This window comes from Coloeus monedula, assembly GCF_965178545.1.
Source record: "Coloeus monedula genome assembly, chromosome: 2".
NCBI lineage: Eukaryota > Metazoa > Chordata > Aves > Passeriformes > Corvidae > Coloeus > Coloeus monedula.
The window spans coordinates 72,255,160-72,399,338 of record NC_138782.1 but is presented as its reverse complement, the minus strand read 5'-3'; positions in this window follow the sequence as shown (position 1 = coordinate 72,399,338).

Sequence of the window (144,179 nt, the reverse complement as noted above, 5' to 3'; positions counted from 1 at the left end):
CAAGCGTTGGTCCCAGATAATGTGATGTTGCTTTTGAATTTTAAAGATGCAGGAATGGAATTTTAAAGATGCAGATCTTCCTGCTTCCTGCTTTCAGTAGCCATCTTTTCTGAGTGAAAATCCTCTCTTACTGTACTACAGAAAGTAACCTCTCAAGCTTTGGAAATTTTGGTGCATCATGTCACGCTGAAAAATCCATGAAAACAACACACATTTTTCTAAACCAGGCACTGCCAAAGATATTTTCCTTCATGGTTCCAAAAATGAAGCTTTCAAGTGTAACTGAGAATTCTCCCCCTTTTCCCTAGATTTATGGATGCAGGATTTCACTTGCAACAACAGCTCATCTTCTGCATGGGAGCTTCCGTCACGTTTTCACTCTGTGCCAATCCATCCCTGTGGAGTGAGTTTATAGCAACCAACAATAAATGGAGAGGATTGAAACAGATGCAAATAAAAGGCTGGTGAGCATTTTTAGCTCAAAACAATGAACTGTGATCACCTGTTTTCTAAGCAAGCTGAATGGCAGATCTTGTACTTCTTCTTGATCATCACTAATAAAATGTTATTAAAATGTTTTGATTGCCAGAATTAAATACCTGGCCCCAAATAATGCTGGGGGCTTTTTGCTGTTCCTTATGAGTTACTTTGTATGCTAATTTTCTCAAGAACAATCAGTGTGTCAGACATTTTAGAACTGATAATACATTTTATAGTTTAAATGTGCACAGATATATTTAATATATCTGATATAGTGATGTTGTCCATATGTGATGCATTATATATAATGCATATATTAAAGGGTCTTTAATAGTCTCACATTATATTTCCATTGTGTAGGATGATGTATTATTTATTCGCACACTGATTTCCACGTACATGTGTGCAGCAGCAAATTTGCATATGTCGTCTGTCTGATATAGTAACAAGCACACACAAACACATGCTTTGAGTACAAACAGAGAGATATTAAACATTTTCTAATATTCTCTTAGCAACAGCATTTTGTTATTGATCACATCACAAATGTGAAACACTTATTCAGCATAAAATGTCTGTGCTTTCTGCAATGGCTGCCATCTTTTTTTTTTTTCTTCTTTCTTCAAATCCTCTGACCTCCCTTGGGAAGGCTTTTATGCACGTTCAGTATGCTCACACAACTATTTCTACCAGCACCGTTACCATAGAAACCAAGTGATTTCTTTTTTTTCCCAACCTCCTTCCTGTCAGAATTTGGACCTAGTGCCAGACCTTTCCACTGTTAGGAATAATATTTTTTCAATATTTGGACAGCTCTTTTAAAGAAAAAAATCTGTTTATATTTTCAAGATGTGGTATTTTGTTTCAGGATACAAATTTTCAGGTACTAACATCAGCCAATTTGTTCACATACTTCAAAGAGCTAAACAGCTCTTTCTTTTGCAACATTTAGACCATGTCCTTTTGTAAGGAAGATGCCAGATTTGCTTATTAATTGTAGACTTCAACCCAGAATGTGAATGGATTTATGTAATAGATCAGTGAACGTGTCTCACGTTTTCATTTTTTTTAGAGCTCATTTTAAGCACATTTCTTTAGTATGCACACAAACAGCTTCCTAACCACAAAGAGAGACGTAATTAATTACGATATAATTTGCAAGTTATTGATTGGCATAATTTGCAGTCCTTGCATTAGCAGCTTCCTCATATAAATTTTTAAGTATTTTAATTCTCTGACTACATAACATATTGTTTATTTAATGAATCTATGCTTAGTTAGATACACAATGTTATATATTTATTTTATAACTGTTCTATTTGGGCTGAATACCTTATTTCAGTTAACATGATGTTGAAAACATAGCTTTGCACTGAATCAACTGACATATTTTAAGTGTAATTTGACTTAAAACACATGTGCACATTAGGTTATATCTACAATTTAACACAGATATATACATATGATAATTTTTAGTTTATATAAAATATTGTACTGAAAAGCAGAATCACAATCACACATTTTCCTGTCTGATTTCAACATCACCTTATCTTTTGGACGCAAATATCATGTTACACCAGCAAAATGCAGGAGAAGGAAAAGCTAAGATGATTTGAGGGTGCATTTCTCTCTTGTCATCAGGCAAGCGCTGGACTTCCAGACCCTGGTCCAAAGCAACCGAATCACCTGTAACAAAATTGTCACGTGCAAGGCCACCAGAGTGGTCTCTGGTTGTCTCATTCCCTTTAATACCTCTTTGGCATCAGAGGTAATTAGAATCGTGTAAACATGAAAAATAAATTGTAAGCATGTTCCAAGTGCATTTATCCTTCAGTGACAGAAGAGGGAGCAGTTCTTCCTTCGCACTGTCAGAGATCCACTTGGCACCCATCCCCCCTGCCCATGCCCCTCTTGCCAAATGCAAACCTGCTTGATCATAATCCAGATACGGCTGGGTTTTGCTGTGGGGGCAAGCGCCAAGACATTTTGGGGTCGAGGGTGGAGGGGGGACAGACCACCCACTTAGTCTCTGGAGGAACAAAGCTGAAATTCTTTCTGGGTTGCCACTTTCCCTAAGGATATAGTTAGATATCAGGATCTTTTGTGTCTTACTTTATATTTTTATTTGTAACGATGCTTTTTTTCCCTACTTCTTCTTTTTTTTTTTTTTTTTTTTTTTTTTTTAACTCACCTCATCATGCTACAGAGAAGCCATGGTGGTGTGTAGTCAACTGGAGTGAATGTGTGCATTCTCCAGGTCTTGTTTTTGTGAGACTTTGTCCTGCTGTTGTTCCCACTCTGAGCTGAGCAGAAACCACGCATGTCTGAATAACGGGGCCCTTTCTGCCTGTTGTAATCCCGAATTGTTACAGTCTAGGGGCCAGCCATGCTGTCACCGTCACAAATTGATTTAACCATCAATTGCAGTGGTCATTAAAGCTGCTAGAAGTCCCAGCCAAGCTGATGAATTGCAGCTGAATGTGAAATGAGCCTCCAAGCCCGTTTCCCACCATCTCATATCAAAGCCTATTGTGTCCCTCCAAAGTAAAGGGTCGGAGGTTCAGCCTGGAGTTCAACAATGGGCTCAGTCAGAAGATAGAGCCCCCTTCGCCCTGGTATTCCCAATTACAGTTTTCTTTCCATACCTTATTGTGTAGTATTTGCATCCAACTAATACGTGGAATTATTGACATACCCCAGTGTCAATGGAGCTTTTGAAAGGTTTATCCCCCAAATATATGGAATCCCAAGCATCTGGTGGCTCCCCAGTAATGACAATGAAACGATTCCCTGGTTTTCTTCCTCTGGCACTGTAGTCGACTGATCTGAGCTGAAAGGCTATCTTTACTCAGCAGAGATTAGCTGCTTCCAGGCCTCACACAACAAAAAAACCCCTGGGTCTGCTTCTGGAAGTCCCTTTCCTTCAGATGTATTGTTCCCTGGACCCGTCTTGTTACTCATTTTTATGTGGAACTTAGATCTGCTAGTCTTTTGCTTGGTGGCTGTAAGAAACAGGGGAAAAAAAAAAAAAAGAATAATGAAAATATCTAATGTACACATCTTTTCTTTTTTCTCCTTTTTCTCTTTTCTTTTTTCTCTTTTCTTTTCTTTTCTTTTCTTTTCTTTTCTTTTCTTTTCTTTTCTTTTCTTTTCTTTTCTTTTCTTTTCTTTTCTTTTCTTTTCTTTTCTTTTCTTTTCTTTTCTTTTTTCTTTTTTTTCTTTTCTTTTCTTTTTTCTTTTTTTTTTATTCCTCTGCTGTGTCTTGCATTTTTGGTTTGTTATTGAGCCACACACAGTAGGCACTACTAGGTGAAATCATATCTGATCCGTTTGGGGAGATGGTGTTTGCATGCTGGGCAGACAAAAGCTGGTTTTGCCTGGAGCCTCTGTTCTGTCAAAGGGTGCTTTCTCTGTGGGCAAGGGACTCCGTGGCACAGGAGACAAGAGGAGTGTGAAAAGAGATGCCGTGGCTGTGCTTGTGAACGTGCAAAGTCCAGGAGGGCTCCTGACATGCGCACAGACAGGAAAAAGATGTGGGAGGGAAGGGGGAAGATTCAGTAAGGAGGTCACAGGTCCAGACTACTCCAATGTATTAATAATGAGTCAGTAGACAGTTCTAGGCCTGTATTTCCCTAGGCTGTATTCATCATAGACTGGATGTCTCCACTAAATCTATGTGGAGATGCTGTTAGCAGAGAGCTAACCCACTGCTGGCCTGTGTTCCTCAGTGGCTCCCAGGGAGATCATCAGATGCCCCCAGTCTTGAGCTCTTTGCTGTCCAAAGACAGAATGGACCAATGGATAAGTAAAAACATACACTTTTGATTTAATAGATCCTTTAATTCTGATTGTGTCACAGAAGAGCAGCACTTTTGTGGAACTCTGGGATCTTTCTTACCTCTGGACTTTTCCACTCCATGTAGCAGTAAACTTTCCTTAATGGAAAGTAATATCATGGGTGATTTAATTTTTTTTCACATTACGTGTTCCAAGTGAAGCATCTGAAAAGTCCATCAGTGTATATTAGCACCAGGTTGTCTCCACAGAAAGCTGGACTGAATGATTAAGAGATTAAAAACCACAGTGATATTCTGTTTGTCCAATTAATGGCCCCAGGTAGTAATTTTATGTCTCCATGAGACATGAATCTGAGAATCTGTGATTTAAAAAAAAATATTACCACTCTCCACTGCGACACTTAAGAATTTTCACCTTTTTTTTTTCTTTAAAAACCAGAAAACCAGCCCCAAATAGACAATAACATGGCAATAGGAGTTTCCTCTGAACTGGAGACATCCAGGTTCAAAATCTCTCAATTTTCTTCACAGCACAGACAAGTATGCTACCCATTTGATAATGTGAAACTATTCAATAGTAATTTCTAGTTTTTTTCTCTCAATTTCTTTCCTGAGTAAGTAGTTATTCATTGGGCCAGAGGCACAAACTTGAGACTCTCACAAACTTGCCTTCTGCTCTAATTCCTAAGCAAGAAAGCAAGGCACTATTTTGGCCAAATAAGTAAAGAGGTAGTCTCAGCCTGCCTGTGCAGCCTGAGTGCCAATATTCAGAGAGAGGATGACAGAAAGTGAAAAGTGCATCTGACGTTTCGTAGTCATGCTGTTCTCTATGCATATGGAAAGTGTTGAAATGCTGCAATGTGAAGCCTAAATAATAAATGGAACAGAATACAGATTACTGTCCAAACTTCAGTAACATCAAAAGGTGCAAGTGAAACAGCTCACAAGTACAGATATTTATTTACTTTTGAGACAAATTTGTACTCTGAGACCTTCCTTGCTTCTCTGCTTAGCTATTGCAAATATCGTTCTGATTTCCACTAAGTAGTAATCAGTGATATTGGAGCTCTGCTCACACAACATTCTCAGTTTATAAAAGCCCGGAAATGGGATGGCCAGGGTTCACATAAACAACCATAGCCCATTATCATTGTCCAGTTCCAAGGGAGCAAGGCTGCACTGAGATGAAACTATAACAGGAAAAAAGTTCCCTTCAGCTCAACTGTCAAAATTACCTCTGTGTGAACTCCTGCACAAATCATAACTGAGAACAACACAAATTCTCAAGACTCAGACCAGCTTGCTTTCTCAGGACCTGAAAGGCTGTCTGCTGCATGATTACCTGAGGGATCCTGGCCCTGTACCATTTATAGTAGTTCTTGGAAAAGGGGTTGTTTCCTTGTGAGCTGTGGAGACAGTGGAGATCTTCCACTCTGGTGAAGAATAAAGATGTTTATATTACAAACTTGCCTTCCACTGAAAAAATCAACCTTGTCCTAGCAAAATTTATATTAATAAATACATACCTCTAGATTTTGGTAACATTGGATTCACTGATAGATGAAGGTAGCTTTGTCCTACAGGACTGGGTCCTCCAAGTCCACTAAGAACAAAGATTTTTTTGCAAAATTCATCTACTGCAGGAAAGAGACTTAGCTGGGCACAGAAAGCATTTTCTTTCTAAGAGCATTGGACTGGAAGAAATTATTTTTCTTACAGGTTAATGTCCTAGGGCCTCTAAGCCACCCCCTCATAGCATCAACCTGCTTTCTCACGATGCCTGTGATGGGTACTATGATGCGTACATCAGGAGCCAGAATGAGTGTAGGCAGCCACCTATGCACACCCTACTTGTCCATCTAATATCAACAGCAGTCTTACGTTCACGTGGTGGCAGCCCTCACTCACCTGAGCTGTCCTGTCTGCTGGCTAGTAACTTTCACACCACTTCAAGAGCCCTGCAGACTTCTCCCCTTCTCCACCACCTGTGTGATGGAGTTAAAATGGGCACAAACTGAAGTGCTGGACATTCTGTCTGAAGATGAGGAATGGCTTTTTCACTGTAAAAGTGACAGAGCACTGGCACAGGTTGACCAGAGAAGTGATGGAGTCTCCATCCTTAGAGATATTCAAAAGCTAACTGTACGTAGTCCTGGGAAATCATCTCTGGGTGGCCCTGCTTGAGCATGGGGGCTTGGACCAGATGACCTCCACAGGTTCCTTCTCTGGAGACTGTTCTGTGATTTCGTAAAAGTTTCAAAAGTTATTAGCAGGATAGACTGATAGGCAGACACACAATTCTTCTCAACAACTCCATGACTTGTTTTTGTATGGCAAGCGGGGTGAAAATTTAGAAGTCTTTTGCAGAAGAGTTGTCAGGATGCAAAAGGTAGTTTCATAAATACTGAAATGTAGAGATATTGATATTATTTTTGCAAGGAAAGGTATTTTCAGTAGTGGTTTTTTTTAGCTGTATGACACTGAAAATAAGCTAATTTTTCCTCAAGGTGGACAATTACTCTGTAAGTGCAACTGAAATTAATGCCCACATACATTATTAACTCAATATGATTAATTTATTAACTTTTGTAGTAAACCTTTTCGGAACTATATTCACTGTACACTCTAGAGTTCATGGTTAATTGTACAAAGTAATATACTTGTCATTTGTGTTTTTGTGATCAACAAATCTAAATAAGAGATTAATAACAGCAACAATGCCACATTAATGAACAGGCATTTTATATAGAAATCTATTTTACATACGCAGTGTTGAGAGAATAAAGACTTTTATGTCACTTTACAGAAATTTTATTTTTCATTATTTCAGACTTAGAGCATTGAAAAGAAAAAGCACTGTAAAGATATCCTTGAGCTGGCTGCATCTGGAATGTCAAAAGAAATCTAGATCCCTAATATATTCTTTAATTTTAAGATGGTAAAATAAGAACTGAAAGCCTTTGACATTAACTCTAGGTGAAACCAATCATTGAAGTATTCACTAAGTATGGAATAAGTGGCAATTGCAATGGCAGATTTTCCCTGTCTTCTGTGCCTTTCTGAGCATGACAATCATTTGGTGATACCTGAAACATTTACAAGAAAATTTCTGGATTTTTTGCTTTCATCTGATCCTGAGATCAGCTCAGTTGGTCAGACCATGGTGCTAATAACACCAAGGTCATGGGTTGCTCCATGTATGGGCCATTCGCTTAAGAGTTGGACTAAATGATCCTTGTTGTGTCCCTTCAAACTCAGAATATTCTGTGATTTTGTGTATTGTTAGGTTTTCTCCTGAAACTTGGAGACAGTTCATTAACTTTCAACACCTACTTACAATGAAAACGTGACAAGGGGTGTTGCAAAGCTATTGCAGAAAATGTTTGCGCTTCACAAAACCACGGGCTTTGGTTTGGTTGCTTACCTAGAACATGGATGTTCTCTGTGAATTCCCTGAACCTAACTGATCTGCAGGACTTTGTTGGATGTGTCTAAACAAGCCACTAAAACCCTTTTTGTTCTCTTACTTGTTAAGTGTTTGTGGCTGTAGAAGTGCCTAACATCTCTGATAAACAGAAGATGAACCCGAGCCAGCCTGGTTCAGTGCCCTGTGCTTCTCTAAGATCCTGCAATATGCACATCCTTATCATCCTGTCCAGGAGGCAAAGATCCCTGCCAACTTTGACAAAATATAAGCAACATATGTGGCTCTAGTTTATGAGCCTGGGCTAATGCATCACTTTTAGATGTGAAGCCACCACTATGTTTCAGTGTCTATCTTTTTTGATTATATTTGTCTATGATTCCTTTTTTCATATAGTTCTGCTATGGCAAAGCTGTTTGGTAACATATTTTTATGTGCAACACTGGGACTTATGTGTTTTTAATTTCTTTTTTTTTCCCCCCGCTATTTGTAGCTGTACAAGCAGAGTAAGAATTACTTCCCTCAGAAGAGGAAATTATTATTTCAGTTTGGAATCCAGGAATAATTGAAACAAAGTTGTCAAACCACTGTAAGCAGCACATAAATAAAAGTCAAGGTTGGTATAGCTGTGGCTGTCCACTTGCTATTAAGAAAAAGGCATATTTCTAGGGGCGATGCAGGAGGACCTGAAAAGCTCTGCTGCTTATGTACATGCTCAAGGTAAAAGACTTAATAAGTTTGGGTTGTTTCCCAATAGAGATTGCAAAAGGCATTCATGATTGAATTCATGAAAGGAAAAAATACACTTATTCCTGTTATTTCCTTTCAAAATATCCAAATGATTCGTTGCTCTTTCAATCGTTCTTTCAGGATTTCTTTTCTAGGTACACAGTCAAATTCAGCATCCTGCTTTCTTTGAGGTGAATTCCCAAAGGAAGAGTGAAGGACACTTCCCAGGCCACCACAACACAGAGGGCTGGCACTCAATCCTAATACCAAACATGTACTCAGAGACATGCTTTGATTTCCATTTCTGCTGTGTTTCATGTGATTCCCAGGTAGCCATGGAGAGGTTTTTCCAAACTTATGGTCTCGTTATGGGTGCAAGCCAAAGTGTACAAAAGGCTGTACAGACACTCCCACTGATATTCATGGTCCTGTTCCATCTGCTGCACCTGAGGAGCCATCCGTGCTCACCACTTCTGCATTTCCAGGAAATGATGAAGTAATTTACCATTTATATTAAAATTCATCAAATGTAAGGGAAATAATGTATCTAGGTTGCCAAAAATATATTATGCAGTTGGCTGTAAAAGTAGGTGGCAGGCACAGCGAATGGGATTACTGTATTCCAGTTTTGCTGTGGTGCCATTTCCCCCTGCCTCTTCAAGGAAAGTAGCATTAAGCTTTAATAAAATGATATGATCTGTAATTAAAATATCAGACCCAATTGGCTCCTGAATATATTACTTGCCCAGGGATAGGTTCAGTGATGTGGTGACTGACATCATTCTGCATTTTGAATGTAGAAGGATTATTTTCTACTTCAGAAGCCTGATTTTCAATAAGACTTCAACTCCTAAGTCACTTGGATATTTCTGAAAAAGTCATACCCCCTCTTTCTTTTGGAAAGGAAAACACTGTTTTGTAAGAATACAGCTGATTAAAAGGCATGGCAATGGAAACAAATAAATACAACTTAATACAGATTTAGACTAAATAGAAGTGTTGGGATTGAGTTTCTCTCTGGAAGAAAACCCTGCTGGCATCAGTCAGCTTAGAGCAGGAGTGAATCTATCCCTCAGTTTCTGGTTAACTTACAAAAGCAGGAGAGACTTGTGGAAACACACAAGGGAAACTCTCATAAAGGCCATTGTAGACTACTAATGAGATAAATGTCCCTGATGTCTCCTGATAGCCCATTGGAGAAAATAAAATTTCTCCAGAGGGTGATTCAGAGTGAGTGTAGTAGAATCTGGTGCTTTCTCTGGAGAATCCTCTTTCTTCCCAGGGACTGTAGGAATTACTCCACTAGCCCCAAAGTTGCTTTTGGAAATGCCCGCTAAAAACCACAGGCAAGGAACTGATAGAAAATCAATCAAAGCCAACAGTTTCAAACATTAGCTCTGAAGGGAAATCAAACCACGGCACACTTTGCTGAGCCATGGTGCCACACCCAAGGCAGGCTCAGAGGGTAGGCAGAGCTCTATCTCCTCCTTAGCTGGTCTCGCTCAGAGAGTAGACATTTTCCTTGTGGAAATCCCAGTGTTTTCCACTTGCTAAATCTCCAGTTAAAATTTCCAAAATAGCAGACTCCCTGCTGTAGCTAATTCTTACAGTTTCCAGGCTTGTAGCAGTGAAGCTGGGCAGTCTCTAGTCCCACAGTGGCTGCTACTCTCACTTCTCCATAACTATCTCCACTTCTGACAAGCTGTTGCCTCCCTTTGAGCATCTGCTCTGCGTTTGTCTGCTCAGAAGGTTCTTCTGTATTATTTTGGTCTTAGTAGCAATTGGCCCCTTGGTGAAATGACTAGCATAAATTACATAATCAGGGTTTCCTGGAAATTTGCAGGACTCCATGGTTGATCCCCTTCCATCTGTTTTCCAGAGTTCTACCAGGCTTAGAAAACAAGTAATGAGAATATAACAGTGTGGTAACTACCACCAAGGGCCCCTTGTGTCTTCTGCTCCATCTTAGCAAGAGGTTAAATTATGCAATACTTTGCTGTATTTTTCCATTTTACTCTATGACATCAGTATTCTTGCCATCATAAAAACAAATCAAAACCAAGTTTTTCTCTCTTCTCATTAAGACATGCACTACATATTTAAGATTGCTTCTTGAGAAAATTTTATGGACAAATATTACAGAACATAGAGCAGATGTTTACGATCTCTAATTCCAAGGAAGTTCCAACCTGGAAACTTAATTGAGGCACATTTACACTGGTTTCAGGGGAGCTTTGCCCAGATGAGTGTTGCCAGTTCCAATCCATATTTGTTTCTGAACTCTTTAACATTTACATTAAGTACAGATGGACTCAAACAGAATCCAAATCTAAATTAAATCAAAGTTTCGATTACCTGTCTGCAAGTGCTCAAGCTTTTCTTGCATCTAAAAAGTAATAGTAGATGATGAGGTGAATGTGTTTCAGAAATGCTCAGAGCTGTCTGCAGTTTTACTAGATGTTTCAGGGGCTCATTGCTTTTTGTAAGGGTGACATTCCTATAATCCCTCTTGCCTAAATGGGGGTACACAGTAAAAGTTTCTCTCTTTGTTGCCCAGAAAGAGAAACCTAAACCCAGAAATTCCTACATTCTGTTTATACATATGGTCACTAGAGGAGAAGAAGAACAGCCTGTTTCAGACACACTCAGAATTAAAATACTTCTCTGACAAATCTTGTTTGTTAAGGGGCAGATGGTTACAGTACAAAAGGATGTGGCTTAGATTTTCCTTACCAATATAAGCATTTTTCCATTTACATGTAAAAGCTTTATAGGTTCTTGCCTGCTTGAAAATATAACAGCACATTTATCTAACAGAAAGGAGGGGTTTTTTTGTACAAACTGTACTGTGGAATGATCTTGGCATCAAATGACATTAGAGACTGAAACGAGACATAAATAACGAAAACAGAAGCAACAGTTTGTTTTCCTTTTCCAGAAACCCTCCACTGGCAGCTCCAAATCAGAGCTTTAAAAAGAGTCTTATGTAAAAGTAATAACAAGGTCAAGATTTTGATTTCTGTAATTTGATCCATTTTACAGAATTATTTTCTTTTTCCTCATTAGAATGTAAGTATTACTCCTGGAGATTTGTTTACACAAGCCTATTTTAGAATGTATTTTACAACTAGTGGTGTCAAATCTGTTCTCTGTTGGTGGGAGTTACAGAAGACTATGATCTATGGATAGTTAATTCCATTTTTTCAACTGGTTCGGTAGGAATGTGACACTCATGAGTGGCCTTCCTCCAACCGCACAGGCATCTGTAGATGTCTTTAAAAGCAGTGAACAATGCATCAGTGCTGGAATAAGATGGCAGAAAACCCATGGATGGATACAGCTTACAGAGTGCAGTTAATCATATAGATGAAGAAACCTCCATAGCTTCCACTGCTTTTACTATATGCTCTACTTTTGCTAAGCAGGTTACACTAGTGCTCTGAAATTCAATTTCTGTTGATAAGTTCCCAAAATGCCCATGCTAAATCCAGTACGTCTCTTAAAATTTTTTTTCTGGGGAATATGTTATTGGCATGAGAAGAGCCATGCCAGGTCACAGCTGAAGTTCATCAAGCTCATTACCCTGTGTTAACAGTTGTCAATTAATTACTTAGGGAGCAAATGTAAAAAATGAGGAACTCATAAGCCAAATAAGCTGTTGCTCCTGGAAGCAGACTACAAAGGGAATGATGGTGAGGGAAGAGAGTTATCACCCTTTAATTCAGGAGAGAATTCCTTAGGGAGGTTTCGGGAATAATGAAAGAGAGAGTAAGAGATGAAGGGAGCCCCTAACCCTGCATAGCTGTGACACCTATAATTTCCTGCAATGTCCCAACCTCAGCTGACACCCTTCATGAAACAGAACTCCTCAAGCTTTCCATCCATCTCAGTCTTTCTTTACTTTCTGAAGCTTCCCATCTCCAAAACTCATGCTGTTTCTCCCATTCCTTACTTCTTCCTTCACCAATGTATCTTTGATCACTCTGATGTCATCACAAAATTCAGCTTTTTGCCCCAGGGATGCAGATAAGTAAGTTTGTTTGCTTGTTTTCTTTTTTTGTTTTCTTTTTTCCCCCTGGCCTTCAGGACAAGAAAATATAATGCATATGCCATTGGTAAAATATGAGCTGATTTTGAGAACGAGGATGTTTGCAGCAAACCTTCCTCTGATTACCTTTCCCTCCTAATGTTTTTTCAGTGGAAACTCAGGTGCTTAAAATGGAACAGGCTGGAAGGTGAAGAAAGGGGAATAGAAGTTGCCTTTTCCAATCAAACTTCTGCTGTAATTTCCATTCATTTTCTGAGCAAAAAGCTGAGATCATGACACAGGATAGTATTTTCCAGCTATGATTTGGCTTGTTTACATCAGCTGAAGTAGGATTTCAAACCATTTCACATCAGTGTAGTAGAGAAGATTTCTTTCCTTCCTTCTAGAATGAACAGTAAAATCTAGGAGAATTTCTGGAATAATAATGGGTAAGAAGTGACTGAGGCCTAAAACTGTAATTTTACTGATTTAATAGTAAAAAAAAATGATTTGATGCAATTTCATAAACTTGATGATATACTAAATGACAGAAGATGACAAAGATGTTCCATATCCTAGCAATAAAAACTTGAGAGACTTTTTTTCAACCTGCATTTCATCTCATAGACCTGATTTTGAAGGAGATGCTGAGTACCGCTGATTCCAATGGCAATGGCTATTTCACTTTGTTGGATTGAAGCCTGAACTGGTAAACTCTTCAGGGAAAAGTGATGATTTTATGTCCCAAAATCACAGAATTGGTGGTGGTGGAAAGGACCATCTGATTCAACCTGCCTCCTCACGCAAGGATGCCTAGCGACAGCAAGGACCATATTCAGATGTCATTTTAAGATCTTCAGCCATGTAGACTGCACCACCTCTTAAGACAAGCTACGCCAGAGGTCAGTCATCCTCACAGTAAAAAAGTTCTTTCTGACATTCAGAGTAAACCTCCTGTGTTTCAGTTTGTGCCCAGTGCCTCTGGTCCTATCACTGGGCACTCTGAAAAGAGCCTGTCTCGGTGCTCTGTGCACCATCTTTTCAGGTATTTACACACATTATATGATCCCTCCTGAGACTTCTCCAGGATGAACAGTCCTTCTCTCTTACCCTTTCCTTATAGGAGAAATACTTCAGTCCCTTCATTATCTTAGGGGTCTTTTGTTAAGGATTCTCTCTGGTGCACACTGAGGAGCTCAGAGCTGAACCCAGCACCCCAGGTGTGGCCTCTCCAGTACTTACGAGAGGGAAAGGATCACCTCTCTCATTCTGCTGGTAGAATTTTGCCTGATGCAGCCCAGGATACCATCCTTGTGGCCTTCTTTGGCCACAAGGTTTGTGGCTTATCTTTGGTGTTCACCAGGACATCCAGATCCTTTTCTGCAGAAAATTGGGTGGTCCCTAGAATACACTGGTGCATGGGGTATCTCCTTTCCAGGTTCAGGACTTTTCAGTTCTCCATGTTGAAATTCAAGAAATTCCTGTCAGACCACTTTCGTAGCCTGTTGGAGTCTGGATAGCAGCATCCCTCTAGTGTTGGCCACTCCTTCCAGTTGTGTATCATCAGCAAACTCCATAGTCCAGATCCAGTCCATGTTAATGAAAATGTTTAACAGGACTGGACTGAATATTGGCCCTTGGGTACACTGCTTGTTGCCAGCCTCCTTCTAGGCTTTGTGCTGCTTGTCATCACACCGTGTCCAGGACATGTAAGAAATAACCACAGTGAAAAGCAACTCTTCCCATGGTGGTTTGTACAATAACTAGGTTGTAGGCACCAGAGCAGAACTGGAGAAGCCCAAGGACATCCTCTTCATTTGAATGTAAGTATTTGCAAAGCCTCAAACTTCTGTTGGTCTGCAACACAGGTCATTCATGTTTTGGTGTTTTCTTTGTACATCTTAAATCTGTTCAACTGGAAACTGTATTTTAAGCTATGTGTTGGATAAACAGTCTATTTGGAGAACTCTGACAGATGATTCATTCCTTGAAAGACTAACACTAACTTTGTTGAGAAATATGAGGGGAATCAGGACCATGACAGAAAAGAAAATGTCTAAATTTTATTAAAATATTATGAACACGTAAATTATCAATAATCATAGAGCTTTCTCTATACAGGAAAGAGTTAAGATATATCATAGGTACAATTGTAAGCCATACACTTCCTACATCTAGTAAAATGTGATTTTTTTTTTATGGAGTAAATTAAGTGACACCTCTTGTGTGCTTGATTTTTGTCTTAATGAAAAGTGTAAAATGCAATAGCTAACAGAGGCATCTTTGCCTTTCCTTTTTGGATGTGCTGATCTCTCTTCCAGTTGCTAATGTTTGCAAATTATTTTACATGAATAATTGCTTGTGCTATTTCTATCCATTTTAGAATCAAAGAATCATGCAATCATAGAATAGGCTGAGTTGGAAGGGACCCATCTGAGTTGGACCCATTGAGTGCAACTCCGGGCCCTGAACAGTACCACCCCAAGACTCACTGTGTGTGCCTGAGGACATTGTCCAAATGCTTCTTAAACTCTGCCACACTTGGTGACCACATCCCTGGGGAGCCTGTTCCAGTGCTCAGCCACCCTCTGGGTGAGGAACCTTCTCCTAATGTCCAACCTAAACCTCCCCTGACACAACTTAAGGCCATTCTCTTGGGTCCTGTCACTGGTCACCACAGAGAGGAGATCAGTGCCTGCCCCTCCTCTTCCCCTCATGAGGAAGTCATACACTGCATTGAGGTCTCCCCTCAGTTCCCTCCAGGCTGAACAGACCAAGTGACCTCAGACACTCCTCATATGGCTTCCCCTCAAGACCCTTCACCATCCTCGTGGCCCTCCTTTGGATGCTCTTCAATAGCTTAATGTCTTTTTTTATTGTAGTTCCCAAAACTGCACACAAGACTCAAGATGGATTTAATTTAACTTAGACAAAAGGCTTCTGAGGTTATGGGGGGTTTCTCAGTGGATTGATCAAATGATCCCCCGAGCTGACTTTCCTCATGCTAAAAATCAAGCTGGATCTTGTTTTTTTAAAATAATTATTCGGTTGGTTGATTCTAATTTCTTAGATCAAGGTTATATTATTTTAAATTCTTCAGAACAACAGAATCGTTGTACAAATAGGACCTGAAGTTGTTATTAATCCCAGGCACATAACCCGAACATGTGCATGAATAAGTCAGTAGCTGCATGCTTGTGCACACAAACTCTCTCATTCTCCCTTTCTTTTTAGGATTCATTCTCTTCTACTCAATCGGTTTATGTTGTTTCAATATTTTAGTTGATTGCTATAGAAAAGGCTGTAAATATACACAATGGGCTTGCCAGGTACAAGAAATACATGCATGCTTATTTTCTAAGGCGGTGTTTTCTATAAAGTCTCAGTAGCCAAATTACACAAGCCAACAACACAAATGCAAAGTGATGTGCTTTTTGCTGCTGTCTTTTTGAGGAAAATGGGGATCTTATTTATTTATTTATTTCTCTATTTATTAATACAGTATCTGCAAAGCACCTGCAATGGCAGCCTTCTCGGCAGCCTGACTGGCACCCTGGTTTCTATGGCAACTGCAAAAAAGGGAACTTAGTGAAATGAAAGCGGTGAATGCCTCAGCTTTACTGGTAGCAGGGGAAAAAAAAGGAGGCCTCATTTACATTCTGGTGCATAAATCAGCTAAGTGATGTTTCCTGAATAATTTCTGGTGGCTTGAAACTGCACATTCATGGGGAGTTTATATTTTTTTATTACAGAAAAACTGAAATTCCCCACAGCAGTTTATCAGTAAGAATTTGAGGTGGTGGGGAAAACACAGATGAACAACTGGAATATTGAGCTAATTGTTCTGTCTGCTCTAAAAATAATAAAATGGATTATTAAATTATAATTACTAAAACGAGGGAGTTGGTTGGAAAGTTTTCTTCATCTGTGACACAAATATGTTGTGTTGAGGAAATATCTGCTATGCTAAGTGACCCATTCCTAAACAAACATCTTAAGAAAAGGAAGAAATCTAAATGCAAACAAAGCTCCTCTTAGTGTCTTAGACAATTTCTTGAACAATAATACATTTCAAGGGGATGTGCATATTCTCTGATTGTAAGACTTCTGCCCCTTGGTTTATCGCTTCCCTCCATACAAACAGGGCCTTAGTCCTGAGGCTTTGAAGCGTATTCGCACTTACGAGAGTGAAAGCTAATAAACATAGACTTCAAAGTTCCTTACAAATAATAAAAAAAGTATTTTTATATAGAATTAATGAATGCCTTTGTTCCTAAAATGTTTTAAAGGAGAATTATCTTATTTTCAGAGCGGTATCTTAATTTTATAATTAATCTACCAATTTGTGAAAAATCACCTTAAAAATAAAAATTATCTAATATCCTCAAAACACCTTCCTGAATTTAATTTTAGACTGTCTGTTAAGCATATGCCCAAACCCAGTCAGAAGGCCAGAAGTGTTTACTAGTCCACTATTGCTACCCTTCCAGGATGAGGCTTTGGTCTGGCAGTGTGAATCCAGGATTCTTGCAGAGTTTGGAAGAACCAGGCACAGATGAAGCTCAGGGTACAACAGCCCAAATGGCTCCTCAGCTATTCCCAAGCTGAAGGTGGCTGCTCTGAGCCTGCCAGGCTGTGGGCAGGAAAGCGAACAAGTTCATGTGGGCTGCAAAATTCAGCGTCTTATCTCTCCTTTGACCCAAGAGTATGCCTTGCAATAGAAGTGACCTCCTTAGGAGCTCCTTTGCCAAGACTTTTTCAGCAAAAGATATTAAATTCTGATTTTTCTTGTATGTGTTCAGCTCATCAAGACCAATTCCACTGATTCCCCTGGAAAACATGCCAAGATCTTATAGCTTTAATGTTAAGCAAGATGATTTCATCTGAATTTTGTTTGACATTTGATACTTTTATTTAAAGCCAGTTTACTGGAATCATGAGATCCCATGAAAATGTCTGTTTTAAATTTTTTTTAAAGAAACTTAAATATTTTGGTTTGAAAACATGAAACCTAAAGACCTTGAAAACATGAGGTAAATAACCAGAAGAAAAGAATTAGAATAAATGCATCTTGTCTTTGAAGATAAAAGCACGAGTGTTTTTGAAAGCATTGTGAGTCCATTTTATCACGCATGGCTGCAGAGGATTATCTTATCAAGGAAGAGCTACCAGACTGTTTGGGGATTTTTGAGAGAGTTTATAATTTTGTTTTTCTGTGTGAATGCATGTAAAATATAAAAATACACAGGACATGCTTGATTGCATCACTGTTGTACAGTAATATGAACCCTGTTGATTTATTGCAAGGATACCTTTCATTTTGGGTACATAAACGCCCTGATAGATATCAGCAAAGAGCAGATGGCTTCACAAAAGACGTTGAAAGCTGCCTCCCTCCTGCCAGAAGCTTTTCACACTCTCACTTTGTCTGGCTTCAGTGGGATTCCTCAGCGGGAGAGAGCTCTCTCTGTGCCTATCCTGCTGCTGGTGGAAGTGGACTCACATAACCATTTCTGCAGTGATTAGTGCATTTGCTAGATTCCAGTGGCTACAGCCCTTTAGGAAGACCACCTCCTGGCGTGCACCTCTGGAAGGATACATATTCAGAGACTTAGAGCTGGATGGGTAGCTAGACTAGATGTTGGCAGTGCATAAGCTCTAGGGGATGGCTCTCAGGACATAGCTGGAGCTCAGTAACTCCAGTGGGGCAGCCTCGAGCCATTGACATGGCACTAGTGCAAGGGCAGAATGGTCACACAGAAGAGGCTGCAAGTTTTTTGGTGTGACCGCTGGTGTGAGTGGATTTTCAGCAGGTTAATCCACGTCCAGCCTGAATCCAGTCTGGTCCTGTCCACACCAAATGAACTGTGGCAGATGGCAGATATCTCACAATGCCTCTTCCAGTCAGAGGATCTTTCTGGGTTATGACACTAAGCAGACAGACACTGGAGTCTAGAAAATATAAGCGTGCAAAAAAATCCAAAGCCTGGAGGACTTTTTGGTCATAGTCACTGTGTGATGAAGCAAGCTGCCAAACCAGCCTTGGCCTCATTAATTAGGTTGTTTTGGGGACAACAAAATAATCTTTCCTGCCTGCTTGTGTTGCAAATGTGGATTTTTCAAAGGTTTTTCATTTTTATGTTGCAATGCTCCAAATATTAACAGGCATAATACCACCATTATTTTTCATGGTTAAGATAGCTTCTACTAAATTTTGCAACTGCAGAACTTTGATTTTAGTGCAGAAGCACTACAGATCAACTGTCCTATTTGACAAATAACTGCAATGATATTCAAGCAGTTCATTATTTGCCCAGCTCTTCTACTGCTACAACAATAAGAAAACAGTATAATACAAGTGCTGATGGACAAATTGGATGAATTTATTTTTCTGGAGAAAGAAGAATATTTTTTTGTAAGATATAACTAGCAGAAGGAACTCACTACTTTATTTCTTGAACATTGTAAAAGATATCTGCCTACTTCTGCCTCCTGTATTTTGTGGAAAAAATTTAAGTGATAGGATTTACCTGCTTGGTATTTTTTTCCTTATTTTTTCTAGTGTCACACTGGGAACTAGTTCTGCTAGAACTGCTAACATATCAAATCCCTGAATAGCTTCAAACAGCTACAGATTATGGTCTAAAAAGGAAGAAATGAAGTCCCCTTTTTTTCCCCTTGAAACAGGAAGAATTTTTCCTAAGACTGTGGGAGTCTGGAAGTATCAAGAGACCAGGGAATCCTTCATATTTTTTTAAATGAACACGAACATATAATGATACTGTGATCATCAGTGTGTTACATGATGAGCCTTCCCAATAAAGGCAGCCATAGGCACTCTGTTTAAATAGCCCTACAAAATGTGTTTGCTTCCTTCTTCCAAGTGGGATAGACAAACCTTTGTTTCTAAACTGGAGGTCCCAGACAATAAAGTCCCAACACTCCTTTAATAACTTTCAGATTTCTTTAATTTTGTCTTTTCTTGGAGAAAACAGAGGCAGTCTATGGTGCTGGGACAACCTGAATTTTCAAAATGGGAAGAGTGAAAGCCGTGCCAATGCAACATAAAACGCATTTATCTGCTGAGACTGGATGGGTGATGTGATATGCACAAACACACTGTGCCATGGAAAGCTGTTTCACATGACCAGCCTTGCTTTTGAGTGATGTGGCTCTGACAAACTGCAATCTCATCATGTTCACCTGGTGTGAGTCATTCCCTCTTTCTTTTTTTATGTTATTTACTACCCTGTTATAAGCTACAGAATCTCCCTCTCTCCCTGGATACTCAAATTCATCATCATGCACTGAATTCCCTCTGTGTTTTTGTTCACCAAATATCAGTGCATTGTGCTGACTTCCTCATATTTCCCCAGTATCTTATTTTAAACATTCTGCTGGTACTGTCTCAATATTCAGGTTACACCATTTGCTATCCTCTTTGTCTCAGCCCCCAAGGAAGGTGATTCTTCCCCCCATCAGTGAGGGGTAAGAGAGAATCATTGTTTGTTTCTATTCTTTGGAGTGTATTTCACAAGGGATATTCTGTGACAGATTGATTTTGCCTCAGATCACAGTTCAGGCTCTGGAAAAACCTTTTGATGAAAAGGTGGGCTTTGACAGGTTACTATATGAACTGTAGGTACCAGTCTCACATCTGTGTTTCAAATTTTACAACTCAGTGAATTAATGGGCAAAATAACAGAGCCTTGCAACTCTGCTAACAGATGTACAGGAAGCTATTCAGAAATGGGTGCCCTCAAAAAAATTAAACAGTTTTTTTTCACACCTGGTTGATAAGTATGTTGGTGTCATGTCCTTCCCTGAATTTTATGCAGTGTTGTGGAACAACAGTTTAGTTTAAATAAATGGTTCCTTTGGGGCAAGAAGAGGGAAGGGAAAATACTTAAATTTTTTTACACTCAAGGTAATGTATGATTTACATTATCTGGTTATCTTATTGCAACTGCTGACAACTTCCACTTGAGAAAGAAGGATTAATTTGTGGAAGCTGTAGTTGAAGGTAAAAAAGCTGGCATAGTCTTGATTATAAGCAGGGTTGTTTGTATGCCATATTTAAAATACATAGCCTCTTCTGCCATTGGGTCCATGGCCCTGTACCTCCTGCCCCTTAATGCTGAAAGAAATGTCTTATTTTTTTAACTCTGCCAAAAATAGTGGTCAATTTTTGTTCTTGGTGTATAATTTCCATGACTTCATCATCCTTATTCAAGAGCCAAACTGATTCCTTTTGTAGTTTCTTTGATAAATCATGTATGTGTTTTTTGTGCTCTTAAATGGCAAATAGATAACAAACTTGATAGGTCTCATATAGATATGCATTGGAAACCTGGAGCTGAAATTTCTCTGTCTGACCCACTGTCCACATAACATGTTGCCCTTCAGCTTGTCAACAATATTAAAAAAAAATCTTGGCATTAGTCATGAACCCTCTATGTCATTAACACTTAGACAACTGACTAGTCAAAGAAAACAAACTAGCAGGAGGCATCAGAATAAATCAATGCCTTTGTTTCTTCTACTCAATTACCCTTATTGCAAATGAAAGACCAGTTCAGCTTCAAACAAGACTGTACATTTTTTTTGAACAAAACTTGCTCTCCAGAACAGGAGCAAATGTACTTATTTTCTAAGACAACAAACTAGATTTGGTCTCATTTGCAATTACACATAAGCCTTTGAATATGAGGCAGCTTTTGGCTGTCTTCTGGGTCACATGGCATGAGGCACCTCAGTTTCCACATGAAAGGCTCCACCCTCATTGCTCAGTCCCAGCAGACTCTGCCCAGCAGGCAGAGGCTAAAGATGATGATTTCATCAATGGAGCTGCTTCACTGCTTTGCAGCTGGCAGAAAATGGGGAGCTCCTTTCTCTCTGCCTCACTTTTCCTTTGTAAGCAAGTGGTAACACACACATCATTCCTGGAAAGGCTATTTGTTTGAAGCCTGTGGTGCTTATCTTGCCCCTTCTCCTCCTAAGAGAGATGAGAGCCTCCTAGAACGCAAGTTGCCTTCTGCCATCTACATTTTCAGCTGATTTCTCTCTCCCATCAAGAATCAAATTTTAAAAAGCCTGTGAAGCATTCCAATGGATTGCTGAGTTGTTGGACTGCATGTGTCCTATATTTCTTTCCCAAGCTTTTAGTAGAACTGGGAGCACCACCTTGCAATCTTATGACTTTAATGTTTGTTACTCAGTAGCTGTACACAATAAGAAAAAAACCCATCAGCTTTGCATGACCTTATTTTATCTTTCTAACACAATACAGCACTGTCAATAGCTGAGCACATCAGATCTAGTGGATTTTCAGCTCCTTCCTCCTGTTTCTACTGCATGACTGGTCTGATAATAAGCAAAGCAGGTAGCTGCCTAGGGCACCAAGCTGAAGGGAATGAGATTGCTGCTCTTGCCCTCAAGCTTGTGCTGCCAGTTGCAGATATCTGGAAACTCTCAGTTTGCTGTGGGTGCTGCCTTTCAAGGAGCGTGTGGTGGATCCTGCACCAGTGACAGCAGAATCAGTGAGCTTTGATTCTTGCTCTGGCCCCCATAGCATGCACTGCCCAGAACTGAAGTTTATTTTTACTCACAGTACTCTGACATCTCTGCTGTCTTCCCTGACAAAAAGCAATAGCAGTACAGTATCCTGGGACTGCATTCAAACTTCCCTGTATTATGTTAAGTAGGTCAGCATTTTGATTATTTTGAAGGTTCTGTTTTTCATTTGTTTATTCACAATATTTAATTATCCCCAAAACAGTGTAGAAAGATCCCTGTAGCAAAGGCCACAGCGTTTCTTGCAAATAAAGAAACTTGAGCTAGAAGCTTAGTTTGAAAAACTTCTGTTTGAATGGTTGTGATTTTGACAATATTACAAAACTTGACAATATTACAAGTGATAGGCTACTTCTGATTCTGACATATATATTACTGCAGGGGTTTTATATAAACATACATACGTACATACATGCCTGGATGCATACATATATATACACACACGGTTAACCAGGATGGCTAATGGAGAGGCAGAATGCTTTTCACAAGCAACTTTAAGTGTGGTAATATGATTCTTGAGGAATAAAACCATTACAGGTTCTCACAAAACTGCAATCAGAGTGGAACAAAATGCCAGAGATTCCCCACTTCCCTTTATGCTGGTATTTGTAATGTGAGATTACCATGGTCAGGATCAGTTGTTAGTATCCTAAACTGGCAAGACTGTACAATGAAGGTGGGGAGCTGAGAAAATACAATCTTTTGAAGTGTCATTAGAACTACTTTTTCTACAGTGTTTAGTGTCTGGATCAGAGCATTTCCACCCAAACTTTGGGTTGTGTATGGCAGTGTGGGACTTTTTTCCCCCTGGCTTGGGCTCTGCTATAAAAACAGTTAAATCTCAGTGTAAAGTTAATTTAAAAAATCCAATCTCCTCCATTCTTTTATGAGAAAAATCAAATAAAATAACGTATCTCTAGTCATACTTCTGGTGAAATTCCAGTATAATGAGTTCTGCTGGTGGTGAGCTACATTTAATTTCAGTTTTGTGGGCACAGTTACTTGTTAGTTGCTCTGTTAAACCACTGGAAACCAAAAGTGTGTGTTCAAATACTTTCAGTACCAGATTAGACTTTTATATCCTGTTTTCCACAGGAGGTGACAGAAGAATTTAAAAACAAATGCATTCAGGTGAGTTGCTAATGAGCTTCTAAAACACCTCTGATTTTTTTTGTTTCTATTTTTTTTTTTAAGGGCTTTGTATGTTTACCAGCCACTTAGTTATACCCCATCCTGATACTGCATTAGGCTGCAAGCATCTGCAGGGGTTGTGTGATTACTGGAAATGCACTAAGCACAGTTAACCAGAGAAACAATTTGGCCATTCATTTAATGGCAGATCTGACAGGAAATTTTAATGACGGTTGTGGGTGCAATGTGACAATCGTGGCACAGCCTCTACAAGAAGAATTGTGAGCTGTTTTGGATGCACAACCTCTCTTCTGGAATAAACAAAGACTCTGTGTAACAGTGATAGGGCATCTTCCCTGCAATTCCATCTCGGACCTGTTGCTAAAGACCACTAAAACAGTGAGAAATGCCACAGACCATTGTATCAGAAAAGGACAGGAGGCATTGCTACATTCACTCCTAACTTTTATCTGTTTCATCAACCCAGTTGACAAAGGAATCTTAAAGGTTGTATCACAGGTTTTTAAAACTGAGCGTTGCATGTATTTTTAAAAGGATAGCTATATACAGCTTAGGAAAAATAAATTATTCTTCTTCCTTGAGATATGTATTTTCATCAGTATTGGACTAGGCTTATTGAATTTTTATTGAGTTTTTTCTGAGACAGATGTAAGAAATATTTTTCTACCTTAGAGCTGGCAAGGTAACTTGGGCTACAGATGTCCCTCATTTCGAATGGTATTTTCTACTGTGCAGACCTGCAGTTGCCCATCACATGAACTATTCTTATTTCAGAATTCTTGCTGCGGTGTCTTTTACTTAATATTAAATCATATTTGAACTTCTTAGTACTGGAGGAAAATATTGACTGATAGCAGTACACAGACTCATAAACAAGTCTTTTAAAGCTACTGCACTAGGAAGACATTTCCTTATCAATTCAGAGTAACTGGATACAGTCTTTAAAAAAATGCAAACTCTCCAGTGCAGCATAAGGCAAGCCTCTCAAAATGTGTTACGAAAAGGTCCTTTGAAAACATCATCTCTCTAACCATTTAAAATATGCGAGCAATGGAATTCCCCGGCTTCACTGCCAGCTCTCAAGTTTTAAGCAATGAAGACGGGTGGGGAAAATATTTTGCTAATAACAGTGTTTCCATTGAAATTGCTATCAACAGTATCAGCGCAGTGCCAAGAACTTGAAGTGCAACCTTCCCCCATGGCTGCCCGCATGCAGCAAGAATGCATCCTTCTCCCCACGACTGTCCAGATGCTCATTACAGCACGATGATCTCTCCACAAGTGTCCATTGTACCGTAATGAGCACCACAACTCTCCCGCAGAGGAAATGCATCAGATAAGGGTGTGGGAGGACTGTGAGCAGCACTGTAACCGTGACTGTTTGTAATGCAGGTGCTGGGAATGATACGGAATCTGCTCTGCAGCACGAAGGGGCAGCTGTGTAACAGTGGTTATGCCATGCACTCTGCAAGCCTTCCAAGACATTAGTCTGGTTTTATAACATTTTTTAAACACCCATATGGAATCATTTCTCTGTGGGGTTTTTCTGCTTGGTTCAGAAATAGGGAGCTAGGACAAAACCTGGAATATATAGTGTAAATATCAAATTTTGACCTGAAGTGAATTTACATTTATTGCAGATGAAGAGGAGTTTGGTTAACAAGACGAATATTGTTTCCAGTATAAAACAGAGTCATCTTGTCTACTGGATCTTCTGATCTGTAAGTTAGCCAGTCAAAGCACACTTTTTTAATGAAGCCATTTTTAGAGACCAGAAGTGATGGTCTGTTACCATCTAAAAATGCAACAGTTTCCATAATTTAAATGCCAGCTGGACCTTTCTCAAGCAATCCCAAAACTAGTGTAGCTCAAATATATTTTCTGCATCATCGTGTAGGCTTTTCTAAAGTGACCTACCTACTCTCTGTGCAAGTGCTTCATCTGCATTGTCCTTGCAGATGACAAAGGAAGAACTTTACCAACATTTTTACTAGTATTTTTGAAATAGGAATATCTGAGAACTTCTTTGTAGGTGTGTAGGTATGGAGGGTGGCTTGCACATCCACAGGTGGCTCCTTCTGATACATATTGGCCACATTCACATTACCCTTCTGGAGGGCCAGGACCCATAGGGAGGCCATTAGTTTTTAATAATTGAATGTTTTTCTTTTTCATTCAAAGTATTCAAAGCAAGAAAACATGTTGCAATCCACCAAAGTAGAGCGGGTTTGTTTCAGCAAATGTTTCTCATGTTCTGAGGTACCCAGTATGATCACAAGTCAGGTTGTTGGAGGGACAAGTCTCTCTAGGAAACTGTTTGGGGCTTTCATGGATTGCTGGTCTCTAATTGAGACGCTCCCTCCCCATAATGTCTGCCCAGAGTAGTTCCTATTAGCTGAGGCCAGTCTCTCTCTCAGAGGCAAGAGCTGAGTAACATCACAATGTGGCTACCCTGGTTTTGGCTGGGGTGCAGTTAATTTTCTTCACAGTGGCAAAGTGTTTGGGGCTGTGTTTTGGATCTGTGCTGATAATATAGAGATACTTCTGTTATTACTGAGCAGGACTTGCACAGAGTCAAGGTATTTCCTGCTTTTCATGCTGCCACATTTGTGAGGAGGCTGGGGATGCACAGGAGGCTGGGAGGTGACACAGGTGGGACAGGTGACCCCAGCTGACTAAAGGGATATTCTAGACCATACGACATCATGTTCAGTATATTAATTGGGGGGAATTAGAAGAAAAGGGGGGACATTTGGAGTGATGGCATTGGTTTTTCCAAGCAGCAGTTATGGGTGATGGGGTCCTGCTCTTCTGGAGATGGCTGAACACCTGCCTGCCCATGGGAAGCAGTTAATCTGTTCCTTATTTTATTTTGTTTGTGTGCACAGATTTTGCTTTCCCTGTTAAACTGCCTTTACCTCAACCCATGACTTTTCTGGCTTTTACCTGTCTGATTCTCTCCCTGAGCCTGCTGGTGGCAGAATGAGAGAGTGGCTGTGTGGGGTTGGCTGCTGCCTGGCATGAAATCACAACAGTGCCCAAATGAGATCTAGAAGCTCTATAGTGTAAGTAGCCAGAAAAACAGAAAAATGAGACAAACTGGAGGCCCGTGGTGAGCTAGGCCAACTGATTTGCTTTACTTGGACTGTGGAATCTTTCCGTTTCAATGGAAAGGAGGCCTGGATGAGTGCCTGTATAAGCCAAAGTTGTGCAGAAACGGGTATCCAAATTCAATCTTGCCATATTTGTGGTAGTTCAGAATAGCAATTAGTAGGCGTGGCTTCTTTCAACCAAGTCTGTGATATGTCCTTCAAAAAAGATGAATTGTGCTCCAAAAAAGGATTGTCAGGAGTCCACAGATCTCCCTAATCCTCATCAGCCAAAAGACAGATGCAAAAGATGTTTTAGTGAACCAGTGATCGCCACTGCTGCTAACCTGGTCCTTACTGCTCACGTACAGAGGTGTACAGCTACGACAGCGCTTTACCTTCTGAAGGTCTCCTCTCCTGTTGAGCAGTAATTGTTGTTTGATTGGTGTATTGATCGGAGGCCTGTTACTTGGTGGCCCATCATATACTTATCTGCCAATGTTATGTACACAGAGGGTGATTTGGCTGGTCATCCAGTAATCAATAGCTGGATAATGCAGTAGCTGATCTTTTTTAAGCACACAGTGTTGAATGGAGTTGAGCTAATAAACCTCACAACTCCAGTCAGTTTTCCAAGTTACTAATCTATAGTAAAAATACCACACAGCAGAAATCAAACAGCATGAAATAGGATGTCCCAGTGTATTGAATAATTTCTCTGTACAGCATCAATGACATTTAGAATAATGAAAGGATTTGTGTGAGTGTGGCAAAAAGAAATATTTTTATGCTCCTTGGGCCTGCACGCATCAAGTTTGACAGTCTGTTTATATCCCTTCCTGCACTCTATTGATTTCCTAAAGAAATAGCAACCTGTGAAGTATTGACAATGGACAAATCAGCAAAAACTCTTATATGAGTATTCTATTCAAAGATACTTAAACTAAATCCAAATTGGTTTTATTCATCAGCACTTTTGTGCTCATTTCTTCTACTAAAGATTTAAGCTACTTTATTGGCAACACCTGTGAAGAGCAGATTTCAAGAATTCATTGAAGCCAGGTGTCAAATTGTCCATTTACTACCATGTTGTAAATCAACAATCAAGATGCTATGGTGATTACTTAAGAAAGCCTGGGACATACAGGGTAGCTGGTTTTCTGGGTGGATGAGAAGGCTGGAGGATGTTGTGAGGACCAGAATATGTCACATTAAGTAGAACTATGCCTATAAAGTTCTTTCCATGGTGCTATGGCTGATCTATGGGAACCCTGACTCTCTGCTAAATGCCCACCAAGCATCTGGGCTGGGAGTTAGGTGAGAAGGGCTTTAGTATTTGTTTGATGACTATCCTGCACTGTGGCATTGTGTGAGTCACTCTACCTTTCTTTTTGATGTGATATTTATTGTTTTATGCCATATGATCTTTGCAGCAAAGACCTTGTCTTGGATTCAGAAAAGGACTAGGATACCTGAAACACCATATCCCAGAGAAGAAACTCTGACAGCAAGCAGCCTGTGCTGGAGGAAACCCAGGGTCTGTCTCAGAAACAGAGAGTCTCTGATGGTACTGCTGTGCTCCTGCTCTGCTCTAAGAGCCCATACACGTTGAATTATTTCTTCTGCATTAGCCCAGGAGCAGACACAGTCCTTGCTGGATCAGGTTCTGTGAGGTTCTTGTTACAGGTTTGCGTGCAGCCCAGGTCAAGGAGATCCCCGTCTCAGCAGAAGCCTTGTGGGAAAATGGGAACACAGACATCAAGGAACAGTAGGGTTTTTTTCTGGTTCCTTGAGGGGTTTAGCAGGAGCTAAGTGCCTGACAGATGCAGACTCTGGGACATTTTTAGTCAAGCAGGATGCAAAGACAATTTGGATCACGAGGCAAGATGTCTAATGACTGCAAAACCCTCTAAGGAAAGAAGAGGAAGAATATTTTTGAATGGGGAACTTTTATTTGGATCTAGGTTTTCCACCTGGGGGCCTTACTTTCAATTCTCCTTAGGTACCTTTTAGATTAACTGTTTTTCTTAACTCAAGATTAATTTAAATTCTCCCTTGTCTTTTATTTTAGTTCTATGTTCTATTTTTGGTTTAAAGACACTGATTCATAGCTATAACAAAATCTTATGTGCTACAGTTCTCCTGCAGTGATTTAAAAACCAGTATGTTATGTCAGTAAAAGCAAGTGGTAGCTGCTGACCTAGTTGTAAGAACCAACTAAACAATCTAACAGCAAATATTTAATTTCTCTTTTTTTTTTTAGACTTTTGAGCTTTCAGAATAAATATGTCATGGAATTGAGAAGCTTGGAAATGGACTCCTTGCCATAAGACTAAGAAAGCTTGATGAGCCTCCCATAGCTCTCTGTTAGGATACACAATGTTAGGAGAAGCCATGGTTGAGATCCCTCCAGAGAGCTGTAATGGAGTTACTGTTTTGAAAGTCCTGGACTTAGCAGTTGATAGATTGAGATCACTGTTAGGTCTGAATTTCAGCTTTTTCAGTTAACCTAAGCAAGCATGCTGGTTTTGTCTGTGATTTCTTTTTAAATTTCAGGCAGAAAATTTGGGAAATTCATGTGGTTTTCCATTTTTGAATCGCTGTAAAATCACCTACAGAGACTTTTTGCCCACATTCAGCAGCAGAGGCTATCTCCTATTGTGATTTTCCTGCAAAAGCTGTCCCTTGTGCAGAAATCAATTTAAATATCTGACTTGATGGGAGTAGAAATGAAGTTGCCAAAGTAATTTATGCTGGAGAAAAGGAGAAGAAAGTGGAATTATGACAGAGGATGTAGATAGAAAGAAGAAATGAATAGATCTGCGAATGTGTGTAATTTTTTTTACTTGGCTCTGCCTTCAATTGCTTGTGACATCAGCACAGAGAATTGGATCTGAGGTTCCTTCGGGCAAAGCTGGTTCACCTGGCATGCTTGTCATCATCAAGATTAGTCTCTCCAAATAAAAGAGAAAAGGTGCTGTACTTGCTTCCATGTGTCGAGCACACCTCTGGAAAGCTCCGAATTTCAGGCTCCATAGAAAGCCGAGCACGTTGTTGTTGAGTGGAAATGGGGGTGCTGGGAGAGCCTGCCCTGCACTGTGCCCATACACACTACCCTCTGGTAGAGCCCATACACACTACCCTCTGGTACCCTCCCGCTGCCTCCAAGGCAGTGCTGCAGCTGTGCATCCCTGAGTGCTGCAGGAACAGTGGGGATTTGCCCCATTTCATTGGGCTGACAGCTGAGAGCTGCCTAGAACAATCAGGATGAATCTCTTACTCAGATATGATACATGTGAATCTGCATTGATTTGTCTGATAGACTTTAATAGATTGCTCATCCCTTCATGTAAAAAAAAAAGTATAGGCAAGATTTTCTTTATTTTCTTTCTATATATCTCTGAATTCTCCACTACTCATATTTCCTTTTATGACTGTCTTGGCATAATTACTTTTTAAAATGTTTTCTATTTTACTGAACAATAAATAAATTTGTTTTCTAAAGAATTCCCTGTGCTGCACCTACTCTATCACACCCCAAATGCCAGCTTTTGTCAGAAAACTCTCCTTTCCTTTTTTAGTATTATCTGCAATACTAAAACTATTGTATTACATACAGAAAACTGAAAGAAAGCAAAATCAATACAAGGGGGAAAAGGTAATCTTAGACAAACAAAATCTCATTTGATGAAATTACTTGCACTGATCAGGAAGAATGAAGCTTCGTTAGGATAGGAAAATATATCCAGGCTCATATTTCCCCTTCTGTTCTTACCTTCACTGTCTTTGTGCTTCCTTTTGCGGTTGCCTCTCCATGCGGAGCGCTTTGATTTGTATCAGATATCTTGCACAGGGCTCTTGCCTTTCCTCTTTGTGACCCCTTGATGTGCATTTCTGCTGTGAGATCTGGAAGGAACCAGCCCAAATCAGCAGTGCCTACTGACTTCCTGAAGTCGCTGCATGTGAAGAGTGGTTTTAATAAGATGTTTGGTTGAAGAAAGATATTGTTCCTGCTTGCTGGAAAAGATGTCTGGTGAGACTCCATCTTGAGTGTCTCCATACACATTTGATAGGAATGCACAAATCCAATATTATGCCCATCATGTCTCCTGAATTAGTTGTTACCTCCTGGGGCAGAGCAGACTTTTAAGTCCCTGTCTCCACTCAGCTTCTTTCTCCCCATCTCAGGGCTGACTCCTGACATCAGCTGAAACCTCCCAGCTTTCACAAGCCCAGCTCCTGAATGTGTTTTTTCTGAATGTGCATAGAGTAGAATCATAGAATACCCTGAGCTGGAAGGGACTTGAAGGAGGATCATGGAGTCCAACTCCTGGCTCTGCACAGGACATGCATAAAACTGGGGGAGGAGAGGCTGCCTCTTACACTGCACTTGAACAAAATAGTGGCCTGCTGGCACAAAAGAACTACAGTTTGACATTGCTGCAAAGGAAAGAGGCTTCCAACCTGAAAATCTAATTTTTAATTGTTATGCTAACATCAAGAAATTTATATTAATAATTGTACTGATCTGAGTTCATGATTTGAAATTCTGCATTTTTCAGTGCCCAAACATTTTCATGTCTGTATGAAGGATTTTAACATTTGTTTTGCATGGATAATTCCCACAGCAGCTGGAGCATGGATTTCTGTTGGGGTCTCCCCCCCTGCTATGGAGCCCTGGGAGATGGGCCCTGGGGGGGAGACACGGGGTCTCCCTGCTCCTGGTCAGCCTCATTCCCCATTCGTTGGTTTGTGTTCCCTGGTGTGGCCGAGGACCCTTGGGTCCCGTGACTGCGGAGTTCCTGAGCACTGCCCCGGCCATGCGGCTGGAGAAATAAACATCTCTGAAACATCTGCCACGAATCTGTCCATATATACTTCCTTTCCACGGGACTCCTGGTTTGATATATGCTTGTTACAGTAATCCCCGCTGTAACAGATTTCCACCTTGTAGCCATGATTCACAGTAGAGAAAAAACCTACAAGGCACAGAACAATACAGTAATTAACTGGATGCTCCCCAGGGGCTGTCATATCATTATGCTGTCATAGCATGTGTCTGTGTGGAAATTAATTTCCTGCCAAGCATCAAACACTATTTACTCTATCAAGTAATTTACACAGCCTTTTTACACCTGCATATAGACCAAATTTTAGTTACTCTTTTCTTCAGCAGTTGGTCCTATCAAAATACATCTTTTGCTAGAAGAACCTGGTGGTAAATCATATCTAACTAGCTTGCCTTACACTCGAGAAGTGACAACTTTTCAGTTGTCCTTTTAAAGTGTTAAGAAAATAATAAATATATTTGCATTACCAAAACATATTAATGAATTAAAGTACTGATACAAACATCAGTCACCCATATTGATGAATGAAAACTTTGAAGAATATTTCTTGAAGGAAAGGAACTGGACTGTATGTCTGCCAATGCTCATTAATGACAATGACCAAGCAAAGCATCTGCTTCACTTTATATCATCTTCATAAAGAAAAGTGAAAAGTATCAACACAGAAACACTAACAAACCAGAATTTTGTGTGGCCCAGTTACCTAATTTGCACTTTTATCTGAAGATAACTCTGAAAATGTTCTCTGGTAGGTAAGATGGGTATATCTACTGCTACTTCTATTAAGCCTCAACAAAGAGGTCATGCTCTGCTTCTTTCATCTGCCTTGAGTCTCTATCCCCTCACTTTTTACATAATTTTCAAGCCAGAGGCTCAGACTAGCTGATATGGCTTATCTACAATTCTTTTTCCTATTTTAGTATCTTGGAAAAAGCAGTTCAGTTCAATCAAGAGATCTCTTTTAATTGTGTTTTCCACAATGAATTAAATTTGCTTCTTCAAGGTCTTTATCACATATCAAGAGGTTTTTGGAATTAACTACCACCCTGTCCTCCCCATCCCCTTCCCATATACTGTGTTTTAAAGCTGGTGGCCATACCATGGTGAAGCCTAAGTGTTTGTGAGAGCGTTTTGGTTAGCTTATCTGCTCTCAGTTCTTGATGCAGTATCTGCATTGATGGCACTGAAGACATTTGGTTTCCTGTACTAATTTAGCTCTCTGTTAGAAACATCAGATCCAGAACTTAACTATGATGGATGCAGGCCACAATTCTCCTTTGAAAACTTTGTTCCAGCTGAATCCATAACTAAAGTTTGGATAAAAATGAGTATTAAGTTATGAACCAACCTGATCTCTTAGGGTAAGAAAAGGATGGTGAATTTACCTTAGTGTTTCCTACAAAATTAAACTGTTTTTATGGGTTATTTCATCTCAGTACAGATTTCATGTCTTGTAGATACAAGACCTTGTAGATACAGATGTTGAAATGCTGTCCATCTGAGAAATTTCTAAAAACATTTTGCATGTAAGGGGATAGTGAAACTCTCACTATTCATGTGGTCAGCCTGTGCACTTGTGCCTTTACAAACAATACTGTTCAGAGTCTGAGTATCTGAGAAGCAGGCTATTAGCATACCATGAACATACTGCTTTAAAAAAAAATTTCAAATAATAAAAGAAAACTACCTAGAAATGTAAAATGTATTTCTCCTCCTCTGGCCACCTTCTTCTCCTTGGGAAAACATCAAAGAAGTTGAAAATATTGCTTTTCAACCTGTATGGCCATGAGGCTTTTTCTGTGTTGCTCAAAACTAATAATAATAATTAGAATCACACAGTTCCCTCAAACTAAAAAAAGAATGATCCTCTTCTTTCATGCATAGAATCCTTTTAATTTCTGCTGGTATGTGATTTAGACAGTACTTGTATAAAATTGTTGATGAGATTCATAGGAAAGCAGGGAAAGCAAGAAAATAATTTTTTTTTCATTTCAATTGAACTGAGGGCTGAGGCATGAATATTTTTCCTCTGATGTACATGTATGACTTAGCATATGTTTCCAGCCTTGCAGCATCATTCTTTCTTTCACAGAAATCAATAGGGAGTCCTCTATACTGTTGGGATTGAGCTGCCAAGCGGTGAAGAGCTGTGTCTAAAGACAGAGGAAGGGTTGAGCAGAAGACTTGTGGAGCTCATTGCCTAAAGGACACTGCAAGTGCTGAAGTGGACTGTGGGTGACTAGTGAGCTCAAGAAAGAGAAATCTATTTAGTCAGGTAGCTGTGAAGTAGACTTAAAGATTCTGGTTTTAGACAGGCATTTGCAATACAGAAGAAGGCTTGGGTTGAACAGAACATTTCTGTTCTCCCAGGGCATTCATGTCCTTCAGTTGTTATCAGTTGCTGAAGAGATTGATAGAAAAAAGGGAGTTTACCTGGGTTTACCATGGTACCACCCCTGTATCTTTTTTTGTTTTCTTTGAGAATCACCTTTGGAATCAGGGTCATTAAAAATGCTTGAATTACATTTATAACCTCCTGTCTGGAGCTGTGATGATTTCTCTCTAGCTGCAGCTCAGGGACTTGAGCTTAAAGTGTCTTACTCTTTCTAGGGCAGGTTCCCTGTAACCAGAGCACATTACATTATTAATGCAAAACTTAAGCATGTGTTTAAGTGCTTCTGTGGGTGGTGGCAAGAGCAGCCAGCAATTTACACACATAATGACCAAGTCTTTAACAGTGGTCAGTCAGGGCTTCCTTCTACAATCCATGGAAAAAAAAATCAGAGCAGAAAACAAATATCTCGTACTTCAAAGGCTGCTAGTTATTGCTGTGAACTTAAAAGCTGAAGTTCTCAGGAGATAGAAACCTCCTTACTGGGAATTTTTAGATATGGACCACACTGAAACTGTTGGTCAGCTCACAGCCTCAGGCCTGGGTATACTGTGTAAGACTTCTCTTTCCCATCTGTCTCTTCTGTCTAAGGGGCTGAACTTTCTATATCTGCCATAATATTTGCTATAATTTACAATTACTTCTCTTATCCCCCAACTTATGTAGAAATCATTGAAATTCTAGAGGATTTTTTAATGCATGCACTTGAACATTAATGGAAAATGTAGTAAAGCAGAAATAAGGGGATGTATGTACTGAATTCTTATTCATCTTTATCCCATCAAAGTTTATCTGGATTTCCACAAATGCAATTGAAAATTCATGGAGCTTAAGGGCAGAATTGATGCAAGAACTTTCAGCCAAGTTTTCAAAACCATCTGCCCTCCCTTCCTTCCCTTCCTCCCTCCCTTCCTTCCCTTCCTCCCTCCCTTCCTTCCCTTCCTCCCTCCCTCCCTCCCTCCCTCCCTTCCTCCCTCCCTTCCTTCCTTCCTTCCTTCCTTCCTTCCTTCCTTCCTTCCTTCCTTCCTTCCTTCCTTCCTTCCTTCCTTCCTTCCTTCCTTCCTTCCTTCCTTCCTTCCTTCCTTCCTTCCTTCCTTCCTTCCTTCCTTCCTTCCTTCCTTCCTTCCTTCCTTCCTTCCTTCCTTCCTTCCTTCCTTCCTTCCTTCCTTCCTTCCTTCCTTCCTTCCTTCCTTCCTTCCTTCCTTCCTTCCTTCCTTCCTTCCTTCCTTCCTTCCTTCCTTCCTTCCTTCCTTCCTTCCTTCCTCCCTCCCTCCCTCCCTCCCTCCCTCCCTCCCTCCCTTCCTTCCTTCCTCCCTCCCTCCCTTCCTTCCTCCCTTCCTTCCTCCCTCCCTCCCTCCCTTCCTCCCTCCCTCCCTCCCTCCCTTCCCCCCTTCCCCCCTTCCTTCCCAATAAAAATGGAAAGAATGGCCAGCAGTAAATTTGAGTCATCTTTGCACTGATCTTTTCTCAATGTCTTTTTTATCTGTTTCCTCACTAGCAAATTTCAATGGTTTTCAGTTTAAAATATCTAAATATGTTTACGGTCTAGGGCACTATGTGGTGTAAGACATCTAAGCCTCATTAAGGAGCTGGTGGAGGTCTAAAGCATCTAGAGCCATTTGAGATCTGGGATGTCCCACCTGGCTTCTAAATGCTACTTCTAAATGTCACCCATAAGTCCTGCTTTATAAGATCTAACACTATGCAATCATTGCGGGTAACCCTAGGTGTTTCAAAAGTAAACTCTGATATCTAGGTAGCAGACAACTGCATTGTCAATGTCTATACTTTGGCAGCTGAATCTGGAGCTGGATCTGACCCTCGGAATTCCTTGTCTCCAGGTACCTCAGCGCTGTCATACTTGGGGATGTGGCAGCAGGAGGGACATATGCCAGAGGATTTCCGGAGTACACCCAGTCATTGGCTTTGGCAGGCCAAGCCTGATGCCTCTCTTGTGCCTCCTTCAAATCTAAAGCAGTGTAGGAAATACATGCATGGCAAAATGTGAGCTTTCCAAAATAATTAAATAGTTTGAAAACAGAGATTAACTGTGTAAATAAAGACAGCACTGTTGAAAGGAAAAGACAAACACTGTGACCCACATTAGCTGCAAAATTGAAGCCAGTCAGGCTGACAACAGTGGTTTAAAAAGAAAATAATACTCTTCATTTACACAGAAGACAAAACATCTTCATTATCTCAATAACTTTTCTCTAAAAATATTTAAAGGGAATAGAGTCACACCTAGTAAGAAACAGTTCATAATCACAGCGAATCACTGATGGCTGCTGTTTGATGCTCTTTTCCCAAGTGCTGTACAAAGTAGCCGTGCAGACTACAGCTAATTATCTATGTCAGTGTTTTTCTGTTCTAATAGAAGGCTTGAAGGCTTGAAGCATCACTGCACGTGGGTGATAGTTAAAACAACAAACCACCCTCAGAACCAATTTACAGTAGAATGGCATTTCTGCACTGAAATTGTAAACAAGATGCCCAGCAAATTAGCAGCTTCCATCTTCAGTCTCTGCAACTGAACTACAGCTGGAAAGGATGAGCTGCTGAAAAAGCAGGATTAGGGGGATGGGGTAAATAGTTGTCACTCACTTGTTAAGAAAAACAAGTGAAGCACAAACTGAGCAGCACAGGAAATTGCTGCATATGCTTCAGAAAAGCTCAAAGGTCTGACTTTCTAGGGGAATGCCTGCCTGGAGGCTACCTCACTCCTAACTGCTGTTTACTTTGGCACAGCATCTCCTGCCTCCACCCTGGTGATGACTCAGTGAATAACATGGGAATTGCTGCATTTTAGGATAGCTCCAAACTATTGCTAGTGAAAGATGCTGAATTCCTCACAGAGTGAAGTGGCAGATGAGGAGGTCTTCAGCTTCTCCTTACAACCCTCAAGAAAAAGAACATCTAGAGATTTTAATTTCTATCCTCTTCTAGCTCATCAAGAACCCTGTATTCCCTCTGTGGTTGTCCAGCTGCATTTGGTTCTAGTTTTACTGCTCTGCTTGTTAAAGCTGGGGATCCTCCTCTGAGGAAGAAAACAGGTATCAAGTGCTGTTTCATACCGACTCACCTCCTTTGATAGTCACTGGAGGTCAGTTCAAAGCTGTTTGAGATGCATATCCTGAAGTCCATCTTGCACACAAAGAGGGTGTGGGTCTCTGATGAATCGTGTGCTATCTTTGCAAGCCCCAAATGGATGTTTTGGATACCCTGTGGTGCCTCAGAAGTCCCCACCTGCAAATGTGTGCACATCTGAGACCTGAGATGTTTATTTAACCCTGGCTCTTTAGTTTCATTTCCTCCAGGGACACTGTGGCCAAAATTCCAGCTGGAATTTGAAAAGTGAACTGAAAAAAAGTATGTTTAGTGCAAGTTTGTAAAACTGCCAACTTAGCATTTTGATAAATCACTCAGTAATACATGGCTAAAGAACCAGTGAAAATACTTTAAATACTGATTTTACTCATAGCAAACACATAGTTATGTTTGCAGCCATTCTTGGATCCTGGACTGAAATGCTCTGTAGGTGGATGACCCAGCTGTAGACTGCATTTTCTGAGCTCCCCAAAACATCTTTGTGTCAACACCATCCATGGGCTCTGATGCAGCTGGGATGGATGGAGATCTCTTTCAGCCACAGCGCTAACCTCATGTGTGTGGGAAACCACTCTTCCAGCTGTTATGGACTAAAGCATATCTGTCTTGGCTGTAGCGGAATGACACAGCCGGCATGACAGTGAAACAGTTAATATCACAGTAGCAACTTCTTTGCCACTCTAACCTGCACATGTGATCACCTCCCCATCTTCTAGGGGCTCTCCTCATGAATGACAGTAGCTGCTGCATAGCTGATTCAAATCTCTCAGAATCCCATTATCTGCAGTCTCATTGTAACTGCAGAAGTTATTTCCAATAAAGTAATTCTTTTATTAACGAAGTCTAGTGTTACTGCGCTATAAAATTTGAGCATATACCTCTATGTCTCATTCACTGCAATAGCAGTCATCATCTTTAAAAATTACACAGAAGAATGTGAGTTTCAATTATAAGACATCTCAGTTAAAATAGAACATGTAGCTAAATCCAGCTAGTTCAGGGATAGGAAATAGTGTGATTAGAAGGAGAAAAGGGTGTTCTTTGCTATGGTTTTTTTTCTTTGCCATTTAAATTGCACTCCAGATAGCATCTCAAGCAATATGAAGACAACCTTTGTCACTTCTCTTTTAGTCTTACAATCACCATTGTGGGTACTCAACCCTTGCACATGACATGGTCTAATGCAGTACAAAGCCAGTTTTATTCCTTGTTTTTGCTGTGTTCCTCTAGACAATATAAGAAAAAACCAGAGGCAAATCATGTGAAGTCAATCAAAATGCTTGTGTAAATGTATTAGTCTTCACTGTTTCTACTGACTTTAAGAAATCACTTGCATTTTTTATGTAGCCAAATGTGTTATTGTTCCATCAGGGTCTCATAGTCTTATACAGCTAAAGCAAGGAAAATGTATTGTTTTAGGGCGTGCTGGTTTCTTTGGGGATTAAGAAATCCCAATATATTTCAACATTTTCTGGAGTGACAAATGCAAATAGATAGCAACTATAGTAAGAGCAAACTCCCCTGAGAAGCACAAGGGTCCACACCCACTAAGGAAGGTTGGCATCTCTTTCTGGATCTGAAATTTCAGCTCTGATTTCAAAGCCTCTGGTGGGATGAAATAGAGCCATCACTTAGCTACAACTGGGCTCACCAAAGTCGGTAAGAGACCAGAGATCCACCTCTGTTTGATGCAACATGGGGATTGGAGCCAGAGGCCATTCCCTGAGCATAAAAGCCATGCACGTAAGTAGGTGTGAGGGACTCAATGTTTTCATTGAAAATCTAGCAAGTGGCAGTGGTGCTGTGCTTTTCCTAACACATCATAGTTTGACCACATGTGTGTTACAGTGGGGATACTGTAACATGCATATCAAACAAGGAGTCCTGTGGAAAAGAAATATATAAGGACAGATTCTTGATAGATGTTTCAGAGATGTTTATTTCTCCAGCCGCATGGCCGGAGCTCTGCCGAGGAACTGTCACCGGGACCAAGGGGAAACACAAACCAACCAATGGGGAACGAGGCTGACCAGGGGCAGGGAAACCCCATCTCTCTCCCCTCAGGGCCCCTCTCCCAGGGCTACATAGCAAGGGGAAGGGACCCCAACATTTCACCCGTTTATTTTTAAGAAAAGGAGATTTAAAACTTAACATTGAAAACAACTGGATAAACATAACAAGAACAGTTTTAAAACAAAATAAGCCACCCTCCTGAGTCTTTAAATGTCCAAACAGATTCTCTGGAACATCTTAAGGCTGACAGAAGGGAGACAGGACTCTCCGGGCATGCTTTGTGGGGAAACTGAAGCAGGAGAGGGTTTGGTTTCTTCCCCTTTTCATCCTCCACTTGGCATTGGAAAGGGATTTTTGGGAAAACAATTGGGAAAGGTATGGTTTTGTGGGGGAAACCATGGATGAAAAAACGGATTGGGAATACACTGGGGGTAATAGGATATAGGGTAAAAGGGAAAGGTGGGATTAGGAAAGGGAGACTGTAGGGGGAGCCTACAATGGAGATATTGTCTAACATGACTATGATTTTTAGCATATATACTGCCTTTTACAGGAACACCATCAGGCCCAGTGACCTCTGCTGCTTGTAACCCTTTTCTACCTAGTACAATTTTGAATTCCACCACCTCTCCATCTCCCAAGCTTGGGATGTATTTTTCAGGGTTATTCTTTTTAATAGCATTCTATGAACGAATATGTCTTTCTGGTTGTCACATCTCGTTATAAAACCATAATTTTGCTTAACATTATACCATTTTACTATTCCTAAAACCTTAGCTACAGTGATCTTTTCCTTTTTCCGAGTGGCTGCTGTTTTCTGTCTCGCTGCGTTCTTGCTTTCTCTTTCGCTAGCTCCTGTGTTGGAATTTCCAGGGCTGTTAGTGCTGCCAGGGCTGCTGGAGCTGCTCGTGCCTGCGCACTCTTCCTGGGGTCGCGTTCGGGGCTGTGCGGGCCGGGCCGGGCCGCGCCGCTCAGTTCTCCGTGCGTCGCCTCCTCTGGTCTCAGCTTCGCTGCCGCTGCCAGGCGCTGCACCCACATCTCGGCCGGGCCCCCGAGCGACGACTCCCCCGCGCCCTGCTCCAGCGCGCGTCTCGGCTGGGCGCGGCTCCGCTCCACCGCCACCGCCGCCAGCCACTGCCCGCGCGCCGCCCCTCTCGGCCGGGCGTTCCCGGGGCTCGCTCCACCACACGCTGCGCGGGACTGGGCGGGCACCGCTGGGTCTCCCTGCTCTCGCTACGCCTCGCTCCGCTGCCAACACTGCGGCTCGCGTGGCTCCACCTGCGCGTGGGAACTGCCTCGCTGCTGCTTGGAGAGCGCTCGGTCCATGTGGCCTGGGTCGCACAGTCCCTGAGGCAGGCTTCCCTTTGCCAAGACACAGCTGACATTGCTCAACAGTCTCGGTAATTAAATAATATTCATGAAAGTATTCTTCCATCGGCATATATTTTGACTCAGAAATTAACTGTGTCCAAACGGTCTTCCAAAAGTCTTTGGTAAGAATTAAATCCCAAGAAACGTAGAAAAAATTCTTAAACAACCATGCCAGGAAGTGTTTCAGTTCTTTTTGAGCTTGAATTAAGCTAAAATTTACAAATCGTTGTTCAAGAATCATTTTAAGTTAAGATAAATGTCCATATGCAGCTCGGAGAGCCAAGAGTCTTCCCACAGTTCCTCCATAGTTTAGAGATGGAACAGCAAAACAAAAACAAGAAGAGGAATCCAAAGTTTCTAGGGTTTACTCACACAAATCAGTCGCTTAGGGATCGGGGATCGTTCTGCCCGCATTCTCCACAACTATGTTACAGTGGGGATACTGTAACACGCATATCAAACAAGGAGTCCCGTGGAAAAGAAATATCTATGGACTGATTCTTGATAGATGTTTCAGAGAGATGTTTATTTCTCCAGCCGCATGGCCAGGGCTCTGCCGAGGAACTGTCACAATCACGGGACCCGAGGGTCCTTGCCTGTGCAGGGGAACACAAAACAACCAATGGGGAACGAGGCTGACCAGGGGCAGGGAAACCCCATCTCTCTCCCCTCTCCCATGGCTACATGGTGGGGGGAAGGGACCCCGACACATGTGCACCGAGAGGACAGCCTGGTTTTCTGACAGCAAAGGGGTCCATCAAAATTTTGATCTATTTGTGAAACACAAAAAAAAAATAGCCATGGAAGGAAGACTAACACTAACCTTAAACAAGTTAGTGTTACAGTTAACAAAAAACATCCTGGATTTTTTCCAATCCCACACTAAGATAAAAACTGACACTTGAAGACAGGCCTCTGTGGCAAAATGAACCATTCCTAACTATTACTATTGTACTTTACAGAGTGCTGAAGATTAAATGCATATGAGGACTGCCACAGCCTAGGCTGCAAAGCCAAACAATCATATTGTCATACATGAATTCATCTGGCAATTATACTTAATAGAAGACAGAAAATGCACACATGCCATTACATGAAAACAAGTATCTACAAGGCTTAAATCAGTGCAGGCACCACCCTGCCTGAAACTGGATACTATGAATGCAACAAGCTTGAGCTTTCTCTTGGAGAGCTTGGAGCAGGAACCCCAGCAGGGGTGATCTCATGCTGCTCTAAGCAGGTTGGGCTGTCTGTGGGGTGCAGAGCACTGATCTCTGGAGAGGTGAGGCTGGGCCAGGAGCAGCAGAGCAGTACTGGGTTGATGCTGTCAGCCCAGCTAATGAGTCTCCTCTGCCCTGGCAGCAGGCCAAGCTCTATGCTGTGCTGTTTTGCACAGAGGAGACAAGATTTTATTGGTGCTTTTGAAGCCAATGGGAAAAAGAACATGCGAATTAGCCGAGTAGAGACTTTCTGGGCCTGCAATTATTCAAGAGGTAAAGCATTGAAGCAGCTGCAGTGTAGCTGTAGTGTGAGCAGGCCAAATTAGGATGTCATCAGTATCAGTCTATGTTACCTGCTGGGCTAGCTTCTGTCCCTGGTTATGCCCATTTGACCCCTGAAAGTGCAGGTAAATTTGACATACTCTTTACAAAATTAGTGAAATAACTTGGAACTCAATCAGATCTGACTAGGATGAATCTATGCATATAAATAATCTTTATTTTACATACCTAATGGAGAAAAGATAAGTGAACTCTTTCTAAAGGCTTGGGCTTGTCTTTGATTACAGGAAAAATTATCTAAGTCTCATTCATCATCCAGTGTTTGATAGCTACACAAACCTGGAATAACTATAATGTCTTTTGTCATATTATTTCATATTTATTTCAAAGTAGCTGAAAACACAGATTTGATTCACATTATTCAAATGTTGGAGTAAGGCTTTTTTTGCTGTATACCCAGCTGCCTGCACTAGATATACATATATACTGTGAAAACAGTGTGCTGGGCAGCAACTGAAGGTGAATTCCATGCTGTAAAGGCTAACTTGCTGCTCTGCCAAAAATGTTTGCAGTGGTGCTGCAAACATGTTTATCTATCTAGCTATGTGTGCTTTCTGCTTCATCCTTCAGCTCTTTCCTTATAAAGTGGATTCTTTCCTCTGGTTCCTGAGGTTAATAGTGTTTTGCTTTTAATTTTCATACATGTTGCAGCAATACTATGCAAACTCCAAGCCTCAATATATCTGGCTGATTTGGTTTGGTTTCTTCCCAACTGCATTAAAATGGCTTTTTGTGTATCATTAGCACCTGGATTCATTTCTTCAGCCTGCTACAGTGCTAACATCACATTGCAGCTGGCTCCACAATGCAGGTGAAATCCAAAGAGTCACTAATTTAACACAGAGCTGCAGTGATGGCAGTGCCCTTGCTGGGTGCATGTTGAGAACCTGCACTCATAATAAAGTTGTCACACAGGTATCCTCCTCTTTGCTATTAATCCTTAAACTGTACCACTGAATTCACTAAAATTTGTATTTTTGGTTTTCTTGCTGTTGCCTCTGTCCCAAAGACAGATGGATGCACTGGGGCTCACAGGGTTTGAGTGTCCTTGCACCACAGCCTGGGCATTAGTGGCTATTCTGTTTCTGTCCTGCTGTGTGGATAATCTGATGTATTTGCTCAGTCTCAGAAGCTGCAGTAGCTTTAACCCTTTCTCTGTTACTTGGAGGTATTTTCAAATCATCTATGTCTTATCTCTCATAGAAGCTAAAATCACACATCCTACCACTGTAATAGGAACCCCACAGATTTTGAGCTCCAGAGTTTCAAGCTGTTCTGTATAATTATCCCTTTCCTCCTTTTTTTTTTTTTTTAACGCTATGAGAATCTCTATCTTGTTAAAAATGAAATGCACAAGAATTTAGCGTAACAGCAACAACTTCACTTTCTTTAATGCTGTCCTGAGAATTGTTCCATTAGTTGTTCCCCTGGCAAAATTTTCCATGTAATACACTAGCCATGTTCTGGAAAATACATTTTACTCCCTTGGCATTTCCCCCCCCCTAAACAGGATAGTGAAAACCAGCCAGCAAAAGAAATAACAAACCTCTTTGCAAGTCAGTACAAGAGCAACAAAATAGCTCCATGTTTATTATCTTGTCATTATCTCTCATGGTCAGCTGTGTATATAGAATTAAGACTTTCTTGCACTTCTAATCTGCAAAATATTTTATACACATGTGGATTCCACAGGAATCAGTCTCTGCAGGTTGGTTTGCTCTGGTTCTGCTATGTTTACACCTTTTAATCCCTCAGTGAGAGTCACTCTAACAGTTCATATCACATTTGAGATATTGCAGATACTTCATGCTGTGCAATAGCAGAGGAGAGCGTGTTTATAAATATTTGCTCTTTATTAAATGGTGCTTCAGCAAATGTTGTAGCACTGCACATAGCCTGACTTCTGGGATCCTTCTCAAAAGCAGTTCCATGCTGCAAACCGTGTTCTCTTTTATGTACTACAGATCTTTTAAGATACATCCAGAATTCAGCAAAGTGAAGATATTTCCAAAAAAGAATGCCAATAGATAAAATAGGAGAGAAAGTGAGGGCAATTGAACATAAACGCTTGAGGTCAAGGGTCACATTTGCAGAGTTAGGCCACTCAATATTATTACCTGATGATAGATTTTATTTTTAGGATTTGATATATTTGTTTCAGCAAAGAATTCTTTTTCATTGTATTTCGATGGTCCAAGGATTCTTACAAGTTTCTGTAAGACCAGAGAGGGAATCAAAGAAGCCACAGCCAGTGTTTAGTGGATGAATTTCTAAACACCTCTTGTGACTGTAGCTTCACTCAACAATTTATTTTTGCTAGGCAAGATATAGTTTTTGTTGATGCAGGAAATTCCCTACTCTCTTGTCAAAAAAAGCTGTACATGCTACTGTTCCCTGTAATAGCAGGATGAACAACCGTAAGAAACAGAAAATAATTACATGGAAAATGCACCTTTTTTCTTGTATTCATTTTTCTAGATTGTGGTCTGAAATTAAATTTGTAATTGTATCATTACTGCAAAACTTTCATTTGGGAAACGTTGTAGTGGTGAGGTACTAAAACAACACCTTTGGATCTGCTGCAAATGGAAAAAAGAGGTCTGATCTATTGTCTTATGACTACTCAGCTTATTCTGTTATTCTGTGACTCTGTGTGACTATGGTCAAAATTTTAAAAGAAATCATTTCAGTGCAATGCTTGAACTTATGTCCCAGGTTCAGTCACCAGAGTCTGAATGTGCTAAGGCCACTGTTTCCTCATAAAAGATGGAAATTCTTCATGGGCTACAGCTAGACCTGAGAAAATATATCAAAGGTGAAGCCTTTACAATTTTTCCTTTTCTAGTTTCTCTGGAAAATGTCTTACAGGAAGATCAATAGCCTCTAGGTTCTCATTTTCAGGAGGAGGAATGATCTCTGATGTGTCTTGCTTGTCACAAGTACACTAAAAGAGTCCAAAGCTTTGAAAAATCTCTCAGCTCTATGGCCTGACTCTTACAGGTTGCAAGCCTTTATTTCTTCCAGTTCATTGTCAAAATGTTTCTCATAATCCTCAATTCCTTTCTAAGCTAGGCTGTGTAGTTGAGAGTTATAAAGGGAGCTGCTCTAAATGACAGGTCTGTCAGTCTCTGAAGTTCCCATCATCACCATCTCTTTGCTGGCTCAGGTCTAGTGGCAGAGAATTGCTCTGCATTGGCTTCTACAGCCTAATGACACATCAGCTCTTCCCTTCTGACTGTCTCTTACCACCTTGTGCACAATGGCTGAAGGCTTAGTCATGAATCATTTACCATCAGTCCTGGCTAACCAGAGGTCCCAGATGACTGGAGGTCAGTCAGTGGGATGCTTACCTACAAGAAGGGTAGGAAGAAGGATCTGGGCAACTACAGACCTGTCAGCCTGACTTCAGTGCTGGGGAAGGTCATGGAGCAGATCATCCTGAGTGCCATCCTGTGTCACATGTACAACAACCAGGGGATCAGGCTCAGCCAGCATGGGTTTGTGAAAGCAGGTCCTGCTTGATAAACCTGATCTCCTTCTGTGACAGGGTGATTCAGTGGATGAAGAGTGGCTGTGGATGTAGAGTGGCCAGCAGGACCAGAGCAGTGATGGTCTCCCTGTACTTGGTGCTGGTGAGGCTGCACCTCAAATCCTGCATCCAGTTTTGAACCCCTCCCTACAGGAAAGACATTGAGGTGATGGAATGAGTCCAGGGAAGGGCAACAAAACGGGAGCACAAGTCTAACAAGGAAAGCCAAGGGAGCTGGGGTTATTTACCGGGGAGAAAAGGAAGCTCAGAGGAGAACTTTTTACTACCTGAAAGTAGGTTGTAGTAAGGTAGGAGTCAGTCTCTTCTACCAAATAACAAGAGATATGACAAGAGGAAATGGCCTTAAACTGTGCTAGGGGAGGTATAGATTGGATATTAAGAAAAATTTCTTCACCAAAAGTGTGAAGCAGTGCAACAGACTTCCCAAGGAAGCGGTGCAGCCACCATCCCTGAAGGCATTTCAAAGACGTGTAGATGTGGTGACAGTTCTGGGCTAATGGCTCGATTTGATACTCTTAGAGATATTTTCCAACTTAAAACTACTCTACGGTTCTATAAATCCTGCTCTGGCCTCAGATCCAGATCTCTCTCAGTTGTGGACAGGAACCACCAGCAGACCCTTGCTCTGCAGAGGGCAGAGGTGAGGTGTCCCATACACACTTAAATCCCCAGCAGAACTGAAAGCATCGTACTAAGGCATCGCACACCACAGATCAAAAATGGTGGGTTTAACTTCAGCTGATGTAGTTAGTGGCTTGGACTGGGTGGTCCCCAAGCACTTTCTGAGACATCAGTGGAATTTGGCAAATGTCTAATGAAGTTACATTTCCTTCTAAAGTGTTATTAAAATGCACTGGTAAATAAATCTGTACCTCTCTAGAGCTTTTCTATTTATATATATATTTTAGGAAATATATCTATATCCTTTTCTCTATATATGTTTATTTCAATTACTAATATACTCACTGTGATCATAACTGATAACTATTTTATTGCCATTCCAGATAATATAATGAAATATGTAAGTGGTTCAGTGGTTTGTATATATTGTATGTTGGTGACATCAGTAGTTTTGAATAAGTCTCCTGCAGTTACCATAGAAACAGGATTTCCTCAAGTAGCACAGCAGAGTGGCGTGATGTTGAGTGGGGAGTTCAAACATTTAATTTTTAAATTAAACTGTACAGATAACCAGTAGGGAATGGCACAACCTCCAATTTAAAATTAAAATGGTGATGAGGTCTGTTTTTCTGCTTTGAATGTCACCTCAGTAATACCTGACCTAGAAGTTAGCACGATGTTATGGCTTTTCAGTCTGCAAAGATGCAGGCTGACAAATATTTTTCATGCTTGCAAAGCAACCTATAGATAGATACCTGTGAAAAAGAGACCAGCTTCCCACACATCAGTGCACTAGCATTGCACATTTTGATATGGGCTTTTTTCCATAAAAAATAATGTTTTATGTGTTTGTAACCAAAGTATTTTCAATTAACAATAAAATATTGCCTGTAGATCAATATGAAGTATTTCTAGAACCTGATGTCAAGGCATTTTTCATGTGAATGACAATGACTTTCAGGGCAAATGGGAGCTGCTTAGTAGATCACCATGGAAACTGTGGTGATAGTATATGCTTGACTACAGTATTAATTTTCTACAATCTGATCTATGGCCCGGTTTGAAAAATCATTGCATAATCATTTGTTCTTTTGATGAGGAAATAAAACTGATTGGTTTTGCAACCTTCTTCTCCAGCACAGCACCAGGGTTTTGCACTGTGTCAGAGAAATTATTAAAAACGAGGGTTCTTCATCTGCATTCAAAATCTCAAGGAAGTGAAAAGCAAACATCACAGTGGAGTTTTTCTTTCTCGTCAGTTCTTCTAGCAAGTCTCTGCTCCTTTAATCACATTAATATCAGATGTGATCAGCATGAGGACCAGGAGAGAATTACAGCATACATAACTATTTTTCTTTTTCTTTACCCCAGATCTATCCTTTTTTCCCCTGTAACGAGAGCTCTTGACCATTGAATTCAGAACTTGATCCTTAAGTTCTCATTCTGTCCAGTAGCTGTAATAGGCATTGCCCATGCCTGTTTACTTCTAGGACTTTAATACATACTCAAAATGAAGTCTGTATAAGGGGACAGCACACAATTTGCTGTCCCAGAAGAAATGCAGATGTTGAGTTAAACCCAATGATGTTTTGAGGTTCTTTCTCTATGACACAAATAGTAGAAAAAACAGTTTCTCAGGTATAGACTCACATTTGAATGCAAAACCACCTCTAAACCACCAAAAACCATCAGGGTATCAATAGCAATGAAATGAAAATTCAGTCCTGCTGGAACAGTTTAGTGTTTATAGAAAACACAGTGGGTGGAAGACTAACTGTATGTTAAATAGGAAAGTCTAAGCTACAAAAAGTGCATTATGTGGGTATTGTCATTCACTCAGCTGCTCTGCTCAAGAAGAGCTTGCTGGTTTGGAGATTAATCCAACCATGAGGAGGCACCCTTTAATTGAAAAGTTTCATGAACCATATTGTTCTTTTACTGAGAACCTTTCTGTGGTGAGGAAAAAACATTTCCTCCAAGACCCCCCATCTGATTTTTACACAATTGCATATACCCTTTAAAAGCATATGCTTGCCATCAATCATTCCTCTCATTTGAAATCCCTAAGGAAATAGCTAGTTGCTGTCACTTATGAGCAACTTGGCTTTGCAATATATCACACGACTTAAGCTCCCACACAACGCAGGTTCCTGCCCTGGGGAAGTAAATAACCCTGACAGGCTGTGGGGTGGGGGTGGCCAGGGCACAGCTCTGTGGGATGCACTGCTGCCCTGGAGCATCACAAGCCATGCAGGAACCAGCAGATATGAGGCAGCAGGATGCTTCTCATATCCATCCACAGAGGAGTGGGATTATCCCTATCTACACTCAAGAGACCATGGAGAGCTACAGTATCTGGGTTTGGGCCCCCTGAAATGTAAGATGGGGGCAAACCGGTGGGAGTTCACCAAGGGCTCCAAGCCAGATGGGACTGGCTCAGCCAGGGGCTCAGATGGCTCCAGGGGGGCTGGCAGCAGACAGAAACCTAACTACAGGCAACAGAGATAAGAAAATTTCCTTAGTTCTCTGAGGGTGAAGCACATGCAAGGAGTCATCCAAAGGGCCTGGCCAGGAGCTCAAGGGTCCCTTTCAGTTTGTTCTACTTTTGCAGGAGATTCCTGCTCTTGCATTTCTTCCCATGTGGATCTTAGCTATGCAATAGTATTTTGAACAGCTGTAAGAATAGTTGTAATTTTGGTAAATGTTAAGAAAAACAACTTTATAAAAGATTTCCCATCTTTCTCAGGTATCTTCACAGACTTAAGTTACATAAAGTTGTTCCTTTAAGGAATGAAGCTTAATTCACCCTGTTACATGGAAAAGGAAAATACGTAAAATTCAGGTTTCCACAATAAATAAAAATATAGGACACAAACAGAAGTTTCCTCCTTTCAGTTCTTTAAGAGCATTTCTCTTGAATCAGAATTTTATTTCACTGACATACTATTTTTCCTAGAGGGATAACAGTACCTACCATGCACTTCTGTAGTAGTTGTTGAAAGAAATTGTACCAGTGCAGCCAGAATGCTGTTCCGGCAATATTTGCTTCTTAAAACCTTCTCTAAAGTATCTCTCTTGCATTGTACTGAGGGCTGCAAATTCCATTCAGAGAGAAGGACAGGTGGCAGCTGTCATTAGAAATTGGGACCAGGTGAAGTCAGTGCAAGCTTCTTATTCACACTGCTATGTTCCTGTTCCTATCTTGCATATCCCATGACAAGTTTCAGCTGGGCTGTCTACTGACTTCACTTAATTAATGAATTACACCTGACACAGCTCCCATTTACCTCCACAAAGATTTTTCTGCTCTTTTTTTTTGAGGTTTGGAGCAACTTTTACAGCTTCCCATATAACCAGGGAGGAAAAATATATAATATTTGAATTCAGTCCAAGGAAAACACTCCTTAGTGTACAGGCCTTTTACAGCTGAGCCTTCTAATCCTCATAGTGAGCTTGTCATCAATAATGATTCAGAGAGAAGAAAGACACAGTAAGGGTAAGCCAGATGTGTGTGTCTTGTAGAGGTCAGCAAAGCCCAGGGTGGATCAGCAGGGGTGGAGGGGAAAATATGCCCTGGCAAACAGGGAGGGTCTGTTTTGTTGGAAGGGCATTTCTGCCAGTCCCCTTTGAAGGCCACCAAAAGACCTCCAGTAGCCTCTGGAGCAGCACACCCAGTATATAAATGAGTGTAAGAAGGACAAAGGAGTGAGTGACTATCTGAACTACTGACCCTTTGACCATTGTACATATTTTGAGGCATTTCAAGAATTTCTTTGACTGATAATGGAATTATGAACAGTGTGCTAGCCAAAGTGGCTGAACATAGCACTGTGAATTGTAGGAAACTGAATAAGTCGTAAATAAAAATGTTGCAAGACTTCTGAGAAAATTTAAGGAAAATTGAGTTCTAAAAAGAATTAGCTCTGCAGTTTTTGATGGTCTAATGTGTTTTAACAATATTCTTGACAGACTGAAATATCTAATTATCTTTGGAGCTCCTAGAAATATTAATTGTGCCTTCTGATTGTCTGAAATAATTCAATTATATCAAAAATCCAAGGAATGCTAATGCAAATCTCAATTCTTGGGCAAGCAACAAAGAAACTAGTCTTATCGATGTATCAATAATCTGTGTTTTGTGCTGCTGCAGTTTAAAATGTCAAATGTGCATGAATGACTCCATTTACATTGCAGAGCTTATCCATTTTAATCCTTCCAAACAAGTTTAAAACAAGTTTTTGATCATTTTAAATAGTTCTCTATTTCATCATTCCTCTGTGCCATTCAATTGCCCTTTCTTTAACCAAAAAATTTAGAGCTGTATTTGGTCACTTCCAGTGTTCATATGATTCTCTCATACTAATTTCTTTGCTGTAGATAAAGGCAGTGATGACTGTAATTTCCATTCCATGGGCAAAACTTTTTATGTAGCATATTTGTAAAGGACTGAATTTCTCTTTGAAGAAATATTATTCATATATTTTGTAGTTATTACCATTAAACCACAGGTTTTTAATGTTTGAGACAGAAAAAATAAATACCTTTTTTTGGCTTGACTATTAAAAAATGTTTCAAGTCTCATAAATACTACTGCCGTAGATTTATTTTTAATTATTTATATCGTGCACTATCATGTCGTACCTTATAACTTCTTTGCTTTAATGTATTTTAATAGATTAAAATATCTTCTGGCACTGATTTGGTGTCAGGAGACAACTCTTTTACAAGTTCCTTATTCAAAGACTGGATTTTAATAAACTGTACCTAATATTGCAGAAGAATTTTCACTGCAAGTGTCCTTCTTCAGGTAACTATAGCTAGTACTGAAAAGAACATGACTCAGGAATAATCAGATATGAAATGTCTTTTTAGTTTCTGACAAAAAGTATCCTAGGAAATGGCCCATCCAATAGGACGCTCTTACAGTTGATAGTGATGGCTTAGCTACTTCCTGAAAATACTGTACTATGAAAACTCTAAGTTAAGAATTAAGATTGTTCACTAAGGAAGAAAACCAAGAAGATGAACCATTTAGACAATCAGATCAGATGAAATTCAAAATATGTATTTTTTTATGATGGACTTTTGACAGCTGAAGCCTCAAACCAATAAAAATATATTTAGTGGAAAACTTCATAAGGCGGGAATGACTGCGTGATGGCTGGATCCTAAATTGAAGAGGAGGTGAAAGTCAATAAGCAAATGAATATGAATAATTCAATCTGCAATTCTTTTTTAATTTGTGAAAAGAATACAGCTTTGGGATTGCTTTCAACACACATTGGTGGTTGTGATTTTTTTGTTTGTTTGGTTTGTTTTTGGTTTTTTTTTGCAGAGTCAGAACCAGACTATCCAACCAACCTCTTTAAAAAATTCCAGACATCTATTTGTCTCTCAACTCCTGAGCAAATCTCTGGGGACATGTTTTTCACATCAAACCCTGTATGAAATTCTGCATACAAGATGAGATGGAGTATGACAGATGTTCATGTGGACAGTGTTAATGAAATGTGATTTTGTCATGAGCAGTAAAAACCTGGACATCAACTGGAGTGCCAGAATAGATGCCGGTGTGCAGTAGATAATGAAAACAGATAAGCAGCTGAAATGCAATACAGTAACAAAGAAGGGAAGAAAAACTTTGGTTTATGTAGGCAGAGGGATCTTATAGTGGATTTGGGAATGCTAAGTCTTTCTCGGCAGAATATTTTTTCAGTCTGATCATTGAATATCTAGTCTAAACTAATAATCAATTCCTTCTCTCTTCCAAAGAGAGAATATGTGCTTTATGACTGACTCAATCCTCCAATCTCAGATACCTATCTGTATGAAATACCCTATTGAAATATCAGTATTTCAAAACTGGTGAAGACCAGAAAAGCAGCATACTTCCTACTATTATCTGTCTAATAAAACTCTAAAATTAAAATTAATTTAATTAAAATTAAATCCATTTGTGCCTTTTTGCATCTCCAGCATCAGGCCTGAAATAGTTTGCTTTGCACTGTGACTCTGACTTCGCGTCCATATTTTGGACAAATCACTTTGTTTATGTGTACAGACATGGATATAAGCACTCATGTTTGGGTATTTAGCATCTGAAAGCGTGACAATTTATCTGTGCTCTTTTTAAACAAGCTAAACAAGGACTGTGATTATGACGATGAATACATGGGTATCCCTTGCTTCTTCAGTGAATATTTTCCACAAAGAGCTGTTAAGGTGGCCACTGAAGAATTTTGGTTGAAGACAGGCTTTTATTTACACAATTATTCTGTTGCTATTGAGTTTTCTCACAAACATTTTTTCCCACACATTGTTTTTCATGTAGTTTTAGAGAAAATGAATACCAAGGCAGGGATCCTGGATAACACAGAAATTAATCCTGGTCTTTTATTCTGAAGGATATTCCAGCTATTTTTTTTCAACTTCCTTATTTTTTCTTTAAAGCATGTGAAGTTTTCCAGTTTCTATTCTCCATTGTGTATCAATGGCTGACTAATAAATAAAATTATTTCCTTCTATATATATATATGGCATATTAAATAATAATAATTTTTTAAAAGCCCTCCAAGTACATTTCTGAGCATTAGAAAAATGTCTTTACTATTCCCAGACTAATGTGAGGCTAGTAGTTCTGTTCTTAAGCTTAGATACCATGTCAATGAACATCTAAGTAGGTGTTGGGCGTATGTGGAACGAGCAAAGTGGAGGTAAGCTGTGGGTGGAGTCTGTCAACAATCAGCCTTAGATGTCATCTTAATTATGTGTAATAGCTCAGTGAAAAATGGCACCAGTACTAAAATGAGAAGAGCCCATAATAAGCAGAAAAAATATATCACTCAATATTCCAATTTGTAATAAGAACAATAATTTGTTATTGTCAGAAAGATGCATCCTCATATCATCCAAATTTACCCTAAAAGCTCTACTATCACTTTAAAATGTGCATGGTGGATCCCCACCTATTTCAGCAGAAATACTCAAATCCAGTGACAGTGTAGATCACTTGTTCGTCACTGAACTGGTACTCAGGGCTCTTCGCTACCTCCAGCCTTCCAGCTATCTCAGATGAGCTGGATACACTACCAGCAAAAGGAAAGATGATAATGATTCAACAAAGTGCATAGATAGGACTGTAGCAATGAACTGCAGCTGACCCGTGGATAAATGCAACTGTTGTACCCAATTTTCTCATGTCAGAAGAAAAATTGCTAACTGATTGATTACTAACTAGCTAAAAATGACTGACTGGATAAAAACATAGCCTGGTATCAGGACTGAATTTTAGCACTGTGACAAAAAAGGGCCATGGCTGGAACTATAACTGCAGGAACCGTTGGGACCAAGTAATACAGTCAATACAGATATATTTCAGCATTATTTTTTCAGCTGGCCTGGTAAGTCTTCCAATTTTGCACGTGTGGCAGCTTGTCCAGATGTGACCACACTACGGTACACAATTATGCCTGTTATTTTCAAAATTACATTGCATTATCATTACATCATTTCTTCTGTAAATCCAGTGAAGATACGCCTACAGATTGTTTATGACCCGTGTCATCGTATAGATTTTATGTGACAAAACACAGCCTGGACCTACATAGTTTTCTGCAGAATAATTACCAGTTGGCATACCAGAACGAATGGTGGGAGGCCACCAAACAACTCATCCAAGCCTTCCACCCATCTGTCCACTTGCTGTTTGTGGAACATGCAGTTTTTATATTTAATGATGAAACAGTTTCCTGCATACCACATTTTCAGTTTTCCCAATCAAGGCTTGCATGCAGCACTTAGTGTTCATTTAATGTTAATTTCCCAATGTGTAACTTTGCATCTAAATTCAACTGGTCAAAATAAAAATAAGAAACACAATGTAAAACATTTATTTGCAACTTCATTTTCTCCTAATTTTCATCTGCATGGTTCTTCCCTAAAAGCATCTGTGTTTTATATACATATAAATAGAGGGGTTTTTTTTACATTAGGGTAAAGCTTGGGTTGAATATTTTTAAGACAATCTTGTTTTGTCTGTATTGACAATAAGGTAGCTAAAGAAAAATAAGTTTAGTGTTACTTTCAGGTACATTTTTTGGAGAAATTTATTTAATTAGTAACAGGTGACTTAAGAATTAACCACTGAGAAAAAAAATGTATTTAAATTGTTAGACATGTGGTAACTGGATGTATTAAAATAGAGCAACATGTATCAGTGTCTGTATCTTTCTCAGTATATTTGATATTAAATATTTTAAGATCTGCACTTGTATTTTCTCTCCTGCAAATACAGGATGTACAAACCCAGTGGATGCTGCAAATGTTACGAGTCACTTTGAAGTCAAAGTTTCGCTTTTTTTTTTGTTTGGTTTTTTTTTTTTTTTTTGTTTGTTTGCTTGTTTTGTTTTGTTAACTTCAGTGAATTAATACTCTTGTGCCTTGGAGATGGCTCTCATGTAAGGGGTATCACCAAAATACCTGACAGCTGCCTCTGAGACCACTGTGTCTGAAGCAGGCATGAAACCTCTCCACTAAGCTCACTTCCTCATAAAATCTGTTTAATAGCAGTATATGTAGGACACTCTTTGCTCCAAGTCAAGCTGCACCAGGCAGAGATCTCCCCACCCACCGGTGGGAGGCTTCACCTCCAGACACCGGCTCTGAATGCTCAGTCTGCCACTGCACCTGATCCTTACTGTGGGGTGTCATCTTTTTTTTTCTTTTTTGTATCTTCCCTGTGCTCAAGGGAAACTGGAATGTTTCTGGTCCCTCTTTTTTCTCTGTTTCCTTGCAGTGTCTGATCCTATATTTTCAAGATGTTGAACTGAGATGTTAGACTAATGGAAAATCAAGCTGGGTGAGGCCATGATAGATCATCCATTCCATTCCCTATTTCAAGGTAAGATCAGCTAATAAAGTCTTTCCTTATAGATGTCTCTCCGACTTGTTTTAAAAAATGTCAATCAATGTGAATATTTGCCTACTTTTAGAAAGTGCGCTTTTTTTTTTTCTTTCCAAAACTAAAACTTTAAATGCATATATGCAGTAGGTTATTCTTTCCCTGGTGGACACAGGAAATGGTTTCTTCCCTTCTAATTTGTACCCTGCTTTGTAATCTTTGATACCAGTTGTCCCTCAGTCATCTTAGGAAAAAACCTTCTTTTTTCAGTTGTATATTAGAGCATACTTTCTAGACTTTGGACCCTTCCTTTTCTCCATGGAGTCTCTTCTGTTCACTTATGCCTTCCTTGGTGCTGCAAACTGGGTGATGTATTTCGGAGAACTTCCTAATTCTGCATAGTTTGGGACAAACTTTGTATTTCTGATTAACTGTGATTCCCAGACTTTAATGTACTAATTGCTGTTTGGTCAGCTTTTACTCATTTTGTGTTGGCAGTTGATTACATTTGTTTTTACTGAATTATTCTTGCTTATATCCATGCAAGAGAAAACCTTTAGTAGAGGAGGCCCCAGAAACAGGAGCTGGCTGAGAATCTTACTCAGAATTCAAAAGGTTTATTGCAATGATCTGGATTTCTCCATCACCAGCTCTTCCCAGAAAGCCATTACTTTGTGTCAGCATCCGCATGGCGACTTTCTGGCTTACAAAAGCCTGGCTGAACTTAAGCTAAAGGTGAGAGATCAACAGCTCATACACAGTGGCACCAACCAGACAGCTGTGATATGAAATACCTCCAAGCAAACTGTACGAGGGCATCATCTTTATCTGCAGAACCATGCTGCATTGAAGGTAATCAGGGTCTCTGAAGCAAAACGCTTGTCAAAGGGGTAAAAAGGGCAGCAAAAGTTTCATCTGTCTCATTGCTTCTGAGGTCACAGGAGTCAAGTATTAGTCGTTATCTTTTTTTTCTACATATACTTACTATAGACTGTGGTGAATTTATACCTATCCTGGAATGAGAAAACGTATTTGTGTGCACACACGTGATTACGCACTCAAGAGAGCAGCACTATTATTGGGCAACATTCCTATGTGGTCTACACAGGATAAAGATGGATTTGACATCATGCAAGCCTGTAAAATTAGCATGAAATGCATAAAATATGGGTGCTTTATTTATAATGATCTCAGTAATTGTAAGCTAATGGGAGACTATGAAAAGGGGAAAAAAAAAACCCCAAAGTTTTTTGCTGGGTGGGAAAATAGGGTTACTTGCTGAAGCTTTCTGTGACAGTAAGTAGGAAAGAATTTTCACAGATAATTCTTTGGCTGAGATTTCCTGTCTGACTTACAGATAGAAGGTGACATATGCAGCTAGGATTTGCCGGTTAGTCTTTATATGAAAGTAGAGCTCCTCCCAAGTTCCATGTGGCACTGCTACAAGCCTCTGTGAATTATGTCTAGTTCTACTATTTTGAGGAATCATACTGGCTGTGCACTTTAATTTTGCTTTACATCTGACCAATTTTTGAAGATACTGTAATATTCAGTGAAATCAGAATCAAATGCTTAATTTAAGCTTTATATAGAAATTTATAACAGAGACAAGCAACTCGACTCAGGCATTCTTGATCAAATAAATCAGTAAAACAAGAAGTGGCTTGTCTCATTTTGTGAGCAAGCTCTTCTGGAGTTTAAAGGTTCTTTGTCTTATCTGACACTTCAACAAGGCGAATCATTTAGTGAATTAAAGAACGCGTGCATTTCCCTTGCAGATTACTTTTAAGTAATGGAGGTCGTGTTTGGGCAAAACAATCAGCTTTACTTAATGGTGCTTTGAAATGAAGTCTCTAAGAAGAAGCTGAGTGATTTCTGCATGACTGCATTCCATGTCATCATCTGGTATGAAAAATGCATTATACTCTCACTTCCTTCCTCTCTAAGTAAACTCAGTTTCCAACACCTGTGATTTGAATAAACTGTACACAGACTCCTATAAAAGAATTCAAGTGTAAAAAGGTTATGGATTTTTAGAACTGCATTTTGAAGTCTGATATATCCACATTATTCAAAGGGAGCATGTGAGGCCAGCAAGCTGTAGGAAAGAAGTCTCTCTGTTCATGTAACACAAGTAACATACTGAGTAGAAATGCTGACTTTTGACGCAAGGCAGCGAACCAGAGAGGCAAAGAAAGTGGTCCTAGGCAGGGCTAGCATCTTTCCCCAGCTGGAAGGAAGTCTGGTTGGGATATGTGGTGACAGCTTTGCTGTTGTTCTTATCCTAGGCTGGCAGTAGCTAAGCAGTTGTCTACTCCAAGAGAGGGACCTGTGGATCACTCCTTTCAGGCATGAAGACAAAGCACTTGAAGTGCTTGCTTGGCTTGACCTTGAGCTGCCTGGTGTCTGGGTACTCTGTCACTCTCATACTAACTCACTTTTGCTCTCTTGCTATTCTTGTCTCAGAAAAACTTTCCCTGATATATTTTTTTGATTGTGCACTAAACCACATATCATTAGGCTAAATTTTACCAAGCTATCAGTATTGTACCTTCCATGATTTAGATTATTAGTCTTTTCAAGATTGGATATTTCAGATAGCAGAGTACCACAGTTTTGTGGAATGCCTAGTGTGCTGGTTCCTTTTCATCATTGTATTGTGCCTGGCCTTTTGATCACCTCTAAGTTCACTTTTTTGTTATTCTTTTCAATTTGGACAGTAATTCGTGGTAATGTTATGTGTGGATCTTGGAGTGTTTTGAAAACTTGAAATAATTATCTTCCATAAGTGAGGAAAGAATGATGGCTTGGTGTTACAGAACAATAATCTAAGCCTTTAATTATCAACTGATTAAAATTAACATGCCGTTAACACCAATAAAAGTGCTGATTGAATTTTGCTAAAAACCCAGTAATCTGAATTGTGTACCAATTATGGGGAGAGTGTGAAAGTGGTTTTAGTGATTTTAACAACCATACTGCCATCTCACACTTATCATTAAGGAGTTTTTCTGCTTTCCAGTGTTCTTCATTTTTCACATGAATATTATAAACAAGAATCTACAAAGTGTGCACAGAAATACTACTCTGTAGAACAGATTGCTTAAATCAATTAAATGAATTCATAAAATGAAACATGTCATTTCAAGATTTTTTTTTTTCTGCATTCTTGGTGCTTTCGGCCTCAATAAATATTCCTAACAACAGTACCTGGTTCAGGAATATAAGCAAGTTAACTCCAGAATATATGCTACCCATACTATTGTAATTCCCACTATGAAAATTTATTTTCTTAAATCTCAGACTTGATCATTTGGCATTTTTATTTATTTAAGTAGGTTTTTTTTTTTTCTCTCATTGCTTGCATTCTGAAATTTTGAGATCTTGTATGTAGTTAACTTACTCACTGCACTTTAGGAAGAATGGCACATCTTCCTGATCTCCTTGTGTACCTGCCCACAATTATTCCTGCATATCCTGTGATTCCTTTGCTGCATAGATCCAGTCAAGTTTCAGAAACCAAATGTCTCATGACATCAGGATCTTGTCATGCTCAACACAGGCAATATATCTGAAATAATAGCAACAGGATTGTATTCCCTTAAAATATGAGTAGATGTTGCTTGTTTTAAGATAAGAATACCTGCATGAAAAGAAGCAGCTCTCTTCTGTTCATGGACCAATCTTGTAGTTGGAACTCATGCTAGAATCAAGTGTTTATGCACTGTTGCTTTGGAGGGATGCAGTGTTTCAAAATGAAGAGAATTCTGGTAACAATAAAATCAGTCAGTCTCACTTTGATAGCCAGCAGGACACCAGAACAAACTGTAATAAATGCATTTATAACTACTTAGCAGATAATAAGGCAGTAAATAAATCAATGAGCAATTCAACTAACTGGCCAATCAACCAGCAAGATCTGATTTGGCAAGCATTTCACAAGACAGGATCATGATTAACAATGATCTTGACAAATGGGAGGAATAATCAGAAATCAACAGTGGGTCAGAGAACAAATAGCAGTTAGTAGTACAAGACTGATGAACAAAAGCAAAACTTGTTTTGTCATGTTTTGTTAAAAATCTATTAAAAAAGGTGAGGAAATATATTAATCAAGATGGTGCTTGGAAAGCCTCGCTTGTCTACTGCTTCCTGGAACTGCTACCACTGCAGCTGGAAAAGATATATGGACTAGTGGTGGGAATAAGAGCTTTGCGAGACAGTTTGCAAGGAATAATTGAAGGAATTAGATTTTTTTAGTATCTAGGAAATAGAAGACTAAATAAAAAGTGGGAGATGTGGCAACACTCTTATACTGTGTCGAAAGTCATAATGAATAGGGTACTAGATGTATCTCTTCTGTTGATAGAACAAATGGAAGTAGCTGTCCACCAGGAAGAGATACCCACGGTTACACCTGTGAGAGTTAGGAAACTTCTTCAGAAGGTTCTGGAGTTTCCTTCCTAGACAAAAATCTGTCAGGGATACTTAAGGTTTATTTCATCTTGTCAGAATGTGTTGGGATTTGTTCCTGCAAGTTTGGCACCTCTTTGTTCTGTATGTGCTGAAAAAGCTGTCAGTTGCATGTGGAGAAGAGTACCAGCACCGTAATTCCATCATGCCTTGTAGCTAGTGCGGGTGACTCTGAGAACTGGATGAACATCTGTCTGGTTTATTTCTATGAAGAAAGGGCAGGCTCAGAGTTTACCTTTATTTTTGTGTGAAATACCATATGCAGCTTTAAAAGGATGTTCATTCATTCTGTTTTCACCTTATCGTGTGTCATTACCAGATTCTCTTTTCTTAGTTCTTGTTCCTTTCCAAGTTTCTCTAATTAAGTGGAATAAAGATTGATTTAGGCAGAAAGATCCTGATCAGAAGAAAAAGGTAGTCTAACCCATCAGATAAAAGACTGTGAACAGTATTGTTAAGTTGAAGGAAGTCTTCATTTATTTATGTGCCCAGGAAAAGCAAATGCAGATTGTCTTTCCAGACGCAGATACTTGCCTGTTGAGAGGGGAGATCGCATCTTGTACATTCAATTTTGGTTCACAAAAGATTTTGAATATATATCTTTAGCTGCCATTTTGAAAACTGAAGTTCTAACTGAACACAACGGAAGAACAAACGCTTCCATGTTTTTATCTGAGATTTCCTCACAGAAGTCTGTGTGTACTTTCAGCGTGTGCTGCATGAGGATATGCACGCTCATACTACGTATATGACATGTTCTGAGTCTGTTGGGTTTTCTGCCCTGACCACGTCAGGTTTTTGCCTGCTAGCTCAAGGAGAGGCCGGAGGTGTAGCCGCAACCCCACTGCACTGGGGCAGGCACAGCCACACACAGAAGCGCAGGCAGACGGGGCTGCGCTGCTCACCCGAGGGAGCCGTCCCTGAGCTGATGGGAAGGCACGCAGGCAGAGGAGAAGAAGGGAGAGAGGGGATGCTCCGTAGAAGTTCCACAAAGAAGGTTTATCGAGGCAAAACGATGGGGGAAGCAGACAGCCAAAGATGTGAGGGTGTCCAGGGATTTTATAATTGGGATGGGAAAGGCGGGGATAAGGGATACAGCCAATGGGATACTGGACAAGAGGTGGGGTTGAGGGCAAGGGAACCAATGGAAATAACACAAAGGAGGGACTTAGGGAAGGAACCAATGGGGTGTCGAGTACGACAGACCTTTCTAGAATTAATACATATTAACTTTAGAGGAAATGAATATTAACAAACTTATACATAAAACAGGGAGGGGAAAACATGAACCAATCATACAAAATATGTAAACTGCAGAATTGGGGGTTTATCGGCTTTCACCCTATTTAGAGAGTGAGACATTAAACCTGGGGGCCTGACACCACAGCTTGATGTCTGTTGGATCTTCAGGGGTCAGGATGGCTGCAGCCACCTGCACTGCCACATGACCAGAGGTACAGGTGCAGCAAATCCTGCACATCTGCAGCTATAGGAACTAATTAGGTAAGCACTATGTGGTGGACTAAAAAGCTTACCCTAATTTAACCTAGCCTGAGACATATAACATTGGTTTCTTGGGGCAGAGCATTAGCACTTTCCATAAGTGATTGAATTTATCTAATAAGTCACAGACAGTTTTTTGGACATACATCATATACTGATATCAGAGACAGAGGCAATGGGTGTGCAGACAGATATCCTATATATTAGCATGTTTTATTACTGTTCTTGATGTAGTCATAGTTTTGCCTTCTTAGCCCACTATAAATCCAGGCCTGTAGGCTATTTACAAGTCAAAGTCGGAACTTTCTCTACTAAGAGTAACAGCAAAAGAGATGAGCAAGCATCATTTGCATTGGTGTTCAAAGTGTGCCAACTGCCTGAGTGAGCTCACAGCTCTACAGTAGACCTGCTGCCTGGGAGCACATTTAAGTTCTTAAACAGAAAATAGAAAAGGCTTGGTCTTCAAACACGTGTGGTAGAAATTCACCAAACAACACCCAGTGGCGTTCTTTGCACAAAATACCCAAGCTTGTAAATTAATCTACATGGAAATTAATAATAATGTTTTCCCCTGCAGCTCTCCATAGCCAATACACATGAGCTGCACTACTGAGTGGTATTCTGCTGTGATATGGTAAGATTATATTCAGAAGCCTTTGCTTGTAAACAGGCATAGATGGATATTTCTGCCTACTATAATTAGCAGTTTCTAACATCCACTGTACTAACTTGTGATCTCCAACTATTTGAAAATATGTACATATCATTGGCAAAACTCTTTCAACTTCCCTGCAACTTTGAGCTAATTCTTAGTCAGTTTCAAATAGAAAATACCAAAAGAGATTTTGTTGTCATTAATTAACATAAATAGGTATACATCTCTCCAGGATGAGAAGAGTTTTCCTTGTTTATTTGTCAAGTTAAAAACAATGGCTTGGGAGTTTGAGCGAAGAATAAGGGTTTTAAAAATAACGAGATAGATGTCCTCGATTGCTGAAGTGTGAGATTTTTTTGCATTAAAAACCCCTTGTCATTTCTTCAAACACACATGATAGAACTCACAGACAGTGCTTTAAATTCTTTTCCTTAGCATTCGCAAATGTTCCTGAAAGAATTTGATCAAGTAATTTAACAGTGCACAGCTTTCAAATGATGATTTTTGTATAAGACAGAATTAAATTAAGCTTTCCAGGTTTCATGCTGCAGAGTAGATTCCATATTTCCAAACAGGAAGGCATGAAGAGCCAACTGAAGCATAGACTGAAATGTATTAAAGAGAGAGGTCTTAAGCCCCGACTTTGAATTTTGGATCAGTATGAGCAGGGTGAGGGGGACTTCTTCCTGTTTATTATAAGTGATGAACAAATATCGGCAGTGCAAAATTGTCATATAGTTGCTGAGTGTAGGTCATGCCAGCCAGCAGCCCTGAACCTGTGTGTGACTCGTTTATGGTAGAAATGTGGTTCTAAGAACATAGGCAAAGTAATAGTTAATAAATATGTCCTCTGCACTCAGTTGGACTGGACTCTGGTGCATGAGTCTAAGGCAATAATTATGGCCTCTTGGTGATTTCTGCCATTATCTTGAGACAAAAAACAAGTACTGGGAAGATTCCCATGAGTAAATGATGGATGAAAAGAGAAGGAGACCAGTTAATGTGGCAGCTATAATAACATGGCCTGGTAATAGGGTGGCAAGATAAAAAATACAGAGGTGTGTTATTGAAAAATAGGACAGGAGAAAATAGAAATAAAATAAGAGATAATTATCTTAAAACATAGAGACAACATTTATTTAAAGGGTCAGTTTAGGGGAAAATTGTATAATGTATTTTTTTCCAAGTCTACATTTGCTCCATTATTTGACATACACCTGAATTTTAAAAGCTTCCATTTATTTTTTAAATAGCACCTTTCATACATTTCAATGCATCTTTATGTTTGCAATGGAAATTAACACATACTTTGAAGCTTAGCTTTAGCACAGGTATCTGTTAATACTGCTTTGCATCTGTCCAAATCTTTTAATATGAAGAAAATGGTTATTTTAATTGCTGCAGATCATTAAGTTTGAATGAGACTGAATAAACTATCTATTTAAAAATACTGCACAAAATAATGTGAACTTTAAAAATAATATGCTCTAATAAGACTAACATGGCACATACAGATGCTTCAGAGAATCACTCTATATAGTAGTTGTACAAAACCAATATATACATATATCTGCTTTTTATATTTCTAATTTTCTACACATATGTTTCATTTTTGCTCTCTTCTAGAAAAAATGCTGCAACTCTTAAGGCTGTTTGTGCTTTTATTAAAAATCTACATTAATGTTAAAAATTTGTTTTAATTTAACCATTGCTAGACCCATTTTGTTATTACATTCAGCATGTTCAGGCCAGATTTTCCAAGTACAAGATGGTATCAGAGAAATTCTTAGCTGAATTGTGAAAGAAAGAGAAATGATATTTGGCTATGGAAGACTTCTTAAAGTTTGGTCTTTATCCCCTTTAGTGGGAGACAAACTTCTTGGAACAGAATTCAACATTTCCAGATTCTGAGGATGAGAAAATGTAGTATCACCCACACGACTGAAAGCTTTGCCTGTGTGAAGAAAGATAATGAAGAAATTTGTTATACAGATAAGGACCTAACTATCGTATTTTTCTGTATTTGGCATATGATACAGGAAATTAATTGGATGTAAATATTTTTAAATGTTTTCTATTTATTGTAAATGTTCCTTTCATGGTAGTGGATATTAGAGGACTTCTCAAAGTCCTTCCCACAGATTTCTTTCTTCTTGGTTTAACTCTTCATGCTTCAAACAGTACTTGCAAAGAAAAGACCTGGAGGGATCTCCATCCATGGCAAGAACTATGGCAATCAAGTTAAAAAGCGAGATATAACAATTAAATTGAAGCATCACTTGCACTGGAGACACCCATCACATTCAGAAGGAAACTTTCCAGCCCATTTGGGAGATCTGACTTAATTTCCCCCAGGAACATTAGTTATAAGGGGTGCTAAGGAAGTTACAGGTCTCCCTTAGAAGTCCTGCCACATCTTAAGCTCAAATGGAGCCCAGTTTTTTGATTGTTTCATGACTTTGGTTGAAGCTTCAGGTTTACTTGAGCCATAGGCAAGTGAGGTTAGATGAAAATTGCCAGAGATATCCAGGAAGATGTCTAGTTAAAAACTTCCAAATTTTGCCACATCTTAAAGCCCTATCCTTTCTTAAAATCCCACCAACCAGCAAAACCATGCCCCAAACCAATGCATTTTATACAGCAAGATTTCTAATAAAGCATTTTAGAAGTTTTCTTTCTTGAATGCTGTTTTTGAGTGAAAAAACAAACTGGGGGTCAGATCATATTTTAATTAGAGAACCCTCAAACTGGAAGCCACATTTCTGATTTTTACAGCAGGTGTGTAATTTAGAGCAATCTTTGAATAATGCAAAAGGAAACTTTTCTCTTTGAGCTTGACAGATTTTGCTAAATGATTAGTTTTCTTCGGGCTGAATTCTGCTCTGAAAAGAAAATTCAATCAACAATCATGCTGCCTATTGCTACTTAGCAAACTTTTTTACTTGTTTCCATCTTTCTTCATTCATGTGAAAAACTAATGGAAAAATTACATACTCATAACCCAAATATGAATGATAATTTGTTGCATACAAAGTAAAAGCACGGCTTTCTTAAAGCAAGACCAGTCACTTTAGAGGAATAGGATGAGGGGAGCAGTAAATACTGCAGGTTTAGAGAAATTAGACACTAAATGCTTTACTGTTTTTGTTTCTAACTCATGCAAGGTTGGATGCAGCTGTTAGCATTGGGCAGGTATCTGGGCAGGTAAGGCATCTCATCTTATGTGACATAAATCTTTCTTGATCACTAATGTTATTTGGTAACTCCAAATTAAAAGCTTTGTCACTTATTAAAGTAATTAATTTCAATTCTAGAAATGGTACGTGACAACAGAAATGGTCTTTTAGTGTAACTGTTCATTCCTTTGCCTGAAACTAGAACTATTTTGAGACTATTTTTTTCTGAGTATCAAGTAAAAAGTGATAAATGACCTTCTAAAATATGTATTTAGTCTGAACAAACATGAAATTTAAGTCCAAATATACTTTAGGTATTCACAGGCTTAAATGATTTATGTTGGCCTAGTTTGTACTTGGGATGGCTCATAGGACAGGATGGGGTCTTCTCAGATTCATAGCCTTAACTTAGAGGGGGACAAAAACCTTTTGAGGTTTTATGTAGTGTAGAGCTATGGATGTAACAATGGTTTTATAACTAAGAGGTTTTTTTCCTTTCAGCTTTTGTACATTTGTAAAGTACACATCCTTGTGACAGATCTCTTCAGCAGATAAAAAAACAATCTTAAGGATATTCCAAGATGGCTTAAACAGATGAGGATAAAAGTTTATACCAGGTCTTCTTTTACCCAAATCATTAGTGGCATCTCTACTTGGTTAAAAAAAAAAAAAAAAGAGTTGTCAAATCATTTAATGGGGCTTTCTCTTGCAACTACCCCTCCTCCAGTAGGTTTTGTGTCAGAGGCTCTAAACCCCTTCACATTTAAAAAAAATTAAAGTGAAAATCCCTTGCTCTTGTCAGTGGAACTAACTTGAATGAGAATTGTCACAAACAAAAGCATATTTCTACAGAGTAAGTATCTAATGACAAAAGAAAATATGAATCTGGTAGATGAGATTTTTTTGTTTTAATTTCAAGTGGTTTTTTCAGATTGCTTTAATGAAGAATACATTTCTTGGAGGCCTGGGGCACTGCCTAAACCCATTGCTTGCTGAACATTTCCCATGCCTTTCTGATTTCTTACTCTGCTGCATATTGCCTTGGAAACCCTAAAGGATCTTTTATATTGCTATGGAAACAAATCAATATTACTATATTTACATATTGTTTATAGACCACGAAGTGTAAAAGCCAAAACACATGCCAGCATGGATAGAACATGATATATAGTTGGGGGGGGTTGTTGTTTTCTTTTTAATAAAGAGAAATATTAGGTGATGCTGAAGCAAGTGTCTGTTTTGTTCTGCTGCAGGGGATGAAGAAACCATTCCCACTTTCTGTCATATGTTATTTTAATTCACAGGTTTTACAGTCAGTCTTTCAAGGCTTATGACACTAATCTAAGATTAACACTGACTTTGGTTTTGTAAGTGCTTTAACTAGTATTTTACCAAACCTAAATTATATACTCCTCTAAATGGCAAGAATGTAGTTATGTTTTCCTATAAACATTGGAGAATTACTGTCTTAATCTGACAGCTAGAAGAGCCTTTCAACCCACATTAAACCACAAACCCATACTGCTGCCTTTTTGCTACCATATTACCTTCCCAGAATTGTTACCAAAATATTTTAAACCCTTGTCTGACTTATGAGAGGCTCACGAAACCTCTTCTGAGCTTTTTAAAAACCATATTCAAAGTAGAAAGCTTTAATTTCTGGTTAAACTATGCAAAAAATGACTACATATTTTTTCTTTTATATTTTTCTTTGATCATTTTCTCTGACTGGTCTCTCTCTATAAGCTACTAAATAAATATCACTGCTTTATTCTTCTCTGTGTCTTTATGCACACCTTTGTATAACCACAGAATTATGCAGTAAGACCTGGTGTTGACTTATGTCAGATGTGCTCTACAATGAAATGGCATTTTGCTTTTGCACAATAGTTTGGTTTTTTTTATTAGTGACCAAGTAGAATTTTGAGTGTTTGTAGAACAATACACATGGAAAATCATATCATTCCTGTTTTAAGAACTTCAGTGATGTGGGAATATCAAACTAAAGTAGCAGTATATGGCTTTATCATGAATATTTTCATTGGTTTAAAATTTAGACCTATTGAAAGGCTGCAAGTGTATAAAAAGTTCGAGTAGTCATAGGATTTAGCTCTATGGCTCCATTTCTGCCCTTGCATCTACACAGATGGATCCTAGTTCCTCTGTGAAGCTCTGCTGACTTGAAGAAACAAAGCAAGCAGTCAGTGGGGCATGACATATGTTCCAGGGTCTGTTTGAAGGAATTAAATGACATATGCAATACACAACAGTTTTCACATTTCCTCAATCTGAATCTCAATTTATATTAGCCTGCTTTAAACAAACTGGTTTAAGAGAGAATATACAAGGCCAAGCTAGAGGTTAGTGCCAGCCTGACCTAAGGCAGGATATTTTCTAATCCAGCACTTTCCCCATATCAATCCGTTTACATGGAAACTTTCAGTTTTTTTGTGGGACTCCTTTTTTTCTGGTTGTAGAAAATGCTAATTTGAAAATGTTTTGACCTCCTATAACTTGTTAAACTAAAGCCAAGAGTGGAAGATAAGAAAAATATTGATGGGTATGGACACAAGTACTTTATTACAAGGATTATTCTACTTTTTCCTGTAATAGCCAGAAGCTAGTATGAGTTGCATCTGGTGGGAATCTGTCAACTCTCAAAACATTTGAGGAAAGAAGCACATGCTGGCAGATTCTAGATGTAGGGTCATTTTAGGAGTAAATAAAGTAGCAAATGGTGAAGCAGATGGTACTTCCTACCCTGTTAGTCTTGATAGAGCCCACAAGGAAGAGATGAGTGCATGTACCAGACACACCTGTAAAGCATACATGTCCCAGAAAATGATCCTTTGGAATCACAGGAGGAATTATCCTCAAATTTGGTGAGACAAGGAGCAAAAATCACTGAAAGCCCTCTAGCAAGGCTGAGGAAATGGAAGTCCGTTACAGAAGTCCATAACAAGTTGTTAAGTTTCCCATTTCTCCACTCTGAGCTCCTACCCCCATTTTACATCGTCTAATTGCTCTTTTTTATTAATGTTTTCAGAAGCACCAGACTTGATCACGTATGGAAAGACACAGCTTTTTGTCTCTGGCATTTTCTGGATCAAGGTTAAAGTGGATGTAGTCCAGCTGAGTAAAGAAAGATGAAAATATTCCTAGTCTCCCATTCCATAAGCATGTGCTCCTTTTCAGAAAAATGAGTATCTCTATCGAAGTTGCTGAACTGCTCATCTGGGCACTTTTCCAGAAGTAGGACTTTTGGTATTTATTCTGAATGCATACTCTTGGGAATGAGTGTAAATTTATGCAACTCAAATCTAATTTGAAATAATAACTTAAAGTGATATTAGTTTAATATTTATAATTAGATTCCACTATTTGGTTTTCCTGTGTGTTTTCTGTTTTTATAGTGTTTCCTTAGCCTCTCAGGTTTATCTTTTCTCTTGTGTTCTTGCTGCTGGCTGTCAGAGGGAATGGAAAACCATTACTGAAATTATCCTTAACAGAGATCTATGATATCAAATGTCATTTGTCAGTCACAAAAAGACAGGGGCATTTTATTTCCAATGATCATTTAGACTAAAGCACAGCACTCCTGGAAATATAAGGTACATCCTCCCAGATACTGAAATTCCTCTAATCAGATGAACTTAATTCAGTGATGGTGAGATGCTTAATGGTTTAGGCCATTATCAGATAGACAAAGGGAGAGAAGACAACCATACTTTTAGGACCAGCCTTTGTTTTCTTCTGATCTCTTGGTTGCATGTAATTTAGCATTCAGTGTTGCTTAGTTTAATTTGTGTTCATTTGCTGTGTAGAGTGGTCAGTTATATCTCCATTTGTTGTGTGATACTTTTCTTTCTCTGGGTGGTTTTATTTATTGGATAGTTTGTTCTGTGATTTTCATCTCATTTAGTTGTCTTGTGAAGTGTGATTTGATAGGGCTAAAAAGTCTTTGTTGATATATTTATCTTTGTTGGTTTTTAATGTCATTTCTTCCTATCTAAGGATTAGGGGATGGTGAAATGTCTTCTGATACTTGTTTTTTCCTAGCAAACAGGATTTCCTGACCGTGTCAACTTTCCTCCTTTAAATGCCTAGATAGGGTGAAGTTCAATTGCTCAGTCAGCTTGTAAAAGGTGCTGATATGAATGAGACAAAGATGTGATCCTGACTACTGAGTTTGTCTAAAACTTGCGGCTCTTCCCAGGTGGGGCTTTGGTTTGGTCCGAGCTTGAGCCCAGCCACATATGGAAAGCACATTGATGGATAACTCCTGTGTGTTACACATGTCAGTAAAAATGACCAGAATGTTAAAACTGCCAAAGGTCCTGCTGCCTAGAGGAGGTTAGAGTACTAATAAATCTTGCCAGCTGGTTTCCTGCAGGCAAGGTACAAATATTTCCACCTACAAGGGGAGAGCGCAAGTCTTTATCATCACCTTAAGAGAGAACGAAATCTCAAATGACTGCGCAAATCCATGCAGCCTTCTCATTCGATTGCTATCAAAGGAGGAGTTTGAAACGTGGCTTTGACATGCATCCAAAGCAATTACTCCCTTCAGGGTTTACGTGGAAGGTGGAAATGCAGTGACAAGTATATTCTTTATACTGGAAAGGATATTTTTCACCTACTTCCACTCTTTGGCTGTCTGTGCAGTGGAAAGAAAAAAACCCAAGAAATCAGAACATGAAAACTTTGGTGAAAGCCTGACTATGCTGTACTTAGGTATCAAAATATCTGAAATGCAATTTTAACAGTTGACAGAGAAAACTAAAAATTTGAGAAAATATTTAGAAATTAAAACTGCTCTTGTATCCAAAAGAACAAATGCTTCTTTCTGACAGAGGACAGTCTTTACAGGGGTTGTTTTAAAGCACTAATACAGTGACATGATATGCAACCCAAAATGAGCTGGAATAACATGAAAAATAATACAAGCAATAATATGAGAAAAGGGCTATATAAGAAGTAGTCATACTAGAAAACCAAAGCCAAAAAGAGTAAAAAACCAATGCTCTTTCTTTGCATAATCTTAAACTTTCATTAATTATAGTAGAAGTAAGATATAAGAAGGATATGTGATTTTTAAGATGACACTACATCTTTAAATTAAAAAAAAATCTTTTGCAATTACTTTCCTGGGCCTTGTTTTTACACTGACACTAAATTTTTTTGCATTTGAACTGTTGCTTCAGGTCAGAAGTGTGTCCTAACTGATGTGGCCTGGCAGAGTAGGGCTCATTTTCAGCACAGCTTGCAGGAGAATTGAATGACTTTGATCACTATTAATAGGAATCCTACCCCCTATCTCTGCTCAGTGTGTGCTGAAGATTTGCCCCAATGTCAGGACATATTTGCAACACTAATAAAAGCCTTCGAGAAAAAAGCAGTGTTTTATGCAGTATTGGAGGGCAAAGGTGGGGGTGGGTGGAAGAGGAAAGAAGCAATTTTCTGTTTGTAAAGGTCACATCTGATGTGTTTTTGAACTCTGTGGTGTTGTAGATAATCAGGTGAGACACCTGTCATGTCCACTGGTGATTCAGCCTGACCCTTGTCTGCTTGGGTTATAGGAACTGTGGGTCTGGCATGACCTTAATGTATTGGAGACCATATCAATGTCTGTCAGTATCTGAAGGGAGGGTGTCGAGGGTGGAGCCAGGCTCTGCTCGGTGGTATCAAGCAATGGGACAAGAGGCAATGGGCAGAAACTGATGCACAGGAAGTTCCACCTGAACATGAGGAAGAACTTCTTTACTGTACAGGTGACCGAGCACAGGACCAGGTTGCCCAGAGAGGCTGTGGAGTCTCCCTCACTGGAGATTTTCAAGAACTGTCCTAACACAATCCTGTGCTGTGTGCTTTGGGATGGCTCTGCTTGAGCAGGGAGGTTGGACTGGATGTCCCACTGTGATCCCTTCCAACCTGACCCATTCTGTGATTCTGTGATTTTTTTCACTGAAGACCAATGTAACTGGTATTTTATCTCTATATTCACCCCTTTTGACTGCTATTAAACAAAAACTAAAGAGTCCAGTAGAGTAACTCAACTGCTTTGTATTTTCATGGGGTTCACTGGCTTCCCCTCCATTTTCCCTCCCTTAGCTTGCATGTTTGTCTATACAGATATTGCAGCTTGAATGGTGTGTTCTCTTCTTGTCTGATTTGTACTCTGACATGGAGAAGTAAAACAAATAACTGACCTCATCAGCAAACCAACCATGTGATCACTCATGTTATCCCTGGTGATCATTTCTGTTCCTGTCCCCTACCAGACCCAAGGGCTTTGGATGAGAAACAGTGGGGAAGAACCAACACAGAAATTGGATGTTGACCATGAGGAGAGAGCTTTGGGCCTTGAAGGTGTCTGAGGAAGGACTCAAGCTTTTATGTTTTTCTAAGGAAAGGTGCTGAACTGGCATATTTGGTGGAAAATAAAAAAGAGGACTGTGGCACAGAAACATTCCTACAGCACATCTTCCAGAGAAACTAACAGAGAGTGGCAAGAGACTGTTATTTTTAAGCCGAATGTACCTTTTAATTAGCGAGTTTGACCCCAAGTCTGTGTCTTGTCATATATCACTAAGAAATTTGCTGTACCTGAAACATTAATTGTGATTTGTGCGGGTTTTTTTTCCTTTTTTTCTTTTTTTCCTGAATCACCAAAGCATCATTTTATTCTCGTTTCTGTCAGAAATGATTACATTTGTCATATATTAAGTTTTGGAAAACTGCCATAATTTTTATTTCATCATGCACACTCATGTCATAGCTGGACATCTGTTATTGTCCCCGATGGCCTGAGGGTTATATCACGCACTGTTAGTTTAAAGAATGTGACTTAAGCCCACCTAAAATGGGAAAGGTTAAACTCTGTAATTAACCCACTACATTGGGTGAGTTACACCACACACGAACATCCACTTGATACTGGGGAGTTCTTTTTCTCTCCCTCTTTAAAATTGCAATGATGAAGCCCTATTTCATGTAAGAATGTAGGGTCCAAATGTTAGGTTTTTCATTTGTTTACTCCAAGCTTTTTTTTTCCTTTTTATCTTGTTTTGGAGACACCTATAATCTGTGAATGTTTCTTATTTTTCAGTACTTTATGCAGGAACATTTGGCCTTCAAACCTTCACACTGCTGTAGCCCTGGAAGTGCCAATGCCTTAAGCTCCTGTGTAAAAACAGTGAGCTTATTCCTGCATCAGCCTTTCTTATGCTGCCTCAAATAAGCTATTCTAGTCCCAGATTATTCCCCAGACAGCACAGCTAAAAAAAAAAAGGTGACAGTTGTTTCAATGAGGCATTTTTACTGAAGAGATATAGATGTTTATGGATTACATAAGAGATAGATGTTTATAGGTACGGCAGCTCCAAATAGTAGGCGCTTTTACAAAAGTTGAACTACTTTATACCAGCAGGTGTGTTGCCATGCACTAGAAGCTTTTCAGCATTTTTTTCAAATTAGTTTAGTTCTGCTCAGCTGTTGACTGAAAAGAGAAGCTGATGTAGATCAAGAAAGGTTAAATAACCCAAAGCCAAAACACTGCCCTGCTCTCCAGATGTTGCCGTCTGGCCTCCAACATTCTTGTTGCTTATTCATTTCTCTTAAAATCCCTCCTCAAATCCCTTCTCTTTCAACCTGACTGCAGTGTTCCAAGTGGGACAGAGTAGGCAGCATGGCTTTTGTTTTGCTTGGAAAACATTCACACCTTCATTTCTTTGAAGAAATGGCTGTGTTATGACTGACAGTTTTCAGATTTTTTGCCTGCATTTGTTTGATTGCAGCCTCCAGTGGCTGCTGCAGCTGGGAGCAGAGGCCTGCTGCAGTCAGGGTTAGCCTGCAGGAACCCAGCAAGACCTTGGAGCACCTGCCTCAGCTACAGGAGGTAACAGGATGGTTCTCCCCTGCACACTGCCAGGCGCAAGCCCAAGGATCTTTGCATGGGGTTGCACCTCGCCATTATGCCCATGGCTGCTCACATTGCTGCGTTGTGCAGACCTCCTGCTCTCAGGCATGGCCTGAGTGGAGTGCCTTCTCTTCCACTTCTGGTTTCCTGGCTGGTCCTGACACAGAGCATTGCTCTAGTACTTCTCAAGTCTCACAGATCTACCTAATCTACAAGCTGAGAGAGGACCTGACACTGCTGCATGCTATAGAGCACCAGAACACTTTCCCTATACTCATTGACAACTCCACTCCAAGCTTAATATGAATTGTTTAATTTACTGTGGTTTTTTTTCCTCACATTTCTTTCAATTATTTTGTGGTTACACAGAGTAAATGAAAACTGCTGTATGCAGAGAGTTCTATTTTGCTATCAGTTAAACTCAGGCAGCTTGGCTGGCTTTTGAAATAAGCCAGAAGTGGTGGCAATGATTAGCTTTCTGTTGGAAAATTTTCCTTTCCCTCAGGGAAGTGTGCAGGGAAATACGTTGGTATGCAGCCATAAGTTCACCACGTAACTCATCATTGCAAGTCAGTGCTTGCTGCCTCTGACTGCTCACAGCATTTTACCAAGTTGGTTCAGTATGATCCTACCTGGATAGTTCCCTGAAACCACTTTCCCTTTAGGACACAGATAACACATCAGAGTCAGCCCTGTCTTTAAGGTCTTATATCTCCAGGTCCTAAACATGAAGGACTTGAAATTCCAGTTTACAGAAGAACATTCTTCAAGTGGGAGCAGTTGTGAAATGGGCAAAGCTGCAAATTCAGATGAGAAGCATGAATGCCAACTTTTTCTCAGATACTTTTGTGAGTCCTTGAGGAGTTGTGCTGTAGTTTGTCAGTTGTCATACTAAAAATGCCCAACCACCAGGGATTTTTGTCAGCAATGTAGACAGTCTTCCCACTTTTTTTTTTTTTTTGGTGAAGGAAGGCAATGTTTATCTCTTGAATTTCTCTCCCATTCCATTGCAGCAGAGAACACAACAATTCTGCAGCCCAGTTACTGTTCAATTTGACTAGTACTAGGAGAGGGCATTAGCAGTGAAGAATAAAAATCTGCCAGTTTCCTGGGCTTCTGTGCCTGCATGTTCCATTAGGGATCCAAATAGTTAAAGATCCATGAAGTAAAACTGGATCTTGTACTGCTTTGGGGGAAAACAACAGACTAGCAGAGATGTTTGAAGGTGATGGGATATCTCTCTGCCAGCAGAATGGGAGCAGAAAGATGGCTTTAGGGCCCATGTGAAACACATTGCACTAAGTAGAGAATTTTGTTTCCAGTAAAGGCATTTAATCATATCTGAAATGCTTGTCTAAAGGTATCTGTAGTCCTGAGATTATCTCTATAAATTCCTGAAATAATAAAAATGGCTCCTACCCAGAAATGTAGGCCCCTGTGATATAAATCACAGGCCATGATGGAGTAGCAGTTAATCTACCACCAAACCTGACTTGTTTCACAAGAGGCAACACAGGCCATTCTGTCTTCACAGAGGCCCAAACAATTTCAAACTTGGCCCTTTGCATCATTATTCAACAAGAGTAAGTAAAATTGTGTCTTACATAGCACTAAACTTTTCTATGCTTTCATAGGAAAAGATTCACCCTAGATTTTGTCTTGTACTACACTGTAATGGTTCTCTGTGACAACACCTAGGTGCTACCATGACATGAATTACTGCATGAGAGGAGGATCAAATATCTTAGTTAACCCAAGTAGATGAATTTAATAAAATTTCAGCCTTTCAGAAAGTCAAAGGAGCACTTCAGTTTGATTCTCCAAAAGTATAACCTGGCTCCAGACATCCATCTTGCCCTTTGGTTTTAAAAAGTGAGAAGTCCTCCAGACCAGTTATGTGGGGCTTTTAATCAGACAACAGGACTCCAGAAAGATGCAGGAAGGGCTGAACTCCCACAAGATTTTCCATCATGATTTGGTACAAGCTGCCAAGAATGATTTATTTCAAAAAGTGTGAAGTTTTCTTTCGGCCTGAGAGATGTTGGTTTTCATAATGTCACCGTGGAAACTGTTGACAGAACTGGCAGAAAGCGATCCACTTATCCCACAAGATTCAGCAAAAAGCAGTGCAACAGAGTCTGTGCTATTCATTCACTGTTGGCATTCAACAAGAATAATTTCTAGGGATTATGAATATCAGTTGCCCTCATGTTGCAGCTTTTAACAGTCAGGGTAGTAATCAGTTATACAAATCTCATTAAAAACAGTATGAAATCTATGCAGATAAAATCACTTGTAATTGTGAACTGAAAAAAAACATCTCTAATAGAGATAATAAAGGCTGATAAAGGCATTATGACATTTTACACTAAAACATCATAATTTATTACACTAAGATTGAAATGTTGTTACAGATTGTTAAATATTGAACACAGCTATCAGCTGAATTTATAATAAGTGACTTTCATTTTTTGTTAAGTTAAAGATGGCTGATCTCAGGAAACAAACTGCAATTGAAACCTCTTCATTTATTTGTTTAATAACTTGCATAAATAAATGACAAAAACTCATTTTGATGAAACAGCCATCTCAGCACATTCCTGGGGTGATAAATATGAGAGCCATCAGGAGTTCAACACTTGAGCTGAGCTACCATTCATGTTGCATCAAAGTTGTTCCTAAGCGGGTGACAGGAGGGCTCTCTCAGTAACAAGAGCAGCCTAAACGTAATTGGCTTCAAATATTTTGAGACAGCATGTTTACCTGGGCACTCAAATGCAGGGTGAAAGACACCCATGGTGTGTGGTAGGTATGACCCAGGAGTGCTCTTGCAAGCCCTAAACAACATCCCCTGCAATGAAGGATTTAAAAACACCTTGGATACTGCTACCCCTCACAATTCTAGACTTCAAGCAAGTCCTTCACACTTCACTATTTTAGCGCATCACTTTAGAAAATTGGCAAATGTTACCTCATTTAAGTTTTGGTTAATTAGAAAAATATGAAAAATATGCCTAACTTGTTTGTATATTTTTCTTATCTACTAATAATAACTGAATCCAAATTAATCAAATACTTCCCTTTTTTTTTTCTAATCATAATCTGTAATTTTTACCACAGGTAACTCACAAACCCTATTTTTCGGGAAAACAAACCAAACCAACCCCAAACCATTTTTGATGTCAAGTATTTTTTAGTAATACACTTCATCTGATCAAGAATCCACTTGTTTCAGTTTGACAGTGGCTTTTGCAGGGGGGATTAGCGTTGCTCCATACACACTGGAAATGAATTGGACGTTCACCTAGATTAGATGTTTCCATGCAGTGCACCACAATAATAAAAGCAACAGGTAAGGGTAATAGGTCTCAGGTTTTCTGCTTGTTGGAGCCTGAGTTACAGCAGTGGTTAGATGCAGGCATGACAGTCAAGCATCAGTGATTGTATGGCTACTTAAACTGTCACTCTGATAGGAACCACATCCTGTTTTGTTGTCTGGAAGGTATTAAAGAAATAAAAGCAGATATGAAGACGTTCTTCAGCATATGGCAACTTTTTTTCTGCAAACCACATTCCAGGGTAGGCGCTCTCAATGTGAAAAGCATTTATATGATCCTTCTTACCACCAGCTCATCTGTCTTTTAACCCTCTGGCGAATTAAATGAAAAACCCCTGTTACAGGAAGGTTAAGGGTGATCTTTTGTACTATAAAAGGCAGGAGATTCAGAGTTAAGAGTCTATTGTAACTTTGTAATAAGTTCCTTCACGATGACCCAAGGAAGGGCAGTGAGGTACCTACGCACAAGGTAACATTTAATCCTAGACTTGGGTGCCTGGCTTAAACACACTGCTGAAACAGGACCCATATGTTCCTCTTGATCTATTATTATCTTTGGAAAAACACCAGGATAATACTTACCCTGAAATATGTTTCACAGGAACTTGCTGGACACAAATTGTGAGAGTGCATTGCTGTTAACCATAGGTTACAAAAGTCTTTTGGGTGTTGCAAGCTCTTATCTGGTGATACTGATAATTGCTGTCACCTTGTGACATCTGCTATGACAGAGTCACAAGAATGTAACTGACAGAGAAATCCCAGTGACTGGAAAACAAGTGGAAAAATTGAATTTTTTTTGACAGGTGAGATTTGACTTTGAGAGACTTGTGGTTGGAAGTGGTCACATTTCATTGCAGGAATATAACAACTACCTGTGAACAACGCCTCTTAACATTGGCACAAATACAGTAAAGACTTGAAAGGTAGAAAAAACTTGCAAGAAATCTAGAAGTTTTTCATCATCACTTCAGTGATGATGAAAAAAGTAGTTTCCAAATGGAAAAGTGACCAATAGGGCCCTGGAAAAATGTATTTGTAATCTTCAGTGATAATTTCACAGAAACAAAACACTGTTTCACTGACAGTTCTACATATTTATCATAAATGTTTAAAAGCTTTTTGTTTGGTTTAGAGGGAAAATTCTGCTTTCACATTCCCTCCCTATATCTCTTTTATGAAGTGGGAAAAGCTAGAGAAAAGTACAGTTATTGTTTGCTCCTCAGCACAGTCAATCAATATCCTGGGCACCATGGGCTGTATCCTTTAGCAGATGACATTGATGAGATATGTCAGGTATGTCTTGGGTGAAATCCAGGTTATAAACCAGAAATGCACACAAGTGCCTATTTCACTCATCATGGAAGAAAAATATCAATAGCAAAGCAATTCCTTTTGTCAGGTATCTAACTTTTCTCTAGCAAAGTATTAGCTCTTCTAAGATCTCAGATTCTAGTTTCTCCTGGACCTGCTCAGCATCAGCAGCTTGGTGTATTCCTGCCTGGTAATTACTTTTGTCTCTTACAGCAGTGGAGGCACATGCTGCCCCAAACAGCAAATCCCTTTGCTCCCCAGGGAAAGTACTTTCACAGATTTAGCTTCTGTCCAGAAATCAGTGTGACCCCACACCAAGGACAACAGTTGCCATTTTCTCTAGTGATCCTTCTCTATGAATGGAGAGTATTTGAATCTTCCATTGCTGTGGGGTTTGGTTTTTGAACACATCAAGCTGCATTAAGAAAAGCTGTCATTACAACAACAAAAACCAACTAGGAGACAGTCATTATAATCTTTCACTATATAACATGTAAAAAATGTTTCTCTTTGGTAACATGGTAACATTTATTTCACTCCAATCTTCCTAGTGTGGAGTTGTAAAAAGGTTTGACCCCACCTCCCCCCCAAAAAAATTACAAATGTAAAATGACCTATTTGTCCTAGAATATTTAGAAAGAAAAGCGATACGTTTTCAATTTCATTTAAAAAAAACCAACAAAAGCAACACAAAACAAACAAACAAAAAAACTCCAAACGCAAACTTTTGAACCTTACTGGAAAATGCCTTACTTTTAAGCTTTATTCCTTTAGAATTTAAAAAATTCTATTTATATTTTTTCAATGTATGCTAATTTGAGTGACACTTTAAAACATTCTGCTACTTCTGACATATTATACACAAATAGGTGAAACACAATAATGTTACATTTGAAACCCAGTGATTTGAAAAAATATTTTTAATATTAGTATTTTTAAGGTGTAGGTTAATGAAATTATAAAAATAATCACAGAAAAAGTCAGAGCAAATATACTTTTTTAAAATAATTTTTTTTGTGGAAGTAGCTTAGAAAAATTCCTGGAAAGTATTATTTTTCCCCCAAACATAGAAATCAACTAGGTTTTCAGTTCAAAAATAATTTAGAAGTGTCCTTAGATTTAGGAGTGATCAAGTCTTCAAAGAAAAGACTATGCAGGCCTGTGACCATTCAGCTGTCAAACCAAAAAAGTCTCCCTTTAAGACAAGATATTCTAATTTAAATATACTTTTCTCCCCAGTCAGTTGCTGTTTATTTATTTATTTTTTCCAGACAAAGTTCAAGTGTCTATGTGGACAGGATCCAAAGAGGGCTGAGAAGGAAAAACTTTATTTGAACAATCCCGAAGGATATATTTTAGTTAAATTTCTTGCATTTGACACCTCTGCTGGGTAAGCCCTCGATAGAACAGTGAGTGTTTTGTCTCAGAGCATGCAGAGTGCATGTTACATATGCTGATATAAAGACTTCTCAGACCATATGACATCAGCTTTGAAGAGTAACTAGAAGCTCACTCTCCTAGAAAACTCATATCATCGATTTTAATTACTTGTTAGTCATTATGACTGTTTACAACTCAAAGTTTTCAAAGGGTAGTCAATACAAAGCTAACAAAGAAAATACCTTTTCCATTTGTGTTGCTATTTCCCTCATTTCTGAAACTCACAAAACCCCAAACAATTGTTTTCCCTGGTTAGAGAGTCTATACATAAGAATAGAGAGTTGCGCTGTTAGCAGACCACTAGCAGTTCTCCTGTGCTTACTGTGCATCTTAGCTTAGAGCTTTGTCTCTAAGCTCCAATTTAATTAGTAGATAGAGTCTGTTAGAGGTCATAAAGCAATCACCAGAAAACTAAGACTGCTGCAATCTCTGATGCAATGAGAGGACAGAGGTAGTTGAGAAGTGCAGAAAGGAGTTTCAGCTGATGATGTGTCGTTGTGAAATGTCCCCAAACAAGCCAGCCCCTGAACACCATTGCAAAGCAGTGCAAAGTGTTCTCAGCTATGTTTCCCTAGCTGTAAACAGGGCAAAACTCTCACCATGCACTATCCTCTATTTACTCATCTTCACCACACACAGGAATTCTCTTAAACAGAACTCCATGGGACCTATAGAAGGAGATATCTCAGAGGCTCTGTGGAATATGAAAAGATGACTTTGCTAGTTAAAAGTTTTCCAACAAACTGAGGAGTCAGTGAGTCCAGGGAACATTAATCTGGACACTGAGTTTAAATGCATAAAACCACATAGACACATCAATCATTTCAGTTGGAAGGGACCTATGACTATTGCAAAGCCAAGTGCCTGAAAAGGGTGTGCTAAGAAGATGACCTGAATTCTGAGGGTGCATGGACAATGTAAAGGCCAAGGGACAGCAGCAAGACTTGCCTTTCTGTCTGAGGGCTGAAACCATCTAGAAGATCAGCAGCTGAAACATCCTTTAATTGTATAAGGGGTAGTAGACATCATCACCTTCTTGTTTAGAGGTTCTAATTAAAAACGCAAATTTTCTGCCTCACTAAAAAAAAAACCCAAAAATGAACAAACAAAACCCAAAAATTTTGTTTAGTGGGAAAGTGAACTGAATTATGACACACTTAATGGTGTCATGGTATGCCTTTCATGATTTCTAACACTAGTAACACTCTTGGTTAACAATTTGGAAAACAACAAATGGATATGTCTGTTGATAACTGGCACCTGAGCATTAACTAAGTTCCAACAAAGCACTCAGAACTCCTTGTTTGAGCATTTTAGTAGGCCTGCAACTTAATCTTTATGTGGGTGCCAGAATAAGAAAAATTCAGCAGATTTTTTAGTGTTTTTGTCTTCATTAAGTGTCCTCAGCAGCTTTTAGACAGATCTCCTCCATGAAGTATAAACTATGACTTTTGCAATTGTTTTTTAAGAGCCTTCTGATGAAAAGAAATCTCAAGTGCAAAAGGGTTTAAAAAGGTTGTTTCCTAAAGGACACGATCTGTATTTCCTGATGTTGAAAAAGCTTCAGCACTGCATGGCAGATAACAGAGTGGAGAAAAAGGAGCTTATCTTTCCACTTTCTTCCTGGCTAAATTGAGGGTTCAAGTCTTGATTAAAAAGAACTCTGAATCTGATGAGGCAGAGCAATTGTCTGGTGCATACCTAAGTCATCATCAAACACAAAGCTTTCTTCATTGACCTTGATATTCAGCAGAGTACAATAAACCTACTAGAAATTCTGTAGATTATTGAGCTGATTAACACATTTATACCAGCATTCAAACTTTTGGATTCCATGAAGCTCTGGGAGTGAAATGCTGTGTTTGTGTGAATTAATTGATTTCACTTCTTTGTGAAAGAATACACAGCACAATTGAATCTTCTGGTTCTATTTCTTCCTTAACATAGTGCTTGCTTGATATGATTTTCAGTGCTACATTGTCAAAATTATTTTCCAAGAAAGCATTGCTTTTCGTGGAATTCCTTTTTTTTGGACCAAGCTGGGGAGCTTGTTAAAGAGATGCTGCCTCATGTACTCAGCAAGTGTGGGATTGATGACTTGGTTATAAGACACTCTATGAAACAGGCTAGGTTGTCCAGAGCAGCAGTAGCAGTCTGATGCAGTGTCCTCTTGCAGTGCCCCCCATGTAATCACAGAATAGTTTGTGTTGGAAGGAACCTTAAAGATCATCTAATTCCAACGCAGTGACACTTTCTACTACACCAGGTTGTGCAAAGCCCATCCATGCTTCCAGGGATAGGAAGCATCCTCAACTTCTCTGGGCAACCTATTCCAGTGCCTCACCACCCTCACAGCAAAGAATTTCTTCCTAATATCTAATCTAAACCTACCCTGTTAGTTTTAAACCTTTTCTCCTTTGTCCTGTAACTTCATGCTTTCATAAAAAGTCCTTCTCCATCTTTCTTGCAGGCTCCCTTCAGGTACAAGGCTGTAAACATGTCATCCCCCAAACCACCTGTTTTCCAGGTGGAAACCCAACTCTTTTAGCATTTCCTTGTAGGAGAGATGCTCTGTCCCCCTAATCATCTTGGCAGCCCTTCTCTGGACTTGTTTCAACAGGTCAAAGTCCTTCCTCTGCTGAGCACCACAGAGCTGGATGCAGTACTGCAGGTGGGGTCTTACGAGACAAGAGTAGAGGGGCAGAATCCCCTCCCTTGCCCTGCTAGCCAGACTGTTTATGATGCACCCCAGGACAGGATTGGGTTTCTGGGATGTGAGTACCCATTGCCTGCTCAAGTCCCCCAGCAGCCCAAAGTCCTTTCAGGACTGCTCTTAATCTGTTCGTTCCCCAGCCTGGACTGATACGAGAGTTACCATAACACAGATGCAGCACCTTGCACTTGGTCTTGTTAAATGTCATGAGATTTCCATGGGCCCACTTTTCCAGCTTGTCCAGGTCCCTCTACATAGCATCCTGTCTTTCAGGTGTGTTAGGCCCCAAAAAACTTGCCCAATAAGGCTTTTAAAAGGACTTATGGTTGTTCTTGGACTCTGAGCTAGACATATGGGAGAAACACCAACAAGATATTCTCAAGAGTTGAAAACAAGAAGAAAAGACTTCACTGGCAACTTTAAAAAAAAATCAGAGAACTTTGGCAAAAGGTTTAGTGCAACACTCAATCAACATAAAACATTTCTCAAAGCATTAACTTGGGCCATTAAACATAGCAAACTCTAAGCCCCTTTAATTTTAAGTTACTCAAAAATTTAGAGAAGAGATAATTAGATGAAAAAGAAAGACAAAAAAGATATAGAAAAGGTCACATATAGATACCAAATCCAGGGCTTCAGGGAATGTTCGGCTGATAGAAATTTCCAGAAGAGGAGGGTCAAGACAAATGCTTGGTGCCTGTTTAGCCTTAAATACCCCTTGGCCTTCCTGGGCCTACTCCCCAGGTGGGACTTCCAGTCATTTGGCCAATTAGGAGCTGAGTTAGGGGCTGAAGGGGCAGGTGTGGAGCATTGCCTCTGACATGGCAGTGATTGGCAGCCCGGCCAGGCCAGGCTCTAGGGGTGGGGTGTGCAGAGAAGGGCACTGCCTTGCCTCGACCTGTCCATCCTCCCCCCACGTGCACTCAGAAGGTCTTGAGACATCAATCTCTCCAGTCTCTAACACAGGTGTGTCAGCTGCACCACACAGGTTGGTGTCATCAGCAAATGGGATGAGGGTGCACTGGATCCCTTCATCCATATAATTTATGAAGATATTAAATAACACTGGTCCCAATACAGACCCCTGAGGGACACCACTTGTCACTGATGTCCATCACGACTCTGAGCCATTGACCACTACCCTCTGGATACTGCCATCCAACCATTTTCTTTTATGATGTGACCCAGAGTGGAGCCGTGAGTATTGCCCGGTCAGTTTAGACAGGTAGCACTGTTAAAGCATACAGACAGCAGCTGACAGGGGATGGATTCAAAGAGGTGTAGGTTTCAATTCCTCATGGAGGCTTTTCAGTGACCCAGCCTGCTCTCTCCAGTAATACACTTCATTCAAATCTGTGTTCTTACGGGCAGAGGTATTTTCTCTCTCAATGCCAGTATTTTTCAGTGTTCCCATTGCACACAAAAATGCAAGCTTCAACACAAAATGAATCTTTAGTTGATGTGACTTTTTCCATTCTCTTGTTTCCATTACGTATTGCTGTGTGCTTAGCAGTGAGCTACAGCAGAGACTGTATGTGTTGAGGTACCCACAGGTTCACATGAACAGTAATTTCTTATCTATTTTATGTGAGGAGAAGAAAGATTTACTTCAAAGGTTTCACCTGGTAGAGTTTTTAATAAGATAGCGAAATTGGTGATCTGAGTGTCTTAAGCAGAATTCTCTTGGCATCAGCAGTTGTGCCCTCGGTAGAGCTATTATGTTTTATAATATGTGGAAGTCATTTACTATATGAAAGGTTGCTTATGACCAAGGAATTTACTGTAATGCTGCAATTGGATGGGGAAAGTTGTGATGTTACTTCAGGGGCTGAGTTTATTTGTTAAAAAAACCCCAAAAACCCTTTCCAAAATACCTTGCTTAACAACATGTCACATCAGAGGTCCATGACTCCCTGTTCCATTTATTGTATTCCCACAGGCATAGGCAAAACTAGACAAGCTCACAGGTATTTTCTCTTGCTCACATTTGTGTGCAAAGAGGAAGAGTGAGGAATGCACAAGGAGCCAACAGCATTTTAGCTTCTGCCCGCTTTCCTTGTTTAAACTGGGAATAGATGCAGTCCAGTTATCATACACTAGCTACATAACTCCATAAAAAGCTAAAGTGACAAGCTGAGTGTGATTTATTGCTCAGTATGCATGTTTTCAATACAGCAAATAACATATTGACTTGAAGGTTTTAAAAATATGATTGCAAGTTTGGATGTTCAATAGTGATATCTTCCAGGTGGCTTGGATAAAGACTGGCTCAAATCACCCCCTAAGGATATTTTGTTTTGAAAATGTTTATACTCTGCTGCTAAATACTGATGCTAAAATGTATCTCTTTATTTTTTAGGTTATTTCTTACTTATTGTCAGAAATGGGTGGTTATTATAGATAAAGGTTGTCAATTTTTCATTCTCTATGTGAATAACATTATCATTAGATGTTTAGCAAAATGCTTTGCTCATTTTTTCCTGGAATATTTAGAGGAATATATGGTTCTCTACTGTATATTAATGCATCTCTACTAAGTGATATGAAAACTATCCTTGTCAGAAAAAAATTCTAGTAGAATTATTCTGCTTTTGTGTCCATTTATTGTGTAGGTAAAAATGTCTAATGATCCATCCAGCTAAAAAATATGCAACTACAGTGGAATATTTTTAACATTTAAGGGTATATAATGTGCCAACACCTATGATTGGCAAAAAGACTCCAACTCCCAATCTCCTTTCTGGCCTTATGACGTGGTTCAGGAGCTGGAGATTTTAAAGTCAATTTTTTTACTCTTTAATGGCTCTGATAATGTATCACTTTATTGCATCACACATGAAATCACACAGAAGATCGCTGTAACACTGTGAGGCATCTCTGGAATCTTGCTCAGTGCTCTGCTAACAAAGCTACTAGCCTTGCTGTCTGGGAGACTTATTTTTGCATGAAATGACTATCTGTTCACTCTTAGAGTTACTATATGTGAAAGCTATCAGTTCATTTTGAATCCATCTGTCTCTGTAGGTGATAACTTTTGCCAGTTTATTCTATTTGTGGTGATAGAAGCCATCTGTCTCTCTCTGCTTTGCACATGCTCAAATTAGTTCCTGCATATTAAGGAAACCTTTTCCCCTTTGCTGTTGATGTGCCGTTGCCATTTTGATAGTAATTATAACACTTTCCCTTAAGAGTTTCCTTTGAACTCCACCTGTTTTGAAAATATCTGCTTTAATGGGCTGCTTATTTCTAGCTAGAAGCATGATTGAAATGTTTCATATTTCTCCAAGCTGTGAGTATTAAATAATTGATAGCTGGGAACAAATTCCTAAGCCGCAATTTAATCACGAACTTCTCAAGCCGCCATTTGTATTGGCCCAAAAGTTGGAGCACAGCTTTTTATTTAATCAGGCCACATATTCTTTCCAGAACAATTCTTTCCATATTCTTTCCAGAACAATTGCAATCTTTCTCCTTCTCATGAGGCCCTTTTCCCAGAGGCTTGCCTCGTTAATGGTTGAGATGCAGTACTCATGAGAAAAATCTGCCATAGCTTGGCCTTTGGAAGGGAGGAAGCATATACATTTTGTTGGCTTTCCTGTGTAGATTCTCTGCCTCACTTTGGCCTCTTGTTGACAAGAGCCTCGGTTCGTGGACAGCGATCTCACTCCCACCCTTCTGCAGCTCCGACCTGGTGCATCCCATAAGGGTGGAGTGCTCCAAGCTGTAACAATATGAGGTTGCTGGCACTCTGAAGGTCACTGTTTTCTTTGGAGGCAGATGGTTATTGTACTTTCCAATACAGCAATGGAGTCTCTCACTGAACAGCATGACCCTGGCTGCTGGGACTTCCAAAATACTGTCAAGAGTATTTTTTGTTGTTGCTGATGCTACAGAAAGATACAAGTCATTGCTGAGTAAATGCAATGAAATAACATCAGGACAGATATCAGTGGTTACTCACACCTCAAAAATTTCAGAGCTCAAACCTGGCAAAGTTTGAACACCTAATCTGACACAATTCAGTATGCTTTTTCTGATTTCTTGCAATGCCCTGAAGAGTTTCCTGAGAGATTTCTGATATTTATGACACCAAAATTTATTAAAAACAGTCCTTATATTATTCTGCCTAGATTCCAAAATTTCTAAGAAATGCAAATGTGGAAAAACTTTTTAAAGACATTTTGTTTTGTGTGTTTATCTTGTTTTGTTTTAAGTGCAAGAGCTTCAGCCTTTGGTTGAATGAGACATCACAGCTGTGTATCCAAGAAAAGTTAGCATTCTTGTATATCTTGCATATAGAAAGAGGTAATTTATATGTAGAAAATTGGAACAACCTATATTTGTTTTGGAATAGAGCAACCTACATTTGCAACACTGGAATAAAACTTATTGCAATGGGCCGTGGAAATAAGAGGAACATATCCAGCACTATCCATGAAAACTCTCGCCAGGGAGCTTCAGGTATTTGGTGTGTGTTGTGAATTAACCAACGCACACATGGCCCCCTTAATTTGCTGATAGGAAAGTGGGTGATGTGAGCAATTCACTCTTGAGAGCTGTAGAAGGAGCTTTTGCCTCTGTGAAAGATGTGTGTCCTATTCCTGCTGACACTGGGAAACAGGGAGGAGGTATTGAAATAGATCTTGTCAGGAATCCCCATGTACTCACAGAGCTGTAACAAAAATATGATGCCAGTACAGATATTAATCTGAAACATCACAACAAGGTAATAATATAATGACATAAGCCTGAGATACACTGAATTAATTTAAATTTGATCTCCACAGAATATGACACCCCTATGTTTTCATCTGTTAAACCCATGTGTCTTTAGGATGAGCACAAAGTCCTTCAAAGCCCATGTTTTATGTCTGCTAAATAAGGAGTCAGCAGTTGATACATCATAGGAATCTTTGCTCAGATGTGCCAAGGTTACCTTAGCAGGCTCAAACAGTAATCTTTTACCTAATTCTAATAATACGGAGACACACAGGTATAAATATTCCCCTGTATTGTGTTTTGACCTATTAAAAAAAAAAAAAAGAGAGAGAGTCCTACATTCCTAAATTTTATATGACTGTCTGGATGCAACCTAGGAACACATGGAATGCATTACCCTGGTCTAGGTTGCTCGAGGGCATGAATGGTTCTTAAAAGGAGAGCATTGGTTGGACTACATTGTCTCTAGTTCAGCAGAAGTATTGGCAGTAATCTGTAAATGCCCCTTGTGACTGGGATAAATTTGCAAACCTATGCACCCACTCTGAAAAAAAAAGTTTGTGGTGGGAACATGCTTATTTTGGGATGTGGAATGCTGGCTGAACAATATACCTAAATAGACCAAGTGGAAAAAGAAAAGGCTTTCTCTGCTAGAGGGAAAAAGGAGTCAATGAAATATGGAATAGATCATCCGGTGTTGCTTGATAACTTAACCTGTCATGGTAAGGCTGTACCAACAAAAACTATTTATGATTAACCAAACTCTTGGTTCCACATAGCTTGAAGTCCCTGGGTCTCTGAAAGTTCATCCTTAGTTCCTGTTACATAAAAGGAAATAGATGGTTTCTTAAAGGAGTATTCCATGCACAGCAGGATACCTCTTTAACCAAATGTACTTTCTTGCAAAAAGAGTGTAACAATCTATTTAAGCCTCCTGGGAGTGGAAAAGTGGAAGGTCATTTCTCATGGCTGTCTAATGCTGAAGTCAGAAATGCAGACTACCCTTGTCCTACTCAGGCGAGTAAACGCATTCCATACATTTTCATATACTCTCCAGTGGCACATGCAGTGCTTAGCTATTGTCACACGTAGATTGTCTAGTATTCTTTATCTGTTACTGCAGAAGAAGTTCACTTGGTGCCCGCCTTTTTTCACAGTTTCCTTTGGAATATGACTGTTCATCATTGGTGAGGAAAGTTTAGAGCACCAGCCAGTGAGGGGAAGCAATTACGTGAATAGGGAAACAGGACTCTTATCCACCACAAGGGTGTGGTTGGAGGGAGGTACATCTGTTGACCTTCATCTGTGCAATGTGAGTGGGAAGGAGCAAAAGTATTCTATTTATATTCACAAATCCAGTAGCTTTCCAATGGATGCCAGCTCAGATCAACACTTCACATAAGGCAAGGAATTTTCTTTACCCTGAAATTCAAAACAAGCAGCAGTTAGAGGATAGGTTTGGCTGAGTCCTCCAGTCTCCTGACATGCCAGGTAGGTTCAGCTCCTGCTTGGCTGGGGTTAAACCATGACACCATGCTAATCCTTTCCAGCCACGCTCAGGCCTGTGTTTTGCCTCTAGGAGAGAAGGATGCTGGTTCTTCAGCAGGTGCTGCTGCTGCCTCTGGGAAAATAAACAACATCCTACTGTGGACTGCAGATGTTTGCCTCCCCTGCCTCCCCAAGGCATCCTACCTTGAACATGTTGGGACAGACCACGGCTTTCTGCAATACTTTGTCAGATGCCTCAGCCTTCTCCATGGGAACATGCTTCTGACATGCAAGATGATGTGTTATTAATAAGTTTGCCTTTGTCCCAATTATCTAAAAATACTTAGATAATGTTACAGAGGTTTCCATGGTTTGGCAACACATTTGGCTGAAACAAAAAGTATCTGCTAGTGAGAGATAAGTCCTGGGAACGACTTTTCCGTTGGATTCAGTTAGTGCAACCCATAGAATATTTTATAAGAACACTCTTATAGAAGTACAGTATTTGAATTCTAAAAAACCTTTGAAATTGGGGTCATTTTGTGGCATTCTGCTTCTGCCCATGGTGAGCCAAACATATTACTGTACTGCCTGGGAACAGCCTGGGAGGAAAATTCTTACCTACAAGATACAATTTCCCTTTAAAAATCACTCTCAAGGAAGATTATGCTGTGGGAGGTCACTGTATTGTCTCCCATATATTACTCTGCACCTATTCCATTGTGGAGTCTGGTTTTGATGACTGAGAGAAGTCCTGGATAAAAATAGGAAGGCATGGGAGATACTAGGAGGGAGAAATACCTGGATCCACCCAGAATGCATCGGTCCTTACTGCACTTTTGTATATTAGACAGCACCATCTGCCCATGTTTTGTTTAAAATTTCCTAGACGTACATAGAAAAGTTTACTTTGCAACTCACGTGGTGTGTTAAGTGACTGTAAGTTTATTCAAAATGCTTCAGAATTATTATGTGTCATGCCATGGATCTCAGCATGTGTTGTTGCAATTTGTCAGAACTACTGCCAGATGTCCAGAAAGCTCTGCTGGATGTCCAAGTATGAGGGAAGGGGAGAATGGCGGAGTGGGATTTGTTCATTCTTCGATTCCCAGTGTACTGGCTGTCATGGGAGATTGCAAAATACAAAGAGAAGGGAATGTCATGTTGTTTTGCACTGTAAAGTTTTTTACAGTACCCCAACCACTTTGCGTCATCCTCTTACAGGCCTTACCAGGTCTGAAAAGATATTACCTGGAAATCCTAGTATACCAATATTCTTAACAGCACAGAGCTGATAGCAGCAATATTTTAAAACAAGCGAAACTTGGGGCCTCAGCCCGGTGGCCTTGCCACTGCCACAAGCATACAGCTTTGATAAAATAATGGATTCCATATGTTGTTTCTTAGAAATGTCATGCAGTTTGAGTAGGAGAATAATTTTCTAGTCCAAGAAAGCTCATGAGGAGCAGAAAAGTCAACAAGAACCTCCTTAAGTAAACAGTAACAGCTCCTTACCACCAAGCCCTGGACTTACTTTGCATTGTATTGAAAATTACTTGCAAAAGACGTTATCTGGTGACCAAACTCTGTAACTTCCTCAGTTGATTCTGACTGCAAAAATCTCTACCTGTTTCTGCTTTTTATATGCCATTTCTGCAGAGGTCATGGATTAGCATATTATCTGGGTCATCACAACTGATACTAGTTTGCAAATGATTGGAGTACAGCTTCAGCATTGATTTAAGATGCCAAATAATATTTTCAATATTCAGTTCAAAAATATGAACTGGATGTAGAAACCATCTGTTGTTTTTTTCATGAAGTGCTGTTTTTCTCATTAAGTGCTTTTCAGGTAAAAATATTTTATGAAAAGAAAACCACAAGTGGTATAGTGCCAGTAGATCGTGGGATTATGGACATTTTGTACTGGGATTTTTTTGTCATTCTTAACACCAACGTGATCAGTGCTATCTAAACAGTGCAGAAAAGAACAGCCTTGGATGTTAAACTAAGTCCAGGCAAAGGAAAAAAATCATTGTTCTTTTCCTAGAATCTAGAAAACATTTCTAAGCTCTTTGGAATGAATATGGCCTGGAAATGTCCTTTTTTTTTTCTCCACAAAACTCTTCATATCTTCTGGATTTTTTGCACATCCATGGGAATTCTTTGTTGTAGGTGACTGCTTGAAAACACTTCAGAGACAAAATGAAGTGCTTAGATTTCTGTGGTTGAGGAACTTCTTGCTCAGATAGCAACGTCCATGCTAATTTAGGAGATGTAGTGACAAAGTCCTAAAATCTCTCTTCAGTCAAATGGATAGCGATTTTGATCAGGATTTCTCAGAAATCAGGGATTAAGATGTAGGTAAATAAGATCACTATTCAGGATGCAGAAGGCAGTGGAGATAAAGAAAGTGATAGCAGCAGATACTGTAGGACTTTCTTTAATAGCTCTTTTCTCTTTAATATTGAATTTCCTGTTTAGGACTCTGTGTGTATTCTTCTGTGCTAGTATTTATGACACAAATGGGAATTTTTTTTTTCCCATTTTGTATTTCTGCAGCTGAATACAAAAACCCCCTGCAAATTACTTACAAACAAGATAAAAGATTTTACAATTCTTTACTAGAGCATAACAGGAAACACTTGCCTGTTTCTTTTATCACATAACTTGTACAAAAAATATCATATGCAAGAGAGTACAGAGAAAGATATAGAGGAAAACAGCTCTTTTTTTTTTTTTTTTGAGTAGGGATGGCAGCAAATGTCATATTAAGGCCATAGTTGGCTTGATTTTCACACATTAGTTTGCCCATTATGTGCATATATAGGAACATATGGGAGAGTTACTGCTTGGGGCAGATGGGTCATGTTCCTCTGGGACACTATGCATGCAGAGTGCTCTCTTTCAGATCATCTAAGGCTGCAGCAGACATCACGGATGTCTTTGAAAAGGTTTGTCTCCTCTAGTGCATTTGTCCATGTGATTCTGTTATGTATGAGATTATATCTTCAAGCTGTCTGCAACTGGGCCATTCTTATTTGATAGTCTTGATAATAAATGGCATATGCATTTTTAATATAGGTCTACTGTAGTGAGAGCATATATTTTTTTCACACCTCTTGGGAGCTGTGTCTCTACACATCTCTTCCTGAACTGTGTTTTGAAGGCTGTAGTTCTAAATTACTGTTTGCATACTAAAGACAAAGTAGGTACCTTTACAGTTAGCAAGTTAGTGTATTTTTTTCCATATGTGTTAGGGAAAGCTTCTAAATAGCTGGTAAGAAGTGAGTTATAATAGTACAAAAGGGTAATTTTTTTTCAAGTGTCTTAACGAGGCAGAAAACGTGGAAAACCTGCCTGTTAGCGTATTTCTTCCATGATAGTTTAGAGGAAAAAGTCTTAATGCCTAAGTCACCATCAGGTGAAATTTGCTTGACTGTCCCATTTATGTGCTGTCTGGGTGAGTTCCTTGATAGAATCACTGAATTTGTTACAAAGGGTAGGAGAGTCTAAGGTTAAGGCTCTCAGATCATATATGGGTCAAATAAATTTTTCAATTTAAATATGTTTAATATACCCATATTTTTATATTTATAAATATATTTATATAATATAGCCATTTATTTAATATAGCCATAAAGCCTCATATAAATTAGGGAGAACTTCAGCGTGTTCTAGCTCCTGGAGAATAAAATTGACTTTATATACTCACATGTTGTGGGGCATCACTCTTGAAAAACCTGTTCTGAAAATAGGTGGTGCAAATCGGAAGAAAGCATATTGTGTTTCACTGCTGAATGGCCACTGGTTAATGGCTGACTGCTGCTTCTGCCCTGCTAATTTGCTCATTAAGTCTTGTGACAAGTTTCTGACAGGATTTCTGTGAACTGGACTTTGGAAAGCGTTCCAGACTCAGCCTTTATGTGCACACAGCTATGATTCCATCAGATTCCAACCATGCAGGCATTTTATAGACCATAAGTGACAAAAGAATATAGTCACAATTGCATGAAAATTCAGGCTGGAAAGGACATCTGGAAGTTTATCAATTTATATGATGCCACTAAAATTTAGAGTAAGAGCAAAATGATAAAAAGCTAAGGGCAAAGCCTTAGCAGGTAAATGGATTAAGGATTCCTTCACTGAAAAAAAGTTTGTTTCTTAGTTGATTTATTATTTGATTTGAAAATTATTTTGGCTGTTGGTCTCTAGTAGAATTTGACCACCAAGTGGCTTTATCCAGGTTCATAGAGGGTTATCGAATAATAGAAGCAGGAAAGGATCCCAGGAGGCTTTGCACAGTCAGATCTGGAAAATATCGAAGGGCAGAGGTTGGACAACCTCTCTGGGCAGCCTGTTCCAGTGCCTACTGTCCTCATGAGCAAAATGACTTTTCTGATACCTGGTCTGATAGTCTCATTTCAGCTCGTGCTTGTTGCTCCTCACCCTATTGCTATGCACAGCTGATGAGCCTGGCTCCTTCTCAGCTGCCTTCCTGTAGGGACTTGAGGCTGCTCTTGGATTTGTACAGATCCATCTTTCACCAGGATGAGCCAGGCTGGATCTCTCAGTCTCTCCTGGCAGGGCAACTGCTCCAGCCCAAATCAGCTTGGGGGCCCCTCTCTTAGCTCCTGCCAATTCATGAATGTCTGCTCTATACTGAAGGGCACCAAGTTTCATGCTGCATGCTAGATATGGTTGAAAGTGGAGGGGATTAGTTCTGGTACTAAATCATTTGTATGTTCATGTTCTTCATCTAGAGGTTGTATTTTTTTATTTTTATTTTTTAATTTAAGAAAACAGTTTTGCATCTACTGTGGACTCCAGTGTTTCAATAATAAGCTATATGTATAGTGACAGTCTCATTAAATATGTACAAATGGCACTTCTGAATAGTGGAAATCACATGATGTGATTTCTCTGGTTGAAACTTGTTAAAACGTTCTAATAATTAGTATTTCATGACCTTATCTCTTTTTAAAGAACGAAAAAGATACATTGCCTCTTTTTGTACTTGCTCCATTCAGTGATTAGCTAGCCAAAAATTTCTACTGTCTGCATACACCAGTTATTAGATAAGAATTTGAAGATATTTTGCAGGATTTATTTGTGAAGCTGGTTTTGCTTAATTTAATTTTAGAGACATACTCTACTTCCATTTAAACAGACTCAAAAGCCAAATATATGATTATCTTAATGGATAACTAGTTATATATTAATTGAAATCTTATTTCTGCCAGTAGAAGCAAAGAAGAAATAGATTTCCTTTTCTATCAAGAATATTATTTTCTAATACTTATTACCATCAGAAGACATTATCTTTTTGTTTAATTCCTTTTTATTACATGTTACTTCCACTAGGAAACTGAGCAGTCAGGCATGAATTAACTTAGGTAAAATAAGAACTGATCTGTAGTCCAGTTGAAAGTCATACGCTATTGAGCCATGGTTGCTTTAATCTTGGAAATTTCTAGTATCTTAGATGCTGAAAAACCCCAAAACAAAGAATCAATTAAAATTAAAATAATTTAGCGTTCATGAAAGCTGCTAGATTGGCAGTTCTGCCAAATTAAATCTTGCTTTTTTCAACGGAGAGATGGTTATAACATGCAAAATAATGATACAAACTTACACACAGCATCTGCTAATATGCTTCAAACCTCATCTCAAGGAGGAAGAAATAATTCTGTTTACATGCTATGCTGTCCATATCATACACTGAGAAAAGCAGCTAATTTTGCTGGCAATTTGCATAATCCACTAAGAGATTCATTAACTAGAAGAGAGAAAATGATTTTTTTGTTTCAGTGGCAAAAAAGGAGAAGAATGTTTGATTGTAATAGAAATAAAACCATTTTAGTTATTTTCATCAGTCATTTTTTTTTTTACCTCAGAAAAATAAAAAAAATATATGTTCTCTTTTGAAACTGGTAATAAATGACAGAAATGAAGATCCACATTCATAATGTCTATAAATTCTGCACTACTTTTATGATTAGCTAATTCACTTATGGAGAGACATAAGTTCAGATTTTCCTCTGCAAAAAGTGAGTGAGGTCCTGTGTCCAGGAAAGTTTTCCATTTCCTTCTGTGGCTCATGGAGTAAGTAGGTTGGACTTCAATTTCCCATGATGTTTCAGTGATTTTACCCTTTAGAGTCACTGACTGGAACACATGGCAGTAGTCCACAGAAGGAGACACAGGGCAACAAAACTCAGGGTTCTCTGCACTATGGCACTGGCATTGACAGTATCTAGCAGGAGAAACTAACCTGAGTAAAGTGCTCTGCAGCCAGAGTTAAACCCTGAGTTTGGGCTCAGAGATCCAGGCTGATCAAGCTACAATGCTCTTGGCTAAATAAATCTGTCTACGTTGGCAGTATGTGTGAATGCAGCCCTTCATTTGTTCAGCTCTTATTACAAGGGAATAGAAATAAAATATTTCTGGATTACTGAATCAGTTTATCTCAGAAGGACTGGAGTTTCACCATTTTCCTTTTGGCTCCTACTACTAGGTTAAACTGTATAATTTTGGTATCTGTGAGAAGCATTTTTACACACAAAACTTTTAGGAAAAACTACCATGCTGTTTCATCTATACCATTAATGCAATACAGTCTAAATTTGTGGAGAAGAAGAGAATATGAGAAATATTTTAAGTAATGTGCCTTACATATTTCTTTCTTTTTTTTTTTTTTGAGATTTGATTTTTTTCTGTAGGCACAGAATGAAACCACAGACTTCCCAGCCTCCACTTCTGCTTGTCAAAAGAAGTATACAGAGACACTCTGAGCTCATGTACATAAGCACTACAAGAGGAGGATAAATTCACCCAAATGGAAAGTGCCACTCACCTCTAGAATTGTATCCTACTTTGAACATTTAGACTCAAATGCCAGAATTTAAATTTAACAGTATGAGTGAGTCAGGTCAGCATTTACTTCAGGAATATAAGTGATTTCAAGCCATGGGCTCCATGCAGCAGAAATCAATGACTCTCTAGAGAGTAATATAGCTGCTCTTCTCAGAAAAATCCAGTATATTTGGGGAAAAATATCCAATATGTTCATCAGCACAGAAATGCTCCATTTAATTGCAAATTTATGTCATCAAAGTATTTTTTTTCTACATTATGTATAGTATCCATACTGTTTCATGAGAGAACATCTCTGAATAGCACATTTGAAAGTCTGCTTATAAATATTACTCACATCTTCAGGTTTATATATTATGTTTGTGCATATAAAATTTGGCACTTACAAGCTAATCAAGGGTCTTGACACAAAGACTTAGCCTTTGGGGAAAATTTTTGATAAATATCTCTTACATGATTCCTACAATGGATATGAACTCAATTCATGCACCTAATTTTCACAAGTATCATTTGGATAACTTTTCTAACAAATTAACCTTTAAAATGACATGCTAAAAGTACAAATAATAATTTTGTTTATTTTTCTCCAATAATTGTAGAAACTCAGTTTGCAGGAAAATTCTAGATATTTTATGTAGGTAAGTTATTTAGCAGTGATCTGAGCAAAACCAGCAAATGATATTTTACATCCTAACTTCAGTGGTCTTCCAACTGTTTCTAACTTTTCATTTTTAACCTGAAAACCTTTCTTAAAACTGAATTTCTGGAAGGATGTGGATAGGTAAGATTTTATGATGATTGTAACTTCTTTCAGTGCTTCAGCTATATCCTCAAATCATTCCTGGCTTTTCAAGTCTTTTCACATTGCCAAAATCATGTCAAGGGAATTTGTCTGGGAGCAGAAACACAAAACACAGCTGTGCATAAGCTTTACTTATGGTCTGACCCAGCTCAGGAGGAGAATCTGTGTGGAGCGTCCATAAGGAGCCCAGGTTATGCAGGTGGCAACTTGCCCTCTGTCTTGAGAGTGTTTGAGTTCCATTCCTGGCACAAAACCTTGCATAACCACTGTCATCAGATGAAAACAACATAGACACAACCTTGTCCTGTCCCCCAGTGCTGTGAGAATCAGAGATTTCTTGATTACTCAGTACTCTTCTGCAAAAAGCCTGTAAGTACACGTCTTGTTATAGTTCAGTTGCCCAAACTAAACAGCCTTAGAAATTTGTCTTAGGATTTTTTAAAGAGGGAGAAAATATTGTGATGTTTGTGTTGTTCATGATTTAAATATCAAACTATGTTTATATTCTCTAAATGGGAGAAGCTGAGAAGACAGGATGATGTGTGTGGTGTTACTGAAACGATATTGCTCCCTTCCCACTCTCCCTCTTATACACAAGTATTGGAGCTGGCGCCAATTTTGTAGTCTCAAAAGTTTCAAAATTGAAACTAATTTATATTTCTCAGAATGTTAAATGGTATTGAAAAAGCACACACTGGAGAGCCAAAAAGTCTTCTCATCGAAGATGGGAGGTAGAACATAATATGAGACTTAGAAACAAACTGTAGACATCATCCCTTTCCAGGTGGGAGTGGACAGATTTCCAGTACTTTTTACGTGGGGGACTTTGACAGTGTGTCACCTCAACTATTCAGAGTGCCTTGTGCTGTCATTTGGGAGGTGACATGAGTTACACTATTAGCAGAGCCTCAAAGTGACTAAGGCATTGTGGTAATGGATATAGATCCCAGCTGCAGTCAGGATCAAATGGAAGATAAATGGGCTTCTGTTATGCTTAGCCCATTTTCCAGGAAGCACACTCCACTCAAGTTTGACATGCACTTTGATGAGAGGGAGGTTTTGTTTCTTCTTCACAATATGCTGGTACATGCCATATGTCTGTCAGACTCCCAGGGAGAAGAAAAGATCCAGTACAGTGCTTCTAGGCAGACTGGACATGGTGTCCCAAGGGGGATTTCAGTGTACTAGCTTTGCTCCTTCTGAAGGACTAATAACAAAGTACTGTCTTCTATAAAAATGCTTTTGTGGCCACATACAAAAAGACAAATGCAATGTTAACATTAATAACTTGTAGAAAAAAAAATCTATTACTTCTTAGGAGCAGAGTTGACTTGTTAATTTTATATGAAAAGTTGAACAAATGATCAAAAATAGTCCCCTCTTTTTCCTTAGTGAGAAGCTGATAAATAAAATGAATAAAAGATTCTTTTGGAACAAGAATTCTGTTTTGCCTTGTTACATTCTCTACCCATAACAACCCTGTGCCATATTTAAATTAAGTTTTCTGAGTAATAGGTAATCTTTTCAACAAAGAGTACAAGCCAGCAAATCAGGCTTTGATTTTCCCACTTCAGCCTCTGCATAATTTAAAGATTAATAAAATCATCTATCCCAAACCTTTTACCTCTAAGAAAAGGTTTCCTAGTTTGAAAGGAATACAAAACATTTCTAGAAATATTGCAAAATTTCTATCTATCTGCTCCAAAGTATAAACAGAATCCCCACAGGCTGATAAATTGCCTGCCATACAAATAGAAAGTTAGTTCATAAAGCTGTTGTGCATAATTTACATGGATGTTCCATAAAATCTGCTTGGGAGTAACATAGAGGAAACATTAATTACCCGCTTTTAATATTCATTAAGCATTTTTTCCCTCTGAGCATGTGTTGCAACTCCAACAGTACATTTGTAAAGCTGCATGAACCCAAGAACGACAGCTAGGTGAGGATTATCATTATCATTGCAGAAGGGCAGTAAAGGAATATTGCTCCCAGGTCAGCTCAGCTCCTGTCTTTGGGCTTACATGTGGCAGAGAGGATAAGGCAGCTGCAACCAGTTCACTGTCTGCATCCATCCTGCTCTATGGGAAAGGAGAGCATTCCCTTGCTGCTGCTTTTAAGGAAAGGAATGTGATCACTTGTTCCTACAGGTTGAAGAATCTCCTTTCTGCCTTTCCAGAAGGGACCATTTCAAGACAGTGGTGCTAAAGTAGTTTTGCAAAAAGTATGTTTTAATCCAATGACCCCAAAAATACTACTCCTTCTTCTTGATTTCCCTTTACAGAATATGTGGCTTTGTTTTGAATAATGAAAGAGCCCATGCAGACATGGGGCATATGCTGACTTGATGTAGTTTGTAAGCATAGCATTTACAGGAGAATTTATTTTTAATCCCTACTCTCTGAACAAACAGGAAATACACACCTTAGATAACACTATTTTCTTCCCTTCAGAACTTATCTTTTTGAAAGCTCATGGAAGCTTTGGGCATCTCTGTGGCTGTTATTAATTGGTGATAGATTTATACGCATTGATGTTGAGAAGAACAGGAGGAAAAGGTGGGTTAGATTTAGAACTGTGAAGACATCAAAATTTTTGCTTTGCAAACACATAAAAATATTTTTATTCCTGAATCAGGACATAAAGTTTAAAACTGAAATACTTTTACAGATAAATTGCCATAGGTTGAATCATTTCAGCATTATGGAAATAAATAATTTCAAGGATTTTGAAGAGTTGATGTCCCCTCTCTGCCTTGCAAGACCTGATTCTGCATCCAGTGATGCTTTGGTGGTCCCATAATTCCCAGTAGGTGCTACCTCTCTTACTTAGTCAGCAGAGAAACAATTTTGCATCATAGGATTTGCCCTCCATTGATGGAATCTGTTCCATAGGGCAGAGTGGAGGGAACCTGAGTTAGAGTTGTCATTGTGCAGTGTGAGTGTCAGAGGACATAGGGGAGGCAGAAGAACTGATAAAAGACAATCTGGCAGCTCCTCCAGTGAACAGTGTTCTGCCCTAAGCACTGACTGAGTAAGGCAGGATGCTGTAAAGATTTGCAACTGCGTAAACAAAGACTAAAACATAATGCTTGTAGTCAAGGTGTCCAAATTAAGGCAACCTCTGTCATTCCCTGACTTGAGGAAAAGGGTTTACTACATTAGCATTTTCCAAATAATCTTTATTTTTTATGTCAGTTCTTCCTGCCTGTAGAGAGAAGACTATATTAGAAGGATTTATTTTGTTTAATCCTTTCCTAGGAAAAGCTAATTTATTTCTACAAAGTTCATTAAGGAATTCCTCCTTCAAGGACTGTATTCTTTACATTCTTCTTTAACCTCGCTGCAAATTTTAAAATGTAATTACTTTTATACTAATACCTAAAGATATTTAAAAATAATTAATTCACTATCCATCATCTGCTGAGAATAGCGAGATCTTTACCTTGATCCCATTGAGCTCATATAGCTATTACTTCTGCAAGTGCTACTATTATTTATTATGTTTATGATTTCTTTTTTGTGTAAGTTTAGTGCTTTTAAGAGAAAATGAACTGAATGAAATATGAAATCACTCTATGTCATCCTGACTCAAAGAGATTGGGTTTATAGAGTAAGAAATATAATGAGATTTGTGAAACAATGATGAGAACTTGAAATATTATACAGAATATCTGTCTACATGATATTACTTGGCTTGTAGTAGTCATCCTTAACTTTAGGACAGAAGTTAGCCTTTGGATTTTTGCATGATATGAAAGGAGGTTTAATCTGCTTTAGAAAATAAATTTATTAATAATCTCACTTGTGAATGGTGCTGTTCTGTATTTCTGATACATTAGTTTCCAAAGTTCTAGAGATTTCAGAGAGAGTTCTATTTTATTCTCAATATACAATCTATGAAAATTTCAAATTAAAACAAATATGGGGAGACTTTGATGCCATCTTTAGTTTCAATTATACACAGCTTAATTCTCCAGGTAGCCCTTAACCAGTTGGTCTTCATTTGCTGAAAAACATGTTGCTTGTACTTTTGTCTGAGACAAACCTTTCTAAACAGAAAGTGGGAGCTTAGTGATTCGTTCAGTTTCTTAGAAGCTCCCAGCAGCAGCACATCTAATGAATTCCACTTTCCAGCAAATGTGCACAACCACTTTCCTTCTGGGACATTTCTTTTCCCCTTCATCTCTGCTAGCTAATCCTGTCTGGTAATAGAAGTGACCTTCACTTCCAACTGAAAACAGGTGCAAAGCAATGAGAAGTATGCATGGCTGGTAGGTGCTTATTAAAAGTGTTCCAAACTTTCAGAGGCCTTCTTCAACCTGACCTTAATGTGCTTCAGCCAAATGCTGAAAGTTCAATGCCTTTAAATCAAAACAATAAGCAATGTCATTTTGAGCTTACAAGACATTTGGGTTGTTTGGAATTTTTAGCTGAATATGAAAGACTGGAAAGTTCAGAAACAGATCCTGTTCTAACAGGCTTGTAAAAATACGAGGAACCATATTTACTAAGTCAGTCTCCTGGGAGGGTGGGGGGAGAATAGAAGTCTTTTATGTTGATCACCCATTTTTTTGTTTCCAGTCATGCTAGAGACAAAGAGTTGCAAGTAGTCCCATAATTACTTATTTCTGCACATGACAAGAGCCAGAAAAAATAGTAATAATGCGAAAGAACCTTTTAGAATGCTTTCAAAATATGCTGTGCAGATGTCTTGATGTTAAAACAGCACTGTTCCAACAACTGTGCTCAGTCATACTCTCAGGTCTTAATTCCTTGCCAGCTTCTTCCTTGACCCCAGAGAACTGGAATTTAAAGTTGTTCTATATTGGATGACATGCACTTCTTCTTTTGAAGGAATGCAGATGCCCTGTCATGATCTATCACTTTACTGTAGAAGAGATTTGAGTCCTAATATGTGAGTCACACTTTCCCATTCTCCTGAACAGAAAATGCCAACAACTATTTTCTTGTTCAACTTTTTCAGAGCAGCTAGGAAAAAAAATACAAACCAAGCTAATGGTGTACTTCAACTTGCCTCTGAACAGCAGGTATAATTTATTTAGTCTTTCTTACAGTCCCAGGTGTGTGACATTATCTGGGTTCTGGGAGGAAACTGTTTCTTCCCAGTCTCATGGTATTTTTGAAAATATCTGTAGTAAACTGCCGCAGCTTCAGCTGTGAAACTCTATCAGAACAGATGATAAGGATCATAGAACTTGTTTCCAGGTTGGAAAGGACCTTGGAAGATGAACTGATCTAACCTTTTGGGGGAAAAGGAGACTAGGTGACATTACTAGGCACTCTGAACAAATACATCTCAAAAACTTCCAGAGATGCAGTCTCTATCACATCCCGAGAAAAGTTGCTCCAGTGAGTGATTATTCTTGCAAACTGTAAAAAATATCTCTCTTACGTGAAGATAAAACTTCTCCCAGTGAAATTTGTACCCATTGTCCCTTCTCCATATGGCTCCTTGTGAAAAGATCCTCTGTCCTCTTTGTTCCTGCCCTCTAAGTATTGGAATACCGTGAGGTGCCCTCTGAACCTTCTCTTAGGAAGAAAAGACCTAACTCCTTCAGTCTTTCTCACAGGGCAGGTTCTCCAACATTTTGGTCATCAGATCTCAGTTAAAAACGTAGATAAGGCAAGCCCGAAGTGTTTGCCCCCTTGTTGCATAATAATAAAACACCATGAGCCCAAATTAGAAGTATATGGAAAAAAACCCACAAAAGATCCAGAGAAGAGCTTTAATTCAATATAATTGCATTAAATATAAAACATATACATTAAAAGACCCATGGATTTGCCCCTTATATTTTATTTATCTACAAATTGTCAACATTTGGACCATCACCAGGTTACAGTAGCAAAGTCAATGCATGTAGCAGACATTTCACCAAGTCCCATAGTGACTGGGGAATAAAACCTGATTCGCCTAAGTAATGCTCATTTTATGAAGTCAGGTGGGTATGCTGAGGGAGCTGCTGCCATTTCACCCCTGTAGGCCATCCAGCTTTCCTGCTCTGACAAGGAGATGTTACTAGCCAAGCAAAGTGAGGAAGGGAGTGGTTAGGAGAAGGAACCATCTGAAATTTCTGTAGGGCAACTTCACAATAATCCTACAACTGAATTTCTTCTGGTGTATTTAATGGTGTTGTTTTGGAATTGCTTTCTGTTAAAAAAACCTCCATCACTTCAGCTAGTGTAATCCCATTAGTCTGAGATGTTTCTGAGGCTGGACCTGTCAGAAATATGCTTCAAGTGTGTTTCAGCTTGAGAAGCAGCTGGAACACATGAGCAAATGCATCTGAACACAGAGGCACCCTCTGATTTCAATTTAAGATGATGTACCACTCCATTAAAAGACTTATTCAGAGGCATCCTGAGCTTTCGGTTTGGGAACTGAAACTGGATGAGCAATCCATAGCAGACTTTAGTGAACACTGCATCCAAGACAAAATATCAGGAGATAAGTACATATGGCAGCTCCCAAGAACATGTCAGACGGGCAGATGCTGTGTGAAACGAAGATAGATTCTTCAGCTTGGCAGCTGGGGATTGTGGTTGTTCATCAGATGAAGAAGCATGAGGAAGAAGTATAAGAAACATTATGTGATCTTACCTCTTATGCACCCGTTTTGCAAAAGCTCCAGAGAAACACTCCCATGCAAACACATTTAATAATATCCAAAGCTAGGAAACTAAATGTGAATTTAAGAGACTGAATCTATAACCTAAATACAGTCACCCGCAAGCTCAGCTGGATGTCTGTATTTATTTACCCCCCCCAACCCATCTGTTTCTGAGTAGTCAGCACCTCTCTGGGCGGAAAGGTCTAGGGATATGTGTGTTCTGCGGGTTTTTCTGTTGGCAAAATATTAATTCAGGAAACACCACAATTATTTGACACAGTAATAAGCATGGGAAATGAAGACAGGATGAAAATGTGATCAATCTAGTCATGAACTGGACGGTAGCCATCAGTTAATCACAGTGTGGGGAGCTGGGAAGGAGGAGGCAATGCCTGTGATTGAAAGTGGTAAGGAATGAGGAGGAATGCTTTAAAGCTGTGATGAATTAATTCGTAGAACTCACTGATAACAAATCTTATCTGTGTAGAAAGTATAAGGTAATCAGTCCCAACACTCCTTGGCAAAAGCTAAACAGTAGGTGAGGTCCGTCTGTTGTAATGCTAGGTTTAGTTTAGCAGGCTGCAGCTTTCCTAAGAGCTCAGTGGGGCTGCTTAGGGCAGTGCGACCATGGTCACCCTCCCGTAGTCCATTTCGGACGGCCCCGCGGTTTTGCTCTGTCAGCCCTACAACCAGTGATGGCAAAGGAGGCGAGAAGAGTCTCTACATGAGGGTTTGAGAGGACTTTTAATAGTTACACCTCGACCCAGAAATCCCCAGAAGCAGAGAGACCTTGTCATCCGGCCGCAGGGCATTTTGTCAGATTGCAGGGGCGGTACATGGGCGGGTTGGGATACAGAAACCAATAGGAAGAGCCTGAGGGAATGGCCAGGGCTAGGAGCAAGGGACAGGGCGGGAACAATGTGGGATAGGAAAGGTAATGGGTAAACAGATCACCACAGTCTGTGGGGACACTTCCACCCTGATGCAGTTCTGAGCTTTGTGTGCATTGTGGAACATTTTGAGCCTCACTCTCAGCAAACCAAAGAATATCACCTGAGGACACCAGGTTACATGACCCTTGTGATGTCCTTCTGTCTTTCATTCCAGGTAGAAATCTGTACTCTCTGGAGCTTATATTTCTGTTTAATGGTTTGAATAATATTTTTTTCCTTCCATCTACCTGCATCCCAGACCCAAAGCCAGGTTCATTTCTGCAGAGAAGAAACAAACCTAAAGGTGTTTGCTATCTCTCTTTGTTGGCTTCTGCTAGCTTTTTTCAGGCACAAAGCAGAAATTTCCTATGCAAACCTTCCACTGAGGCAGTCTTTGGGGTCTGTGAACCTCTTACACAAACCTCAGCAGGGTCTGGTGGCAGTGTATGCACAGCCAGTGCAGGCACTACCTTCTCACACTGGCTCCTCAGGCCTCCTCCCTTTCCATCAACCAATCTTTGTGATTTCAGGCTTACCAGCAAAAAATTTAGCAGTTAGTCATCTAGTGGCAGTTGTCCCTGCCCACTGCAGAAGTGTTAGAATTAGACAGTTTTTAAGGTCCTTTTCCACTCAAGCCACTCTGTGATCATTTTATGATCTTCACTTTCTGAAGTTGGTTAAAGAAGAATGATATATATGTATTTTCCTAGTTATTAGACATGTTGTGAAGATAAAGTGTTCCATGTTTAAATTATGGATGGTGCACTGCTGCTGAATGGGGTGCTAACCTTTCAAATGCTGTCTGTGCAAGCTGATTTTGTTAAAAATATTCCTTCTGTCCTCTAATTTATTTGAAGAATAGCTTGAGGCTTTCAAACATCAATATTTCAGGAATAACATGTATGCTGGTTCACAGATAACCAGGCAGCTTTAAAGCAGTTGCAGGCTTAGCCTGAGATGAATGTTTTTCAGTTCATCAGATGGAAGGCAGTGATGTCTCAGCTAATAAACATGTTTCTCTGTTTCACATAATTAGAATGAACAGGGACTGCAGAGGCTGCTGGCTTCACCAAGATATTCCCTCCATCAGGGAGCAGTTTTCAATTTTTATAAGTTTTGTGAAAAATCAAGAATCTTTGCATGGTCACAGGGACATTTGCTTGTGCAAATGGACCTTATTCAATTAAAAGTAATGGCATGAGCTATTAGCAACCAGTCCCCAGTATTGAATCATCCTTGGTAGAGAAAAATGCCTTTCTTGAAGTCATTCTGTAGCTCAAGAAGTTTTTGACTGAAAGAGGTGATAGAGCCTGATATATGTAAAAACTGAGTAGAGTTAGTAACCCCCAGGTTCTGTGCCACAAGTACATCACCCACCACAGGCTGAGCTATGATATCACAACAAATCTTTTCTTTCTGTGAAAAAACAAGTGTCAAGTGTAACAGATTAAAGAAAAAAGCATCCTGCACTGTCTTAGGAACTGCACTCGCTAATTAGCAATAGGTCCGTCATTACAGAACTTTATGGCCTGTCTTTAACTAGACTAGTGTTCAAAAAGGATTTGAGCTTGTATTTTAAAACCTGTAGATAATCTTATGCTTCCTGTTCCTCTAGTGCTGGAAGACAGATCTTTTAAACAATGAAATACAACTTAATATATCCTTGTGACATTGCTGATGGATGACAATGTACAGACATAACATGACAGATCAAGAAGATAGCAGTTGTGTTTCTCCAATCCTTCTTTCCCTTCCTTAATCATATTGCTTCCGGTTATGATCCTGCTTAAGTCACGATTTCTTCTACTTTGGCTGTGACTTTCTTCAGCGTGAATGTGGATCACACTGCTTGATTATGTCTAGAAAAGCAGTATTATTTAGGATTTTATTCTTTAATGTAATACATGCGGATCATGGTGCCCTTCCTCTGCAGAAATCAATAGGATTGTTGTGATAAGACCATTTATTTTTACCCTGTCTTAGGAAAAAAACCTTAAAAAATGTTAAGGATGGATCTAGACAAGTAATTACTAGACAAGTAATTTTCAGAAGAGATATCAGTGGCCTCAACCCACAAAGAACATTTACTGTAAAACAACAAAAACCTCTTCAAACTTCAGGGAATGAACAAATGCCCATTACTAAGTCCATTTCAGTAGAAGAGAGGATTATTTGATTGAACATGATGGTGAAGACCAGAGCAAAGTACTCCTTAAAAGTGTTTATTGTTTCTTGTCAAACCCTCTGATCCTTTTTATCCAAATTATTCAAGTTCCAGTTTTAGATGTTTCAAGACAGACTCTGATCTTAGTCACATTGCTGTAAATAGGATGTAACTAGAGTGTCCTTCCTCTGTAACATCTGTGTTAATAAAATTTGACTTCTTCACAAAGATTGCATTCAGAAAACTGGCAAATGCAAGTGTGATTTCATCCACTATGAATTTCTCTTTGCTGACAGCTTTGTTCCTCACAAACTTCATCCTGTAAACAGGGACACTGTTCAGTAACAGGCATGACTTCTCTTTTGGACACCTCCCCAAGCAGCCTGACATATCCTCTCAGCAAACAGGAGCCTCCTTCAGATATTGTCCGTGATATGATTAAATGTCTGACAGTTTATTTTGATCTTGGCACTGTTGGCCTTAATCACAGATATCCCACCTTGTGTGGCCAAAGAATTACCTCTGGTGTCTCTCTAATAGAGCAGTTAGATATTTTGTTCAAATTTATTGGCTTATAATGAACAGATTTGCTTTAGTTCTTGAGGATTTAGAGGATTTTCCTTTTGCTTTATCCCCTGATATTACATTTCTCTTAGCCAGAGTCATATTTTATGCTACTTAGATGACACACTTCAATTTAACAGCCTAAGTACCATTATTATGTCTTTGCATGCCAACAGCTGATACAAAGTGCTTCTTAGAATTTGCTCCGTTTTTTGTATTAGCTGGGTTTCTTCTGCATGACCTTGATAGAAAGGAGCTTACTCCCTGCCAGCAGAAAACAGGTTATTGCAATTGTCATGAAATGCTATGGTAGTGCAGAAGGGTTAGGCAAATTCATTCTTTAAAAAGATGGAATTTTTGTTGTGGTTCTGGAGAAGTAGTATTATTAGCTTTGTACTACTATTGTGGTATAAATCTGTATCCATTTAACCAGAATTACTGCTAAATTTTAGTCATAAACAAACAAGACCACTATTTCGGCTGTCACTGGGAATATAGGCTGACTTGCAGTGCTGTACCTCAGGACTGCCTACACAAAAAGGATTTAAGTGTTAAGGCTGCTGGCAGTGTTTGTGGTACCTAAATTAGGTACTGCTGTCTGTGCTGCATGGATACTACTACACAGTGTGGGTTGCCAGCATGATCTCTGGCACTGCTTTATGGAAACTCAGCCAGGCACACCTCCTCGGGCAGCAATCATTGCCGGGGGGCTTCAAATGGGAGGAGCTGACATGAGCAGGTTTGTGGGTGGGGCTGGGGGCTAGAAGTAAGTTGGACTACAGCTCCCCAGTGGTGTGAAGATGGAGGGACTCACAGGCTACTGTGGAAGGGAATGACGCCTGATGTGGCCACCTAAAAAACAGAGACTAAAGAGGAATAAGGGAATAAAGGTAGGTATTTATTTAAAGGGCCTTCAAAGGTACACCCTGGGCAGGCCAAAAACGACACCCAAGATGGACCCTGAGTCACAAGGTCTTTACACTTTTATGTTTGGTTCATTTGCATATCAGCAATTTAATTCTCCAGTTAAAGCCTCAGTTAATGATGTAATTTCTCTAAGCTCACCCCCCTTCTAAAGATGTTGGTTTACATGTTTTGGCCCTAGGAAAATCTGGGTGTCCTTGGAGAACAAGCTTTGAGAGGCTTGTTATGTCTAACCATCATGAGAGAACAGTAGCTAACAGGCTACGAGAAAATTCAGAGTTACACACTAGGCAGTACGGGATTTGGAAAAATATGAAAGTTAAAACCTAAAGCATCAGGAAAGGTTTTGTGTCTAGGGAAGGTTCATATAAAAGGCACATCTCAAGGGTGTACACCCTAAATACAGCACAAATCCTTTTGTTGATGTAGCCAAATACTTCCACGTCAAGTTGCATCATCAAAAGCTGTCAAGAGGAAAATAAGAGAGTCATAACCTTTTCCATGTTGATTCAGGACATGATTTTCTACCCATGCCCTAAGACTACCCCTATTGATATTCAACTTTACTCTCCAGTATTCAACTGATCCCTTTAAAATTACACTGGCAAAAAAACCTGGTATAGCCCAGAGCAGGACCTGGCCCTCTGTTGCTGGAAAAATAAAAAAACAGGTATCTCTTAGCAAAGAGATAATGAGAAGATATTGCTGTGTTGGTTTTCACTGGCTTGGGATAGTTCTGTCATCTCATTGAATGTATGGGAGGAAAGTGGTGTTACTCAGGAGAGGCAGGATCTGATGGATGTGCCACTGTTGCAGAGCCATGTTTAGAGCAAGCTCCAGATGTTACAAATGTTAGCATCTCTAAATAGGGGAATATATTTAGATTGTTTGTGCTAGTAGGTGTTTTTAATGGGAGTTTGTGTTATTGTTTCTTCTCATTTTAGTAGTGACTGTCACAGTCCTGGTTAATTTTTAGTCAGAAAATTTCCTTTTGGACTGTCACTTCAGGCTAAAATAAAATCCTTTTCCCAAACAGAGCTTGCCTTTTTTTTTTTTTTTTTTTTTTGGACAGCAGAATAGGTACAATGGGCTATTCAACTGAATTCTATTGACTCTGTAGATTCAAGTCTTAATGTTCCTTTTTCATGATCTCCTCATTTTCATTTTAGTATTGTTCTGCTTTTCCTTTTTTGTACTGTGCATATCCTATTTTGTTCCACTGAAATAATTTTGTAAGAAATCCTTCACCAGGATAATGCTGTCTATTCAGTCATCGTAGGCAGAGTTTTGTTCTGTGAGCTTTGGCTAGCTTACACCCGCACTCCTACACTTCCAGTGATTACTTCCAGTGCCAGCTGGGATACCTATTGGTGAATTCAGAGCTGATTAACTGAACAAGACTGTTGTTGCTCCAATTAACCTGCTCCATGTTTCAAGAGATTTCATTTTTTTTCATTAAGGAAACAAGAAGTGGAGGTAGAGACTTTCTTTAGCCAAATTGGTCCATCCTTCTCCCCACAGGGGAAAAAAAAAGTCAATTCAGTGAACAAAGAGCAATCATTACTGGACATCTGTGGCTAATAACTGGGACACAACAGAAGTTTGAGGGCTGGATTCTTAACAGCACACTGTATGTTTTACTTGCGTATACAAAGCTCCTTCCCAGCAGGCTGTGAAAGGAAAAATTTCTTTAGCTGGTTCAGCTAAAATTTGCTGTTTTTCTACATGGTGAACAAATGTGTTAAATAATTAATGCAACCATGAAGTTGCTGTGCTTAAATGCCGGCTTTCAAAATCAATGTACTTTGCTTCATGGAAGTGTTTTACTTGTGTAATTTACAAGGTAGGACTGTGACTGACTTCTGTGGGAATGCAGAGAAAGTAATGTTTCCGTGAGTTTACCCCTTTCACCCTCTCTATAGGAAGGAGTAAACAAATGCAGTCCTTGTCTTCTAGCACAATGCTGACAAACAAGCTCTGGAGAAACTTGGTCAGCAGCACAAGAGGTTAACACAGCCAGAGGCTCACTTCATCCCTTTATTGGTTATTTCTACTTGCACAGCTTGGTCAGCAGAAGGGAACGTACATCCACACCAGAATTGTCCTGGGAAGGAGAGCATATGCACACTCAGCACCTCTGTGTAGATTCAGGGTCCTATTCAGGGGGCCTGGATAGATCAGCTGCATGAAACTCAGTTCAGCCTCACAAGCTCTTCCTGAGGTTGCTATGAATGTTGGTGCTTGAGGTGGCAGGGTGACAACCAACTGCGTGTCTGGAAGCAAAATAAAACACAAGCGTCTGCATTTTATGGTGGAGTTACATCCCGGAACCACAGAGCCCCTTCTTTATTTTAAAACATTAACATTTCAGTTAAGTAGTAACAAAGGTTTGCAGGATTTCATGATGATGGTAGTGATAAAAATAGCTACTGATGTCACAGTAAGCTCTCAGCCTTTGTTGGATTTATATTGCCTTCCCTTTAGGGAAAAAGACATTGATCAGAAGCAATATGAAATAAAAGCTTTGTTTGCTAAAGAAGTATGTTGGTGTTAAAGTGTATTCATACAGCTGGCCTGGAACAGGCTATTACTGATTCAAAGGAAATGCTTGATTTCAATATCAGTTTTTGTTCTGATTACAAATAAAATTTAAAAGAACAATCTTATGACTAATTTAGCTTATTTTGGTGCCAGCTTATGTCTGCTTTGTTCTGGAACATTTTTGCACCTTGAGTCATGAACCAAAGTGCTTTGGATGTCCAGCTCCAGAAAACCGTCCTCCATGGGCTTGCTGCTGGGACAAAGGCCTTATGCCTCCTGGTTTCCCTTAAGCTCTCTCCCAGCAAAACTACTCTGCCTGTGGTTCACTGGCTTTTACCAAAATTGAGATGCCTCCATATAACATTTCAGTCTTTTAGCTGAAACTGCTCCATTGAAACACTTCCAAACACCTTTGTTTATTGACAAATGCACTGTGTGTTTATTGCTGTTTCACCTCTGACTACAGTCAAGAATTTAAACCACATCAACTGAAAGTGCTTGCATTTGTATGTCAGAAACTCCAACTTCACCAAAACCCTCCACCTGATACTTAGAAGCAAATAGCTTATGCCTTGTTCTTGACGGGTTAGAGCCTTGTACTCTGTAGCTGATCCTACGCAAATGTTGTCATTTAGACACAGTTCATATATGAGGTCAATACCCAAAGCTCTCTATTTTTAGTGGCAACTACTTAAATACAGGACCTCGATTGATAGATTGGACCAAAATTACAACAACAAAGCTACACTATATTATTAATTATATCATTTGTAGCTATTTTTAAAATGCAGCATTGTGATTGTCAGGCAGGTGTGAAAAGGCAATTTCTGTCTTCTTTTCTGTAGCGTAGGTAAGGAGTTCCAATATGTGTTTCAGAGGCTGGAATTCCTCAGATTCAAGTCTCTTGTCTATATGATTCAAAGCAGTGAGGTGATATTCATGTTTTTGGATTCTAGCTGGCAGCTTCAGCTCTTACTGGACAGCTTTGGGAAAAGTAGATGATCGCTGGTCAATTTCTTTTCTGAGACCCTGTCGCCGTGAAAAGCTATTCAGTGTTAGAATGAGGAGAGAAAATGATTTCACAGACAGATGGGTGAGATAAATGGGACCTTCTCTTGTAGCTCGTATTAACAAATGAATTTATGCTTTGAGATGCAACTCTCTCTCTCTCTTTTTTTTTTTTTTTTTTTTAAGATATAAGGACCCAGTTCTTGGATGATCCCTGCAGTAAATACACTGCTTGTTTTACAACATTAGTATTATAGTCTCAGATATTCTATTGACTCACCTTAAGGGTGTAAGTGCACACTGAGGTTATATTCTCTATCTTTCACCCGCTGTGTTCGCTTATAATCTGTCCCTTCAGGAGCACCCTCCTTTCAAGACACCTTCTCTGTCATAATCACAAAAACTCTTCACACCAGAAATGTGATTGAGCATTGTGTCTCTGACATATCTGTGGACTGCAATACCGTAAATGAGCATAAAGTCTGTGTGCATTATACGTATGGAGGGGAAAGACCATTTATGCCATTTTTAGGGACAATTTTTGTGCCCGCTACAAAAATGGAGAAACCCGCCTTGAGACACAACACTGCAAAGTGAATTGTGATAGCAAAGGATTTCAATGCACTCAGAGATCTTACAGCTTTCCAAAGGGTTTATTTAACTTTCCTATCAGTGCAGTAGCCTGTGGTGATAGCATCGGTCAAAACATGATGCTTCTCCTTTTCTGCTACATCTCCCTGCCTTTCACACCACCTCCCCTGCTCTGGTCCAAATGGCTCAGAGAGGCAGCATCAATGAACGTGGTCAATGAAGTACTAAAAGGCTCTTTCCCTGCACCATAATATTAAAACCTCAGGGATGTGAGGAAAGTCGGCTGCTGTTGTCAGACTGGGGGTCCCTGCTGGCCTGTGCCTGTGCCCTGCTGTCAGCCCATCTCTGCCCTGTCCCCTTGAGAGAGTGCTGGGCTGAACCAGCAGGGCCATCCGTCATTAACAAGTGGGGTGTAATGACTTGCTGTGCCTCTCACAAAGGCAGAGAAAGAGGGAAGAGGCAGTTTAAATTTCACCAAAGCTGGGGTGGTGTCAGGAGAGGTTTAATCAGACAGCAGACTCTCCTGATTGCATATTCCAGTGTCAGCTCCCAGGCACAGACAAGCTGATATTCTGGGCTCTCCCTGAGGTTAGTCTGGAGTCAGTCAAAATATAAAATATGAATATGGAAAGCAGTAATCTCTTCCTTGCCAGATCAGAAGCATTTAAAATTGAATGCCCTGCTTGACAGTTCTTTCAACATGGTCTTGTGTTCTGAGAAGTCATTTATTTCTGTGTTTTGCTCCTGTAAATATGTAATTAATGCTGCGGCTGTGTTTAGGATTCAGCAGGGTGTGTGAATCTCTGTGATAGGAAGCTAACAAAAGCACAAGGGCTAAATCCTGATTTCAAGTAGGTAGTAACAGAGTGACCCAACACAATGCAGAGCCTCTTTGGAAACCAAAACCACAGGAGACATCATCTTAAATGAAATGTTAGACTTTGTCTTAAAAGAAATGTTAGTGTCTGTGTGAAGCAGACTGTCTCCACTGAGGCATGAATCAGTTCCCTCATGGAAAATCATTCACTGACATCTTTAAGGGATTGGGCTTTAAAATTTCTATCCCTTTATAATAAAGGGATATATAAATAAATAAAGATAATAAAGAAAGTACCATTCTGCAGAGTATTCACAGAGGGCTGGTAAGAAATTAAGTTACAGTTGTATTTACACTTATTATAAAATTAAAATTATATTGTTCCCTATCTCTATTTGGCCTCACTGTATATCACTTGCTGCAGGAGTCCCATTGCAGTGAAATGATAGTCACATTGAGTTTGGTCTCAATAAGTGCAGCAAGAAGGTTACTGAGTTAGTTAATTCCAGAGATAACTTTTCCCACAGTTGCACTACTTCCTGAGATCTGTTCTGTTCCAAAGTGATGTGTCAGAAAGAAATGTGACGTTTTTTCCCAGCTGTGTGACAGCCTGAGATAATTTTATTTACTTCTGCGAGAGTCCATGTGTTATACTTCACTACGTAAGCAGAGTGCTGACACTGGGACAACCTTGTGGTATTTCCAAACTTAATGGACTTGAAAATAACTCAGTGCACAGGAATGCATTTACAGAGATAATATGTTGTCCAGTTGGAGGTACTGCAAAATGTAGTTGTAATATTGCGATACCTTACTGAACAGTCGTGGCAGAATAAAATTGCAGAATTTATAGGCTTTATTTTGGGGATGCGATATATACTTTTTATTGAGCCTTGGATATACTCAACACAGAATGCTCGCATGAATGGAAGTTACATGCAAACACTTAGGAATAAAATAAATGTGTTATAAGGCCTTTACCTTGAGTACATAGGAGTAGGTACAGCCAGCATGATCAGAGGCTCCAGGGTTCTGCAAAAATGCTGTAGCCTTCCTTTTGTTTTGCATTGTGCCACGGCAGTGCATTCTCTGCACTGAAGGACATGCAGTAAAAATACACATTTCTAATATCTGTGTAATTTTTCAGAAAATGCCCTGCAAAACTGGGCAACATGGTGCAGTGAATCTAATCAAAACAGTGTGGATGATGATTGATGGTATGAGACTTCAGAGGAAATACCATTGCTGAGTAGGAGTTCTTGCAGCTTAATGTTGCATACAATAGTTGGTTAGTAACTTCTAGGTAAAAATCTTTCTTTGTTGGGAAAGGCTGTTTGGTGGGAACTGCTAGGAACACTCACCAGAAAGGACTGGCTTAGCTAGCCTTGCAATGAAACATTGTGATTCAAACATTTTGCAATCAGAAATTGCTGCTCTTATCTTCCCAGTTTGCATTTTGGAACATCAAAATTGTTCTGTATTTACTCTTACTCTAGATTCTAGGCATTGGTTGCCAAATTATTGCCTTCCAAAATGTTATTAATCTTCTTTCAGGCTTCTCTTAAAGTAAGACTTAGGATGGACCAAACTAAAGCTGACAAAATGTTAGAGGATGCTTTCATTATCAGGTGTCTGGCAAACAAAATGGGTGATGAAAATCAGTATTGATATGGTCAGAGTTAGGTGCATGGGAAGAAAACACTGTAGTTCTGCATACTTAATACTTGGCTTTTTCCAGCTGGAAGAAGGAATAAGTAGTTACTGTGGACAGCTTTGTGCCAATGCCAGCTCCAAATCCCGTGCCAGCCAGAGAGGCTACAGAAAGGTGGAAACAGCTAGGGAAGGAAAAAAGAATCAAACCAAAGCACAAAATAGTTTTGTACCTTCATAAAAATTGATACATGCTCTGTGCCCCAAAATGTTGGCTCTGCAGTTTTCCTCTCACAGAGAATCTGCAATGGAATGGAGGAAAGTACAGGGAGAGGTGACTGGTGGCTTCCGTAAGGGGACAGAGAAATACACTAATATTTTTCAGTATGGAAAAAAATTATCAAAGGGAGAGATGAAAGCAAAAACCAACATTGTAAACTGGAAATTATATTTACTGCTTTTCATAACAGAGCAACTAATAGAACCAAATTAAATAAGACAAAAGGTCTGAGACAGACGAGTACTTTGTCAAATTTTCAAGACTGCATAAATGTACTGTAAGTGGACTAGGTACCATTATTGTAGTTTTTTTTTGTATTTGCTGTTATAATTCTTTTAGGAACTTTGGAATTACAATGAAGTCACTGTATGATGCAATAAGACATTTAATCAATTCAGCAGTTCAATTTGAAATTGAATTTACCCTTTGAAAACATGCTTTCCAAAATGAAGCTGAAGAAATGAAGTTGAAGTAGCCTTTAACCGATTTCAAAGCAGCTCAGTATGAATGTGTTGCTGTAGTGCTCCCTTGGAGTCTTAAACTGTGTTCACAGTGAATGGCCTGAAATTGCAAAAATTGATTCAGTTCACATGCTCAGAAAATTTATTCAGTCAAAACACTTCTCCATGCTATTTCCTATAATGAAGGGTTTGGATCTGAAATATAGTTGTTAAAGAATGAAATAAGTTTTCATTGAATTTTTGAACCCAAACAAGAAAATTGCTCTGTTTTGCTGTATACACTTGACTTTATATTGTCTAGTTAATACATTGGATACACTTGCCCTACCTGGAAGAAATTCAGTGCACCTCTCTATCTTGTCCTTAAACTTTGCATCAGGTTTTATCAACACAGAAAAGTTAGTGTGCAGTGAGATTTGGGTTCCTTTATGAATTTTATATCGCTTCACCTTCCTGCATGACTATTTGTAGCAAATATGAGGTATGTGCTACCCCATTGCAGAGTGGAAATGAAAGGCTTTGCACTTAGCAGAGAGTATTATATGCTTATGTATCAGCCTGTAAAGGAGTCTTGTGTAGACTCCAGATCTTCCCTGAACACTGAATTTCTTAGATATTGCAAACCTTAAAGCAAGGAAAAGAGACACAAGATGACATTATATTAAATGAAAATAACTAATCGAAAATACTGATTAGAGAATGCATGAACTACTGCCCTTAAATCAGAGATAAAACTGTTTATAAGTCCTGACACTACATTATGAAGTGAAAAGAAAGTTAACCAGGCAGTTTATAGTTTTTGTTTCCCAAACACCTAGTGTAACCATGGGTTATAATTTTCTATTTAAACCAAGCAGCTTTTTGATTGTCCTGACAAACAATCGTAAGAGAAGGACTCTCAAATTGTCTTACAAGCCTGATTTATTCAGACAAAAAGCTCCTGTAACAGAACTGTATTTTGCATTCCTTTATTCTGCATTGTAGCCTGTGCAGAGGAAAGGATGGGTAGAGTACTTAAATAGTCCAGGGAACAGAAACCAGAAATCTTATTCCTAATGGAAGGAATGCCGATTTACACCTAGAGCTGCTGTCTGTAACACACTAAAGGGGAAATACTAAGTTTCAGTACTATTTTGGAGATGAGTTATATTTTGTGTGTGGAAAAGACACTGGGTGAAACCCTGTCTTTGAAATCAGAACCCAGGATTCCTCTTCTGCTCCATTCTGTGTAATAATCTACCACTGGGTTATGGCTCCAGGATATTTCCTCCTTCCTCTCTCTCTAGGTTCCTAAACCTTGAACTCCTTTTTGCTCAGTTACACAGCTTTTGCTGGAGTGGTGGAGAAACTACCATACAGCTGGGTATCAAACATTAGCTCGGGGGGGATAGAAGATGTCTATCAAAATTCCTTCAGCCTCTAGAAAGCTTGCATTCCAGCTTCCTCAGAACTTCCAGGCATGTATTTCAGCTACTGAGCTCTGTGCAAAATGTGTCTTCTTCTCACCATTCTTTAAAGTAAAGGCTATCCACACAAAGTGGGTTTCAACAGGTCTTTTTGGAGCTTTTAAGTTTGAGTTGTGGCCAATGCCCCCTGAAGAAGAAATTGTGATTCTCTTTAGGTCTCCTGTAACTGAAAAGTGACAACTTTAGGTGCCCTTTGGGTTAGGCTGTGGGTGAGAGAAGGCGTGTGATCCATGCGGATGTTTAGATTACAGTTGTAATAAGACCAGGACATGCATATTTAAAGTTTCCAGAATTTTTATTTAAAATAAAGTCCTAGATGAAAAAGGAAGTGAACATTTTTTCATTTGGTTTTAAATTTCAGTATAAATATGTAGGTATTTCCCAAAACCAGAGAGACACATAAATTATATGGGAGATATGGAAGTGATAAGGAGATGTGAAATCCTTGCAATCATGCAGAAAAGCAACACTTTAGTTGCCTGATATTAAATAAGTAGAAAATTAGTCAAGGAGCCATTTTAAAGGTGAGTTATATTGAAGTATAAAACAATCCTCCTAAAAAAACTAGTGGAAGAACCTTCATTTGGGAATTTTAAAAGCAATCTGGAGAAATGGTAGAAATATAATCTTAGCCACTGACTTTAAAAGGTGGGTAGACTTGGTGACCTACTTAAAAGATAAGAAATGACAGGATGTGCATTATGGTCTTGCAATGACATGCTTTGGTGCCTTTAAAGGTAAGACAGAGTACACAAAGCTGTTAAACATTGTGGTGTGTCACCACTAGATTTTACAACCCTTAGATGCCCTCAAATCTTGTTTCTAAAATACTAATTTCCAAAGGTAAACTGTCAATTATTAGAAAGAAAAATATTCCACACATAAAGCCATGACTTTTTTTCTTTTTAGTGCACTATAAGATCGTATCAAGAGAAATTGTCTAGACATGGTTTATTTGACTAATTCTCAATGACAATAAGAATTAATGAGTTAACCAAAATGTGGTGGAATGCAAACATTTAATATTTAAGGCTGAAACTGAAATGCATGTAGCATAAGGCTGCTTGGGAGAGAGGACTTAAAACCCCCTTAGGTCTTCCTGCTGCCTTTCTCCCTGACACTGTTGTTCTCTGAATGCAGAAAACATTGGAGAAATAGTATAGAGATGATGGGGCTATTTAGTGACTGACATCTTGCACACTTAAGAACAGACTTTTCTTTATGAGTTTCAGGAGTGGGGTTTTTTTCCCTTTTTCAAGTGTCCCCCCCCCCCCCCCAGCTTCCCACCCGGATGTCTCTCTGCTAGCTGCCTGAAAAAGAATGCAGGTGAATGTCAGAGGTTCTCATCAAGAGATTTGCAATATGAAAATAAACTGTGCACTGCTACTTTAAGCAAGGAGAGTGGATAACATTTCCTAGTGGCATCTTCACTGTGCTTGGGAACATGGTTCAGTGATGCACATGGTACTGCCAGTATTAAAATGCTTGGACTCTGTGATCTTAGAGGTCTTTTCCAAGCTTAGGAATTCTATGATTCTAAAAACATTTCTAAGTGTTTTATCAACAGTTATTTCCAGAAGTGAGCTTAGTCCTTGACTTAGGAAAATAAAGTGAAAAGCTAATGATAATGCTTGGTATAAATTAAATGCTTATTTTTACTCCTTACCAGCCATGACCAACTCCTTTGTTGCCAGTTCACCATTTCCAGCGGTGGGTCCTGAGTCTCTGTGGTTCCCTATGGGCTTTTCCTCTCCCTGAACCCAAATGAAACTTGAAGTACACACCAGTTTAACTGCTTGCAATCTTGAAAGTCTATGTCCCAAAAGCCAGCCTCACACAGGCCCCCTTGTACGAACAGACCTGACAAATCACCTGTGTTTCTGAAAGATTTAGCTAATTACATTTTTGTTTACTTTGTTACTTAAGTAGATTTAATATCCCTGGACACTTCATGGCACCTTGTATTTTTTTTAAAGGGTGACTTTCAAAACTTTGTTATACATATTAATTGAAGTATTTTCATTCCTGACAAAACATTTGCAATTACAAGGAAATTTTTTTTCGTTTTCTAAAAATATTACTTCACTGAGCAGGGATAGGAACTATACTAGGATTTCTGCAGGATTTAATATTCTTTGTGCTGAACAGGCAACTATTCAAGTTCATTTGGCATTTTACATGTGAGAAAGAGAAACTTGGAAGGTAGCTAATGTTTTTCAAAAGCAAAATTATTCAGATTCCATTTCCACCTTAATCCATCAAAGACTTGATTCAAAAAAACCACCCCAAAACCCATACTGGCAATTTTTGTTTTAAAGTTTTTAAAATCTTCTATGAACCCATATGTTTCTTTATCTACGTCGTTGTGTCTGATAGAAGCAGATCTGTGGAATATCTAAGCAGAGCACTGAAATTTCATCATTATTTGTTCAGCTTGCTGGTCAGTCATGCTGCATTTTTATTTCTTCCACACAGAGAGAAAGGGTGGTATATGCAGTCAATCCCCATCACATTCTGCTGATGTTAATTCTCCTGCATATTCCATTTCCAATGTCAGCACAGTCTCCCCTGTGTCACATGAAACCAAACTTTTTCTTAAAATGTGTTACATTTCCTCCTATGACCTCACCACACATCCACCTAAATACCTTACCCAAAATTTAATTGGGATTATAATCTGGTGACTTCATTATGAACTTGACTTCTCTTTCAACAGGTCTGTTGGATCCAGTGTTGGCAGAAGCTGCGTTTTCATCATTCAGTTGAGTGGGTGGTGCTAATTTTAATTATTTCCTTTAGCACTGTTTTACTGCAAGCCTATACACATATCACATGAGTACAATAGCTGCCATTTCTTTCCAGCTGTCCTTAAAGCATATATTCCTCTCATTACCTAACCATTCCTCATAGTTAGGTAAACAATTATATTCTCTTGTAGATTTAAGTAACCTCTGAATGCCCCATGTAAGGTATTTAGAAATATTGGATACCCTAATAAGCAAGATACTTTTGAAATTTTTTGTATGGGAATTCTCAGAATTAGGAGGCAAAGAACTGCATTTCTCTCTACAAATATTAATTTGTAGAAAGTCTATAAACACAGAGATTGCCCAAGAGAAAGGATAAGAGGAAAAGGCAGAGATTCCTTGTCACAATATGGAGAAACCAAACATGTCTTAGTATTCAATAACAAGATTAGGATTTAATAAACCTAAAAATCTATTAATATTCTGAAACAATTAGTTACAATTATATCTACAAAAGAAACCAAATAATGATTTGCCTGTGTTAATTCTGGTAATATAACTGCCTAAGATACAATTATCAAATTATATATTTATATAAAAATACAAGGTTTTGGTAAAGGCTCCACTTTGGCATTTGAATAATGAAGTTCTTCTCTTTGCAGGGCTTAGTCATTAGCACATTCTATTCAGTTTTGGGGCAAAAGATGACCTTGTCTGAGCATGCCCAAAGAATATTAGTATTTCCAAAGCAGAAGGAGTCAAGCAATAGTTTGGGGACAGAATTTGAAGCTACCTCTTATTGGAAGTTATCTATAAGAACTCCTGGAAGAGTAGAAGAAGGAGCTGGACTTGCATTTCAGCTCACCCCAAAAACCAGGTCGGGGCATGAAAAGGAAGAGAAGCCAGCAGATCTGGCCTTCTGTGAGATAAGGTAAGGACATGGGGTTTGCAGAGAATGATACTGACAAGGCCACAGAGCACCTCATAAGCTTGCCAGCTGCACACTGCAGAGGAAGAGGAAACTTTGAAGCTTTTCTAAGTAGTAGGTATGTACATGCTTCTATCTCTTTCTAGAGATTTTCAGTGGTATTTTTTGCATTTGATAAATACACTTTCTATTTTTCTTTCATCTTAACCTTGCTTGCACTAAAGGTGATCTCAACATGACAAGAAAATTCATAGGGCTTTTATTCCTTGAAGAAGAAATTCTTAAAAGTAGCATAATGACCTGTCTCATGAACTGGACTGTATCATCTCATGTTGATCAGCTTTCGAATGATATTTCATGGAATATCTAAAGTATGACAGGATGTTCCTCTGTACAGAATGGTTTGGGAATTGTCAATTCAGCTGTTTGCTGACTATAAATGTTTTGAGGACTAACATTATTTAGGAAATTTTCTTTTGCAGTACAACCGTGGTGTGTGCCTCAAACTTATGGAACAAAAGGAAGTGTGCAGCCAAATTAATCTAGGAAATCTAATGTCAGTTACAAGGCCAAATCTCCTATGTATGGGAAAGAGATTTACACAAGGCAAAGGAATATCCCAGTTGCAGAGTAGATCACATCATGCATAAATCACCTTTGTGGGTCTCAGTTTCCACTTGCTATGACAAAATTTCTTCAAAATATATAGGATGCCATGGAGACTGAGATAAAGCCCTTAATCCTTGCTTTGCTGGTGCTGACAGAACAGATCTCTAGACATACATGGGATGTTTACATGCAGGAAATGGGACTGAGGTGCACAAAGGGATAAAATGTTGCATGTCTGTAGCAGTCCAACTTCTCCTTAGAATAATGTAACAGGATATTAATTTGCTGAACTGGCTTTAATTCAACTTCAAAAATCTGAGCTTTAGGGCATGCTTATCATGAAGCATATAACCTTACCAAAAAATACAAAACCAGTGAGTGGTTTTATGCCTGGAATAGAAACAAGTTTAGAAAAGATTTATAGCTTACAGATTAACTTCCCAAATGTAAAGAAGTGTGAGCCTTTTACCTTCTATGCACTTATATTAAAATGCTGAGGCAACCCTGAGAATATTCTTGGACAGGGTTCCATTTCATTTTTCTTTTCTTCTGCTTCTCATTCCATATGCTTCTAGTGCCATATGCTTCTGATGTTCTTACTGAACATGAACAATTTTTATGTTAGAGTTGTACCATCAACTTGTACTTGGCTGTTTTGGGATCATATAGGTCACAGATTACTGGTCTACATTTGTACAGCAGGAATGGTTCAGAGAGGTGTGTTAGCTAAAGTGTGGTGTCTCACGGGCTGCTGTCAGTATGATCTGGTGCCAGTCCTGACTGGTGACCTTTGGAAACATTGTGCTATTACTCTGAGGTCATAGACATGTCTCAGTTGCAGGGGGTGCTAACTGGCATGCACTAAATCAAGGGGATGAAGGGATATTTTCCTTTAAAAGTTTCACACCTAGCCGAGTTTCTCAAGACTAATTCCAGGCAGAGCTACCACCCTTGTTCTCTTCCTCTGGGTGTCAGAAGGGTCCTGTGCTGGGGCCAGCCCTGGTGAGAAGAGGGGGTGGTGTTACTGGCAGCCCCAGTAAGGGGCTCACCAAGCATTAACAATGCTGCATTGCACCAAGCGAGCCAAGCAGACCCAGACGGACTTCTGATGAAGCCAAGGGTATGTCTGTGTCCTGAGTGCCTCAGGGGGTGCTGTGCTACTCTGTCACTTAGGGCTGTGCATAATTCGGGATAACTGAGCCCCCAGAGTCAGAACGTCTGACTGAATTAACCAGTTTCTGTTGCCTAATTATTCACCTTAGTAATATTCTGAATTGCATTGTTGCATATTCCTGAAAAATCTGCAAAAATAGGCAACAAATGCCAGATGCAGAACATTTATATTTCAGTGCAGTGTATTTATTTGTGACTGTAAATTAAGGATAAGACATTAAAAAAGACAAAAAAGGGAAGACTTTTCATTGACTTCAAAGTGTTTGTGACTTCTCTTACTCTCCTCCTTGTAAGTAAGATATTTGAATTACTCTCTCCAGAGAGATAAATTGATGCTAATGCTGAAAGACAAAATAAAGTAATTATGTTTTCAACACATGTTAACTTAGAGATGGTCTCTTAGGAGCTAAGACATTACTTGCAATTTTACTTTAAAATGACTTTGGAATTGACTACTATTAATCTGCTTCATTTGTAGGTTATATGTACTAAAGAGATGATACAAATAGTTGTTTCTATTGATAAACGTTCAATTGCCAATAAAATTCAAGCTCAAAACTGATGAGACTCCTTTTTAGACAGCACTCCAATTAATCCAGAAGGAGTTGATTCCCAAAGCATCCTCTGCAGTCATTAAATAGTATCTATTTACTGTGGAATTTACTGATCAGGGCAATTAATCTCTTAGAAACATCTGCTCTGACTCAGAGCACATACCTCTCATGAATAAGTTAGAGAAGCATTTCTCTGGCTTTATGTTATTAGACCTCAGTTTAAAGTCAACAAAAAGTTACCCACTGATTTATAAGACTTTGGATTAGGTTTTTGGCTGCTGTGCTAAACAGCAGGGAAAACTATACCTCATCAGTCCTGTACTGTGTCTGGAATATGATCATGCTAACTGTATGTAGGGCTCATACTGCTTCCTACGTCTTGATAATCCAGGGCAAGGGAAGGCTTAGGTGTGTTGTACAATGGAAAACAATGGATAAAACAAGTATGTCAGGGTCTGTTGTGGATGATACAGAAATACTGCCACAAGAAACCATGTTTCTGTGCTGGGCTGGCAGGACTCTGGCTATTCTCTAACACTCTTGATTGTCAGCTTAAGCTTGTGCCCAGATAAAACTCGGATCCAGCACAGTCTTTTCCTCAAAGTGCTGTGGGAAAGTAGGTATTATGGTCCTGGGTCTTTTCCAGCCCTGGAAGCAGTAAAGCTGTATTCATGGTATTGATGTATTAATGTATTGTAATGTAATGTAATATGTAATAATGTAATGTAATAATGTAATGTATTAATAAACACCCTGCTGGACGTAAGGCTTTGTATCCCTGGCATGGATGATCAAAGTGCACATTACCTGCTCAGAGAGAAAAGAGAGGTTTCCAAACACAAATATGTGTATATAATGGACAGGGCATGTTAACTTGGAGTTATATATGGAATTTGTAGACTATAAACTCCCTGGGATGCTTATTAACTTCTTTATTGTTAGCAGAAAAAGAATGCTGGCAAAAAAAAAGAGTAGAATTTTGATTCATCACATATTGAAAAAAAACCCTGTAATATCGCCAAGATTTTAATATGCTTTTGCATTACTTTTGTTTCATATTGAAAATGGTTAAAATTTTGATGTTTGACAATATCACTTTGAAAATTTTATTGCATTTCTGTAAGAAGACCTGAACCAAGATGTTGGAGAATAATGGGAAAAGAAAATAAACCACAGACAGACAGAAAAATTGAGGAGTGTACATTATAGTTGATGATATTTGGGTCAGTTCAAGTTAGGCTGAGGAATGAACAGATCGAGAGTGGCCCTGCTGAGAAGAGCTTGGGGATGCTGGTGCATGAGAGGCTGGACATGAGCTTGCCATGTGGAGTCACAGCCCAGAAATCCAACTGTATCCTGGGCTGCATCCAGAGCGGTGTGGGTCACAGGGTGAGGGAGGGGATTCTGCCCCTCTGCTCTGCTCTCCTGAGGTCCCATCTGGACCACTACAAACTGCTCTGGGGTCCCCAGCACAGGAAGGACATGGACCTGTTGGGAGAAATACAAAAGAGGGTCACCAACATGTTTAGAGGGATGGAGTACCTCTCCTATGGGGAAAGGCTGAGAAAATTAGGTTTGCCCAGCCTGGCTTTGGGGTGACCTTTTTGCTGCCTTTCAGTACCTGAATGAAGCCTACAAGAAAGATGGAGAGGGACTTTTTACAAGAACATGTAGTGACAAGAGAAGGAGGAAAGGTTTCAAATTGAAAGAGAGTAGGTTTAGATTAGACTTTAGGAAGAAATTCTTTAATATGAGGCACTGGAACAAGTTGCCCAGAGAAGTTGTGGATTCCTGGCAGTAGTCAAGGCCAGGCTGGATGGGGTTCTGAGCAGCCTGGTCCAGTGGAAGGTGTCCCTGCCCATGGCAGGGGGTTGGAACTTTTTATGATTTTATGGTTTAATCATGTTAATCTGTGGAATTACAGCCATTTGGATTCAATTAAGATAATTCTGAGATTATTTGTACTGATACTATGCTAATAGTTTATTTTAAAAGGGTGGCCACAGGAAAATAATTGTTGTCTTTAAAATCATTCTACTGTTATTCTGTACTTTGTATAATTATGTTTAAAACAAATGCACAAATATCAAAGGACCTAGGAAAGACAGTCACAAATTTTCTGCGAGTCTCTTGAATCTGTTTGGTAATCCAAAGTTCCAGGAGCCTTTCATGATTAAGATCACCATGGATACAATAAGAAGAAACAGTATTTGAATATCTTCATATATTTGATTCAAGGTTGGATACTAATCCATTCCAGTCTAATATTAATGATATGTATTAATGACAAATAATCTCAGTATAACTGCAGTATAGACTGGTGTGTTTCCATTCCTGTTACTAGACCTGCACATCTTTATCTGGAGCCCTGGCTCAGCTACACAGACTTATGCACATGACTAACCTTTCCACATTAATATCCTCCTGAAGCCCGTAGAGTGACACTTGGATAAAGAAAGGCATGCTATGCATCTACAGCATCGTGCTCAATTCTCACCATGGTGTTATTTTTAATAGGTTACCCATCCATAGGTCACTGGTAAAAACTCCTGTATGTTGCAGCGCTTGTATTCAGGAAAGAGAGTGTCACAAACTGCTGTGTGTCTCGGGGGATTGCATCCTTTCTAAGGAAACAGAAAACTGTCGTGAACAGCAGCCAAGAAGTTGCCTGGTGCAAACTGAAACCAAAATTGCTTTTCTGACATGAAGGAAGCACTAAAGGGCTGAGAAGGAATATTTGCCTGATCCAAGCACACTGGCAGCTAGTTTGGTATTTTTATTTTGGATTGTGGGTCCAAAGCATAATCCTGTTTTCATTGGCAGTGAAGATCTTAACGAGCATAGATAATTCTTGGCTGGATTACGCTACCAAAATCTCAGCAGTCTGCCAGTTAACTCAAGCAGCTGCACTTTCTCCAAAAGAGAATTACCTGAAAATAGATTGACAACACTGAACTGTGCCAAGTTGATTTCTAATAAAAGAAATTAGATTGTTTAACTCGTTTTACTCTGTAATACTGCATTCTATTACACTTTGTATACTTCCTCAGAAACATAGCAAATCATGTACAACTTGTAATAAAATGGAAGACTGCAATCAATATTAGAAATCATTCAGAGGGCAGTGAAAATATAATATTTGTTTCTTTTAAGCTTTGAAAATGCAAAGCCAGACAATATAAATCACAGGTACTTATCTGTTTCACTCTAACCGGGACAGGTTCAAAACTTCAGAAACTTGGGTGAAAAGACAAAAAGTAGCTAATTTGAGCCAGCTTGTGTATATTCCTGAAGAGGAATTGCTGGCAATGAATGTCCAAAGTAAAGAGGTAGAGACACTAAGAATGTGGTTGGGTGTGTTGGGTCACTTGCCTGGGTTTACGTATGAGAAATCCAAGTAAGAACTTTCTTCTTGATCTTGAAAACCAATTCACTAATAGGCTGAGTCACATGGAGTGATAAATCATCATCATCATCATCAAGGCATTATAACTGTTTATATTTGTAAATATTTTCAAGATGTCAAAATAGATAAACTGCATAAATACCTCAACAAAGACAGAAATAACAAATCCACCATTTCTTCAGGGAAAAAAAAATCAAGCCACAGTTTTTTCTGTTTGATGACACTTGCTTTGGCTGCAAAAGTTAAAGTTGTGGTTGTTCTTACTTCCTGTCCTTACTTCCTTCATAACCACTTGCTCTGCTGGATGCCCAGGATTTTGTGGTTTGCATGAACTCATTTCTCCCTTAATGCATCAGGTAGCTAGGGAACAGTAAAAGAAAGGGTTGAAGTTACTTATCTTAGTTATCCTATACATCAGAAAGTATTTTGATATTCAAATCCATATTGTTGGCATGAATCAACCTTTTCTTTTAGCTTTGTCAGAGATTTTTTAGTTTTGAAATACCTACTTTAACAAATCAGGTGTTCAGGAGGACCTAGGCATAGGTTAAATACATCCAGAACACTGTCTGAATAATTTTCATCCAATTTCCAGCTTGGTGTAATTTGTTACCAAAATGTCAGTAGTTCACCTTTTCCTCTGTTTTAAATGACAACACAGTGAATGACCAGAATCTGCTCTTTGTATTGATTAGTAAACAGTTTTACACTGACCAGCCGTAGACAGCCATTTGAAAGATATGAGATAAGAAATCCTAAAATTGTCAGTGTGAACATTTCACCATTTTTGCAGTCTTTGTACCAGACCTTTGCTCCTGCAGCAAAGGGTTTGCCATGTAGTTACTAAGCACAAATCTGAACTCCAATGAAAGGTCAAATTAGCAGCAAAACACATGAAGCTCAGTACCAAAATTTAAAAAAAGAAAAAGGTAAAACAAAGGCACCAGACTAGTTAATGCATGGTTAACTTCACTATCCAAGTATTATCTATGATTGTGTTTTTTGTATACCCCATGTAGCTGCAAAGATGCAAAAGGGGCCTCTACATCAGGAGACACAACTGCTTGCCCTATCCAGCAACCCTAACTAAGAATGGTAGCACGAAAGAGAGATTGATCCTAATGGGAAAGTGCAGCATTTTTCAGGTAACCTGGCTCAGGAGGTGAAAGAAGCAGTTATTTGCATAGGTATGCTGCCAGGGAATTCTCTGAAGTGGAGAGACCTGGAGAACTCCTTGCAAAGGCTGGTGGTATAAGCTGTGGACCAGATCTTATCTCCCTTTACTTCTCCCAGTTTCCACCTGGTTTCAAATATGCTTTGATCTCCACCCCTGCTGTAACTGTGAGCAGGAATTTATTCTTAGTAACTAGCACAGAGGCAAGAAAATAGTGTTAACCCTAACTCCTACAAAGTTTTAATGAGATGACACAAATAAATTCCTTAATCTAGCTAGAGATTTATTCATGAGGTCTTTTCTTTCTTTAAATGAAAAGAAAAAGAAAACAGAAATAATGCCAGTCTGACAAAAGGAAGTTGTGCTTTTACTTTGATTGAAAAGAAAGACTCCAACTTGCAATAGCAGTACTGGCTTTGCCCAGGCACCCTGAACAAATGTAGGGATACAATTTCTAACTCACCTGGAATCAACTCTCCCATGTCTGTGTCATTCAAAACCATATGAAATAATGCTGGTGTTTTGATTCATTCATGTAAAAATATCATGTAACTGAGTTGTGGTGAGGAGGAAGCAGTGCTGTTTTCCCTGATACGCAATTTGCATAGGGGAGGCATTGTTTCTGATTTTTTGTTGTTGTTTGTGTCTGTATAAGTTGTTTATTCCTTGCTGATAATTAAACTTATGTTAGTAGAAATCCTTTAAAGAAGATGCATTTAAGTTATTCAAGTATAAAAAGGCTTGCAGAAATACTGTGCTCTGCAAGTTAACTGTAATTTTCAGGGAGCTTTCAAAATGTTTACACATAAAAATGTTTAGAGGGCAAATTTTCCCACCAGTCATTGCAGCTATTGCGATATTGTATGAATAAAAAGGTAAGTTTACTGATTTTGCTTTTCTTTTCCAGCCTCTGTAATCTTCAATGAACCATGAACTGCCTCTGGTGGTTTAATGTTCCCTCTTCCATTATAATATGCTCTGCAAAGGGCAGAATACAAATAACATGATAAGAAACAGTTACTCATAATTTTACTCCATTTCCCTCCCTTCCTATTCAGAATAATAAAACAGAGGCTACAGGCTTGTCTATCTTATTTCTGAGTTGATAATAAAAGATGGTACAGAAATGGGGGACAGGGATCTGTCCGTTTAGGTAGTTTAAATTACAGCTTAATGGGTTAACTCCACACTAACCTAATTTTATATTCTTTATCCTCAGCTCTGTATTACTGATACTAGTCCCACATGGATTCTCTTGCCATTCAATATTGAGAAAGTGCTTCTCTGCTTTATCTTTTAGGGACTAAATAACATTCATAACCTCTCCATAAGAAGCTGACCTCACTGGCTGCTGATTCCCCCCACACGACCCTCGGACACTGAGAGGCATAAAGGCATGAAAAGTGATATCCCAGCTGCAATGTGGGAATGTTTGCTGGGTGGTGTCAGACTTTTCCAGACGGCTGTGGAAATCCCCTTCACTCTGCATCCCTTAAAACGCACTAAGATTACTGGTGAAGAAACTTTGAAGAGTATCATGTAAACCTGTCCTGGCATAGGGTTATAAGACTTGACCTAAGGGATATCCTTCAGGGACCAATGTCTGAGTCAGTATATTATAAATGGCAATCTTGGATCTAGCACTGTTTCTAGCCCTTCTTGCCCCACTTCCTTAGAAGTGACCGAGGTGTGAATACCCCCTATCCCTTATCACCATTGCTAATTGCTATTAAGCACTTTTTCAAATGAGCTGAGAAGATTTGGGTGCTTTTATTCCACTAAAATAAATCAATCCATAAATTTTTTTTTTTTTTTTTTTTTTTGTTTAAAACCGTGGAACAGAGAGAACATAAAATTGATGCAAGATCCTATGTTCCTGGGAGATACCCAGCAAGGAGTAAAGACAGTGACAAAAGAAAGACAGCGGCATCCTCCCGTTCCAGTGTTTGCTTCTCGAGTGGGTGCTGGCTTTGTCACTGCTTGGGTCTGGGCACAGACAGTGTTTCATGCTCTTGAGAGTTTTAGGAAGTGGACAACCAGTTCTGCGGTGCAGTGTTCAGGTGTAGGATGGAGCCTCAGCTGACACCACAGGCAGCACAAACAATAATAAGTGATTGAACTGTCTGTTAGGTTACATTTGTTTTGTAGTATTTATTATGGTATAAGTCTAATGTAACATTGTGAAAATATGAGACTCACTGAAATCAGAGGGGTTATATTAGGAGTGCAGTGTTTGCTGCATGAGTTTTATATTGGTTATATTGGTTAGGTATAGCCTCATTCATTCACTTTAGAGGATTTCTGAGATTCATTAACCTTTCAGAGTGAGTTTTATGCCAAATGTTCATTTTGTCTCAGAGGCTGATTTAATTTGCTATTCTCCACTGCAAACAAAGCAATAGTTCAATTTGGGCAAAACCTTAGGTCATCCTGCAGCGAATCACTTAGAGGTGGTTAAAAGAAAGTGGTGTAAGATAGAAGAGGAATTACAGCAAAATGAAAATGCCTCGAAAACTTCAAGAGAGGAACCAATTAGTAAAGCAAGTCAGCATGAGGGAGGTAAAAGCACAGAGAGTGATTCATCTAGTTATTGAGCCAGTTTCACACCAACATAGTGCAAATGTCTCGATGGAGCAATGTTAGTGTAGCTGGTATCCCGAGACAGCAGTTTCAGTGCAATGTAATGATACACCTTAGTCTTCACAACTGTTTCTAGTTGAGACTATTTTCCATGAAACTTGGAAGTGGTATTCAAATCATATATTCATTTCCACAAAACATGGACCCATAAAGTCTGAATAAATTAGAGAGTTTCTTGACAAAAAGCGAATGAAAAAGCTCTTTGGGTTTTCAAGTTTCATGGAGTACCATTAATTTAACAGAACACGGTCTGGGATAATATGGTCCTCCTAAATAATACTATTGGGGTATTTTTGTACTGGGAAATAGCAAAATAGTTGATTTTATATTCAGCTAGCATAAGCCCCATATTAATTCAAAGTTACACACATATTAGTAGTCAAAAGGATTCACTTTTTGTAGGTATCTCCAAAAATCTCTCGATAAATGCCAAAAATTTAGAGTTAGGGTTAAACTTCAAAACAATTTAAAAAGTATTTGTATGGAAATATGAGTTTGAATCAAGTTGCACCCTTGCAGCTTCCCCCCGCCCAACTCTACCCTGAAGTCAGACCATAATTTAAACACACATTTAACCATAAATTCCTAATAGCTTCCATCATTTGAAGTGGACTCACCTAATTTTCAACCCAACTTCCATTAGAAAGAGGGTGTGTATGATAGCACTCTGCCACTATGTTTGTCTTGCCATTTACTTCTGAATCTGCTGGCCAGCTTTAAGTCAAACTAACTAAAGGGCTGACCTATCTGTGTTCCCATCAATTTTATGGAATGAGGAACTAAACCAGAGGAGGGAAAGCTTATAAAATCCTCTATAAATACTGTAGCTGAAGGAAAGGCTATAGCATCAGTTTGTGTACTATTAGACACCAGAAAAGTTGCGTAGGAGATAGACTTTTGTGATACACCCTGTCATGAATGGAGTGTCAGCTGGAGATCACAGGGTACATGACATTGCCCAAATCCACACAAAACTGCAGTTTGTTAGTTCTGGATCCATCGTCCTTGGTGGTGCCTCTTCAGAGTGTACAATGCAGATTTGCTCTGTGTGAAATGCTATGTAAGTTTGTCTTCCCATCTACTGGAATATTTCTGTGCATGGTTCTGGAGTAGAATTGTTTAGTCTTCTTTGGCTCCAGGAAGAGGAATACTGTGGCAACAGGCTTGGTGTCCTTTCTGGGAAGGAGCACGGTGGGTCTGTCCCGCCAGTGCAGCAAGCACCAGGTAATTGGCCCCCTTTGGTACCTTAGTTGGGGACAGAAGTTCCTGGGTTTTGCCTTCTGGACAATAAAGGCTTTGCAGTTTCTTTGAAAGAAGCAGTATGCCAATGATCTTGTTTCTGGTTTCCTTGCCTCCTTTCCAGTGGAAACATTTCTCTGTCCATTTTTCTACAGAGGCCTAGGAAGTGTTTCCTGGCTGAGCTGTCTGCTTTCCCCTTTGCACAAGAACACTTTGCGCTATGCAATACATTTTTAAAACACTAGCGAGATTAGACTGTGAGTTCTGGACCCAAATATCTATCCCTTTTTCAAGTGAGTAACCCCTCACTTGCTGCTTCTACAGCCCTCACAGTATCACTGGTAAATGCTGGTAGCACCACTGGGATCACAGACCTGAGCATGGAAGCTGCTGGAGCATAAATGCATAGAACTTCACACATGAAATGAAAGCCAAGTGACAATGATTTCGTGTTTGCTTAATTTTTCATCCACTGTGTGAAATCTATTTGCAAAAGCTAATGACCACTCTAAATAACCTTGTGAAACACCACCGCTATTGTTGAGAACTGCCAAATTTTGTCTAACCCATCATTTTTGCTTTGTTTAAATTCATGAAAGGACTATAGGTTCCTTCAGTACTATCTGCAACTGTTCAGCACTTCTCAGCAAAAAAAAAATTAAAACATAATTAACTAAATGCCAACTAAACAATTAAACCCCAAATATTAGTACCTGCCAAAAATAATCTTGGTAGAGTAACCAGTAGGAGTATTTGTTTTTTGCTGACCTGCAATATGTTAACAAATGCAGTATGAAAGAGTTGTTATTCTGCATAAGAGATTTATAAAATGAAATTAAATATCTCTTGGAAATAAGCATAAATTCACAGGTGCTATTTTTGCCAAATATCAAATATTTTGCTTGTTGATTACTGGAGGAATAGCAAGCAAAAGCCATCTTTCAAGCCTTGTTAAATCCTTCCTTCAGAGAATGCATGTAAATAGAGCTTTGTTTTTATTCCAGAGGATTTCAATAAGGATTTTTCAAGGTACATGTTAGTTCTCTCTTCTCAGTGATGATTCAAGAGAGCAACCACTGATTTAAAAATGTACCAGCTCCTTACAACCAACACTGATATGTTAAAATAATAAGGATTTTATTTTCCTTTTCTCTTTTTTGTGGTACAATTTATTGGAAGTTCACACAAAATGTCATAAGGAATTCTGGTCTTGGGGGAAAAAAAAAGAAATGAAAAACGTTCTTGTATTTGACTTACAGCTTTGTGTGAGCATTAGGGTTTGAATAGAGTCTAGAGGCTGATACCTGAGCTGTAGCTGGATGTTAAATAAGAAATACATTTTGGTTTTGTTTTTGCTTAGCTACAGTGATGGAGAGACATAGTGCAGTAAGTGTGTTCTGTTGTACAGAAATGCACTCATGACCTCAGTGATGAGGAGGAAAATGGGCTTTCGCTGTCAGCTTCTCATCCTATTACAGATTTGAGTTTTACTCCAGCATTACTTCCAGTCTAATTGCATTTGACCCGGCATTCTTGCTGCGCTAGTGTCAGGCAGCATATCTGGAGGCATATGCAACAGCTAGTATTTATAGAGTAGATATAATTACTTGCTAAACCCTAGAAGAGTCAGCCTTATGAACTTCCTAATTTCCATTAAAATACAGGTTCTTTCTACTTGCCTTTGGAGGCAATACAGACAAGGAATTTATGTGTCCTAGGTGAAAGTTGTCTGCATTGAGAAATTAAGCTGGGGAATTAGAAGAAGGTTGCCCTATTTAGTGTAAATTCAAACTGAAAACAGCAAGTTGTGGTCAGGTGTAAAGACTCGTGTATGTTTACTCTCAAAATATTGATATATGCAGATTACTGATGTCTGCATGTTTGCATCTTAAAATCACAGATCTGTTTATATATTTGCGCAGCTTAGGGAATGTTCTTTTAATTCCCTGCTTTCTTCAATGGGACAAATTCAGTCTTCAATATAAAAAGTTTTGTGTTTCTGCCGATACAAACCAAAGGTATCTGTATCTGCTTGCTTACCTTTGCATACTTACATATGTTTTGAGAAGGCAGTTGATACTTCAGAATGGAAACTTGCAATTCACTATTTTCTGATATTCTGTTAACACCTGAAATGAAACACAGGCTAGACCTGCTCTTCCCCTGTTCGGGGCAGAGTTTTATTGCCCCATTATCAGCATAATCCATAAGCAATAAAGTGAACGTATGACTTTTCATATCTCTAAAGTGATGCTTGGAGCAAGTTGCTGTATTAGTGTTTTCAGGCTCAGCACTGCATGATTCAAAGTGCACCTTTAAGGATGATTGGCATCCACAGCTTGGGGGCTTGTGTTTTCACCCATGAGAGGTGAAATTGTAGAACATTTTGCAGTAGCAAGCTTTGCATTATGCATATCCATTACCCTCCCAACTTAGGAAACAGCAGTGTGTGTCTCACAGCACAAGGGGGTGTGTATGCTGACCTCAGTTCTCTCTCTTTTCAGCCATTTTTATGTAATAAACCAAAACAACCTATCTTCAGTATGTAAGCTGGTTCATTTTCATAGTGCAACCTTTCCCTTCCCACTCAAACTACAGCATAGCAAAAAGCTCTAAGACAGCAGGGCATCCACAGCTATGTATTGATTCACATATGTATTGAAAATCAGAAGGTTCATGCCTCTTTTCAGTGATTATAATTTAAGATCTGTAGAATTTTACTACTCAGGATTCTACTTCATAAAATAAAAAATGAGCCAGTGCAAGATCCATCTACTGGGATCCTCTTGTCATACAGTCCTGTGACTTTCCTGTGATTAACATTCCTACCTTTCCCCTCAAAATAAATTTTATTTTCTGTATTTTAAGCCTTAATGTAAGATGCTCCAAATGGTATCCCTCCTTTGCCTGGATACTCAGATGGATGCTTTTACTTATTAAAGAGTATGAATCAATCATTTCTAGGTTTCTGGTAAGTCTTGCCTTTCTTTGTCTTTGAGTTTATACTTTCTTTTAATGTCAGGACTCTATTTTTGTCCTGGTGTAGCGCTGAACATATAACAAGCACACAGTGATACACGCAGGGCTTAGTGAGCCCTGATTCACAAAGGGAGCGCTAGTTGGACACAGCTGGGGGGGGGGTCTCCAATTATATGATAAAGTGTCTTAGGGCTCCTATTTTTTTCTCTGAAATACTAGACAGAAAATGGCTGTGTGTAGTGCAGAGCATGTGTGCTGTTAGCCTGTTTATACTCTGGATGTGTCAGACTTCCAGCACATCTGCAGATGAGTTTTCCAGCTCATATACATTGAATCTAACAAATCCAGCTCTGCAGTGTACGGATAGCAGAATGGGCAGGCTCAGAGGATTCATTTCCACAAAGAGGAGTGTGTTATGCATGTGGTTTGCTGTGTGTGGGTCTATTTTTCTGCACATCAAGCAGTTGGGTCAGATCTACTGCCAGGATTTCTGCAATCCCTTACAAAACTGTGTCAGCAAGCAAGCAGTGAGTGGCTCTTGCCCTGCAGCTGGCACAGGAGATGTGCTCCAGACTTCATCATTCTGCTGGTCCTGCAAAGGCATCCTCAGGTCTGGATGGCCCCATCTCATGGAGATTGTATACTTCTGCTCAGCAGAGTTGTGGGAGGCACAGAGGAATCTGGTTTCAGCCAATACCTCCAGGATGTTTAGGCACCCAGGGGCATGAAGGACCCCATGGGCATCCTGAAATAGGGTATAAAGTAGGAGTGCAACATGGAGCCCTGGCATCAGTGTTCAGCAGCTTTATTAACAGTGCACTTCTCTTGCGTGGCAGCATCCATGCAGTGCTCTGCAGCTTCCTCACGCTCCCTGGGCTCCAGCTGTGGTGTTTAGCACACGACTGGTCCTGAGGTCTTGCTCCTGACTTTATGAACACAATTCCTCCCCCAGTGAAAACAGTATGATGCCAGCTGAATGTCTAGGTTTTGCTCTTCACCTCTTAGAACATCTATGAATGTTACAAAAGCTTGTAGTGCTACATTTTTAATGTGCATTGCATCTGTACATGTCTAGAATGACCTGTCTATATGAACAACAGCTGAAACAACTCGATCTGTATGGCTGCCAAAACACTTTATGTACATCACATTAGTCAACACAGAAGGAATTGGTTATTTTTATAAGGAAAATGACACCAAGTCATCTTTCAAATATTTGAAATATTTTTGGCAAATCACATTTTTATAATCCTTATACAGCTGTTTCATACTGAAACAAAACATTATACTGCACACGATGAACATCCCAAGACCTCCCCTCTGATTTTATTAGCTCCTTTACACAAACACATGAGAGAGGAGACTTAACACAAAAAAAATGCAATGTGATATAAATCCATGTTTCTGTATGCAGTCAGCTTGTTATGCACCACATTGGCAGCATCAGCAGCTCACGTGGGACCATGCCACAGGGGCATAACATGGAGGCACCCAAAACGTGAGGTGAAAGATGTGGAAAAGTGCATGGTCTTTTGTGGGACTACTGGGGGTTGGCTTCTCTCCTGGTGTTGTTCAGCCAGTGGTGAGGGACTGCAGACACTGCAGGTATCTGACCATCCCAGTACTTCTGCTGTACAAAAGACTGCAAGGTGTGATCTGTGGAGTTGGTGTGACTGAATGTAGGAATGGTCAAACCCGATTAGAGCAGGCCGTACTTTGTTCATTTTGCCGAAGTGCAACATACACCGCCAGCAAGACTCAAAAGGCTGATACTTCTTTCTGCCCTAGCAGCCCAGAAACCAGTGATCACTGTGGCACAGCCTATCTTCTTTCCATTTCATCATCTTATTTTCTTCTGTGTCTTGTTATTACCCAATGGACCAAACCACATTGTTTTATACTGTTCCAGAATATCCATGAAGAGAGTGAGTAGATTTACTCCAGACTTACACTGCTAGGATTGGTATCAGGATCTGGAACATTTGGTTTGTGAACACTTCTTTTCTTTGCCCTGCCAGCTGGGTGGCTTCAGAGCCTGGAAAATGAAAGGCACTATTTTTAATGTTTCATTCAGCAATGTGGTAGAAGTGGCAAATAATAGTTGCTTTCAGTACAGGAAACAACACACAGTGCAACTGTTCCTATTTTATAAGTTATTTTTAAAAATCTCTTCATGTTGATTGTAATAATTATTTGTGATACTCTAGCCCATAAACTTTAATTTATGAGTTTACTGTTAATCAGTGCTGTAGTTATAGCTCTTTTTTCTCTGTGTGTGCATAAGCTTGTGAATTTTAAAATGCTAAAGAAGCTACTCAGTAAGGTGTAAAAGGTGATTTGGAAAATAATTTTTAAAGTAATTTAATAAAATAGCACATATAAAAAATATACTGAAAACATTATCAATGAGACTTACAAATGAGACACTAAAATATTATGTTTTTATGGATATCCTTAATCCTTATCCTTAATAAATGCTTTTTTTTTTCCTGAAGTTTGGCTTATAATAGATAATTTTCCTTTAACTGGCAAAAGGTTTGCATTAATGCTAAGGCTACGATGCCAGAAAATTTCCAATCCCTGCTAGGAGATAGAAAGATGTTGCATGCTACAGAGGTATCAGAAAATAACTTTTTAATACGGGAAATAACAAACCTTATTCTCAGCTTTGTTCAAAGAAATGGGATTTGGGCTGATTTTGAAAAAAGAACCACTCAAAAATATAATCAGCCAGAGGAAAGCGCTTTGCGTGAGAACATGAGAATTTGGCAGAGAAACAAACAAATAGAAGCGCTATTATACTGATGTGTTGGACAACATTAATAATGGGAGGTTTCGAATATCATATAAACAAAAGTAATGACGCAATTAGATAAATGCTTTTCATATTAAAGAAAAATAAAATTACCAATTGCCCTCTGAGACAGGGGGTGTAATGTGTAGGGGTTCTGGTCCTTCATATTCAACCTTCAAGCACTGGGGTGCTTCGTAATGCTCAAGCTGTTGGAAGAGAAAGTAAACTCAGAGACATGGGGAACAGGGCTAGGAGGGACCCTAAAGTCGTACTGAGCAGAGGACTAAACTAAACAGCTTTTATTTTCCTGCTATAGAGGGAAAATAGTCACGAGTAACTGCTGGCTGAATGCTTGTAATCACAGCTTGGGCTACTGAGCACAGTTGCCTTCACAGATCTTTGTGGAGAAACACCCATTTCTTTCCTGGGGTAAAACTGATTCTATGAGTCAGATCAGGAGATTTTGCATTAAACATCTCTTTTTGCAAATTATTAAAACACCATGCAGAGCGTGTGTTTGCATAGCTGGTAACTTTATCACATGCTGGGCCAAGCACATGGGGTCTGGTGGAAACCTGCTGAGAAAATCCTGAAAAAAGCCTGGTGCTCTAATGTTGGCAGAACTTGTGCCAGGCAGAGCTGTTGTGGAGAACAGATGAGATGTGCACCCTCTTCACACCTCCTCTTTGCTGGTTGTTTCCCTTTTATATTTGGGGATGTTGAGATGAAGACCCAGACCCATGTAGGAGTAATTAATTCCACAGGGATCTCTTCCCTGAGCTGCTTATATCCCCACGCAGTCTCTTAAGAGGCAGAGAAACCCCAGGAGCTTCCAGGTCAGCTTGAGAGGATGTTAATTATGATTGCTATAAATACAGAGCAGCTCTGGATTGGTTAGTGTTTTTGTTCTTTTCGTTTTTATCTCAGAGACAAGAAGCTGAGGAAGTGCATACCCTGTCCCTGACCTATGTGTTCCTGGACATCTGACTGGAGGAAAAGCTTCAGCACAGAGCAAGGAGAGGTCTGAGGGAAGAGGTAGACTGCGAAGGGTTGCAGAGCCAGAAAAGCTGTTGTTCAAATAGGAGCAGGAAGATCATCTAGCTGTGAAACTGCTCTTTTAGTGCTTTCTTTTTCCACAAAGGTGATGTTTCTTCACTGTCATCAGGGCATGAGAAATCCCTGCTTCACTATCTGCTGTTTGGTGCTGAACATTCAACCAAGAGCTTATCTTTTTTTTTGTGAGAGGCGATTCTAAGGAAAAATGCGAAACTATTATGTCTTATAGTGGTGTCTGAACCCTTTGACAAAAAGGTACAGCTTCCTACCAGAGGCCTTTTTTTTTTTTTCTCCAGGCTGAAACTATTATTCTGCTACAGAAAGCAAAGGGTTTGTCTCCCTTTTCATAAAAACTCCACCCATTTTAATAGGAGAAGAGAAACTTTTAGCTTCTGATCCCCATCCAGACCTTCACAAACTTGCAATGTGTTTATCCTGGAAAACAGGGAAATAGTGTATTTTTCCCATATTTCAGATGGATAATTAAGGCAGAAGTGGACTAAACACCATACACTGATTGGAGCCCAGCTCAGCAGCCCTAAGATCAACACCGAAGTTCATGAACCCGAGCTAGGAGCTATGCTCAAGCTGCTGCAAAACATGGAGGAAGTGATGCTCTGACAGCCAAACACCCACATTTGTGAGTGTCTGTGTAGACCCAGAGCTCCTGCTCCCACCACCACCCTGTCAGTGACACCCAAACAGGCATAGCTTGAGGGTACTTGGAGAAAGGATCTAGGTGACACGTGCCTGCAGAATGCCTTTAGTGCCAGGCTTAGCATAGTTCTGACCTTTGGTAGTGTGATGTGCCTGGTCATCCCTGGGAGGTTAAGGAAGGAGAGTTGTGCAGGGAATGAGCCCATTTCCTCTGTGCTTCATGACAAACCCTGGGTCCCTTCTCTCCTCCCAGATGAGCAGGGCTGGGCTGTGCACGCTCACATCTACACCGTCTCCTCCTTCCCATACAAGAGCCTTGCTCTCCCCTGCTGACCTGTCCCCTGCTCCTCCTGGCAAGCCATCAGAAGGACAGTACCAGCAGTGGCAGCTCCTGCTGCAGGAATGTTTGAGGAGGGCTGCTGTGTTTGTGGTGGGGAAATGTGGAGAAGGAGGTAGCTGCCAAGGCAGACAAAGGGGGATGTGGAGACAGATGGCTGTGTGCACAGGGAGCAGTGCCTGTTGCACAACTCAGAGCTGCTTTCCCCTTCCCAGTCCAGGCTGGATTACTGCTGTGGGCATTTGCACGATGATAACAATCTCCTTCCCTGTATGACTCTGCTAGTATGGGGTGGCCACACAACCAGTGACCTCCCGACGTGCTTTATCACTTCTTTCTACCCTTTGGTTTTGATCTGGGATTTTTCTGGATGCAACACTCCTTTCTGATTATTCTGGAAGCTCTTGGGGGATTTGTAACAACAATAAGGTTTGGCTGGGAAAATTCTGTTTAACAAAAAATGTTGAGGTTTGGAAATTTATTTTTGTTCTCTGTTGAAATAAAATCAAAGTCTTCCAAAAACTGTTTTGGAAACAGAGCAGAGCAATCTGTTAGGAGCCCACTGGGTGGTAGGAGTTCCTTGTTTGGAGCTGAGCAGAACAGGATTATGGGTCTTGGTCTCTGCTCCCCCAAAAGTGGGCCCTAGGCAGGGACTATTCAGAGGTTGCTGCTTCTTTGTTCTGGTTCAGACTAGAAATTCCATTCTGGATGTCATTACGGAAAACCAATATATTTTCATTAGAAAAATTTCATTGCAATGTGTTTGTATTTTCTTTTGAAGAACTCCGGGTCAACCTGAAGTTGAGGCAATAGCACAGAAATTAAGTTCTGCAGGTTCTCAGCATGCATTTCACTTTTCTTGTAAGCATGTGTTAGGGTACATAGCTTAAGCTGGTGTTTATTTTTTTAATTTTAAAATGTGCCATTTAAAAAATAACAATATAAATCAAAAGCACAGCCACTGAACTTCTGTGGGAAATGGTCTGGCTTGCCTCTCAGCTGCTGCTTGCCAGCTTCACTTCAGAAAGTCATCTGGCTCTGGAGCTGCCTTCAGAAATGTGCTGAAGAGATTCCAAGGCATGTACAAGATTAGCAAAATCATTTCAGGAGCAACAACAACAGATCTCTCCACCTCAGGGCCCAGTCAGGCTGGAGGGGTGAGCCAACAGCAATCTTGTGAAATTCAAGGAGGATCAATGCAAACTCCTGGACCTCTGAGGGAAAAATCCTGCAAGGATGGAGGCTGGGGGTGGCTGGGCTGGGGAGCAGCTCTGTGGGAGTCGCTGGTGCCGTGGGGCATCATGAGCCATTCAGGAGCCAGCAGACACTAGACATGGTCCATCCATGCATCTGGGGATTAGATTAATCCCCTCTACTCTGCACTCATGAGACCATGGCCCGATACCGTGTCTGGTTTTGGGGCTCCCTAAATACCAATTATGGACAAGCTGGTGTATGTTCAGTGAAGGGCCCCCAGGGTGCTCAGGGCTGGAGCAGCTCCCTGTGAGGAGAGGTTGAAGAATGGGCTGTCTAAGTGTGGGGCAGAGATAGCTCCAGGGAGGCTGGAGAAGAGTGGCCCAGTTTCTCACAGATGGAACAACAGGGCTGATTTTGCTGTTATGTACTCCATTTCTCATAAAACTGCACACTAACGGTTGTGTGATTTGTCAGAGCTTTATTCTGACAGTCCTAGAAAGAAGGGACCACTTAATGTTCATGGAAAGATAAGATATTTCACCTCCCCCTGGCAAAGGGAGGAGTACTGCCTGGGGAGCCACAGTCCCTTACCTGGGCCCCTGGCCTTTGAAGCTGCCCCATGGTGGAAGACATATATCTGTATTACATTTTTTAGAAAGATGCAGAAATTTTTGCTGCCACATACACTCCACTGAAGGGTGAAAATACCCACTGGAAAATGGCAGTATTTTGTTTAAACCCACAGAGAAATTTCACACCCCCATACCTCTCCACCCACAACTGCCTCAGTGTGTCTCCTAATAACATGGTCTAGCCCTAGAGATGGAAAGTTTGTCTCATCCATCTCTCTTTTAATTCAGAATTGTGTCCTATAACAGGTAATTTCAAATGATTTCATTAGTCAAGTTTGAACAGACTCCTGTTTTCCAATTTCTTGAAATACTAATCCCCAATAGATGTCACTGTTTAGTAAACGTCACATGGAGAACACCGCTTTAAAGGATACCACTGTTAAGAGAGACCAGTTGTGTTGCACTATCTTGCACCTTCAACTGGTAAGAAGAAGTAAAGGGTACATATTCCTTTCAGGGTGAGGGAGGATTTTCTTTCATTGGCTTTGTTTAGTTTTTACTCGCTGTATACATTGTGGATATTTATAACATGATCCTAGTCTTCATGTAATAAAATCAATTTGAACTCAATTTCTCAGTCGTTGATCGGATCAATCTCTTTGCAAATGAATCCATTGTAAATGAATTTACAGCATGAGACTTTTTTTCTCATTTGTTGGAAAGTGGTCTTATTTCACTATCAATCATGTATGACAATCTAATACAGGCATGATACAGACTTTCATGCAGGTGGGAGACACTTCATCCATTAGGGGCCATTAATGACATTTATTCCTCATTTCACAGAAAGCTTTTCTTGTAATATCACCTCTAATCTTATTTTCCGTGTCTAACAGGAAATATATTAATACTTGCTTCTTAAAGAAATGTTGCACTTCTTCTTGATGTTGCCCTAGGTTTATCTTCAGCTGTGTGTGGCTGGGGCTGAGAACATGCTCAGCATTTGGAAGAGAGGAGCTGGAGACTTAGAGTGAGAAATGTTTCCATCTGAGGGGAAGCCAGACTGCAAGACTCTGCTAAAAATTTCAGCCCTTGAAAGTTGTGGGGCTTGCTGAACTTGTGGGGTTTTGTTTCAGCCTGGAAAATGACAGGAATCCATTGTGCAAATTGTGTGCAGATGTGGGGCTGGGTATCACACATAACCCACATTCTTAGCTGTTTGCATGTCGGATTTCATTTGCAGACCATATCCAATTTTCAAATTGCACTCTCTCTTTTTTATTTGCAGAAGTGGCGGCAACTGTGGCCAAATCCCAATGCTCCCTGGCTGGTGGAGGGGGACCCTGCTCGGGAAAGAAGTTTCTTTCTTGCCTCCCCACAGAGAGGATGGAGGAAGAGGGGGAAAGAGGAGAGAGCACAGCACACCCAGTCTTGTGACAGAGGAGAGAGAACAGCATGCCCAGTCTTGTGGGTGCACACCATCCCTTTGTGATGGATGTCCTTCCTTGCTGCCCCAGGGCTGGATTCCCACATGTGCCCATAGGGCTGGGCAGAGGGCCAGCAGGACTGTGACCATGCTGTGCCCCACCTAAACTCCACAATATGACACGTCCATCTTATGTTCTCCCGTGCACATGTGGCTGCCTGTGCTGCACAGTAAAGCTGGAAGAGAAGGCAAAACCAGGTTACATCAAGGCTGGCTGATTCGTAGTTGTATTCTGAATATGGTTTCTTACATACACAATGTGCATAGTATGCTATCTACCAGCAAAGTATTCCACTTATCCCAGGGAGGGCTGTGCTGTTCCAATTTATCTTATATAGAGCACATTTTTGTTGTCTGCAATGCATAGAGATGAGCCTTGAGGGAATTGATAAATCTCATGCTGAGAAGTTTTAACTTAGACTTGCATAAGGAATAAATTAATTTTTAATACATTTTTCAAGAAGCACTTTTTTGGCTCAAGACTATCATGCCTGGCATGTTTATAAAGGCACACGTAGCGTGCTCCAGTTAAGAGTCTGTCAGTGTTTCCATTGTAAATCCTGTTTTCAGAGGCTTATATTATAATTTCAATACAAAACTCAATCTAGGCAAGAAAAAACTGGCATTGGTGTTGGCCTGGGAGTGATGTTTTCTTAATGATTTTTTAAATTTAGTTTTCTCTTATCAATGTTTGATTCATGTTAATTAATAAGAATACTTTCATCTTTAGTCATTGTTAAATCATAACATACCTTATATCCTAACAAGTTACTTGGTGTATAAATGAACTTCTGTTTGTTTTTTACACTTGCACAACTTAAAAACATTTCCAAAGATCTGCTTTATATTTTGTAAGCCATTAAGTAATATTCTGCAATGTCCTACTATAGCATTTAGGAAAAAATATTATCCCAAGTAGGAACTGGAACCACAAAGTCCCATGGAAGCTCTCTAGCTATGTCCCCAGAAGTGCTATGGAGTGTTTTGTAGTTGGGACTCCTGGCCCTGCCATGCAGCTGTTGCAGTCCTGCTGCCAGGTGATGGATGGTGAAAGCTCACTGAGTGAAGTTCAGCTCTCCAGCAGAGTGGGCTTAATTGGCATCACTGTGAGGCAGAGACCAGTGCACACACCAACCCTCCCCTTATGCAGTTTTTTTCTTTCTCTTAAACACACATGCTCACAAGACGTCCACAGTTACATTCACACAGTCTAAAAAAGGCTGATATTAGTTTTAAATAAAAAGGTTTTTTTATTCGATATCTGCTCATGAAAGCAGAAAAAATCCAATGTTAGCCTAATGATGCAGTTTTGCCCTTATCAGCTCCTTTTTGCCCACAGGCTTTATGAAAGTCTCATAGCACTGGGAAACGTTATATACCATATGCATTGCCTGCAGTACCTCAGCACAACAGGGCAGATTAAGGACAGAGTTTCTGCCCACCCTTTGAAGATTTACGTCAGATCTTTTATCCTCCTGTGAAAACAGTTTGGTGATTTAATTCTTTTTGTGATATTCAACAACAACTTTCATACTTCCACAAATACTAAGTAGCTTTTGTACCATAAAAGTCACAAACTGAGCCAGACTTCTCCATGTTGAAGCAAGATATGATAGAAAGCAATGGGGTTCATAGATTTGTGAATTTTCTTTCCTGACAGTTGGGGTTCACAAAACTTGTTGAGTTTGTAAACTTTTCCTTCCCCTCTAATCCTCTTTTCACCCAAATTTAAACAAACAAATATGCTTGGGTTTTTTTGTGTGTTTCACATTAGAATTGGGCTTGACATTCAAGACTGACACATATGGAGACAGTGCATACACAGTGCAGTGTATCTGGGTCCACCAGTCCTTCACCTCCCTCATTGGGCTGAACTGCACATGTTAGGAATTTCAAGACAGCCTCCCTAAAAGACTTGCCTGTGTTACAGACAGATACTGAGCTTTCCAGGTTCTATCAATCAGAGAAAACCTACCTAGATGCATTTTGGGCCTCCTTTTGTAATTTTCATATGCGTTACAACCATGAATGGATGTATCACACACTATATTAGTGAGCAATACTTTTATAGTTGTGGAGCTGAATCAGAGAGAGATTAAATGACTTCGTGAAAGTCACACAGGAAATTTGTGACAGAGTCAAGAATTTCCTGAAAGCCAACCTACTGTTTTCAATTATTGTTTTTCTAGTTCTTCTTTGGCAGTATTCAAAGTAGAGGTGAATCCTATATTGAGTATTCATCTCTGTATATGTACCCATTAAGAGAAGATCTGCAGACCTTTCTCCAAAGGGCAGCACTAGGGAGAGAAAGGAGACAAAGGGCAGGAGAAAGGATTCATTAGCTGCACCCCACGCATGTGTCAAAAACTAAAACACAGAGCCAGCTCCAGGCCACACAGGAAGTTTGTAGCAGAGACAGGGAATTTAATCTACATCTCCTGAATCCCAGTCCAGGCTTTCAACATCTTCCTTAACCAGTTCATATTTCATATGATATGCACTCCATACCATATAGTCTTGGAAATTCTTCCTTTATTTATTTTTACTCTCCCTTCCTCTCTGAAATAATCTAATCCAGGAACATTTGCACTGAACTTTTGAACCTTTGATGTTTAAGTCGGTTCAAAATTAAGCAAACTGTGTTTTCATGTTGTTAATTGGAATCACTGTGCCTGGGCCTTTTAGCAGCCTCCACATGGTTAACTTCAAACTCCCATGTCAGCCTGAAAGAAAAAAAAAAAAGCCAAACACATCAGGTCCCATTAAATGTGTTAAACATTTTAACTGTACAAAATGTGGGGTGAGGTAGATCTTTTGAAAACTGAATCAGGAGAATGACAGGCGTCTGTGTATATACTTCCTCCTGCCTGGGCTGAAGGTCATTATTTTGAACTAATAGCTGACCCCTTTGGCCTCTGGAAGGCCATTATGCTTAATGGCCTGAGCTAATTTGTTGTGCTACAGGGTTGGCTGATCCTTATTTTAATCTGCACCTTCCCCTGTTCTTGTGGGGAAAGCAACTGCTCTGATGTAATCCAGTTGGCAACAAATTGCCTAAAGGAGGGAACAGGCAAGCAGATCGGAGACAGGACTATACAGTAATTCACTGAGGATTGACTTTCTTGCCATAAAACAAACAAAAAAAGAAAAATCAAGGAAAGGCAAAACATATATGTACATGAGCACACACTTACATGTACACAGAGTGTAAGAGAGTGAGAAAGCAGGAGAGTGAACCAGGGCAGAGGAAATGGAAAAGAAAGAACAAGAGAAATTGTGATAAAGAAAGACACACTTTCACAGGAAAATCTACCTTTTTAACCCCATCTTCCTTTCTTTGAGACACTTTGGAAGAATAACACCCACACGATTTGCTGCCAGGAAACAGAGATAGTTCTGTTAGTACTCTTTCTCACAAAATTAAGTACCTATTTGAAAAGCAAAATCCCTTTGCCAGCCAAGTGTGCCCATGTATCTTCTGGCATTACTAAACAGGCTGTTGTGAGTGACACAATTAAAAATCACCTAAAATAGAAAGCAAAGACATA